The 144,179-nt window shown below is 37.0% G+C and overlaps 4 protein-coding genes across 7 annotated transcripts; 2 read left to right on the top strand and 2 right to left on the bottom strand.

Annotated features, from left to right (window-relative positions):
* Positions 1–50,081: 50,081 nt before the first annotated feature.
* LOC149775041 (RPA-interacting protein A-like) lies at positions 50,082–82,401 on the top strand. 3 transcript variants are annotated; one of them, XM_089944096.1, is made up of 8 exons: positions 50,082–50,211; positions 52,805–52,930; positions 55,416–55,580; positions 70,698–70,776; positions 72,672–72,792; positions 74,757–74,820; positions 79,211–79,345; positions 82,035–82,401. In XM_089944096.1, the coding sequence occupies exons 2-8, from the start codon at positions 52,844–52,846 to the stop codon at positions 82,062–82,064; spliced, it is 681 nt and encodes a 226-aa protein (XP_089800222.1). In that variant the 5' UTR covers positions 50,082–50,211; positions 52,805–52,843; the 3' UTR covers positions 82,065–82,401. The 3 variants fall into 3 exon arrangements, with proteins under 3 accessions (XP_089800222.1, XP_089800220.1, XP_089800221.1); XM_089944094.1 differs by having other exon boundaries at positions 79,208–79,345; XM_089944095.1 differs by having other exon boundaries at positions 50,089–50,211; positions 52,834–52,930; positions 79,208–79,345.
* Positions 50,218–52,762, top strand: LOC149775043 (ciliated left-right organizer metallopeptidase-like). The gene has a single exon (XM_089944093.1). It carries the CDS (start codon positions 50,404–50,406, stop codon positions 52,528–52,530), a length of 2,127 nt encoding a protein of 708 aa, XP_089800219.1. The 5' UTR covers positions 50,218–50,403; the 3' UTR covers positions 52,531–52,762.
* LOC149775042 (uncharacterized) lies at positions 67,127–70,691 on the bottom strand. The gene is made up of 3 exons (XM_089944097.1): positions 69,374–70,691; positions 68,583–68,665; positions 67,127–68,119 (listed from the first exon to the last, which is right to left on the bottom strand). Exons 1-3 carry the CDS (start codon positions 69,534–69,536, stop codon positions 67,730–67,732), a joined length of 636 nt encoding a protein of 211 aa, XP_089800223.1. The 5' UTR covers positions 69,537–70,691; the 3' UTR covers positions 67,127–67,729.
* Positions 82,402–86,968: 4,567 nt separating the features above from the next.
* Positions 86,969–121,854, bottom strand: LOC149775040 (ribosomal protein S6 kinase beta-1-like). Of its 2 annotated transcripts, none has more exons than XM_089944001.1 (16): positions 121,468–121,854; positions 117,387–117,418; positions 116,365–116,482; positions 114,696–114,764; positions 112,476–112,547; positions 111,457–111,590; positions 108,667–108,767; positions 107,658–107,748; positions 106,012–106,102; positions 104,836–104,877; positions 103,102–103,167; positions 102,074–102,136; positions 100,070–100,147; positions 98,572–98,679; positions 97,161–97,279; positions 86,969–95,989 (listed from the first exon to the last, which is right to left on the bottom strand). In XM_089944001.1, the coding sequence occupies exons 1-16, from the start codon at positions 121,561–121,563 to the stop codon at positions 95,848–95,850; spliced, it is 1,422 nt and encodes a 473-aa protein (XP_089800127.1). In that variant the 5' UTR covers positions 121,564–121,854; the 3' UTR covers positions 86,969–95,847. The 2 variants fall into 2 exon arrangements, with proteins under 2 accessions (XP_089800127.1, XP_089800128.1); XM_089944002.1 differs by having other exon boundaries at positions 97,167–97,279.
* Between the last annotated feature and the right edge of the window lie 22,325 nt (positions 121,855–144,179).

Below are 144,179 nucleotides of genomic sequence, written 5' to 3'. Positions count from 1 at the left end.
TGTATCTGTATATAGTTATATAAACATTAATATATATTATATATGATGTATCTTTGATATTACAATACTGTACAAATATTTCATTAAAACCAACTTCCGAAAGCCTTGTTTTGTTTTAATAAAAAGATTTGTATGTTAAAGATACAGAATAGATACTATTACGTAGATATAAAAGTGACAAGACGTATTTTTATCATTATAGCATTTTTCATACGATTTCACTCCTCTGCTGCCACTACGCGTGAGCAGCAGGAAAGTTCTACAGACCAGACCCCCAGACCAAAATAAACCTTTCTACGAGAACTTTCTCCGTAGAAGCCTCAGATTTCAAAAATAAGCCTTCCTGCGAGAATTAATTTGCGTAAATTCGTCACCGATTGCAATTTTTGTGTGCAAAAATCATTGATTTTGGACAGCAATTTTGGGGGGGGGGGGAGAAATTTATTCCATCGATGAAGTTTACGAAGTTTGGCTGCTAATTTATGAATAAATTTGATCAAGACCGATTCGATATCTACTACGCGGATCATGAAGATTAATCGTGATAAAACCATGCGGTATTTCCTGGGCGCGACTGAAGAAATTTTTGAATTTGTTTATGTCCATATCGCCGTTGCACCAAGTCTGATGAATATTTCTTAGCGTGTGAGTATCGACGCCATTGAACACCGATAAGATATTGCAATTGTCCCTAATTACCTTTGGAATTTGCGTATATCGCTGCGTCACGTAAATCACATCGGTGTTCTTGTGTCGGCCACGCGAGAATATCCTAGCCGGATTAGTTTGCTTATCCAGCATAACATCATCGAATACGACAAGATTATTAACATCGCCATCTAAATTTTCCACGGATGGAGCTTCATTGATGTCTGTGATGAATTCGATTGTGCCTTCGTCGGTATTGTCGCTAAATTCTTTTAGTACTTGATAGCAACGCTGATCATCAACGGACGGTGCAACCAAATACAATTTATCCCATTTTAGCCATCGCATTATCAAATTTAGCAACAATTGCGTCTTTCCAGAACCAGACGGGCCAATAATTATCATCCTTATCGAATTTGGTAACGCCGCATTGTGTTTCACCTGCTCACGTTTCTTCGTGGCCGAAAAATCAATTACATTCATGTTACTAGAATATTATGGATCTATATTGTGTTAAGTGTCGCACGCGCACAGCTACGATAAATCCAACCGAAATCGTCACACGCAATAACAGGAACGCAATTGCAGGAGAATGCGAAGTTTGTAGCACGCGAAAGTTTAAATTTGTATAAAAAAAAAATAGAAGAACCGGAGGAGACATTACCGCCTCCATGAAAAATCTACCCGGGTTGCCCTGGGCGAAATATCCGGGAGAGAAGCATCTGCCAGGATACAATTACTGCGGACCCGGAACAAGACTCGATATAAGACTCAGCGATAATAATCAACCAAATCCCGGCGAAGATCCAGTAAACGCCATCGATAACGCGTGTTACTATCATGATCTTGCGTATCGTAGCGGGGATTTACAACAAAGACATCTCGCTGATATTAGGTTAATTCATGCAATAGACGCGATTCCTGACAAAAGTTTCAAAGAGAAATTGGCAACTTGGTTGATAAAAGGCGCGATGAAAGGTAAATTAGTATTCGGTGCTGGTAAATAATAATGGAGCAGATATATTATTCTCCGCGAGGATTCTGGCGAGGAAAATCAGCAATTGCCAAACTCGCCAAGGCAGCAAAAGTAAAACAATCCGTTGCTGAATCGTGGCTATCGAAACAGGCAGTCTGGCAAATATATCTTCCCCCGCCTAAGAAAATATCATATGCGAGTTTCTCTGTCAGCGTCCCTAATGAAGTCCATCAGGCTGATTTAATGTTTCTTCCTTACGATACCGTCGACGGAGTCACATACAAGTATGTGTTGACGGTTGTTGATATCGCTAGCAGATACAAGGAAGCGGAACCGTTATCGAATAAAACAGCAACGGAGATCGCTAAGGCGTTTAGCGAAATTTATTCACGATCTCCATTAACATGGCCGAAGCTTCTCCAGGTTGATCCAGGTCGAGAATTTCTTGGCGCGGTTACTTCACTGATGAAAAAGAATAATGTTAAAATCCGTCGCGGTATTGTAGGTGTTCATCACAATCAGGCTATCGTTGAGAGATTCAATAAAACTCTCGCGGAACGATTATTCGGATACCAATACGCGCGTGAATTTATTCAAGATAATCGATCTCATGATTGGGTAACAAGATTACCTCACGTGATTAACGCACTAAATAACGAGACAACGAGAACAATAGCAATGAAACCTGCAATTGCAATTACAAAATCGAATATACCACTAAAGCGAGATTCCACAATTCCGCCTGTGCTAGGTAGCGTCACGGTCAGGTATTTATATAAAGAAGGCGAGGCCGAAGGAGGAAGAAAAAGAGCAACTGATCCAAATTGGAGCGTTACGACACATAAAATATCAGCCGTAACAAGATCGTCAGGGAGACCAGCAATTTATTTTCTAGATTCACTAGCGCCACAACGCGGATTTACCAAGGAGGAATTACAAATAATACCGAAAGATACTCAACTACCGCCAGCGTCATTAATGTGAAACCGAATTCTACCTAACTGAGATAATTTTCTTACTCTCGACACGGCTAAATATACCAAATTTGACCAGGAAATTCTATCATCGACGATCCAAACTTGACCATCTACGGTTAATCCCTGCGATGAATGTATCGTTGTTGCATATCCTAGTTTCCATGGCGATCTTTCTGCGTTTATCGCGTCATTAACAAGATTAATATCAACAAGAATAATATCGTTCAAGACCAAGATCTTTTCCTCTCCGCATGGTAAAGTAACACTGATATTTTGTTTCCTGGTATCAGCGGTTCTGTAACACAACGGCACCTGTAATGTTGGAAATTTCTCGCAATGAAGCTTGAATAACATATCCTGAATAATATCGCGAACAATTTTTCTGCTAGCAACAATCAAATGATCTGGACGCCACAAATTTAGAAAAATATCCATCGGAGTCTCGTCGATTATTCTTCTCATCACATCGCATTGAAACTTATTCGGTTGTAATCGAATTATTTTCTTAAATTCGGTCAGTAAAATATCATCGGATCTATAATCGGCGTCGATTTCCTCATAATAGTCAACGAAGTTCCTGAGCCATTCGTGAGGAGATTCACCATCAATCGGATCAGGCTGGCCATGATCTCCGCACATTATCACGGCGGTATTTTTCTCCTCCAGCCAGGTTAGGAACGATTTTAATACAACTAAATTTACTGTGCAAATTTCATCAAATATTATAATTCTGTTGATATATTTATTTCCCATACGAGCCGAATCCCATAATCCACCGCTGTATTTGAAATAACTGTGATATGTGCAAGAATCAACGTTGCGTTGCCTTATTTCTCGCGCTAATCTGTGAGTTGGAGTCAACACTATCATATCAGATTTCGCAAATAAATTTATCGCTCGCGTTGTTTTACCGCTACCACCAGGACCATTTAGGTAAACGAATTTGTTACGTGAAATCGGGTCAAATGCGGATGCAGCCGTCGATATTTCCTCAAATTTATCTCGATGAAATTTATCGCAATCTTCGACATCAGCGTCCTCACAGTAATCTAGGATATCCTCGTTTTTTATCCTCCAAGTTCCCCAAGAACCATTGGCGATTAAATTCTCCAGCCTATACTGATATTTCTTATCGATATAAAACGAGTCCGTTGCGACCCTTACCGCGATATCAGAAAATTTATTTATCATCGACAGTAAATTTATACTAACATAAGCGAGCATCGATGATCTCAAATGCGTATACTGCGCTGATTCTCCATCGAGATAAGTGATTACGGTACCTAATTTTTCTCCGTCAATGATAATATTCTCTCTGTTACAGAATATTCCTCGCGATACCGTATCGGCAATAATAAAGTCCATTTCGGCGTCGTTGATAAATAACCTAGCGTGTCGGTGTTTATGATCAACGGATCCTCCTTGAGTAAATTTGCCAATTATTTTTCTTCCGATATCCTTCGCGTTTTCACAGTCCGTCGGTAGCCACACCTTAGTTTGTTTTCTATACGATATAATTGCCTCGCTCACTGTCAACGATACTAACATTGACGAATCTAGCATATATCTCAATAACACTATAGGGACCCATCTGCGTTGAGAGAAATGCCGACCGAACCAAATATAACAAATTTTATGTAAATTTTCAGCAAACTCGAATGAAGTAACACAAGCGAATCCGGTCATGACAAAATCAGGCAACGGTCCGTTAATTGCTACCCTTGTCATTTCGTTGGTGGGATGGCCAAATTTAGCAAAATAATCTGCACAATCGCCATATCCGAGGAAACTTCCAGGATAGCACGCGCTCATATCAATGGATATCATATCTTCGAAATAATACTTGGTATTCCACAATCCGCCATGGCCGTATTCGATACAGCTAAGTTGAATATCAGCGAGGTATTCGTTTCTCGTAGGTTTCCACGAATTTCTTTCTCTGGCAGCGTGAGCAGCAACAGACGGAACAGTAAAGCAGTTCGTTAATAACTGATCAGGATTTGACGAATATTTCACCGCGATATTTTTCATAGATTCATGTAATTTTTCATCACGGTAAATATCTCCTCGCGGCAAGATAAACTGATCATATTTTTCTTCGCTCGAGAATAACCAAACCGATATCGGATCAGATGCGGCTAATATTTTGATATATCGAAACATGGCATCGGAATTGTCTTTTGCGTCTTCCACGGGATAAAATTTAACAGCGCGATCTCGCGGGAATATCATTACCGACTGCGACCACGCATGTGAATTATGATCAACAATCTCGATTGGAACTCCTCGAGATCTATACGGCGACGAATATAATATTTCTCCCGATAAAGTTTTCACGGTAATAGGAAATTTAAGTTTCTTGCTCAACACAGCAACATCGTCAATCGATGCGCCATCAACAACTGTCTTCGCCCACGCGTTAATTTTTTCCAACCTCAACTGAGTCAATCCAGATCCACGACGAGCGTTTTTCATGTGCTCGATAACGCGCTCGGCAACGCAATTTATCATCGGTGATTCTTTCATCGCAGGTAGATTTTTCATGTCAGGATTATTATTTAGCCGATAAATTCCATAAACAACAGCGCTAGATGGATATGCCCTGGTATAATAAGGACCGTCAATTCCCAATAATAATCCTGGCTTCGAATTTTTATCAAGAACGACGTTTTTCTTACCGCCACGTATTGGATCTCGTTTATCGCGAATAATCCAAGTGTCGTCAGGCATTTGTGCGATGAATTTTATTCCAAAGATAAATCGCTCCTCGGAATGCGAGTTTTTTATATGCTCGATTATCTTCTTGGCCCGTTCCAGATTCATCGTAGCATCAACAGCGTTAGTTTTCCATGTCGACCAAACATGAATCCCCCCATCATCGAAAAATTCTTTTTTGGCGCGATCGACCTCAGGAATGATATATTCTGCCTCATCAAGATCAAATGTATCCATTATTATATTTTAGACAAATATTTAAATTATAATATGCAGTGCAAATGGATACCAATCGGATCAACAAAATCATGCGACAAATCCTGCAGAGGCGATTATTGTGGCGCTCATATATATGCAATTCGACGAGGCAGTAAAGGACCACAACGGTGTTTAGTTTGTCAAGTTGGCACGCGAGGAAAGACTCGATTGTGTCTGGCTTGTGGAGGGAAAAATTATCGGGAATTGCTCAGATATTACAAAAAGAAATCTTCCTCGGTGATAACATGCGAAGAAGATTATATTAATCGATTCAAGGCAAATTATGATTTAAACAAATGGAATATTGTATATGGAAATGAAATCGACGATTCCTGCAATGAAAATCACACACGAGTATAGATCTCATCCTACGATCGAGCGATACGAGGTTTCATCTGATGGCGTTGTCAGGCATATCAGAACGAGGAAAAATGTTGGTAGAGTTTGCAATTCGGGTTATCTATCGCATAATTTTAGTGGGATAAATTATTTTCTTCATAAATTTGTGTTCGAGTGTTTCCATGGACTCATCAAAATTGGCCTTGTTATCGACCATATCGATGGAAATAAACTTAACAACAAACTATCCAATCTTCGCTCGGTAACTCCGAGTGAAAATTCAAAATTTGGTAATACCGGTGGCGCACGATCAGCTAAGGCGGTCAAATCGATAAATAAAGAGACAAATGAAGAAATTATATTCACGTCGATGACCGCCGCCGCAAAATATTTCAGTATTAATCCAGCATCGGTGAAATTCGCGGCAGAAAAAATAACTAACGCAGCATTTTCCTATCGATTTGGCGAGTGGATCGAATTTTACTATATTCCGATAATATCCGAAGAAAATTAATTGAATATTACAAAATTAATATAACATGAATGAAAAAAACATAAATAACATCATCGAAGCCATCGATGATCTAAGGAAAAAAATAAATCTTCCCTCGGAGTTGGACACGAATAAAATTCGATCCGAATTCGAGACGATTGTTCAGGGGAAACTTGAATATAAATACACGCTACCATCCGAATACAAATTAATAAAGAAAATCCAAATTGCGATGTATCAATCGTTAGCTACAGTCAGCGATGATCAAATTGAGGATTTTGTTAAATTATCGACGCTGGTTGAAAAAGCTAGATTGATTTTATCCGACGAATATGAATCAAGAAAAATTACAAGCTCGCGCGTCAGGCAGTTAAAAAAGCTAGTCGATGAGAGCAAGGCCAAGGAAATATCTTCCTGAAGAAATTCCACAAAAAAAAATAAAAATTAAAAAAATCTTCCAATTTTGAAAATTTCCCTGGATTTTATTTATTTTTTTGGCCCGTTTTTCCCTGGCAGACAGATTCTCACGATTTGAAAATTTCCCTGGATTTATTTTATTTTTCCCTGGTGTACAGATTCTCACGATTTCACCAGCAGATTGATACTAACAGTTTCCCCGCGGATATCAAGCAAATTTCCTTTCTGGTCCGTCAGTTTGAAATTTATCCTTGACAACAATCGATTATGACATCGCAGATAAAACGGATTCACCGGCTCCTTTATTATCAAATAACCCGGAGAGGCGCTAGGTGAAAATGAATACAAGATAAATCCCTGCTGCGCCTGATTTGACTCTGACGAATCAACATTGTAGCTACCCTCGACAACATCCGCGTGAAGATAAATCGCGATAACTTCCGTTATGTTAACGATACCTGGCGAGATATGCCGCCCGCCTTTGGTCGGATCATTATCGTGTCTGAGTAACAGCGCTAATTGTTTTTTCTCTGCCCATGCGGCGTGTAATTTCGGAAATAACTCATCGATTGTATCAGTGACGGATTTTCTCATTTTATCAACATCATAATCGGGAAATTTGAAATTTGGTAGCGTTTCCTCGGTTAAACCAAATACTCTCATGAATTTTTGTTTTTCTCCTGAATTTCTGATCAACTCGAATTTGCTAATAGGAAGAATATAATCGCCGATTGATATATCGTCGATGATTGCCTGAATAAACATCCCATGATAATATTCAACATCATTCGCGAGTTGATTTAAAATTTTCACGCGTTTGATAATTTCGCTACATGAGCCTGATTTATTTAAGATGCATTCATGAAAGGATTCCCGCAATAAATTTAATTGTAATTTATATTCTTGATTAAATTCGTCGAGTGTTCTTCTTACCAAGATACCGTCTATGGGGGCTATTTTCATGTTCATGTGGGTAGCGTCGAAGATTTCCACACCGGGGGGAATTTTGGGAAGAACCAACCACGAGAGAATTTTTTCGTTCCTAAAAGTAAAAGCGAACATTACCCAGTTAAATTTGTGGTTGTTTATGAGGTTGATGGCGCTATTGATCAGAGGCTTGTGTTTGTTATCTTCCCTCAATATTCCGTCGGTGGTAAAATCTTCCTTTTTTGGCTCCGGTAGTTCTGGAGGAGCTTCCTCGTGCCAACCTGGAATAAAAATTTCTGGTTTTGCTAGAGGTGCGACTTCAGGCCAACCTAATATGGTCCTAATCGATGATTGGTAAATATCTACTATGTACGGCGATTTCACCTCTATCATCGATGACAGTGTTGGTTCATGCGCAGATATTTTTATTCCCGGAGTAGCATCGCCGGTTATATTTGATATTCTGGTGGTAAATTCCTTATCCAGCTGATCAATTTCGTAACTGCCTGTTGGTATGCCAACGACGATCCAATCTGGCGTTCCATCGGGTTTGTTTTTGTTGGCAAAAACAAGCAAATTATTTGATAATAATTTACCGAATGACGTCGATCTAACATTAGGCCAGCTGTTGTAGACACGCAATTGTGTTAACGCAATTTCTTTGACGCTAATTGGTGTTGGAAAATTGATGCTAAATTCTGGCTTAGTTGAGCTTAACGATATTAACGTTGTTGTCGGCGGTGTCGTGTTTGTCACGATCTGGGCTAGCTCGGACATTATTAATATTCATTTGTTCAATCTCCGAGTAAATACTTATCATTGCCGAAAATTCTAGATCGGAGTTAACGCCGTCGTTGAGACTCTCCGAAAGCAACGATGATAATTTCGAATACGCGTCATTGATTTTAGTTAGTTTGTTTTTGTACAACGATAACTTTTCACTCGTGCACGAGGAGATTTTTTTCGCTACGATATTGAGAACACCAGCGATTGACGTTGTTGACGAGATTATTATCGTTGCAACGATTGGCGCGATTGTTGTTACCGCGGATAAAATTATTCCCGCACCAGCGACTACCGCAGATACCGCGTACACAGCAACGTCTATGATAATTAATCTACGCTGGTATTTCTTTATTTTTGTTTGATACTCGTCGAGGAGCTTTTTTAGCGAATCCTGCCATGATCGCGCCTGATTATAACGGTAATCCGATGCGGTCATTTATTAGTTAATTTACCTGACTAATTGTAGTCTATCAGGATAAATATTCGAATATTACAAAATATTGCACTGGTCCCATGGTGGTTCTATCTGGTGGTTTTAGTGTGAAATTTGCGATGGTACCTTCATTTAACGGAATAATGAAAAATCCAGGATAATATTCATGAATTTCATAATTCGAATTTACATTGAATTTTATCCTGGATATAACATAAACTCGATATACACCCCGAAATGGCGAGGTAAAGTTAAAAGAATCATCCTCGGGTGTCCAAGTGAGAGATAATCTTTTAACAATAAATGTCACACTACAGGATATATTCGCTGTTATAAACTGATCAGGTACCGAAATACGCGCTAATATTGGAATATCCAACGGTAATATTTCTGCTTTAATATCGTTAATTTTTGTAGTTGCGTCGAGAAGTTTCGCGTTGATTTCTTGAATTTTTCCGTCGCTCACTGATGCATCTAACTTTTGACGCGCTAATTCACGTACCGCGTTAATTTCATCGTTAATTTTAGAAATATCCTCGTCGATTTTTCTTGTTTTCTCATCTGTCAATTCACGTATCGCGTTAAACCCCTTGGTAAATTCGGGAACAACAAGATCGTTGAGTTTATTAATTTCCTCGCTGATTTTTTTGTTGATATCGTCGATTGTTGCTCTCTGACCTAACGAGATATTTATTTTGGTAATTTCCTCGTTAATGGATTTTACTCTCTCGATGAGATCGCTGTGTGATGTTCTATCGGCTTTTTGAAATATTAGTGCACGTGCCGATTCAATATCTTTGTTGATTTGGGCGATATCTTCGTTTATTTTCTTTGTTTTCTCGGTAAGATCATTATGTGATGTTCTATCGGCTTTTTGAAATATTAATGCACGTGCCGCTTCAATATCTTTGTTGATTTGGGCGATATCTTCGTTTATTTTCTTTGTTTTCTCGGTAAGATCGTTATGTGATGTTCTATCGATTTTCTGACCTAACGAGATATTTATTTTGGTAATTTCCTCGTTGATGGATTTTACTTTCTCGATGAGATCGTTATGTGATGTTCTATCGGTTTTTTGAAATATTAATGCACGTGCCGATTCAATCTCTCTGTTGATTTGGGCGATATCTTCGTTTATTTTCTTTGTTTTCTCGGTAAGATCGCTGTGTGTAGTTGAGGAGGTTTCGATGAATTTTTTTATATCCTCGTCGAGTTTTTTACTGAGATTTTTTGATGTATCGTCTAGTTTTTTAAGATCGTTAGTTAGCTTGGTAAATCTTTTTGTCACTCTGTCCTGAAGATCGTCGTGTAATGCTTTATCAGCCTTCAGAAGCAACGTTGCTGATAACTCTTTGTCGGATTTTTCCACATCCGCGATATTGGCCTTTAGAAGCATCGCCGCTGATAGCTCTTTGTCGGATTTTTCCACATCCGCGATATTGGCCTTTAGTGGTAATACCGCGATAATATCGGTAATATCAGCAATAGATTTTAATACCATCTCCGATTGGCGAGTAAACTGACTAATATGATCATTATATTCTTCTCGCTTCATTATATCAGTTATTTTCACGTTGCTGGTGTGTAATCGCCCTTCGGTATTTTGAAAAACAGCAACTTCGCCAGGGTCCACCTCTGACAGCGATAGAAGATTGTTAATATCGCTCTTGGTTGCGAACTTTGATAGATCGACGTCAGTCACTTCTGCCTTTTCCTTCCTGTAGATAAATCTACCGTAAATATCAACCATGATATTTATCTACGGCGTATTCAAATACAATTTTGTGATACGGACCGGATGATTTTGAAATTGCGTCAAGAATATTAATTGACTCTGGACCGCATATTGGTGGATCAGCTAATGTTTGTGTTGGAAGTGTCGAATACCAAATCGGAAGATTTAGTTTTGACACGTATTTGATAAATTCATTTGGCGGTGCTAATCCGTACGAATCAAAGTAAATAACTTCGCTAGGATTAATCGCGTATGCAACCCAGTGCGTACCAGGGCCGGTATTTTTATCGAGATTTATTATTCCTGTCTCGGTAGGGTTTGGTTTTTCTGGTAGTTGATCCCGCATAAATACGCCTCTGAAAAAAATTTTTTTTTTTTTCTTTACTTCGCTGATTAGATCTAAATTTGAGGCTGGTAGACTCGACGTAGGCCGGATCCGTATGGGGGGCGTCTTAGATAAAGGCCGGATCCTTTTTGTTGTTTTTGCAACATTTTCGCGATTAGGGGAGAGAAGGCGGGAAATAATCCTCCCTTTTTTTTACGGTATCTTCCTCCGGTAATTTTTCTTGTTATTGTGGAACCTATTTGGGAACCTACACCTGAGAGCGCGCCTAATCCTACTGTTTTTGCTACTGTCGGAAGAATCGCAGCTAGTAGTCCCGGAAGAGCAGCTAACGGGAAAATGCCGCCCGTTTTGACCATGTCTCTGATGGCGCCTATGGAGAGACTCACATGAACGCCGGAATTCGCTGATTTGGCCTTGGAAAATCGTTCACGTTGACCTCTAGTTAGCGATAGTTTGTTAGGTCCACCGTGAAGTTGATCGTTTTTCAGGGTTAATTTCAAACCGCATCGCTTTGATATCGCTGATTGGAGCTTTTTTATCTGACCCGGAGTCAGAGTTACACTGACGTGCTCGTATGGCATATTAATAATCGCTTAATCTAAATTTGGAATTTGTCACATGTTCTCGACAGGAGCATCGATGACTCTCATTCTGCCGCTAATGCCTTCCAAGATCATTGTTCTATCGCTGAGGATTACCGCGATGGCTCTTGCTGCTCCGGCTGTGTTAATTCTGGCTTTGAAATGGATATCGACAACGGATTGTTTTACCAAATCGAGATGCTCCAGGGAGAAGTAATAGATAGGATAGCGAGTATTAAAATCTAACTGTGATATTTGCAATCCTGTATCGATATTTTGATCGCGGCCCATGAAACTTAGCAAGCGATGATACGCGCGGGCCGTCGAAAAATTTTCAAAATCGATGGCTATTTCCTCGGATGGTTCTTGCTGGCCGTTTATTCTCAGTGAAACGTTTGTTGCTGCAAATTTGTCGAATATCATATGACTGTGTTCTTGATCGTATCTATCCGCAGATTGAAGGGCAACAAAGATGTGTCTAGGTGCCGAAGCGCCCTGTTGTGACGCAATTCGCCAGGTAAATATTCCGTTGATATTAACATCGCAGGAGTCGGTCATCGTTGTCAACCAGGACATGACGGATTTTCCACCTTGGTTCATGAATGATAATAATTTTTCTTCCTCGAGCATCGATGGAACTATCGCTGGCATCCACAAGGTAAATTTTTCAAGGACAACTTTACCGACATTAGCGGCATCCGCACTAGCTTCTCGCCAGATGGCTTTGTTACTGCCAGCAGCGTCTCGAACGAAAGTTATCGTGTGTTTTGCTCCGTAAATAACTTTTCGGAAATGCCTACAAAATCCAAAAATGTGAGAGAGCGGAATTGCACAGGAAAATCTTAGTTCATTCTTAGTCAACATAGCTCTTCTCGTGGCAAATCCAAGGTTGTAATGATCATTGGTGTTAATTATCATGCTTTCGACGTCAGCGTCAGCATTATTAGCGTTATTTCTCGGTCTCCTGACGATATACTGGACATGTTCAGCGTGATCAGAATTATCTTTGGCGAACATCATACTAGGACCGGCCGACCTGGTAAAATCATCCGAGTATCTCGCTAGGCCTATAATCGTCGTTGCTATATCAACGTTATCTGTAATTGATTCGATCTCTCTTCCATCGATCATGTAAGTGGCGCTCTTGAATAAAGCCATGATGCCGTTATTGACAAATCCGATTTTAAAATGTTCGCCAAAGTTGGTATCGTTTGTCCTAATAATTCTCCCAACAACCTCGATATATGCCTCAGATGGAAGAAAATATCTCGTTGTATCGTGAACTTGAATTTCCAAGCGATTATTTGTATTTGGGTCAACTGCGTCGTACGAGAAATACTGGAAATCTCGCACGGATGTATCTCTGCCTACAGGCTCGTCCATGTCAAACACTTCATTTGACACTTGTGCGAACATTTATTATTAAGAATATCATCTAAAACGAAGACCGCTACCTGAAATGAAGCTTGTATTTGCTAGATTTGTCTTAGCAATTTCCTTTGCTAGATTTGTGTTAGCGACTTCCTGCGCTAAATTTGTCTTAGCGACTTCCTGCGCTAAATTTGTCTTAGCAACTTCCTGCGCTAGATCGTTTATTTTTTTATTTGCCGCGTCGTTTATGACTTTGCTGATTTCGGGTGGCATTTCTCTGGTGATAGGCAATTTGACGGGTTGTTTTTTACGCATTAAATTTAATATTTTACTTTTGACAACATTGAAGCCTTTACTGGCCAAATTACTGATACCAGAAATGGCAGTCTCGCCAATTTTTCCTATTGCTTTTAACCCGAGCTGTTTGATCACGGGTCCAATTTTAGGTATTACTCGCGTAAAGAGACTTCCAATGATATCGCCGAATCCATTACCGTGGATATATCTGTATACGGGCAATCGAGAGTTTACTACGCGGACCTGTTTGGGTCTGCGCTGATGTTTGTGAACAATCATGTTATTTCAATTGTGTTGTTTTAATCGATGAGTTCATCGACAAGTTCCTTGTAAATGTGAGAGTCGATGACACCACCGCGGAATAATCGCTGACAAATATCTGAAGCCTCGTTAATTACTTCACGGGAGTTATTTCCGGCTCGTTTTCCTCCGATTAATACCTCGAGGCGAGTTACGTCGTTGACAACACTATCAGGGCAAACGGTATATCCGCTTCCTGTCTTTGGTTTTGGTGTTGATGGTTCGTTAAACCACTCCGTTAACACGTTCTTCTCTTCCTTTTCTTTTTCTTTTTGTTTTACTTTTTCCATAAATTTAAAATATTCGTCATCACGTTTGTAAGGAGGTTTTTTACTAGCAAAATATATCCATTCGATATATTTGCTTTTTTCAAGAGGTTTTCCACGAACACTGGGGTTAAAATATTTATCCCTATCATCATAATCCGCGGCAATATCTACTAAATTTTCTCCCCTTGCGATTTGTTCATGCACATCACGGGTAAAAACATTTCCGATAGCTTTATGAAGATTTTCATAGTCGGACTTCGCAGTTTCTTTCTCTTGTTGAGTTGATTTTTGCGATATCCCCGAAGATTTTTTTTCCTCCTTCCTTACATTTGCGTAATCCAGAAAATCACTGTAAAGAAAGCTTGTTTTCTTCGCCTCAGGTAAATTATATTTGGCTCGAAATAAATTATTATACCAAACATCCCGCGATTTAATTTTTTTCAATCCGTCTTCCGTTAAAAACATCTTTCTATTGTCAAAGGAATCTTCGGCAAATATAGCAAATATTTTAGTATCTTTACCAAAAAAGTCAAATTGTTCTTGAAGTGTTTTCCAACCATCCTCGGTAAATTTTTTTTTTATTATATCTCGAGGTTGAATATCTTTATCTTCCTCTTTTTTTTCTTCTTCTTCTTCCTCTTGCTTTTGTTCTTCTTCTTGCGCTTGTTCTTGCCGTAATTTTTGATCTTCATCTAATTCTTCAGGAATTTGCCCCGTCCTCAATTCTGCTTGTGCTCGTGCTTGTGCTTGTTCTTGTTGTGCTTGTGCTTGTGCTTGTGCTTGTGCTCGTGCTCGTGCTTGTGCTTGTGCTTGTGCTCGTGTTTGTGTTTGTACTATTCGCTCCGGCAATAATCGAGTGTGTTGCTCAATGTCTCTCGTCATAGGAATAAGCCCCTTCTTCCTGAGTTCCTTATCTTCCTTTTTATCGCCGTATGCGACTTGCTCGATTGCTCCAGTGACTGGACTCAACAACTTTGACGATACCTCGGTAATTCCATATTGCGTGTCTTCGTAATCACGAACTTTTTTCTTAAATAATTGTTTTGCCGGGATAAGCTTCTTTACTGCCGCTAATTCTTCTCGCGCTAATTTGGCAGAATGAGGCTCTCCAACTCTACTAGCTTTCCGACTCATATTATTTTCAACTATATTGTTTAATGCGAGGTAAAATTAGGATTAGCAGCCAAACTTCGTAAACTTCATCGATGGAATAAATTTCTCCTCCCCCCCCCCCCTAAAATTGCTGTCCAAAATCAATGATTTTTGCACACAAAAATTGCAATCGGTGACGAATTTACGCAAATTAATTCTCGCAGGAAGGCTTATTTTTTAAATCTGAGGCTTCTACGGAGAAAGTTCTCGTAGAAAGGTTTATTTTGGTCTGGGGGTCTGGTCTGTAGAACTTTCCTGCTGCTACGCGTGTAACTAATTTATATGAATATTTTCGCAGGGCAATCTATTGTTACTTTCTTGTATCAAGTGAAATAACTGTAGTAATCAATTGAGAACGTATATTTCCCATGCTTACAATATGTTTTATGTTTTGCTATACATGATGGAATTATCCGTGCAATAGAGCATTCAAACTTTACAATATACAATAATTGAATCCAGTCATATGGCGTAACTGTAACAGCTTAATTCGTTGCACTATCGCAAGTGCATTATATTTTCCGCTGGTAAGCTATATGGATACACACCTACGTATAATATATCGCGGGGAATGTGAACGGCAAACTGGAACTCTTTCAACTTCATTTCATTTAGTTAAGTAGCGTGTGCAAAAACATTGCCTACATTGTAATCGCCATATCACGGTACTCGTGTTTATCAGTTCATTGTTTTGGTGTTTTGTTTATATGGTTACTTTCTTTATCCCGTCATAACTCATGACCAATACGTATTCGCATGATGTGGCTGTTTCAACTTGTACATGTTCAAAATGTGGTTTTCCCGCATCTGTTATATTCATAAAATTCCGTTATCTTTCAAAAACCTAATGTCACATGATCTTTAATTACCGCTATTTGCGTATTGCGTTCCCTTGCCGCCATAGTAGACATGTAAGTGCTTCACCTTTTCGTATTAAAATATTGCCATCTCGTTGCCGACTGGCAAATCATATATCTCTTTTTCCAATTCACTTTTACATGTTTTAATAATCATCTTTTGGTTTCCGTGATATTGTCACATTTATACAAAATATATTTTTGACTTGTGTAAATTACTTCTCTGCAAGACATGTCCTTTATATTCTCTTTTTTAGGTCTTCCAATTTAAAGAAAACAACTGGAGCCCGTAAGGTACTGTCGTATTTTAAAATATTTCCTCGGTGAACTTAGGCAAGCAGACTTCTTCATAGAATATGTATATCTCTATATTAGAACCGTTCCACTAGCTGTAAATTTCGACGCACTAAACGTATATTGTCTATAAAAAAACGAGTACATGATACATTTTAATCTGGATTTTAGTTCCTTATCGTCATTTAAGTCATGTACTATATATTCATTTGGTTTGTCTGATTAATAAAAACCTACGCGATAGTTTCATTTTCCAGCAAATAATTAACGTTTGTGTTGCAAAGCTCTTTTTTTCTTCATCACACTATAACTGTTCTGGCTTTTATTTGTAAGACGTCTCAAGAAGCGTTGAGCATTTTGTTTTTACTTCTGCAGCTTGAGATAATGCGCCTTGCAGATAACAAATATTTGTATCCATTGATGTGTTTCATGCACTTGCGTGGAAAAAATGTCCTCCTGCCACTGGTCATCAGTGTCTCAAAATATTGTTCTTGCTGCTTTAGTGCTGTAGAAGTAGATTGTACAGTTAAAAGCTCTTTCAATTCAACATACTGCATTTTCATTTTGTCTGTTTAAATCTGTCCTCACAGTTGATTGACATTTGTAAAGGAAACTAAACTTTCAGGATGGTAGTAAATGTGTCTTAAATACTGTTTCTATCAGTCGTATCCAGTAGAGAGTTTTACTGCTGGTACAATATTTAACACGGTATAAAACATCCAAATAATACCTTCCGTTTCAACGCTTGTATTTTGGTGTCGTTAACAAGCCAGAAGAACACCCATCTGCGAATGGCACGTTTACTTCAACGATTTGCAATATATATTTAATCCCGTCGAAAGCGTGAATGATTTTAGATTTCATGCTAAAATTTATAATATCTATGGTTAAATCTAGAACCACAATATCGCATACTCAGGCGTCATTGGCTGCTTTTAATAGACTTTCGGCTCTTATAAATGCTATCTGTTTTTAACCTGTGCTGATCGACCTTGTAAAACATTTTGCAACTGTGTTACAAATTTAACCTAATGTAATCTAGTTTTGTCCCCATTAAATACGGAATGTATTTGTTCCTCGTGTAGTACTGGTGTGCCCATCTGACTTACAGAGCTATTATTGCACTTTTTTATTTTTATCATCATTGAATGCTAACTATACATTTGCATATTTTCTACAACATTACAGAATGGATTTGTTGATGTTTTAAAACGACGAATAACTTTTCTTCTCTCGTTCATCTTTTTTTGTGCAACCAACATAGCTATACTTATTCCATTATCCCATCCAAAATTCAAAACAAAGACTATATAGATTGATACCGATATCGTGTTTTTGATATGAATCACATCACATATTTCTTTCTCTACTCTAAAACGATTTGAGTTTATCGCAATTGTCCCGTTATGGTGAAAATTGTGATGACCACACGTTTTGAACTATAATTGCTAAACCCTCGACATTGAATCTCTCCTAAGATAGATGGATATATGTTATCGGCAAGTGGTCTTTTGCTGTTTCGTTTCTCTGTGTGTGTGTGTGTGTGTGTGTGTGTGTGTGTGTACCGAACGCGCAATATACACACATTAGTAGTAAGGTGGGCCACCCTAGCCTCAATGGGAATTATCATTATAGAGACCCCTGGGCCACTCTAAAATTAACATGGAGAAAAATCGTGGGCCACTCTAGCCTCAAGGGGAATTCAGCATGGGAAATAGTCTTGGGCCACTCTAGCCTCAAGGGGAATTGAACATTACGGAAACCCCTGGGCCACTCTAGCCTCAAGGGGAATTGAACATGGGAAAATTGCTGGGTCACTCTAGGGACAAGGGGAATTGAACATATGGAAATTGAACATGGTGGGTCTGTATAGCGTCAAGGGGAATTGAACATGGTGGGATTGTCTAGGGACAATGATGGTAGAGGGTCAAACACAACAGAGACAGAGACATACATACAGTAGTACAAGCGTGAGATTTATATATAAAGCATTACCAAGACCTGAAATCTTGATGGGGTGTTCAAAAATTTGCATAATTGTAATGATGCTATAAAGAGCTATAATCAAGGAAATGCTCAACGACAAAATGGATGTGACTAAAAGTAACGCTAAAATGACGAAATTGTCCCAGAATTTAAAGGAAAATAAACATATCCCCGAAAATTAAGTTACAACGGTTTAGAATAAAATGAATAAAATTAGTAACTACTTACAAAATCAACTTGTGTGACGATCGTCGATAAACACCCATGTATCTATTTATAGCTATAATCAACTAAAATTCCTATGAAATTCCACTATCTATTTATAGCTCCAACTTGTGGGTTATTCCTTTGGAAAATCCCATTATCTTTTTATAGCCTCAGCTTGAGTGACGTTCCTGTTTATAAACTCTAGCACATATGTATAGCTACAACCTGTGGAAATCCCCAAGTCCATATTTATAGTCTTAAAATTTCCAGCGTCAGTGACGTCACTGTACTGAACACTAGGGGATAAGTGTCAACAGTGTTGCAAGTGGCTGACCTGAATACGCGATACTGTAGGTAGGTAGGTAGAATGTATTTGATAGGGATAAAGGGAGTTTTATACGGACAAACACAGACCAATAGACACACACACACACACACACACACAAACACACAAACACACACACACACACACAACGTACGCGCGCAGACATACTCACACACACACAAACACACACACACACACTATAAAATGGATAAAATTAGCAACTACTTACAAAATCAACTTGTGTGACGATCGTGGATAAATACCTATGTATCTATAATCAGCTGAAATTCCTATGAAATCCCACTATCTATTTATAGCTCCAACTTGTGGGTTTTTCCATTGGAAAATCCCACTATCTTTTTATAGCCTCAGCTTGAGTGACGTTCCTGTTTTTGAATTCTAGTATATATGTATAGCTACAAAATGTGGAAATCCCCAAGTCGATATTTATAGTCTCAAAATTTCCAGCGTCAGTGACGTCACCGTACCGAACACTAGGGGATAAATGGCAACAGTGTTGCAAGTGGCTGACCTGAATACGCGCTACTGTGGGTAGGTAGGTAGAGTGTATCTGATAGGGATAAAGTGAGTTTTATAGGGACAAACAGAGACCAATAGACACACACACACACACACACAACGTACGCGCGCAGACACACGCACACACACACACACACACACACAGAGAGGGAAGAGGAAAAAACAAACCCCAAATATACTATCAACACAGAGGGGAGATAATACAAACCCCAAATAAACTATCCACACAAACGTACGCGAACGCATACTAACCCCAAATATACTATCCACACAAGGTCGCTAACGCATACAAACCCCAAATATACTATCCACACTCGGGAGGAAGAAAAAAACAACCAAATATACGATCTACACAACGTACGCTAACACACACACACACACAACACACACACACACACACACACACACACACACACACCACAGAGGGAAGAAGAAGAAAACCATTATACACTATCCACACGGAGTGAAGAAATAACCCTTTATATATACTATCAACAGAGAGTGAAGAAAATAACCCATTATATTCCATCAACACAGAGTGAAGAAGAAAAAGTTTTTTGAAAGCACCTAAGCCCTCACCTGCAATGACCAACTCTGCCAAACACCTACACCCCACCCCACCCCCACTCCCAACACTACAAAACCCATTTAACCCGTTATTTTATGGCATCAGCGTGTGATTTAGGAAACATCAAGACACAAAATGATGGATGAATAGACTGACTATTGTTTACGGACTTGCATGCCTAAAGAGCGTGCGTGAAGGAAAACATCCTTCCATTTCAATTCTAACTAAAACGTGATCCAGAGGGATAGAGAGAGGTGAAAGAGCACAATTTCATAAAGTGTGAGTAAAAACAAAACACGCCATCCTTATTATACAATGTCAAGACCAAGAGACACTTACGTTTTCTTTCTGGTCTATTCTCTTTTAGAAGGTAGTATGAAATTTCACATCAGGGCCAACGCATCGGCTCACATTGTCAATTTTTCCATTTCCATGTCTTTACTGGCACAAGTTCTTCATCATCTTCAATTTCTTCTTCTTCTTCTGAATCCCTCTTCTCTGTTTCGTCTTGTTTCTGTTTCTTCTCTTTTCTCGTAGGGCACTCTGAATTCCAGTGTCCTTTCTCCTGACAACGATATTAGGTATCTTGACTTTTTTCTCTCTTTCTTAGACGAAGCAGGTATTCTGGAGACAAATACCCATTTACCTTTGCAGATATAGCAAACTTCATTAGCACACACTTTCGTATGACTCTCATCAAATCAACGACCAAAAGAGTAAGTTTTGTTGCCACTTTCGCCTGTGAATTATGCTTTCGTATGACTTTTAGCAAATATTTGACCAGCAGGTCGATCTGTGATCTCTTCCATCTTCTTGATCGTTTGAGAGTGGAATGAATACTCTGACGCTAAGACACTCTCCTTATATACAGGGACCTGCTGCATATGAAACCTAGTCAAATGTAATTTTGCAACAAGATGAAACGATTTCATTGAGGAAGTAAAAGGCAATGATGTACCGTATCGCCTCACACAAAACCTGAAGTGTTAGCTCAGATCCGTGTCAGCGATTTCGAAGACGACATAACTGAGCTTTCATCAATGCTCTCCATTTATATCACAAAACCACGAGTCCTGATTCACGCCAAAAGAAATTTCGTTCCGTCCATAAAAATAAGTATCACATCTGAGAAACGCAAAAACGAACTTCCAGAAAACTGAGAACGACGGCTTACACCTACAACGTGAAATGTATGAGTTCAAGTAGTGCGTAAAACTTAGTCAAATTAAATTTTTATAGTCAAGATGAAACGATCTCTTTTCGAAGAAGAAAGCAGACACCAAGCGACAATGGCGATCCGTGTCACACAACACTTTTCAAAATGTATATGATCAGAGGTTTGTTCTAGCGATCTGCACGGTTAAATTAAATGTTGATGTATTTTGCAATAAGACGGACACAATTTCCATGGGATCGCCCATGGAACCATTGTTCGTGCATTAGTTTAATTTTTTAAAATATTTTTTATATAAATCGCCTATAGGATAGACCCAGTAAAGCATGGCCATTCTCGTCACTGTGTGAATAGCTACTCAAGTCAATTCGAAGTGAACGCGGTAAGAAAATAAGTATAGCCAATGAAATGGCTTACAACGGGTGATGCATTGTTTTGTTCTAGGACTGTGTGGCATAATAATCCCTATATTCTTGCGTTGCTACCATTACAGTGCAGACAGACTGAAATGTGAACTTACAAGCCCTCTTTGTGTGTGTTGTACCATTTCTTCTTACCACATCAAAATACTGAGCGTCACAGTATTGGTTCGCATTTTCAAGCTGACCATTTTTTTTTATATCTCACTTAAACATTTTAACATAAACACTCACACTCACATCGGTAGAGTCAGAACAGACGTGTTACAGTACTGAGGGGCATGTTATCTTTTTTTTTTTCAAACACGCCCGTGTAATTTAGAGTTTCAATCCTCTTTGAAAACAAACTTGGTCTCCTTTTGTAGGGCTTGAAATAATAAAAAACCTGAAAAAATCTTAAGCACTTTGCTATAGATAATTTCATCAACAGACTAAACAACATAAATGCCGTTACAACACTAGAAAGCCTTAAATCTTCTATCAAAAAGAAATGCATCAAAAATTTAAAGATTAACGATAACTAACCAATGAAACCGAATTTAACAAAGGCAGTGACATGTGAAGAAATGTCTCTCACTTTGGAAAGGTAGGCGAATGTACTCTGTCATGCACCATCAACTTGAAAAAAAATTATAAACAGAGAGAAACCTGAATTCAAAATTCAGTTGTTTTTTTCTTCAAAATTGTTTCGTTTCTTTTTTCTTTTTTTGGAACAAATCTAAGCACTAATATAGAGTGGAAAAGGGAAAATGCACATACAAGCTTTGATATTTCTGAAAAAATGAGGGGATATTCCTAACGTTCATAACCACCTATGGACTTGGACTTGTCTGTGACTTATCCACAAAACAAGATGTACATATTTCTGGTCAAGCTGCAAGTGTGTGCGTGTTTTTGAAAATGGTAAAAATGGGATATACAATTTTCTCGTGATACTTATAAAGTGAAGAGTCTGTGCAAGTGTTAAAAGCCAAAGTCATATAAGTTTTGTATTTTGTACGGCTTGTAAAGATTTCCACTTTAGAAAATGTGAAGTATCACAAGTTATTATCACAAACAGAAGTGGAACATAGGGGCTTGCAAGAAAGAAAATAACCCAGACAGTTGGTGTCATCAAGAGTGCTAGAGACGGTGCCCGAACTTGCTTGCTTACTTGAATTAAAGTGATTTTCGCTCTTATGGAGCATATATCACTGGTTTAATAACGCACCGCGTGATTTTTAATTACTCCTGGGGAAGGAAAGAGAGCCTCATCTCCCAGGCTTTTATGTACTCACAAACTACTTTTAAATTTAGCCACTCAGGTGTAGGACTAACTAGTCCTTAACAACCTGACTGAAAGGCTTTAAACATGAGTGGGAATAGTCTCACCACACACTCATTTTTCTGTCCGAGCGTGGTAAAGGAGGAAAAAGGTGCTCAAAAAGACAGCCATGGGTGTTAAGTACTCAACAAAACGCTAGCCCGTACTTATTTCAAATCAAGTCGTGTCACCAAAAAAGACGACGTGCACGACATCAAAGGCATTGTCAAACGCAGAAACCGTAAAGTGGGCAAACGACGTGTCAAAGAAGTCAAAGTACGTTGGAAAGGATATCCACCCAGTTTTCATTCTTGCATCGATGCTTCGCACTATAAAAAGAAGTGACCATCATGCCCTTTCACACAGATTCAGCTACTGCGATCACTCCTTCACCCAATTCTTCTCTGCAAGATTTACAAACCCAACCCTTGTGGGTGTGGTATGGAAAACGTGAGCTTAAAACGCAAATCGTCTTTTTCTGCCAAACCTTCGTGGTGTATTGTGTCATCGGTGCAGCCATTGCCAATCTGAGTTTGCAACAAGGAGACAAACACTTGTGGACCATTGTATTGAGCAGTTTCATCGGTTACCTGCTTCCTAATCCCTCCCTGAAATTCTCCTCGAACGGGAACAACGGGAACCTTGTGTCCAGTGTCAGTGCCAGTCACCACTCCAACAACAACCCCATTTTGGGCGGAGACACTCCTCTAACTTCCAGTATCGCCTCGGAGAGCCACAAAACTCTGGAATTATGAGCAATAACAACCAATTTTACTTAACCTTACCCAGTGACAGTTCCATGGAGGTGTTTCCCAAGAATACGTTATGCTGTTACACGGTCAAATTACCTCAGACCATCCAGTTAGATCACGAAGCCCATTGGGAAGTGGCTTTAGTGGTAATCATTCACCCAACACAAATCAAAAACATCACCGAAAAGCAAAACACTTTCGAGGTGGAAATCCTGAATGCCCAATTGGAGGAAGAAATCAACAAAATCGGGTTTTTAGGGGACACAAGACCAGCCAGCAATCCAGCCTTCATTATCTACACCTTGAAAATTCCTTCAGGTTACTATTTTAGTGGTGAACATTTGGTGGACACTATTGCGGACAGGTTCAACTTAGCCTTTATCAAAGCACTGAACAGAGCCAAAAAAAAGTGTGAAGATTGAGTACAATAAAGTGGCTCATCGTCTCGTGATCAAATTTCAAGATACGGACACATTGTCCCTCAGGTTCAATGGTAGTTTGTTTGAAATTTTGGGTGGACATGCAGAAATGGTCGCAAACAATATGATCCCCAATATCAAAAGTAATATGGATTTTTACAGAGCTTTTGGAAACCTGGTAGAACTGAACCAAGGACTTAATTTGATCTTTGTGTATTCCAATGTGGTGGAGCACAACGTGGTGGGACACACCTCTGTTCCGTTACTGCGTGTCATTCCTTTCAAAGTGGATAGTACCACAAACAATGACCAGGAGGGTGCAAACACCTATCACGTACACCGTGAATTTGTACATCCTCACTATTTGCCCGTCAGTAAGTCGTATTTAGACACTGTCAACATTGCTATAAAAGGAGATCTGGGACAAAATATTCCATTCTCCAAAGGGAAAGTTACAGTGAAACTCCATTTTTGAAAACGGTTCTCTAACGAATTGTAAGTCAAGACAGCGAGGAGGGACATTTTCACCCTATAAAATCCGGCCAGATGCGTGTGGAATTTCAGTTTGCAGAAAATCTACGCGCAGATAATACGGTGAACGTCATCCTGTATGCTGAATTGGACAATACGATATAAACCAACAGTTTGAGAGAAGTCATTCTAGACTATTAGAAGTCATGGAAGATTTTTATCAATGTTTGTATAGTACGGATTCTTTGGACTTGGAATGTGAAGATCCCTGAGGAAGGAGAATCCCAAGACAAAGACGAAGAAGTCATCATGATGAAGTCTAGATGGCCAGAACAAGAATCACATTTAGTTTCCTGTTATGCTATAGTCTTGACAGAAAAAAATTAAGGAATTGATCAAGAAAGATTGCTATGGATGTCATAACGATCATCCCAGTGAAATTCAACACGATAAATGCCTGATGCTGAGTCAAGAAGAAAAATTAGACGAATATCTGGACCAAGCTTGGAGTCTCATCTCGGAAGAAGACGTGTTACAACAGTGGTATAAAGGTTTGCTTGAACATTATTGTCCTCCATTAACAACTCAAGAGATCCATCGCATCGAAGCTCTGTTGGATCAGAGTTGGGAGACAAGGCGAAGAAACGGTTACTTGTCAGACATTTTCAAGCAAAAAGTCAGGATCGAATTGACCACTTATCATTACCTGTGCAGAAGAAAAAAAAAACAAAAAATGGATACCTGAGAACTGTATTACCTTTTGAACCACAGTTTGTACACTGATTCTTGGAACCCTGTCGTCTGTGCTAAAGATGAACTCCCTCATTGCACACCTCAAAACCATCAAGCTTATGTGATCAACACGGACGACAGTCATCTCCCAGGAACCCACTGGGTAGCCGTCTACTTTCCTCAAGAAGGATGTGTGGAATATTTTGATTCCTATGGACTGCCCCCTTTGGAAGACGATATCATTGACTTTATGAGAAGAAATGCTCAGACCACACGATTCAATAATGTGAAATAACAAGGCACATATTCCTTGGTGTGTGGACAGTACTGTTTGTATTTTCTGCATCATTGCAGCCTGGGCTATTCCTTAGAACATTTAGTGACTCATTTTGATGCTCGTCATTCTTCTAGAAACGATGTGAAAGTACATCGATGGTTTTGTGACCAGTATGCTTATCTTTTGTCTCTAACTAGGAAACGTAGTGTCCATCAATGGCCTAATGACTTCCGACAGTGGAAATCACAATTTCATTCACAACGTTGTCAGCCCTGTTTAAAGTAGAGTGTGAATTGAAAAAAAATGTTTGGTATTTGAAAAAAAATGTTTGATGTTATCGTGTTGGATTATTATTAAAAAAAAATGTTAGAGTTGTTTGTTAGTATGAATAAAAAAATGTTTTGTTTTGAAGAAAAAAATGCCTTTGTGGTTTATTTGGCCATAGGAATCTTGATTCATGCTCTTTCACTTCTCTCTATCCCTCCCATAACACTATTTGAACGTTCCGGCTAGAAAACCGTGTAGTAATGTTTTCCTTCACGTCCGCGCTTTGACTTCAAGAACCGGGGAAGTTTCCAGTCTGCCCATCCATTGTTAACTCATCCTCCTACGAAGATGTGCTCCAAACTAGCTAAGCTAAACGAAGCCTACGTGAATTTGCATAGGGTCAGACACAGTCTGATACCGAAGCCAGAAGAGATAGAAAATGTGAGAATGCTAAAAGTCACTGAAGACCGGAAAGAAGAGCTCTTCAAGGAGGAATTCAAGAAGGAGAAAGAAGAATGGATGGAGAGGTACAGACTTCATAAACAGCAGAGAGAGCAGCAACAGCAGCAGCATGAACCTGACAGAGGCTTTGTCAACAGTTGTATCGACAACAAAGAGTTCTTCTTCTCTTTTCCGAAGAAGCAGCCCTTATCCTGTGAGAAAGCCTGTCGTCAGAGGAGGCCGCCATCTTATAACCTAAGCGATCGCCATAGCTTCAAGATCCAAAAAAAAAAATTTCACGGCTACCCCATACTCTCGAAAAGAAATAACATTCCATTGCCTATGATATGTTAGTCAGTTAGAAGAAAAAATACAGAAGTGAGTCTATCAGCACATGATTTCTTTATCTTGGTTATAAAGTGCGACTCTAAGTCCTTCATTTCCGTCGCTTATCAAAATTTTAAAAATAGTAATGTTCTGTAAAAAAGTGAGTGAGTGTTTCTTTTAGGTTTGTGCGTTTTTTTTTTTTTGTGTGGCAACAAAACTTACTCTTTTGGTCGTTGGTTTGATGAGAGTCATACGAAAGTGTGTGCTAATGAAGTTTGCTATATCTGCAAAGGTAAATGGGTATTTGTCTCCAGAATACCTGCTTCGTCTAAGAAAGAGAGAAAAAAGTCAAGATACCTAATATCGTTGTCAGGAGAAAGGACACTGGAATTCAGAGTGCCCTACGAGAAAAGAGAAGAAACAGAAACAAGACGAAACAGAGAAGAGGGATTCAGAAGAAGAAGAAGAAACTGAAGATGATGAAGAACTTGTGCCAGTAAAGACATGGAAATGGAAAAATTGACAATGTGAGCCGATGCGTTGGCCCTGATGTGAAATTTCATACTACCTTCTAAAAGAGAATAGACCAGAAAGAAAACGTAAGTGTCTCTTGGTCTTGACATTGTATAATAAGGATGGCGTGTTTTGTTTTTACTCACACTTTATGAAATTGTGCTCTTTCACCTCTCTCTATCCCTCTGGATCACGTTTTAGTTAGAATTGAAATGGAAGGATGTTTTCCTTCACGCACGCTCTTTAGGCATGCAAGTCCGTAAACAATAGTCAGTCTATTCATCCATCATTTTGTGTCTTGATGTTTCCTAAATCACACACTGATGCCATAAAATAACGGGTTAAATGGGTTTTGTAGTGTTGGGAGTGGGGGTGGGGTGGGGTGTAGGTGTTTGGCAGAGTTGGTCATTGCAGGTGAGGGCTTAGGTGCTTTCAAAAAACTTTTTCTTCTTCACTCTGTGTTGATGGAATATAATGGGTTATTTTCTTCACTCTCTGTTGATAGTATATATAAAGGGTTATTTCTTCACTCCGTGTGGATAGTGTATAATGGTTTTCTTCTTCTTCCCTCTGTGGTGTGCGTGTGTGTGTGTGTGTGTGTGTGTGTGTGTGTGTGTGTGTGTGTTGTGTGTGTGTGTGTGTGTTAGCGTACGTTGTGTAGATCGTATATTTGGTTGTTTTTTTCTTCCTCCCGAGTGTGGATAGTATATTTGGGGTTTGTATGCGTTAGCGACCTTGTGTGGATAGTATATTTGGGGTTAGTATGCGTTCGCGTACGTTTGTGTGGATAGTTTATTTGGGGTTTGTATTATCTCTCCTCTGTGTTGATAGTATATTTGGGGTTTGTTTTTTCCTCTTCCCTCTCTGTGTGTGTGTGTGTGTGTGTGCGTGTGTCTGCGCGCGTACGTTGTGTGTGTGTGTGTGTGTCTATTGGTCTCTGTTTGTCCCTATAAAACTCACTTTATCCCTATCAGATACACTCTACCTACCTACCCACAGTAGCGCGTATTCAGGTCAGCCACTTGCAACACTGTTGCCATTTATCCCCTAGTGTTCAGTACAGTGACGTCACTGACGCTGGAAATTTTGAGACTATAAATATCGACTTGGGGATTTCCACATTTTGTAGCTATACATATATACTAGAATTCATAAACAGGAACGTCACTCAAGCTGAGGCTATAAAAAGATAGTGGGATTTTCCAAAGGAAAAACCCACAAGTTGGAGCTATAAATAGATAGTGGGATTTCATAGGAATTTCAGCTGATTATAGATACATAGGTATTTATCCACGATCGTCACACAAGTTGATTTTGTAAGTAGTTGCTAATTTTATCCATTTTATAGTGTGTGTGTGTGTGTGTGTGTTTGTGTGTGTGTGAGTATGTCTGCGCGCGTACGTTGTGTGTTTGTGTGTGTGTGAGTAGTAAAGTGGGGCACATTAGGGACAATGGGACTTAGCATTAAAAAGACCCCTGGGGCACTTTAGGGACAATGGAAATTTAACATGGAGAAAAATCGTGTGTCACTTTAGGGACAATGGCAAATTTAACATAGAGTTTGGGTCTGTCTGGGGACAAGGGAAATTAACATGGGAATAGAGTTTGGGCTTGTCTAGGGAAAAGGGGAATTGAATATGGGATTTTTTTTAAAAAAAAAGGTTTTTTACATTTAAATTTAAATTTAAAAAAGGGTAGGCAATTGAAAGGCTATCTCTTTTCGAGAAATATGGCTGGCCCTGAAAAGGGCCTTTGGGTTTATGTTAATGTATTCATTAACATAAATGGCACCGCATTGGTCTTCTTCTTGTCCTTAGGCTACGTCTCACTGTTGGTCCGTAAATCAGCACTCTTTTCAGGCATCCTTGTCTTTCAACGTAGATCCTACGTATCCACAGGCTGGTGTTTGTCCTGTGGACAACGGTCCACTTGGATCGGACATACATGAGCATGTCCGTCCTGAACATCATGGAAGACACAAGGGTGGATGACTCAACTGTGGTCCACATCTTGAAGCGACGAGAACAGGTGAATCAATGCAGTGAACTGCGCTTATTTATAGGTACAGGTAGGATTGAAACGGATTGAGTTCATTCACCAATCCAATCACACTTTACCTAATTCAGTCAGCTCGCATCCAATCCGAAGAGAACAGTCTGTGACGTCACGTGGTCTATATAGATTCGTTAGCGCTTGTGTGCAGTCAATCTATGCGACAGTGATTCAACATGACGGAAACTCAGAAAACGATCCATTGGGGTGCACCAACAGGGGAGACTGTCCAAGGGAACCCGGACTTACTTTCAGAAGAGGTGAATTGGGATTTTGTGGATTTTCTCTCCTCGCAAGAATTTGGTCCGGAACCTGCGTTACCTTCTTCATTACCGCAAGTGGAGAATTTTAGACAGAGACAGAAAGAGGAATTGGAGAAATTTATACAACGACAAAAGGAAGCGGAACAAGCTTTTCTCCTACAGCAACAGCAGCAAGAAGAAGAGGTAAGAAAAAAACAACAGCAATAACAGCAAGAAGAAGTAGCAGCAAAGAAACAAGAGGGTGAAAATCAAACGGTCACGGTACTGTTGGACATTTTAGCGGAGTTAAGAAGTCTGAAACAAATGTATCAGACTTCTTTATCACGACCGAAGAGAATACGACCTTCCCGAACTAAACACGTTAACCCTGTGACTAAGCCTACCGTACCACCCTTAGTGATTTCAACCCAATCATCATCATCATCAACAGTACGCAGTCCAGAAGTAGGCCTTGGCCGTGGCAAAGGCTTAAGGCAGTTAAAGTTGATTGCTTAAACTCACCCCTACACCATAAAGAAAAAAAGGCCCTTTTCAGGGCCACCCACATTTCTCGAAAAGAAATACAATTTCAATTTGCCAATAACTCAAAAAAAAAAACCCACCCATTTTACCCTTATAGTACGTTTCTGTTTATGAGTGCGTGAGTGTACGTTCTTATTTTAAAATCAAAACTCAAAGACACTTACCTTATATCATTAATTTATTCTTTTATCCATTTTTTACAATCCAATTCACAATTCACAACACAACACTTTAATAAAAAGTTCATTGACTTCTTCTTTCTCCTTTTTTAGTCTCTCTGTGTTTTGAATTTCTTCACCGTCTTTTCCTCTTCTTTCTCCTCATTTTCTTCCCTTCTTCTTTTCTTCTACTGTTTCTTTGCCTCTTGTAAATAGAATTGTCTTCTTTCTTCCTCTTCTTCCTCTGAAGAATCCCTCTCTTCCTCTGAAGAATTCCTCTCTTCCTCTGAAGAATCCCTCTCTTCTTCTGAAGAATTCCTCTTTTTTTCTGATTCCTCTTGTTTCTTTTCTGGGCAATCTGGAGACCAATGTCCTTTTTCTTTACAATAATAACAGATATCTTTACTTTTGTCTTTTTTAGCCCCTGTTTTTTTTCTTTTTTGACGGTCTGGACACTCTGAAGACCAATGCCCTTTCTTCTGACAGATATAGCAAGTATCTTGACTTTTATCTCGAAAGGAAGGAGAGTAGTCCGTCGGCTGGTCTGAAGAGAATTTTCTAATGACCCCTCGCAAAGCTCTGACGAAACGTTCGGTTTGGTTAGTCTCTTCCATCGTTGTGCTCGGCTTGAGAGTGAAATGAATAGTGAAAGGACAAGACACGCACCCTTTTATATACGCTGGTCTGCCATGACTATAAATTAGTTTATGGTGTTTACACTTGAGTCATTTGACGTTTTGCACTCAAGATGAAACGATCCCATTCATTCGAGAAGAAAGAAGAAGAAAGTAAGAGGCAGAAACGTGATCTATCGCCTCGTACCAGAGCTGACGTATTGGCACAAATTCATGCCAGTGATTTTGAAGAGGACATGAGTGAACCAGAATTTGAAACCTCTAAACCAAGTTCGTCACCCTTAGTCAACCCTGAAAAATACTATTCCATTCGAGAGACAGAAAAGCGCTCCTCTAGAAAATTTAGAACCACGGCTTACACCTACACGGTGAAGTTTAAAGATTTCAAGGCCGACGTACCCTTGGAGAAAGCAGAAGGGTTTATCACCGAGATGTGGGATTCTTTGCTCACCGCACTCAAGCGACAATGTCAACCCAAAGAAGACGATCGCTTGACACTATCCATAGACCACGACGGTTTGAAATCCCCTGTTTGGATCGAGTTTAGCAGACCCGCAGAACTAACCCCTTCCAAAATCATGGACAAGATTCAACACGTACAACAATCTAATGACCAGTTTGACATCACCGATGGTAAAGCCACACTGAAAATGGCTCACGTCTCTCTTCCTCAAGGGACAGGACGCAAAAAGGTCCTACTGGTGAACGACCTTCGCAACACCAAAAAGAGTCTCGTCCGAATTAACAACCCTCAAGACCAGATGTGCTTAGCCCGTGCCATCGTGGTGGGACGAACCTATGCCAACAAGAACGACACGGTAGAATGGAAAAGAACCTGGGAGAACATTCGAAAATCGAACCGAACCAAACAACGAAACGAAGCAGAACTCCTGTTGCAACAAGATGGCTTGTCCAAAGACACACCCAGTGGCATTCCTGATATGCAAAAATTGCAAGATGCCCTAGCTCCACGCTACACCTTGAAAGTGCACCCTCAAGAAATGCGCGGGCTCTGTTGTTTCGAGGCCAACATTTTAAGGACGGAAAATACATTCATGTTTATTATCACGATGACCATTTCGATACCATTACCACTATCACCGGATTCCTGGGATATGCTTATTATTGTGAGAAATGTGATTATGGTTATAACAATCGAGAGCAACACAAGCATTGTGGATGGAAATGCCCAGGATGTTTTGCCTCTCCACCCTGTCTGAGCGAAGAATCAGTGTCTGCGCACGTTTATCAGCCGTACCTGTTACCAACAACATTTGAAAACACAAGAAAGAAATGTGCTTGTCAGCTCCTGAGATTGTGCCCTACCTGTGGACAAGGCATACTTACCAATAATGCCAAAGCACACGTATGTCGAGGAAAGAAAAAACGTCACATTTGTCACCACATCGTGGACTTGGAACACCAATGCTACGTGAAAAAATACCAACCCCCACCAGAGAAAGAGGACGGTCACAAGAAGAAAGGCATTTTCATCTTTTTCGATTTCGAATGCATGCAAGAGACCGGCATTCACATTCCTAATTTTTGCGTGGCTCATCGAGCGTGCGAGAAGTGCATTCAAGAACCTATCTTCAGTCATTGCCCTCACTGCAGCAAATTCCCGGAGGGCGTGAAAAAATCTTTCGAGGACCGAACACGTTAGCCGATTTTGCCCAATGGGTCTTAGATCCCATCGACAAGACGTGGAGCCAAGAGGACATCGAACGTTACGGAGATTGTCATCGTCATGCCACGGTGATGGCCCACAATTTCTCCGGATACGATGGACAGTTTCTTTTGAGGTACTATACGGAACAAGGCACCGAACGTCCTAAAGTGACTTTGAACGGAGCCAAAATCATTTTCATGCAAGTGGGACAAGTACAGTTTAAAGATTCGATGAGCTACTTGGCCATGCCTTTGAGTCGAATGCCTAAAACGTTTGAAATGACAGAAATGGCTAAAGGGTACTTTCCACATTTTTTCAATACGGAAGCCAATCAACATGCCGTTCTACCCCATTTACCTGAGGCTCACTATTACGACCCCGACAACATGCGTACCGAACAACGAGAAGCTTTCTACGCTTGGTACCAGGCTCACGCCTCGGACCCTTTCGACTTTCAGGAAGAAATGCTAAAGTATTGTCGTTCCGACGTGGACATTTTACGACGTTGCTGTGGAAAATTTCGAGAACTGTTCATGGAACACGGAGGGGTCGATCCTTTGAAAGAAGCTTGCACCATTGCCAAAGCGTGTTCCTTAGTGTATCGACAACGATTCATGCCTGAAAACACCGTGGCTGTCATCAGCCCTCAAACGACCCACTTTGTCAAGCGTCAATACTCGGTCAAAGCCCTACGCTGGTTACATTACTTGTGCGACAAGGAAGACAAGTGGATTCAGCATGCTCGCAACGGAGGAGGCGAAAAGACCATCGGAACGTATTCGGTCGATGGCTGGGACTTAGAAAACCCCAAGATCGTGTACGAGTTTAACGGTTGCTTATTTCACGGATGTCCCGTCTGTTACCCTGACCGTGGCACTAAAAATCAGTTTTTACAACGAACCATGGAAGACTTGTACCAGGACACTTGTCAGCGACGCCTAAAGTTGGAACAGCAAGGATACCAAGTGGTGGAAATGTGGGAACACGAGTACGATCACCGTATGAAAACCGATCCCGAGTTTAAACGCCTCGTGGAAAGTTACCAGTTCATGGACCCGCTGAACCCGAGGGATAGTTTGTACGGAGGAAGGACCAATGCCACCTGTTTGCTGTACCAAGCCGACGAAGAGAAAGGAGAAGAAATCAAATACTTGGACGTGTGTTCGCTGTATCCCTACGTGTGCAAATATTGTCGCTTTCCTGTAGGGCACCCGCAATTGCTGACGGAACACATCGACCTGGTCAACATTCGACAATACGAAGGCTTGATCAAGTGCAAAGTTTTGCCTCCCACGAACCTATACCATCCCGTTTTACCTCACCATTGTCAAGGCAAACTGATGTTTCCCTTGTGCCGTACTTGTGCCGAAACGTGCAACCAAGACCAACCTTGCCATCACACCCAGGAAGAACGAGCCTTGACGGGAACCTGGGTCAGCGTAGAATTGTTCAAAGCTCTGGACATGGGATACCAACTGTTAGAAGTGTACGAAATTTGCCACTTTCCCAAGACACAACAATACCACAAGGGTGATCCCAGTCAGAAAGGCATTTTCGCCGACTACGTGGATGCCTTTTTGAAACTGAAACAAGAAGCCAGCGGCTATCCTTCCTGGTGTCACACTCCCGAAGACCAAATACAATTCAAAGAGAAATACTACGAACAAGAAGGCATCTCTTTAGACCACATCGAAAAAAACGAAGGCAGGCGATCGTTTGCCAAAGTGATGTTAAATTGCTTGTGGGGTAAAATGGCACAACGACCGTGTTTACCCAAGACGGAATATTTGACAGAACCTTTCCGCTACTTTCAGATGATTCACGACAAAACCAAATACATGAAACACGTGGACGTCGTTCGCGAGGATTTGATCTTGGTCAATTACGAAGAAGATCTGGACTTTGTACAAGACGACCCTTTTGGAAATGTCATCATTGCGGTTTACGTGACAGCCCATGCTCGCTTAAAATTGTACGGTGCTTTAGAACTGTTAGGGGAACGCGTCCTGTACTTTGACACGGACGGTTGCATTTACATCCATCACCCGATTCAACATCACCCTGACATCGAAGGAGACCGTTTAGGAGCCTGGACAGACGAGCATCCCGACGACAAGATTCTAAGTTTTGTCAGTGGCGGTCCCAAAAATTACGGCTACGAATACCGTGACAAACAAGGAGAAGTGCACACGACGTGCAAAGTGAAAGGACTGACTCTGAATCATCGTACCAGTCGAGTGGTCAACTTTGGGGTATTGAAAGAAGCCTTGCAATCGGGAGAGGATGGAAACTTTAAAGTGACCACCTATCAACCGAACAAGATTGTACGTTTACCCACTCACCACATCGTCAGTCGACCCTTGGAAAAAGTCTATCAAATCGTGTACCAGAAGCGAGTGCGACTTCCCAATCACTTTACGTTGCCGTACGGTCACGTCGGTATTGGTCTGTATATAAAAAGGAACCCTAGGCAAGATCGATAGTTCATTGTGACTACCAAGACCGAGCGAACAAGATGAATACTTTCAGAGAAACACAGAACAAGTTTTTTAGAAAGGCACAATTAAAGTGTGAGACTTCGGAAGTGGAATGCGATTGTGAGCCTTGTGATGGATACGATGCTGTACCTTGTGACCTGAGCGATGGCGTAAAGCATCATGGGAACTTTAGTGTCCCTACCCCTATCATGGAAAGTGATGCTGTGCGTGTCAAACCTGTGGGATGCGAAAGTGATGCCGCTCGTCCTCTTGGACATTTTACTGAGTTTCGTTTTAAAGGGGAATGTCGACCTTCACGTTTACCTCCCTACGGATGTCATCCAGCCCTGAGCAAACTCCTGTTCATGTCACCCAACCCTCATCGAAACGAACCTGTGAAAGACGAATATTCGTTTCCTGTGCGTTTGTCGGAATACTGCGACTTTGAAAATCGTCTTCAATCGTTCAAAGGAAAATGGCCTAAGTATATGGGAGGACTGACCCCCGAAGAATTAGCCAGAGCCGGATTTTTCTACTTGGGCGAAGGAGATAAAGTCAAGTGCTTCAGTTGCGGTGTGTCACTTCACCACTGGGAACCGCAAGATTCGGCCTACGTAGAACATGCTCGATGGTCACCGAATTGTCATTACTTACCCTTAGTGGGACCGAGACATTGAAATAACTTCTCACCATAATCTGTTGATGGATACTTTACAAGAGAACATTCGTGCTTTGCCTGTGGAGTTGAGAGAACGCATTTACCGAGAGCTGGTTAAAATACAAGTGAAATGTAAAGAACAATTGCATCCGTTACGTCACCGGTGTTTGAACCACTGGTACCTGAAGGCTATACAAGGATTGATTCAATTGAAAGTGTTCCATCGGACAGACATTGATGAACGATCCTCTAGCTTTAAAAAGGATTGGTTTGGTATGGGCGATTCTACCTACATCATTGTAAACGTACTGCATCGAATTCCAGAGGAAGAGTTAACGAATTACCAACATCTTGAACACAATGTCAACTTGGTGAAAGAGGAAACTTCTGAACGAATTGTAATGTGCAAATTAGTGACTGAACGATTTAAATTCGACACTGAAGTAAAACCATGTTTGTGCAAACAGTACATTTCTTGTGTCAGACCAAAGAGGATTTAGTATGACCTATTCATGGATACTTTGCTAGAGAACATTCGTGCTTTGCCTGTGGAGTTGAGAGAACGCATTTACCGAGAACTGATCAAAATACAAGTGAAACGCAAACTCAAAGTGATTCATCCGTTTTTAAATTATGCTTTGTTCCAAAGTACAAGAAGACTGATTATGAGTGGATATTACATTAGGCACAAAGTTAAACGAGGCTATTGGCCACCACCCAACGATTCCAAAAACAGTGTAGATACTTATGGATACTTTACAAGAGAACATTTTGGGCTTGCCTGAGGAGTTGAGAGAAAGGATCTACCGAGAGCTGGTGAAAATACAAGTGAAACGTAAAGAACAATTGCATCCGTTACGTCACCAGATCTTTAACCACTGGTGCCTGAATGGTATAAGAGGACTGATTCGTCAGAAATTTTTTCAGTGGTCAGACCTTGTTGAACACTTTCAGTTTGTGAATGATGATGATGGACCAGACGTTCGTAATTTTGGTTACTTCGAGATTCACTTACTGCAACGTATTGAGGAAGACGAGTTAAAGGATTACCAACATTTGTTACACGGAATCTGCTTAGAAAAAGACGAAACATCTAGACAAACTCTGACGTTTAAGTTACAGTATGTAACATTTAAATTCCCTACTGGAGAACGAACATGTTTGGTTAGAAATTACCTTTATTGCTTCCGAAACAAAGACACTGTAAAATCAGGTTGCCATGCCACGGATTATGTCACATATCATTCAACAGATTCCGTGGAAGGAACTCAATGACCATATTCAAACCGTGGATCATTACCATCAATTATTACAAGAACTGTATCCATTCAATTTGGGACGACAAGTGGTGTGTGTCTTAGTGACTTGTTTTCTGGGATTTCGTTTACCAGCCGATTCTTTGTGGACACTTTACGATCAGTACTTACCACCTCAATGGCCTTAAATGGTCACGAAAAACTCCTTTTGCTCAAAGCCTTGCGTTTTCATCTGGATACTTCTCGACCTCAACAGGAAAAAAAGATTCGTCAACTTTTAGCTACCCAAGACGTGTATGACGATGTGTGTGTAGCTTGTGACTTACATCCCCATTGGACAGATGTTCGTGATTGGAAAAAGGGGGTTTTGAGGCTTGGACCCAAGAAGTGATATGGTATGCACAAGAGTTGTTCAAGGAAAAAAGTTACTTTTCAACCTGTGTTAGTGACGGTGCCAGAAGAACCCGTCACCGAGAACAACCACTCGCTTCAGGACAGGACTGTCATGGACATGCCTGAAAGGTCATTCCGGGAGGACACTTGTGTGACAATACCTCATGTAGAGACTGTAAGAACATTACACACTGTCCCTAGGACATCTTGGTTACCCAAAACATGTTGTACAGACACTTGTTTATATTCCACTTTGATCGTTTTGATGTGTTTTTTATTCCTGTACATCACTATTTGGGTTTTATGTATTTTTGTCTTTCGTATTCATGTTTGAAAAAAAATCATTCAATAAACGTGTTCTGAAAAAGTATATAAACTCTTGTCTTGTTTGTTTTTCGTGTCACAAGTGACATTCCTCACACTATGGCTACCTCTACTGTCTCTGCTCCCTCTTCCTCTACTGTCAAAGTCATCGACGAACACTTAGATCGTGCCAGTTGGGAGGCTTTGTATCTTCGTCATCCCTTTAACATGCTCATTGCTGGACCTAGCGGTTCTGGCAAAACCGAATTCGTCAAACGTTTGATCGAACATAAACATCATTTGATCGATCGACCACCTCAACGGATCGTGTGGTGTTACAAAGAGTGGCAATCGGCGTACAGCCTCTTGCGAGAAAGTCAAGGCGATTCCATCGTGTTTGTGGAAGGCATTCCTAAAGAAGACGACGGCATCGTCTCTGACTCCCGTCAAACCCATTTGGTCATTTTCGACGACATGTTAGGAGAAGACGAAGAAGAAATTAAATTGTGGTTCACGCGCAAAGGGCATCACCGTAATGCCAGTGTCATTTACATCACCCAAAATTTGTTTCAACAAAGTAAAGCCCATCGCACCATCAGTCTCAATGCGCATTACGTGGTCTTGTTTAAAAGCCCTCGAGATAAATCGCAAGTGCAAGTCTTAGCCAAACAGTTAGGAACGCCTTGGCTGACTCAGGCGTACGACGATGCCACTCAAACGCCACACGCCTATTTACTCGTCGATTTGAAACCTACGACCCCCGAGGATTTGCGATTTCGTACCCACTTATTTCACCACTGGTGCCAAGACGGAGGGCCTGTCCTGTACACGTCTCCGTCCTCGACTTCATTTCACTCCACCTAAAAAAATCTATAAAAACCTCAGACCCTTTTTCGTCTGTCTCACACAGTGTGAACATGACGTCCCTTCAGTCGCATCTTCCCGTCAAATTGATTCGTGCCTTGTATGGCAATAGTCGAGAAAAAAATCCACAAACACGAGCTCGTGTCTTAGAAGCTAGTCTCAAAGAGGTCTTACGATGGTTCACGGTGACGGCACGTCAATTACTCCAAGGAATCATTCAGATTCCTCATCAAACCAAACGCTTTTTCGATCGAAACAAAGTCGCTTTGGTCCAACTGGCCGATCCCCGCACCGACACACAAACCAAAAAACAAATCATTTTGAAACCTGGAGGGAGCGGTACTCTAGGAGGGGTCATCATCCGCTCTCTCTTAAGATGGGATCCTAATGCCCCCAAAGTTATCCCCAAGACAAAAGTCCAACGAAGCTCCAAGAAGAAAAAGAAAAAGACCAGGTCCCCAAGGAGAACTTCTCCAGTGGCAGGACCCTCCTCTTACCAGACACCACCACGGAAAAAGAAAAGAAGCCCCCAGAAAAAGAAACAGAAAAAAGTCCCCAGAAAAAGAAAAGTCCACAGAAGAAAACTAGTCGCAAGAAAGGTACTTCGGCCAGGACGCAACCTTACACTCGCAAACCACGACCTGCCACGGCAGTGACTGCGTCTCCGGCAGCCTCACGTTTGTCCACTTCTCCGTTAATGACACCCAGAACTGAAGAGTACTTGGAGACGTTGATCACACCAAGAACTTCTCCGATGATGACCCCCAAAAGAACTTCCCCAGTGGCAGGACCCTCCAATTTAGCGGCAGTGGCTGCTGCTCACAAAGTACCTTCTCCCAAAATCAAAGTCCATGAAAGATCGGGCATGTTACAAAGTTTACTGGATTTGTCCAAGCAAGAACTGGCTCGATTTAGTCCGTTGCGTACCCCTGCACGACGTGTCATGCCTGTCCTCAAACTGATACGACGTAAAGACAATCAGTGGCGACGCGTTCCAGTATAAAAAAGGCCTGTGACCAAGTCGGGGTATCAGTGAACTTGTAAAAGATGTCACCTCCAGGAAGTCACAAAAGAAAGAGACAAAGGCAGACGCGTCATCCGACAAAGCGCTTAACCAAGCATCGACATTACCCTAAGAAAAGACACAGTCGTTCCAAGAAAAAGAGACGTCAACAAAGGGGAGGATTCCTTGGCGATTTTGGGAAAAACATTGTCACCTTTATGACAAAGCGATAGTCCCAAAAAAGATAAAAGGTTGTGTGTTAAGTCATCGACGTTAGTGTCTGTTTGGTGAATGTCCCGGAACCCACAAGGAAAGATGTCACCCTCCAGAAAACCCCAAGGAAAGAAAAGGAAAGGATTGCCTCCACGTTTAGTCAAACATGGGGACATGTTATCTGTCCTGTCCAAAGCTTCTCCACCCCTACGAAAAAACTCATTCAATCGGCCTCCAAAGAGGTCATCGATACCGTGTGCGAATGTTGTTTGAACGTTTTGAAAGGCACGATCCCTTTGTCCAAACACCAGAAACAATGCTTAGGCAAACATCGTCACGTTCTTCGCCAAATGGTTCAAAAGAAAATTCCCATTCGTCAAAAAAAGAAGATGTTAGTGCAACGTGGAGGTATTTTACCTCTCTTGTTAGGCCCCATACTGAAAGGAGTCTTGGGAACCATGTTGGGAGGACTAGTGGGAGCAAGATAAAAAGGCCCTCGGAAGTCCCAAGATCTCAGAATCGACCCCTGACAACCCCATGGAAGGACGAAAACGAGCTTTAGTGCCTTAAAAACAATGGATGGAATACCATCGGTGGCAAGAACAACGCACCCCGCATTTACCTCCCAATCCCAATTTGAGCGAGATGTCCCAGTTACAACACGAATTGCAGTCCTTGATGGATCGCCAAGATTTGTCCGAAACAGAAAAATCGCAAAAGTACGGTCAACTCTTGCAACGACTGAAACTCTTTCACCAGAAAGCTTTAGACGAAACAGCTCTACCCACTTTGAAAGATTTTAAGACCTTGATGAAAAGTCCAACACCATCACCAGTACCAGTACCAGTACCATCACTACCCGTGATCAAGACAGAAAAAGGAGAAGAAGAAGGGTTTCAAACTCCACCAGAAAAAGTACGCAAGTTAACAACACCACCTACCTCCAGAATTGGATGGATTAAAAAGATGATGGCCACCCCTTCTTCATCACAAGAGAAAAAGAAAGTGAAGACAGAAGTGAAGACAGAAGTGAAACAAGAACCGATATCCCCCGCTCAGACATCCTCCTCTTCGACACCTATTGCCGGTCGCACACGCAAAGCATTGCAATCCAAGAAAATATCCCAAGAGAAAAAGAGTAGCATCCTCCAAGAGTGGGTGCCTTAGTAACACACCAACCAACACAAGAAAATGGAAAAAGTCTTAGCCAGCATTTACTACGATCCCTCACATCCTGCAGGTTACGCAGGAGTTCAAAAATTGTATCGTGCTGCCAAAACTCGATTGAAAAGTCTCCGTTTACCTCAAGTGCAACGATGGTTACAAGAACAAGCTACCTACACTTTACACAAACCCATTCGACGCAAGTTTGCCAGAAGTCGCACCCGAATGGAAGGCATCGATCATCAATGGCAAGCCGATTTAGCCGATGTCTCTCATTTGGCCAGCTACAATCGTGGCTACAAATATTTGTTTTGTGTCATCGACGTCTTTTCCAAATTTGCCTGGGTCGTGCCCTTGACTTCCAAATCGAGCAGCGAGTTAGTGCGAGCCCTGCAACGGGTGTTGAAACAAAGCGGTCGTCACCCTCTTCGATGGCAAACGGACAAAGGCACCGAATTTTTGAACCAAGCTTTCCAAAAAGAATTAAAGAAACGTGACATTCATTTTTTTACCACCGAGAATCCCGAAACCAAAGCCAGCATCGTGGAACGTTTTCAACGCACTTTGAAAGAACGCATGTGGAAATATTTTACGCATCACCACACTCTGAAGTACATCGACATCTTACCGCACCTGGTGCAAGCGTACAACCAATCTTACCATCGAAGCATCGGACGTGCCCCGCAAGACGTGACTCCCGACAACGAAGTGTTGGTGTTTGAGCGCCTGTTCGGTACGTCCCGACGAGGGCTGTCCCCAAGAAAAGTGGAATGTTGGCCGTAGGAGATTGGGTGCGCACTGGCAAAACCAAACGCACTTTTGACAAAGGATACTTACCTAACTGGACGACCGAATTGTTTCGCGTCACTGGACGAGTGCATGGCCGTCATCCTGCCGTCTATAAATTGGAAGACATGAATGGAGAAGTGCTCAAAGGAACGTTTTATTTGCCCGAGTTACAACGTGTCACCAAAAAAGAAGACGACGTGTACGACATCGAAAGCATTCTCGAACGCAGAACCCGTAAAGTGGGCAAACGACGTGTCAAAGAAGTCAAAGTACGTTGGAAAGGATATCCACCCAGTTTTGATTCTTGGATCGACGCTTCGCAAGTCATCGACTATAAAAAGAAGTGACCATCATGCCCTTTCACACAGCAGACGCAGCTACGTCGACCACTCCTCCTTCACCTAGTTCTTCTGTGCAAGATTTACAAAAACAACCCTTGTGGGTGTGGTGTGGAGAACGTGTGCCTAAAACGCAAATCGTCTTTTTCTGCCAAATCTTCGTGGTGTATTGTGTCATCGGGGCAGCCATCGCCAATTTGAGTTTGCAACAAGGAGACAAACAATTGTGGACCATTTTATTGAGCAGTTGCATCGGTTACCTGCTTCCCAATCCCTCCCTGAAATTCTCTTCCAACGGGAACCACGGGAACCTTGTGTCCAGTGTCAGTGCCAGTCACCATTCCAATAACAACCACAACAACAACCCCATTTTGGGCGGAGACACGCCTCTGACGTCCAGTAATAACCCCTCGGACAGCCACAGAACTCTGGAATTATGAGTCACGAAAACCAATTTTACTTACCCTTACCCAGTGACAGTTCCATGGAAGTGTTTCCCAACAACACGTTGTGCTGTTACACGGCCAAATTACCTCAGGCCATCCCCTTAGATCACGAAGCCCATTGGGAAGTGGCTTTAGTAGAAATGATTCACCCGACCCAAGTCCTCAATGTCCTTCCCAATCAAAATAAATTTGATGTAGAAGTTTATGACGAGCTAGTGCAAAAGTGGATGGATGACAATAGCAAATATGACAAGAAAACCCGTTTACAAAATCAAAAGTACACCACCTATCACTTGTTCATTTCCCCATGCTATTATTTTAGTGGTCAACATTTGGTCAGCACCATAGCTACCAGGTTTAATGGCGTGTTTCTGAAAGCTTTGGAAAGTGTCAATAGAGGTATCGTCACCCTGGAGTACCACAAAACAGCTCTTCGCTTTCTGATAAAATTTCCTGAGGGGCGTAAAATGATGTCTTTCTTATTTTGTCCTGAATTGTTTGACATGTTGGGATGAGACATGGAGCTGAGGAAGAAAGTAGAACAAAAACCCGAATTACCAATCATTGCCGACAACGAGAGTTTTGCCAAGTATTTTCGTACCCCGGTAGAACTGAACCAAGGACTGAATTTGATGTTCGTGTATTCTGATGTGGTGGAATACAACGTGGTGGGACACACCTCCGTGCCGTTACTGCGTGTCATTCCTTTCAAAGTGGATTCTGCCGCAAACGCTGACGAGGAAGGTGGAAACACTTACCACGTCCACCGCGAATTTGTCCATCCTCACTATTTGCCGGTCAGCAAGTCGTATTTGGACACGGTCAACATTACTATAAAAGGAGATTTGGGACAAAATATTCCATTCACCAAAGGAAAAGTCACGGTGAAACTCCATTTTCGAAAACGGTTCTCTCACGATTCGTAAGTAAGTCATGTATCCAGTGTACCGAGGGGTTGCACGACAGCGAGGACACGGTTTAGGAGACATGTTAAAATCGGCCTTTCGTTCGGTGGCCCCGGTGTTGAAACCGATGGTGACACGCGGATTGCACGCCTTGAAAGATGCGGCACTGACGCAAGGCAAAGAATTTCTCCAAAATGTCATCATCGACAAACAAAACCCTAAAGAAGCCTTCATGAGGGCAGGCAAAAATGTCTTGTTGCAAATGGGCAAAGACATTTTGGGCCGACGAGACACACCTATAAATGCCCTGCACGCTACCGAGTCAGGCATTCAGCAAGGACAAGGCAGAAAGAGACGACGAAGAAAACACCCTTTCACCAGACTTCAAGCTTGAAAGGCCAAGAAAAGAAGAACCGTTCGAGACTTAGACGTTTTCGATTATTGAGAAAAGAGACAAAAAAATGATGCACCGAGAGTCTTGCGCTTGTTCCAAGACGGAACTGGATCTGTTTGCCATGCCCCCCACCATGATGACGATGCAAGAATCCCAATGGGTGGAATTTCACCCCGTCTCCTCATTGACAGCCTCAGCTCCCATCGAGTTTGAAATCAAAGGACAGCCGGAAGATTACATCGATCTGAATAGCAGTTACTTGTACTTGAAAGTCAAAGTTGTCGATGAGGACAATTCACCCCTAGATGGCGATGAGGTAATAGCTCCCGTCAACAATTTCATGCATTCCATTTTTAGCGTAGTAGAATTATACTTGAACAACAAACTGGTCAGCAGCAGCATGGATACTTACCCTTATCGAGCGTACCTGGAAAATCTCTTGACGTACGGAATAGACGCCAAGAACACTCATCTCAATGCCTGTGTGCTATGGGAAGCTGACGAAGCAGGCCAGTTTGAAAAATTCGAAACTGATGCAAAAAAAACACCAAACAATGACGGATTTGTAGAACGAAGAGACAGAATCAAAGATGGACAAAGTTTAGAACTGATGGATCGTTTGCATTTGGACATGTGGTTACAAGAGAAATATTTGCTGAACGGGGTGAATGTCCGCCTGAGACTGAATCGTAGCAGTGCCGCTTTCCATTTGATAGGTAGTACCGCTTGCAAAACTGTCATCGAGGAAGCCAGGCTCTACGTACGACGCGTGGAAGTGTTACCTGAAGTGGGAAACGACATCAGTCAGACGTTGAGCAGAACGACCGCCAAGTATCCGATCCGACGCGTGGAAGTGAAAACCTTCACCATTCCCAAGGGACAGCGATCCATGATCGAAGATCATCTGTTCCAAGGACAGCTACCCAAACGTTTGATCGTTGGTATCGTCGAGAATACAGCTTTCAACGGAGATTTGGGTAAAAATCCTTTCTACTTTCATCACTTTGGCGTGTCCAAGATCGAAGTCAGTCGCGATGGCAAAACCTTGTGTACCCGACCTTTCGAACCCGACTTTGACAAGAAGAATTACTTGAGATCGTACTTGTCCCTGTACGAAGCCACCGGACAGTTAGGAACCAACACCAGTCACGGTATTACGTACGAGGATTATGCAGGAGGCTATGCTTTGTGGGCTTTTGATTTCGCTCCTGACCAAGGCAGCGACGAGGGACATTTCCACCCTATAAAATCTGGCCAGATTCGTGTGGAAATTCAGTTTGCAAACCGTATCGCTGATGAAACGGTGAAAGTCATCCTGTATGCAGAATTCGATAATACCATAGAAATCAACAGTTTGAGAGAAGTCATTCTAGATTACTAGAAACCATGGAAGACTGTTATCCCTCTTTACCTAGTGGAGAAACTTTGGACATGAAATGTGAGGAGACTGTGGAAGAAGAAGTGATCGTGATGAAGTCGAGATGGCCAGAACAAGAAGCCCATTTAGTCTCCTGTTTTGCCAAACACTTGGTCGAAAAAATGACGGAATTGATCAAGAAAAATTGTTATGGATGTCAAAACGATCATCCCAGTCAAATTCAACACGATAAATGCCTGATGTTGAGCCAAGAAGAAAAATTGGACTAGTATCTGGACGAAGCTTGGAGTCTCATCTCGGACAAAGACGTGTTACACCAGTGGTATAAAGACTTGCGTGAACATTCTTGTCCACCATTAACCACTCAAGAGATCCATCGTATCGAAGCTCTCCTGAATCAGAGTGAGGAAACAGAACGAATAACCGTTTATTCGTCAGACATTTTCAAGCAAAAAGTCAGGATCGAATTGACCACTTATTATTACCTGTGAAGAAGTAAAAAAAAAGCACACACAAAACATGGATACCTGGGAACTTTATTACCTTTTGAACCACAGTTCGTATACGGCTTCTTGGAATCCTGTCGTCTGTGCTAAAGATGAACTCCCTCATCGCAAACCTAAAGACCATCAAGCTTACGTGATCAACACGGACGACAGTCATCTCCCAGGAACCCACTGGGTAGCCGTCTACTTTCCTCAAGAAGGATGTGTGGAATATTTCGATTCGTACGGATTGCCCCCTTTGGAAGACGATATCATCGACTTTATGAGAAGAAATGCTCAGACTACCCGATTCAATAACGTGAAATTACAAGGCACAGATTCCTTGGTGTGTGGACACTATTGTGTGTATTTTCTGCATCATCGCAGCCTGGGCTATTCATTAGAACATTTAGTGACTCATTTTGATCCTCGTTCTTCTTCTAGAAACGATGTGAAAGTAGATCGATGGTTTTGTGACCATTATGCTTATCTTTTGTCTCAAGCTAGGAAACGTAGTGTCCATCAGTGGCCTAATGATTTTCAACAGTGGAAATCACAATTTCATTCACAACGTTGTCAGCCCTGTCTAAAGTAGAGTTTGAATTGAAAAAAATGTTTGGTATTTGAAAAGATTGTTTGATGTTATATTGTTAGATTATTGTTAAAAATGTTAGAGTTGTTGTTTAGTGTTAAGTGATTTTTGAATAAAAAATGTTGTGTTTTGAAAAAATGCCTTTGTCTTTTGTTTAGCTATAAGAATGTTGGATTGATGCTCTTTCATTTCTTACTATCCCTCTCATGACACTCACTGAACGTTGCGGCTCGAAAACCGTGTGGGGATGTTTTCCTTCACGTCCGTGCTTTGACTTTAAGAACCGGGGTTGTTTCCAGTCTAACCATCCATTGTCGACTCATCCTCCTACGAAGATGTGCTCCAAACTAGCTAAGCTCAACGAAGCCTACGTGAATTTGCATAGGGTCAGACACAGTCTGATACCGAAGCCAGAAGAAATAGAGAATGTGAGAATGTTAAAAATCACTGAAGACCTGATAGAAGAGCTCTTCAGAGAAGAAATGAACAGGGAAAAAGAAGAATGGACAGAGAAGTACAGACTTCAGAGACAGCAGCAACAACAGCAGCAGCAGCAACCTGAAGCTGACAGAGGCTTTGTCGATTGTCGTATCGACACCAAAGAGTTCTTCTTCTCTTTCCGAAGAAGCAGACCTATCGCCAGAAAGTCTATCCTCAGAGGACATCGCATTCTTAGAAACTAAAAAAGAATGCCATAGCAAACAAAAAACAGCCCTTTTCAGGGCTACCCAATACTCTAGAAAAGAAATAACGATCAATTTGCCAATGTGTGTAGGTAGAGTAGTGTGAATATAAACACTAACTCTTTATTGATAGTGAGAGTGTATGTGTTTGTGTGTTTGTAAGTGCTCACGTACGTTGGTGTGATAGTAGATCAAAATCATGTTTTTTTGGTGTTTGAGGTGTATATTTGGAGTTAGATTGGATTGCTTTGCGTATGTAAATAGTCTATTGAAGTGATTTATAAAAAATTTTAAAATAGTGATGGGTAGCATAAAAAGTGAGTGAGTGTTTCTTTTAGGTCCGCGCGTTATTGTTTTGGGTCATGATCTAGGTAAGATCAATTTTATGTTTTTAGGGGGATGTTTTCCATCACGTCCGCGCTTTCACTATAAATTGAAACTCGTTCGGCAGTCTAGCTACCCTTGTTGATTGATCAACACCAAAAATGAACACGAGACTGGAGAAACTGTTGGAACTTCATGTGCATCTGGAATATGCCAGGCGCATATTAAATGAACTGGCCGCGGAAGCCATTGTGGAAGAGGGAAGGATAAAAGAGGAGGAAAGAAGAAACAAAGAAGAGGAGGAGAGAAGATATAAAGAAGAAGAAGAGGAAAGAAGATACAAAGAGGAGGAGAGAAGATACAAAGAAGAGGAGGAGGAAAAGGAGAGAAGAAGAAAAAATTTCAGAATCCCAGAAACCGAAAATTGGGATTCTGAAGCCACATATCCTGCCTCTGCTCTCTCCCCCAAAAAGGTAAAAAGTAACTGGGGGACAAGATGTGTATGTGGCGCCAGGCCTGGAAGGTACCACCATTAACCAGGTGTCCATGAAGTTCAAAAAAAAAACAGCCCTTTTCAGGGCTACCCAATACTCTAGAAAAGAAATAACTATTAATTTGCCAATGTGTGTAAGTAGAGTAGTGTGAATATAAACACTAATTCTTTATTATTAGTGAGAGTGTATGTGTTTGTGTGTTTTTGTTTGTAAATGTTCAAGGAAGTTTGTGTGAATAGTAGATTATGGGTTTCTTTATTGTTTCTTAGCGTATGTGGAGAGTATAGTTTGGGTTTGATTATATGAAATGAGAAAAGTGGGGGATGTTTTCCTTCACGTCCGCGCGTTGTTGGGTCATGATCTAGGTAAGATCAATTTTATGTTTTTAGGGGATGTTTTCCTTCACGTACGCGCTTTCACTATAAGAACCCACAGTATTCGTCGTTCAAACCATTCTACAAAGAAGATGGCTTCTAACCAAATTGACAAAATGCAAACATTGCAAGACGTTTTAGACAACTTAGGAATGATGGAGCAGATGTTAATAAGACTCGTTGTAGACCACTATTCCTATAGTCCCCATCGTGTAAAGATGGAAATTAATAACTTAAGAAAGGTAAAGGATATGATAAGTGGTGTCATGAAAGAGATAAAGGAGGAGAAGGAGGATGAAGAGGAAAGGATAAGAATACGCAAATGGAACGAAAAAATTGAAAAAGAAGAAGAAAATGAGAAGAGGAAGAAAGAAGAGGAGGAAGAGAAGAAGAAAGAAGAGGAGGAAGAGAAGAAAGAAGAGAAGAAAAAAAGAAGAGATAGAGTGTAGGAGAGAAAATAAGAAGCTGGTTGAGAAAAAGAAGAAATTAGAAGCAGAAGAAGAAGAAAAACCAAAGGCCCTTTTCAGGGCCAGCCATATTTCTCGAAAAGAGATAGCCTTTCAATTGCCTACCCTTTTTTAAATTTAAATTTAAATTTAAATTTAAAAAAAACTTTTTTTTTTTAAAAAAAATCCCATATTCAATTCCCCTTTTCCCTAGACAAGCCCAAACTCTATTCCCATGTTAATTTCCCTTGTCCCTAGACAGACCCAAACTCTATGTTAAATTCCCATTGTCCCTAAAGTGACCCACGATTTTTCTCCATGTTAAATTTCCATTGTCCCTAAAGTGCCCCAGGGGTCTTTTTAATGCTAAGTCCCATTGTCCCTAATGTGCCCCACTTTACTACTTGTGTGTGTGTGTGAGTATGTCTGCGCGCGTACGTTGTGTGTGTGTGTGTGTGTGTGTGTGTGTGTGTTTGTGTGTTTGTGTGTGTGTGTGTGTGTGTCTATTGGTCTCTGTTTGTCCGTATAAAACTCCCTTTATCCCTATCAAATACATTCTACCTACCTACCTACAGTATCGCGTATTCAGGTCAGCCACTTGCAACACTGTTGACACTTATCCCCTAGTGTTCAGTACAGTGACGTCACTGACGCTGGAAATTTTAAGACTATAAAAATGGACTTGGGGATTTCCACAGGTTGTAGCTATACATATGTACTAGAGTTCATAAACAGGAACGTCACTCAAGCTGAGGCTATAAAAAGATAATGGGATTTTCCAAAGGAATAACCCACAAGTTGGAGCTATAAATAGATAGTGGAATTTCATAGGAATTTTAGCTGAGTATAGCTATAAATAGATACATGGGTGTTTATCGACGATCGTCACACAAGTTGATTTTGTAAGTAGTTACTAATTTTATCCATTTTATTCTAAACCGTTGTAACTTAATTTTCGGGGATATGTTTATTTTCCTTTAAATTCTGGGACAATTTCGTCATTTTAGCGTTACTTTTAGTCACATCCATTTTGTCGTTGAGCATTTCCTTGATTATAGCTCTTTATAGCATCATTACAATTATGCAAATTTTTGAACACCCCATCAAGATTTCAGGTCTTGGTAATGCTTTATATATAAATCTCACGCTTGTACTACTGTATGTATGTCTCTGTCTCTGTTGTGTTTGACCCTCTACCATCATTGTCCCTAGACAATCCCACCATGTTCAATTCCCCTTGACGCTATACAGACCCACCATGTTCAATTTCCATATGTTCAATTCCCCTTGTCCCTAGAGTGACCCAGCAATTTTCCCATGTTCAATTCCCCTTGAGGCTAGAGTGGCCCAGGGGTTTCCGTAATGTTCAATTCCCCTTGAGGCTAGAGTGGCCCAAGACTATTTCCCCATGTTAAATTCCCCTTGAGGCTAGAGTGGCCCACGATTTTTCTCCATGTTAATTTTCCATTGAGGCTAGAGTGGCCCAGGGGTCTCTGTAATGATAATTCCCATTGAGGCTAGGGTGGCCCACCTTACTCACATTGTTTTATTAATAGAATTTCAGTCCTTTAACAGTCCTGAGTTCGGAACACTCATTACTAAAATTAGCACCTGACTCTTTGGTGCGGAATTGAAAGCACACATTTCAAACAGATGCAGGTCCAGAAAATGCCGCGGCTCATAACCTTTCCTCTACACAGAAGTTGACATCCAGGTTTCATCTATACTGATAAATATACGTTTGATCATGAGCACTCAACAATTCTAAGTTATTGAATTTTTAATATCATGGTGTTTGCATAGGTTTGCTATGTGAACTGAATTAGTACCGTGAGTCCTTGATTGATGACCATAAGTATTAGGTATTTTCTTTTCAACAAATGTTCAGGAACCAGTCTTGACGTTTTTACGGTTTTTTGAAGCAAGGGGGATTGCACTCTTGATGACAAAAGTTGTGTGACTGAACGCGGGAGCCCGATGGTGGATTTACATTTTTTTTAAGAAAAAAAGGCTTAAAATAACCAACAGCAAGTCGATACTAGTACGTAATGGAATAATGTTTTTGTTTTTATTTGCACGACTATTGTTTTAAGACGTAGATACTTTTGTTGTGGGGGGGGGGGATTCTAGGTTTTAGATTGTCTCCTCTTAGATGCTGGTGAAACTTGATAACGTTTGAGGAGGCAGATTCCATAAACCTAAGGCAACTCAGGCTATACTTCAATACCTAAGAATGTCACGCTGCGTTAAAGTCATGGCATTGATTTGCGCAAATCTTGTAATTTGCATAAATGTGTCCACAAACAGCAAAGGAACTGGTGAACATCACTCGGAAAAAGTTAAGAACTTTCTCGATGCTGAGAGATACCATCACCATATTCACAAACCTGTGTATAAGCCCATAAGAATACATCCCCATTTCACCGACATGCCAGAATTAGATAGGTCTGACTTTGGCGTTTTAAAATCAGTAATACATGATGCAATTGATTATTTTCAGAATACATTATCAATTTTGCGTCTGACAGGCCCACTTCTCCTGAAAAGAACTGGCTGTAGAAGTTCATGGCAAAATGGTACAAATGCTGGTAAATGCTCTTATTTCATTCAGGGTTATCGATTTGAAAAATGTTTGGACGAGTTTTTAATTCCAAATGAACATCTTGAGGGACTCATTCAATGGCCATACGAAGGAGATAAGCCAACCCACATTAAGTTTGAAGCTGGAAAAGGAATTCCTGATACTGATTTTGTATTGTATGTCTCTGCTTCCACCACTCCAAGATGCCTGAAACCCAGAGGCTATCCAAAGTTTAAGCACCCAGTCATTGGATATGCATCCTTTTGTCAGCTTGGTTTGTATGATAGACCAGTTGCAGGCCAGATCAATTTTTGTCCGCTAGAACTGCATTATTTCAAGTTTGACCAGACAAGACTTTATATGACAGCTGTTCATGAGATAATTCATACTCTAGGATTTACAAGAGATTTATTTGAAAAGTTTCAAGATTGCTCAAAATCTAGTCTTGGTGAAAATTGCATAAAACGGGATCCTCCTTTGTACCGCAATATTGAAGGGATTATAAGGTTGTTAACTCCAAAGGTTATTGAAAAAATGCAGGAACATTTTTTCTGTAATGATCCAAACTTTGGAGCACCATTACAGGTTTTAGAAAGCCAAGTTCAGTCTCACTGGGATAATTCTCTTCTGCATGGGACAATAATGACTCCCACTTTGGGCTTAACAAACCTTACTGCAATTGATCCAATCACTCTAGCTGTTTTTGAAGATAGTGGTTGGTATAAAGTTAATTATCAGAAAGCACAGAAGTACAATTGGGGAAGAGGAGAAGGCTGCCAGTTTGGTAGAAAAAAGATTATTGACTCAGAATTTGATACATATTTTTGTAATGAAGGAGTCAGAGGTTGCCATTATCTACACACCAGCAAAGCAGACTGTGAAACAACTGAATTTGATCATGGAATTTTCACAGCAAAGCCAGGTTATGAATGTGATAAGGAAATTAATCATTTAGCAGTGATAGACACAAATACGAAAGAGGTATTTGGTATTGACAGCAGGTGCTTTGTGTCAAATTTGACGAGACCATTTGAGAATATATCATTGATGAATTCTTTGGGCATGAACAATTCTGAATTGGAAGGAAGATGTTACAGGCATAAATGTATAGGTCCAAAAATACTTCAGATTAAAGTAGCAAATTCTGAGTGGATATATTGTCCTGAAAAAACCCATATTACAATTCCAGGATATCTTGGAATAGTCATTTGTCCAACAAATCTTGAATTTATTTGTCAGACTGACTTGGCTACCCAGGAGTCTACTTCTATAATATCAGTTAATACTAATGATATTAAACATATCACACCTGAATTGGGGGCAGAGAAAGAATCATTCATAAAAATTACAATGATTTTGGAAATAGAAGCGAAACACAAAGCAGACTTTAACATAAATAATATCGTGATGAATGTTGTAGCTGAAAGAATTAGGAAACTTCTTATTGAAAATAGAATGAATTTCACTATTCTTGGGTCAGAAACAGACATGCAGAATGGAGAAGTACAACTTGTGTTGAAACATTCTGAAAATAAGGATAAAAATTTAGGGATGAACTTGACCCTATTGTTGGACAATTTTGGACAGAATTTGACTATTACTTTGTCTGGAAAAATGTACAGTTTTTATGTATCTAATATTACAGTGATGGACGGTGAAAACCAGGAGGGATTTGATCATGATATATCAACATGCCACACAGAGATATTGTCTTCATCTGGAAGACACTTAGATTCATTTTGTGTTGTTATTTTTATTATTATTTCTCTTTTAAATTGAGCTGATAAAACAGATTATGTTATTCCAAATGGGAAAGCATTTCCAACTCACTATTGACTTGATATATTTACGCAGGGTATATACATACCAGAGCCAGTTTCCAATTATTGAATTGATCTAGACAAAGTTTCTTTGTCTTTGAAAGGAAGAAAGAGTGAATTTGGAATGATAATTGTAAAAATCTGTTTTTTTTTGTGTTTTTTAAAAGAAAAAAGAATATGGTTCAGTTCCTTTTGCAGTGATAATTTTGGACCAGATAATCTTTACATTCCAGTAACTTTCATATTGTCACATCTGTCCTAGTCCTTGAAAAATGAGCAGTGCATGTTCAAAGGTGAAGCAAGTTCACAGAGACCTTTACAAGACAAGGACTCCTCCATGGAAAGAATCTTACAGACAGGTAAGTCCACCTTCTTCAGGGAGAATAATCTTTTGCATATATCAAAATATCAAATAATATTAGAAGTTTACAAGCTAACCAGATTTACCATATTTGTCCCATATATCCTATGCCTGAATAGTATAGTGTTGACAACCTACCTTGCACCTTGAAAATGCACATAGTCACCCATCAGAGGTTTTTTTATTTCCTACTATTTTGGAAGTTTCCTCCAACTTAGAGATCACTTCATGCAGTCATCTGTCCAATAATAGAGCAAGACTAGCTATCTATTTACCATATACTCTTTGATATATCAAACTTTTTAATTATTGAAAACTCTGTAATAAGAAAAAACGGGGTGTGATTTATTTATTCTAAACATGACATTCCTAACATTTTCACTTAGAGACAACCACATTTCTAACAATTATTCAGAAGTGGGCAGTCGTGATGCTCACATATATATGATTTAATAAACACATTTTCATCATAAACTGTGTTCATGCCCAAGTTTATTGTGTATTTATCAATAAAATAAAGATTATTATAAATCTTGTTGTCAAAAGATTAGACCAATGTAAAATCTTTATTTTTAATCCTGTTGACTGCATATTATTCTGAATCTCTAACCTGCTGTCCTTTTTGTTAGGATTAGGAAATCTAATCCAATATTCATTTTAAAACATTAAAAAAGTTAAGATAAATTGAAACATTGTATCATTTCCTTGGTGTTATTTATTTATTTGTATAAAAACTCTGTGCACATGCCATGTTTGATATTGAGATCAAAATTCAGTCCCTCTTTGCTTACCTGTGGTCTTGATCTCCACTCAGATCAGACAAGTCATTACTTTAGTTTTATTTTAACCCTGTGATTTGTTGTAATGGCAGTCACTTGGGTAATTAGTGTCAGACATGTTGTTCAGATATATAACAAGTTCATTGTTCCAGTTAGCAATTAAATAGTTTCTTATATTGAATAAAATATATTATATATTTATTTTTGAAACATTGAAGACATGGACACCAGAAATTAACATGCTTATTGCCATGCCATTTTTATGTTACATGTTGTCAAATATGCAGTAGTTCATGGAAGTGTGATGCAAAAAAGGGGATCTACTGTCAGAAAATGAATTTGATTTCTACATGAGTCAGTGACATATCACTCATTTAAGGTCAGATATAGGCATGTGGCTTACCTATATGAGGACCGCTCCAGTGGCCAAGTAGTTAGAGTATGCACCTCAGATGTGGTAGGTTGTGGGTTTGATCCCTGGCCGAGTCATACCAAAGACTTACAAAAATGGTACTAACAACTGCCCCACTTGGCACTCAGCATTAAGAGGTTAGTGTTAGGACTGGTCAGCCAGGTGTCAGGATAATGTGACTGGGTGGGACATCATGCTACATGTCTGATGCATTATGCCCCAGTGCTAGACATCACTATAAACTGCCACACTGCAGACATCGTAGCAATATGACTGAAAAATTGTTAAAGCTACGTTAAAAATCCAGATCACACACACACACACACACATATACCTATATGAGTACATACAGTATATAGTAGCTAGTGGTATATGTCAGTATTTTACTCCTAATTGCATATTGGTTGGACTGGTAGTGGAACTAGTTTTATTTATTTAGATCCTAATATGGATGAAACACTATTGTGTAACCAGTCAAACGCTTGTCTTAGCATAGCTGACAGTCAGATATCAGTGGATCTATATCTCATGACCAATAAACGGGCAAAGTGTGATCTATGGAATTCCTTTGGTTTTAAATGTAACTACAACAGAGAAGATGATAATTGCTGGCAGTTTGTCATAGGTGCTTTGAAAGTGTAAAATATTTCAAGGGACTACTAATCTAGTAACACATGTATCATCTCCATCCGTCTGTGACTTTCTGCCCCTGGTTGTCTGTTATGCCCAGTTCATTTTCTGAATTGGAATCACTCTTGAAAAATAAGTTTGCAAATCCAGTCTTTTAACTTGCAATGAACAGTATACAAAGCCTTTGAATCACAAGCCAGTTAAAAGGCACCTCGCCAAGAGTGGCCACTATTACAAGCGTAGTTGCTAACTTCAGTGTACAACATCTCGGGTCTTTCAGTGTTGTTGTAAACAATGGATTCACTAAAATGTTAGCTGGAGAGTATATGATACAAAGCAGGCAGTTTTTTCTAGTTTTCAGAATGGTACACTGTAGTATGTGCAGCAGTATGTATTGATAATTATTGTTATACAGTATTCTATATCGCATTATATTCCAGTATGATTTCAACTGGCAATACTCACCCCACATTTGTGCTTGGGTCATTTCAGAAATGTACCCACATTTCTTCATTTTAAGGTTAATTTAATGAAAGACTGTTCCAGTTGCAGAGAGGCTTAGAAGGAACTGCATTAATATATATTGTGCAGTTCCTAAAAGCTTTTAGGTAAAGAAAATTTTTTCACCATTTTTTAATATGTCAAAACAATTCCTGTTATAGAGATGCCTGGATAGGCTAAGAGAGAATCGCAGCAAGCTTCAGATGAGATTCAGAAAGATGGGAGATTCCAAAGGTTCTTTCATCAAGGAGTTAATGAGAGAGGAACTCCTTGACATGAAACACCATCGGAATGAAATCAAGTCCAGCAAAGAAACCAAATCTGAGGTAGAGACAAAAGTTATTTTCAGCACCGATCAGTTAAAATCAAATAGATTCAGAGAATGAAGAATGGTAATTAATTATTAATACATATTAAGAAACCATGTATCATTTGAGTTTTAAATATACAGAAGCTGGAAATATGAGTTATTGTTTTCTTTATCAATATAGAAAGCACTATCTTACTGTATTTATAGTTGTAGACCAAGTACACTATATATCGGAGATAACTTTGACAATGTATTGTATATTTGTGAGTCAGGAGCTAAACTCTTAGGTATATTCTAAAGTACAGGTTTGCAACCTTTTTTGGCTTGTTGGGTTTGGCAAAATGGATAAAATGGTAAAGATTGTGGGCTGCATGAGCAAGAATATTCCTTGTCACTAATTATGCAAATTAATTAAAATACATATTTTCCAAAAAAAAGCTGTCTACATGGCTGTGGGCCACACAATGTGAAGGTCTGGAAGAGGTTTCTTTATCAGCCAGGAGCCTGGTGATTTACCCAGCTACTTTAAAAAACCCAGTATCCTCCTTGGGGGAGGTCCCTCAAACACCCCACCAACTTTTGCAACTTGCCCTCGAAGTTTAGAATCTAATGGAAGGCCCAGAATGGACCGCATGCAAGCCATGGGTTGGCCACACCTGTTCTATATGATCCAGCTTGATTTTTCAAACAAAATCAAAATAGGCAAGATGTATTTTTTTTCTGACAGCATGGTTGTGGTTGCATATGGCATATGTGCTAAAATTAACATTTAGCTCCTAGATTCCATTCTGACAGCATGGTTGTGGTTGCATATGGCATATATGCTAAAATTAACATTTAGCTCCTAGATTCCATTCTTCAGATATTTTAATTTTACCCATTCATTATACATTACGAGTATATTCATTACCTACAAGTCGTTTCAGCTTATTTTACCAATACAAGTGCTAGAAAGTTACCTGTTTGCTGAGGCTGAAGTCAGAAGAGTGGTCTCAACTTGGGATATAGGCATTGACTCCAAATCCAGTAGTTGTGAGTTGTTGGATGATTTAAATTGTCATGAAGGAACCTCTGATTTCATTCGTCCAGCCCCATACATTTCTGTTGTCTCCATCTGTAAAGGAGATCCCAAGTGCTCAGATGACAGATAAAGTATTAGCTCATAAAAAGGGCAATTAGGGTTGTACAATAACTGTAGACTGGTTTTTATTCTAGACCTTCTCTCATCATAAAAGCCAATGGGAGATTGAGACTAGTCATTTACTTTTGCAGGCTTAGTAATTTTATTGCTGCGCCAGAGTTTAGGATGGAGACAGCAAGGTTTGTTTGGCTGTCTGTGTAGCATGATGGATAGGTGATCAGTCTTGACCAATCTGACACATATTTCCACATTCAGTATTTGCAAGTGCCTTTACTGCAGCAACCGAAGGGTAGTCTACCAATTCCATGTCCTTCCATTGGGCCTTAACCTCGTCCCAAAACATTGGACTGCACCATACCATACAGCAACAGTGGCATATCTGGATGATAGTCTGCAAAAACACTCAACCTCATTTGCATTTTAAGGTGGAATGTCATTGTGAAGAAGCTGGACCTTGTCTCTTCTAAATATTACATTCATCTAGATATGGAGTTCCTAACACATATCAATCTGGTTCATCTTCCTTCTAAACATATCAGCAACATCATTCATATTTAGGAAATGCCATCTTCCTGGACATTAAATTCTGTGAGAAATTTTCTTCAACTCCTCAGCCTGCTCAGTGCCTCAGCCACTTTTATGTATGTCCTCTGCAGATGTTCCTTCTGGCACAATGGTACCCGATTTCAGGTCATTTAGATGACCAGTCTATGGTTCTAACTGAAATCCAACACATTCTGCTTTAGAGGCAAAGCTGGGTGTGTTTAGAAGTGGCAATTTGTTTATAAACCCTACAACTACAAGTTACACTTTGCACCTACAGAATTTTGCCAGGTTGGGGAGTACACTTGCTACCAGACTTTTCAATGGTCATTAGCAAGTGGTTATTGGAAGACAATGCTCTTCACATCATTTTCTTGCAAATGAAGGCCATTTTGTTGACATTTGCACTTCAGGGGCCAGCTGATGTTAGACTTGTTTGAAATTGGAACAACATACTGCCCACCATCATTTTCATTCCCAGACCCAGATCTTGCAGTGGACATACCTAGGAAAATCACAGTGACCATCACTTTGCTTAGACAGCTGAGGTCTTCATTATTCTATCCTTGTCTGGAGAAACTCCTCTTTTATACCAGGCTTTTGTCAGGGATGCCTGTGAGTACAGGAATTCTGCTTCTTAGTTGTGGACAGAATCTCAACAGCTAGGCAGCCATTTACTTTGAAGGCTCATGAGGGGAAGTTGTGTGTTTTCACCAATTGGTATCACATTAACATTGTCACACCACTCAGAGCCTCCACCCCTACAGTTGGCTAACTTCCTTCTTTTTCTCTTAGGGGGCGCTCACCAATTAATATGTACTTTAGAGAGGGTGACGTATGTAAGGTGAAGTAGTTTGCATTTAAAACATGCACAATGGAGAGAATGTTGGCATACCTATATGCTACAGTAATGTAACATGGATGATATTTCTTTGGATATTGTACTTTTGGAAATTTTACATGATTTAAGTACACTGCTAACTAAAATGACTGCTCCCTTGTGTTAAAAAATCAGCCTGAATTAGTCTAAAGTACACTATACATAGCAGCTATTAAAATAGGGAAAATGAATTTTGCCAGACTAGACAATACCAGCTTCTGAAAGTGCAATGAATGAATTACCAAACATATAAAATGTAAAAAAAGTTATTGGCTCTTTTTTATACAATTTACCTCTTAAGTTCAGGAAGTGAAATTGACCAAGTAGAGCTAGCACTTTTTTGAAAGGTGCACATTTGAAGTAAGGCCAAGCTGTATACTCTATAACCCATAGTACACCATCAATCATACACCAAAATAAAGGGAATTAAAGGTTCTTTTAATTATACCTAAGATATACAAGGTCTTTTTTAAATAGCCAGTATAACCAGTGAGGAAAGCTGGGGAAATTCTTTTTCTTTAAAATCCTAACCCTATGCAAAATACGCAACTGTAGAGCGCCACCTTAGGACAAAAATCTAGCCCTAATCACAATCAATGGATACTGTTTCCCAACTTAAAGGAGACTAGAAATCAAAATTTTCCTTTTACGTATGTAATTCTCTACAGATTTTAATTCGACTGCAATGTTTATAAATTAAATATCGTAAGCGGGTAGTGATTATATTGCGTGGAAGATACCACGATTCCGTAAATTGCCGAGTTTTTCCGAGTTTTGATGAGACGACAGATCACGTGGTACCGTGACGCTATACTAGCCAGTCCTCGAATACAAACATAAACATTGGCGAGCGAGGCAGACAGGAGACCACATTTGGGTTGCACATTCAAAGTTGAATCTGCAATCTGATATAATAGTTTATGTACTGTACTGGTAAGTGCTAAAAGAAATTTGTTAGGCACAGGCCCCGGGCTGGTGACTTAAATAAATTAAAGTCCTGAATGAAATTCCACAAGCCCGGACAGTTCATACCTGTCAACTCTCAAGCCGGGAGAAAAACCTCCCGATTTTGGGGGTATTTCCTCTTCTACCTCCCGATCTCGAAATATCTCTCAATTTTGCGCAGCGAAGTCCCGATTATTACATTATGTCTGTCAATTTTCATTTGTCAGAAGAAAAAAACCCAACCCCAAACCATTTTTAAATATAACGTATGCAATCCACAGTCTAAACTGCCACACTGCAGACATCGTAGCAATATGACTGAAATATTGTTAAAGCTACGTTAAAAATTCAAATCACATGCACACACGTCTAAACCGGCACTGGACGATATAATTAATATCATACAACAGTTTTTTTTTCTTTCTTTTTTTCTTCTTCAGTAAATAGAACGTGAAGATTAAACATTATTCAAGTAAATTTCAGATTTTTTAAACAACTACAACAGTACTATAGTATTAAAAAAAATTAAAAGAATAAAATTGTCACCAATTAGCTTAAATGAATGATCACTTTGAAATTTTCTCTGCAAACAAAATCGCAACTTCATTTTTGCCAAAGAAACTCGGCCAGTTAACACCTGACATTCCTCTAACGTATATGAAAAGTTTAATTATCATGATTAAATTACAAGGAATAATATATATACATGCAGTATATGTGGCCCTAAAGAACTAATTCTGAATAAATATTTTATTCAGCAAACAGTGTTACATGCATTAAGACTTAAACCTAAGGAAATAAGGTGGGGCATAAAACGTATGAAAAACAGTTGCCACAAGTACGGTAACTTGTGACTGCAGATTTGAACTGTTAAAATTAAGTCCATGGCATCGTAAGTAACAACAAAATAGGCATCGTTTATTTGGTAATCAGTTGCTGGTGCTTACGCATACTCACACTGTCGAACATGGTTTCTTTGAAGTAAGTATGAAGGGCAGTCTATTTCACAAGATCAATCCAAGGATAAGGATTATGTTCATTAGTCACACCGGCTTTATCGTTTGCGTACTTAAATCAAAACTTTAGCTATTTTGCAATTTAGCCAGAACTGACCAGAATATGCAAAAGGGGCTTGTCATGGGGGAATAATAAGGCGTATCACAGGGAGAAAAGGCACGTCAAATGGGCGGTCGCACATTGGGGCAAGGGGGGGGGGTCAATACCCCCCCCTCCCCGTTCTATTAGACAGTTAATGTGAAACTTTGACCTCTTTTTTTTTTAATCGCTGCTTTTTAAACTGCCGAAGGAATAGTTTTATATCAGTTCCAATTATTACAGATTACCGTTTATGCATACTACATGTATACAATGCATTTTTTTTAATTTTTTAATTTTTATAAGATTACTGAAAATCGTGTTTTCTCGAAACACGACAGGTTTAGAATCTTATTTTTAGAAAAGTTTCCATTTGATTAAAATCAAATCTAAATTTCACCTAGAACAGTGGTGATTTGATTTAGATTGTGCCGTGTTAAGGCATGTATGTCAACATCTTGAAAATACATTTACTCATTTCACCAGCGCAATCAAAGTTTCCTCAGGCAAACAATTTTTGTTTAGACAAGCCTGACGGGCACCTCACTTTGAATACAGGACGGGCCGGAACTAAAACCAGAAGGGGCCCAGGGTGTCAGGCTATGAGATTTGTTTTTAGCACTGCTGTTATTAGATAAAAGATGTGTGGATTGATTGTTGCATTTTGTGGTCACTTACTCGTCTTTCGGCCTGTTTTCGTAACTCACACATTTAACACTTTTCCCAGGATTTAAAATGTCCAAAGGTATGTCTGGAACAGCGCCAACTTTTAGTCTAGGCCTAGCATTTGCGTATCTTTGAGCTGCTATTTTTTCATGATCCCTCTCGTAACATTCCTTTAGAAATGTAACGAGCACATAGTGCTGTATGGTGTTGCTTTGAATTCGGCTCGTTTGTAATAATGTACCCATTCTTTCATTATGTCTTTATCTTTCGGAAAAGATTTTTTTTTTATGTCAACAGGCTTTTCTTAATGTTCTATTACACCCGTAAGCAAAGCAAAACGGTATTGTCTTTTACTCTGGCAACTCCCACTTGGGCTGCTGGAGTCGCTACTATGACGTCACGTCCCGAAAGTAACCGAATAGGCGCGGAAATTTTGCATACGAGGTCACGGAAATTCAGCTCCTAGAAGATAGGCCAATATTTAAATATTGGCATTACGGTCGCAGATGATACTTCAGAATAAGGTTTTCTGCTATAGTACTTTTATTATTATTCTATATTTCCATTGGTTTCTGGTCTCCTTTAAGACACATTCAGACACCATGACAGTCATGATATTGGCAGAACAAGGATCTTCCTGACTTGTCCAATTTCAACATATCTTGGCCCTGTTCACTCGCCTTGTTTCCAAAATGGAAGTTCTCCTTGGTCATGACATAGCTCTTTTCAGATTGTCCAGATCTGTGTCTGACTTCAACTTAGCTGAACTCTTTATCATACAAGACTTGCTTCCTGGTACATCTAGCTTCAGCTTGCAGGGTGAGTGAGCTGCATATTCAGTCCAAGGATCAGAATTATGTGCAGTTCTTATCTGATGGTTCAGTCATCCTAATGATACAACCTTGTTCTGTATTTATCAACTGGTTACTGTTGATAGGCACAAGGCTATCCTGCAAACATAATGTCTCTGTTCAAGACAGTGTAGTCAGCTGGCTGGCATGTCTAATTTATCCAGCATGTATTTATGTGACATGGCCTTACAAAGGAGATCGCTAAATCTTGTCAGGCCACTGGTAGCTGCCTAGATACCATCGTTACCATGCCACCCTCAAGACAGCATGACCTCAATCCTGGGCATGACCTTAGAATTTTCACTAGATTCGCCTGGGAATCATTTACATATAAGGTAATAGCCATGTGTGGGATCCCATAGGAATTTCCCAGACGAGTATAAACTCATAATCTTCATATATGCTGCCTTCACATTAAAACAAATTCATCCTTTCAGTAGAGCAACCATCATGCTTCTAGTGGGCGATATGGATGGATAAAGCTTGGATTCTCAAGCATTTCCTTCTCTTAACCTGTTCTCCTTGTATTAATGTGATCATGTATTTGATGGAAAAAGGAAGTTTTTTTGGTAAATTATGTTTCTTCAAAAATACTTACCTAATAATATTACATTCAGGGAGGGTTGAATTCAGAGGTAGCAGAGGTTATTTCCTAATGTTTATGTGCTCTGTTAAATGATTTAAGAGAAATTTAATTTACTGAAAACATTCCGTTCAACATAGATCTTGCAACTTTTCAAGAGTTGTTGTTCAATCTAGAGATTTATACTGGCTGTAGTTAGGTCAGATTTTCCAAGCATATCAACTTCCTGAACTTGATTCACATATGAAATACCTTTCTTTTGCATGCAATTGTTATCTTGGAATGGGCTGTCTGCGTCTTTCTGACAGTTTGATTATCATCAGCTATTTCAGAAGGCAAGGGAAAACTAAACCCAAAGATGTCTGCTTTCCCATTTGATATTTTCTCAAGTGGTGTCCTCATCAACAAGTTAACTTTCAGGTCTGCCATGTACCAAGGAGGTGGAACACCAGGTTCCCAACCCTCATCACACCAACCCCAGATCTGAAAGCCAGCACAACCAGCTTAATTTCCCTGTATTGGAATGGTTGTGATCAAAACACTTGCCATGTGCCACTCTGTTTCACAAAATCCTGCAGAAAGTGAAAGAAAATCCGAGTGCTAATTAATCATGATTGCTTCTCTTAAGCAGGAAAAGTAATAAATTAACAAACTCCTCAGTCTCACTGCTGAGATCCCCAGGTCAATCCTGCCTCCTGCTCATCTGCTGAAACAGCTGTGCATGCAGATTCTGCATGAGAACTCAGAGATGTTGAAAAAGCACACCTGGCTTATATGGAACAAGCCCTAAGATGGAAATGTTTACTTGAAAAACTGATAGACAGAATTGCTCAGTATATTTCTGCTCAGGCTTTGTCCTAGAACAAATGGGTTATTGACTCAGCTCGCAAACCAAGATGAAATGAATTTCTTATAAATATCAACTCAATAGATTAGGGCAGTCACGTTCAGGCAGAACTGTTGGGAGGCTGACATTGTTTGGGTTGGGGAATGCACATCAGAGAACCTTCTTCAGCTTTAACCTCAGAGACCTTTCATCCTAAAAAGATCAGTCTGACCTGGTGGGACCTGTATCAGCAGCACAACAGACTACCTTCCCAAGTTTCTCAGCAGCTTCATAACAATGCTTTTTACTCTACTTCTGGATTTGTAGGCATAACAATTTTTCACTAAACCATGTCTTGAATATTATTCTCTTGACATTATGCTTGTGTAGTCTATTGGAAGATGAAGTTAATTTTTGGAGCAAAATGTTTCTTTCATGCCACAGTCATAATATAAACACTCTCTTCATTGTCCTCAGTTTGGTTAAATTCTTGAAAGAGCATGCAAATCCATTCCAGTAGTAACTGATGACTGACATGTTTTGGCAAAATTCCTTCTATTCCAGGGGAGACCACTCTTGCCTGACTTCCATTTCAGCAATCGAATCATTTTTTTTAGCACATTTGTTTTTGATGTTTGTCCTTCAAGTTCAAAGATAACTATGACATCACTAACTGGTTTGGTTTCTGTGAGTATCCAAGTTGCTGATCAAGCTAGTTTTTTTTTGTGTGCTCTGAAGTAGGCACACTGGACAGGAGATGCTGCTTGGGGTTGCTTGATCAGTAGAGGATATATTCATAGTCAGTAGCACAAGCATGGATGAGGCTGCACCAGGTGGAAGGATCCCCAAGACTCTGGGTTAGTGTTGAAGTGCTTCAAGGATGACTTGAGGGAATCTATGAATTGTTTCTTATGACCTCCCTGAGATCACTTTCCCTCCATTAGCTCACTGCATATGATCTTCTTTGGTTGTCACTTATCCTATTGATGTGGCCTGCCCATCTCATCTGTGGTTTCATCAGCAGAAGGGGAATGTTTGGAATGCCAGGCCTGTGTGAGAACCTCAGTGTCCCTGCACTTCCACACATTTGCACAGTCTGCCAGGGGTCACACTGCTTAGCAATTCTGGCACTGGTTTTATCATCAGACAGTGTGGACTGCAAGTGATGGTGTACTGCTGAGATAGGTGTATGTGTCCATTTCCAGGATGGTTTGGTAATTCTCTGCGACATTTTGACTCAATGAAAGGCTTTCCTGGTGCAGGTTGATATATCACTTGTCATCTTGATACTGGTTGTGAAACCAAAATTATCTCAAGCTGAAGAGAAATAGTCCAAACTGTGTTGCATGTCATACTCAGACTTGGCATTCAGGCAACGGCCATCAGCAAATAAGAGATCATATAGCTTCATCTTTGCCAGTAATCTCCTCAGATTGAAAAACTTGCAATCAGTCCAATATCTGATGTTGATCCCAGTGTGGTTGTAATGGAAAGCTTAATTAAAAATAGCAGAAAACATCATACTGAAGCGGATTGTGACCAACATGCAGCCTTGCTTTTCTCCATTGGTGATTGGTGACTGATAATGGTTTATGTGACTCACCATCATCCATGACACAAGCAAATATGCCATCATGGAATTGCCAAACGATTGCGATTAATTTCTCTGGGCAACCAAATTTTGCCCTGATCTTCCATGACTGAGACATTTGTCAAGTATATGAATTCATGTAAAGGTTAGATTTCTCTTCCTGTCATTCCTCCTGGTGATTCAGCAGAAATCCTGTCTAGAATTTTGCTGGCTACTGGCAGCAAGGAGATGCCCCAGTGGTTGTTACAGGATTGCCTTGTACAAGTCCACAATAGATGCATCTTTGTACTCCTGGGGTATATATAGACCATTCTTAGAATGTATTCATATATTCATGTGACCCTGGGTCAGTGAATCCAAAACGAGGCTAATATAGGCACCAGTTTCATTTTACCTCGCAACCATGGTTGCTACAGTTGATACCGGCAACAGAAAAAATCGTGACAATTATTGTTGTGTTCCGTTGTGCGATGGGAATGCTAGAATTCACATAGATTTAAGCTTCCACCATATCCCATCAGTGAAGAAGATGGAGCTTCGTAGAAAATGGATTGTTGCAATACGTCGTGATGAGGGGCTGAATTTTAAGGTAAGAAACTGGATGATTGTTGGTGTGTTTATATTTTCTTTGCAGCTGAATGATGTAAGAATAAGAATTCCAAATGCAAAATAGATTCTGTCGATGAAGTAAATGATTGTATGTATGTGTGTTTTATAATGACAGGTTTCTAAAAATGTTACCCCTAGTCCCATTCTACATAACGGGGTCATCGAAAACTGGGCGTACCTCCAAGCAGCGCATTTTTATAAGAAATTATGAATTTTGCGTAGGAGTAGTAAGTACAGAAAAGGTAAAGTTATTACGTCGTTAAAAAAAACCAAGTAGAATGTAAATGACCACGATAGAGAAGAGAGATAGCACCAGTACAATGAAAATGATGAGAGTACAAGTTGAATGAAATTACGAGAGAGAGAGAGAGAGTGGATAAGAATTAATGAAGCTGTTGATAAAACATCACTGCATAATTTCTCTTATTTACTCTGAAAAGACCTGATTTATGTGGGGCTTATTTTGCTTGCTGTTCTCCTCCAGATGGCACTGATATTTAATCAAACCATAGCTTTGTAACTTTTGTTTTACACATTTATTTCATAGTGTGTGCATGGTGTGTGTGTGCATGACACAGTGTGTTTATGTGTATGAGAGAGAGAGAGAGAGAGAGAGAGAGCAGACAATCAGTGGAAAGCAGCCTCTGTTAAAACTCTTGTATAATTTTAAATTATAGTGAAGCTGGTAACTTTGCTAGTTATATTTTTTTGTCTCCATTATAGTTAACAAATGTTGATGAAAAGCTACATTATTATTTTATCTTCTTCAGATCCTGTGAGTTGCATATAGCATGCAGAAGTAAAATTACAGAGCTGGAGAAGAGACTGAGGAAAGCAGTAACAGAATTGGAAGAGAAGGAAAGGCAACTGCAAGATTTGAATAAAAAAATAAACATGGAGAAGCTTGGATTGAACAGATTTACAGATGATGATGAAATGATAGAATTTTACACTGGTTTTCCCACATATGAGGTTTTTATAACCTTCTTCAATAGCATCAAACCGACTGCAATTAGAATGAAGAGCTTATATTACAGCACAGGGAATGACATCAACATCAGGGGACGGCAAAAGGCAATGGACCCAGTGGATGAACTTTTCATGTTTTTGTGTAGATTGAGATGTGGATTTCCGATTGAAGATATGTCTGTTCGATTTAATATTCACAGGTATTCTGTAAGTCGGATAATAATCATGTGGACAAATTATTTGTATTTTTTACCAAGTCGTGAGCAGGTTCAAGCAAATATGCCTCTCGATTTTCAACTGTCCTACCCAGGAACTAGAATTATTATTGACTGCACAGAAATATTTACAGAAAGACCCTCATCTCTAGTGCTTGCATCAAAGACTTATTCAAACTACAAAACTCACAACACCTGAAAAGGTTTGGTAGGGATAGCCCCACACGGTGCAATCACGTGTGTCTTCCTTGTACTCGGGATGCATGAGTGATGTGGAGATCACAAAGCTGTCAGGGCTTATAGATTTGTTAGAACCAGGGGACCAAATCATGGCAGATAAAGGTTTTGTTTTACATTAAGTTTTAGAAGGTACTGGTGTTTCCATTGCAACACCACACTTTCGGTGTAGTGATGGGCAGTTCACAGCTTCCCAGGTGGAAACCAATCAAAAAATTGCAAGCCTGAGGATACATGTGTAAAGATACATTAAGAGGGTGAAAGAATACAAAGTTATTACAGTCTGTGGTGCCTTTGACAATTTCTGGGTCAATAAATCAGTTGTGGACAGTAGCAAATGTACTGACTTTGTTCAAATGACCACTAATTAAACAAAAGAAATAGCATTTTGTGACATGGAAGTATCATGTAGAACTTGTGAATGAAAACAAAGATACTGAGACATTATGAAAGTACCACATAAGGTTCATTTTATTGACATTTCAGTAGTTTATTTTTAGACCTTAAAATCATGCCACATTTCATTGGCATCTTGTCATGCAAATACCTTTTAGATGTGTGAATCTTGTTCATTTTATTAACATTTCAGTAATATACAAGTTTTTTTTAAAACACCTTTAGTAACATCGTGTAATATTTCAATGACATCTTGAATTTCATGCAAATACCTTTGGTAAGATGTGTGTATGTCTATATATATATATATATATATACACACACACAATTACTCAAAGGGTTCATGTGAAAATGATACACAATTCTATAATGCATCTATGGGTGACTGTTCCAGCCTATATACATATATAGTAAGCAAAACCAGCTACGCTGAATTTAAAATTGACAATTTATGTAAGTAGATTTTAAAAGCAGTGCAACAAAGTCCACATTGGCAACTGACTTGCAGCCATTTTGCTTGGAGTTGTCAGAATGATTTAATAATGTAAAGGCATAGAAAATTCATTTTAATATATCTTACAAAACATTCATATGCATATATACAAACAGGAGAACATACTAATTGAGGTAGAATCTATAACAGAAGAGATCAAGCTTGTCCTTGACAGCTTGCCAAAATTCCCTGTCAAACAGAATAGTCTCAACATGAAAGTCATTTTCCAACCACACACAAAAATCACACCATTCCAGTCCTGTAACTGCCAACTGCATTTGAACTTGGTAGTAGTAGTTGTGGTTTGTCTTCAATTTCAAGGCATCATTAGAGACCGCAAGGTACTTCAGAGATAGTAAAGTGTCTGCAACTGGACATTTAATCTCCAACAAACCATGGGGGGGTGGGGTCCTGTTGGGGTTGTAGACTTTACGATCAGGAGTTGCAGCAAGCCAATGACAAAATGGGCTCACAATTATGCCACTTGGGTACAGATTGACATTGTCATTCATTCTCTAGAAGAAAAAAGTTATTTTTTTATATAAAAACAAACCAAAATCATAAATCGCAATAATTTAAAAGGTGGTTTTGTTTCTTATTCCAATAAAATGTTCCTACACACTGGGGTGTCATTTATGCAATACAAATTATTTTCCTTGATTTCTTAAGCAGGTTTTACAAATTTTTGTTGTTGAAATTTCTTTTAAAAAGGATACAAATCGGATAATTTTCTTTTCTTCTTTTCTTTACAGCATACTCATTTTGTATTCCAAAAGCAATCCTAATTTAGGAAAATAGACAGCCCTGGAAAGTTTATTTGAAGAAATATGATATGGCCAAACTGTATCATAGACAGCATTTATGCAAGATCTGAATTTCAATAATATTTTAAGTGTTGAAATATTAAAAATATCTGTGCATGTTGAATATAATTTTAATAATTTATAATATAAATATGAATGAAAATGACAGGTTTACCTCAACAACATGTGGTGACTCGTTCTTCTTTTGTGATCTAAAACACCGTCCCTTGACAAGGCATTCATTTCCATCTCTATAAACTGAAAATAAAAGAGAAACTCAGTTTAATAAACAGATTAACATAATATCCCATACATAAAATGACAAAATGTTATATTGTTTAGACACGATTATTCCCTATTATGTTTACTTGATCTAATGTGTGCAGTTACATACTGGGTGTTAAAATTCATCCATCTACCAACACCACAAAACTAATAATAATTATAATCAATGAACAATGAAGAAGTTCACATAAATAAGGGACCAATTTGTGTGTTTGGGGGCAGGGTGCTCTTTGATTATATATATATATATATATATATATATATATATATATATATATATATATATATATATATATATATGAATGGATATAAAACAGCTTTGAACAAATAATCCTGCTGTTTTGTGGGTAAATATAAAAATGTCAGGTTGTGTACTTTTGATACATATTAAAATGCAAGGTATGTACCCAAAACTATTTAAAGCGCACCACAAAGTCTGTACTGGTGAGGAAGGGGGCGTGGTTGGTTAAAAGGGCAGTTTGTGTCACTATGCACGTTTTGTAAATGTTTTATTTTGACCGCGTGTTTTGACCACAATACTGACTGACAGCTGTACATTTAAATCAGACCTACTCAGAAAAAAAAATTATGCTTTAAATAGTTTCATTTCTATATCGTTAACTTGTGTTTTGTGTGCAGTAGAGAAAAAGTACACTCAAGATAGGACGTAAATCAACTTACCTTTAAGAGAATGGACATATCCCTCACTGTAATACTTGAATCCTTTTGTCATCTGTTCATTCCCTGAACTGCTGGAGACACCCGTGATGAAATTCTCAACGAATGTAAAAGAAATATCTGGCAAACAGCTCAGATCGTTACACGATGTACAGTAAGACGCCATATTTTTTTCTCAGTCTGCCTACCATAGCCTCGTTTTCGCGATACATTAATATTCATGAGGATCTCATTAAGAATGGTCTATAGCTCCTTGAGTCCACATTAATTGGAAGAGGTCAGTCAGTTTCTGCACTATGTTCAAGCCAATGTCTTTGTAGACTTCTGCTGGTATAGTTATCTTTTCCAGATGATTTGCCATTTGACAGCAAGTCAATTGCTTTCACAGTTTCAGTCAGCACTGGAGGATCAGCTTTGGTATGAGACTCGTAACTCTGGGTTTGTATTGGACTGTTGTTGAGTGCTGCCTTGTAGTCTAAATTGGCCTTTTACAGCCAATGTCTCCTGTTCAATAGTCTCCATATGGCAGACTTGCTTTCTTCAAACCAGTTTTGGTGTTTACATGTGGTGGGCCTGAGGGTTTTGGATACACCTGAGTACACAGGGTTTCAGAAGGATGCCCAATTTTATTTTACATTCTCTGAGTTTACATAAGTTATTTCTAGTTGGCTGCACAATTGTTCAACAAAGGTGGGATTCACATTCTCCTGTTTCAAATTGGAGACATTGTGCTTTTTTGGGCACTGTTTTGCCATATGTTCTTTATGATACCGAGTTTGGACACTATGACCCTGAGGTCAATCCAGCATTTCTTGGTAAAACAGGATGAAAAACATGGTGAATGTCTTAGTTTTGGCAGGCAGGATTTGCAAGACATTGGATATACTCATAATTTATTTTGATTGGGTAATTATTATCATAGAAACAATATTTTATTATAAAATACTGATTTTTTCCACCCCACTGCATGTACCTCATGCTAGTACAAGAAAGTTGCTGTGGTACCTGATGTTGGTTTTATTTTTAAAGACACTGGAGTGTGGCCAAGATATCAGTATGTGATTTCACATAAGTTTTCATTAGGTATGAAATATATGAGAAGAATTGAATAACATGATACAGAGATGCTATCAGCAAGTGAAATATTCTAATATTTGATGAGTAATTTTGTGCCTAGATACAGCAAACTTGTAATATTTTTAAAAATCATAAAATTGTACAGACTTGGCACGTCTTGGTGACTTTGATATTAAGCTTAGTATACAGTTATGATATACAATATTGATGACATGCTTATGCAGCGAAAACTTTGTGGTGTCTCTTGTAGGAAGACCTGCTGGAAGATTTTGACATTGACCAAATGCTAAATATGTTTGAGGATATCCAAGATGAACTTAGGCAGGAGGGTAAGAATTTTAACATGGTGAAACACTTTCTTATCTTGTTAGAAATTTGCCAATTTGTAAAAGTTAAACTGAATGAAGTCTTGTAAACTTGTTTGACCAGTAAGATCCATACTCATCATGTTTAATGGAGACTTTGCCTGGAAAATTAAATTAATTTTGTCTCACCTGCATATCTGTATGTACCTATGTGTGTGTGTTTAAAGGATTTTTAAAAAAAACAATTTGCATGCACAGGTGAATTTTAATAAAATGTATGTCTCATTTTATGTTTTTATTACTTTTCTTGAATATAATTTGAAATAAACACTCATGATTAGGAATTTGGGAATGTGGTGTGCAGAAAAGAGTTACATCCAATAATTAATATATGGACTTCAGAATGGATTTTAAATCTTTTAACTGATTTATTAGTGTTCCAACCACACTACAGTACACCAGTTTACATTTCTGCATGCCCTTTGTCTATAGAGGCTGTAACAATTTGACCTGTTGAGATGGACAAGCCTTTACATACCATATATGACTTGTATTGAAAAGACTGGAATCACCACACAGTGTCCTGCTGGAAATGTAGTACTCTATCTCGGATTAGGTTTGATATCCATAATTTAGACTGTTCCAGCTTGGAATGAAGCATTCTATCTCGGAATAGTTACTATATCTGTAATTTTTACTGTTCCATCTGGGAATGATGTTCTGTCCCAGAGCAGTTTCTAAATCTGTAACCTTTACTGTTCCAGCTGGACAATATCTTCTCTATTTCAGAGTAATTTCTACATCAGCATTTTTTCTGTTTCTAGCTGGGTATAATGTGCTTATCTTTGATTAGTTTCCACATTATTGATTTGTAATGCTCCAATTGGGAAAGATATGCTCTATCTCACAGACATTTTTGTATCTAATTTTTACCATTCTGTGTGGAAATGGGTATGATGTATCCCATAGTAGTTTGTCGTTTTTACTGTTTCACCATGCTGCCTTCCGAATTCATGGTCATGTTCATATGGGGTTGTCATCAAAAGACTACTTATGATATCTTATTTGTTCTAAATGAAAACAGGGCTGATCTGACATCCAGTGTGGCCATTGTGGCTGATATCTTGAAAATCTTGTTATTGCTACTCCAAAACCTAAAAGTCATATTGATCTGGGGTTTCACGAGATAACTTCTTATGATGTCTGTATGTCTATATATGAAAATGGTGCAAATCTAATATTCATTATGGCCGCTCACTTGAAAACTGTGTTGTTACTACTTGTACTAAATTGAAAGTCTTATTGACATGGTGTTTTACTCAAAGACATCTTAGGGTATTTGTCAGGCATAAATGAAACTGAAGCTGATCTGAAATCTGGCATGTTCACAATGATTGTCATCTTAAAAATCGTGTTATTATCGCTCCTCCTGAATTTATGGTCATATTCACATGGGGTTTTCACAAAAAGACTTTTAATGAAGTCTGCTTGGTTCTAAATGAAAATGGTGCTGATCTTCCATTCAGGATGATCACTACAGTGGCTAATTTGAAAATCTTTTTATTGCTGAGAAGTATCAGAGATAATTTCAACACTTTGCAGTTAAAAAGAAGAAATGGTCTGTCTTTAACTCTTTGAAATTCTTTTTAGGCAGCAGATTTTCATTCCCTTTGAGGAACACACACTTTTACTTTTCTTGCAGGTAGTGATGTGATCTAAGTAGTTTAATATCAACTTTCAGTTCCATTTTGGTTTCACACAAGTTGACAATCCAACTTCTTTCTAGTGAAGTAGATCATAATTCATGGCATGCATAGTGCAAACCAGTTAACAGGTCATTTCTTGACAATTGAAGGTTCAGAAATAATATTTGCATGTGAATCAATGTTTCCCTTAAATGTGTACATTTTTCATTACAGAACTAAAACTACTGGAAGAATTTGAAAAGTATGAAGACAGCCTTCATTATGAAGAATCTGTGCTGTGTTCAGCCATTGAAAAACTATGTACAGAGGAAGTTGTTTGTCCTTTATGTCAAAAGTATGTGCTCTAGTAATCATATAAGATGATAAGAAATATTACTTCACCCCAAATTCACAATACTCCTCAACTCAGTGTTACATCCAAATTCCAATTTTAAGTAATGTTTAAACTTTTTCAAATATAAAATGGTTTAGAAATTTCAGCTTCATTTGAAGATTACAAATATGGCTGATTTTTGACAAAATGTGAACAGATGTATTGGAATAAATAACGTATTTGACAAGTTTCACTGATATAGGGCCCACAATTATGGGAAAATGTTAAATCCTATGAAACCCTCAGTGCTTTTTTTTATATAAAGAATGCTCTCTGTTAAAGTTTATATAACTTATATACTTGCTTATAAGTCCAACTGTAAACTGTACAGACCCAAATCTGCTGTTGCATGATGCACATTATGTCATGGCAGTTCATGAACTATGTTGTTTGCAGTTGGACTTGACTTGTAAGCAATTATATACAGTACATTATGTAGGCATGTGGCACTGATTATTTCAACTACAGGTGTAATTATTTGAAAATCTGATAACATGTATCTATAAATGGTTACGATATATACTTGCTTATTAGTTGAGTCAAACTGCAAACAAGCTGCACGGCCCCAAATCTGCTGGTACATTATTCAAGGACAGATCTGGATCAGTGCAGTTTACAGTTGGACTCATCTTTTAAGTGAGTATATATGGTAGGTAGACTTTGACTGTTTGAAAAGGCCTTCATATAAACATGATAAGAGCACAGGTGCACTCACAAAAAGGATGAATCATTATGACAGATCTTATTAGCTGTTGATCACTGATCAAAATTATCAAAATTGGAACCAACAAGAATATTTCTCCTCCAATGGATTAAAAGATGGCCCTTTATTGAAAAAATAAGATGTTCTGCAGATATTTTTTAGAAAGTTTTTTCAACAGCCAGATTACCCTGATACTTAAATGAGAGACACTTCAAACATTAAAATTCACCCAAACAGACAGCATCATAATCAAAGTTTTCTCTTGCCTTCCCCTACCCAGTCTTAGATATTTGGATAGTTACGTCTGTGGAAATGGTCATTTGAAACTACTGACTACATCAGTGGCACTAAGAATACAAAACCTATGATGTACTAAAAACTGATTAGAACAGAAGGAATCTTTACAAATTTTCAGAATGAATAAAGCATGAATGTGGTTGTGAATGCCTGGTTCAGACTCATGTGGTGGTTGTCATAAGTTGTGTGTTGAAATGACATTGTTTTTTTCTTCCATATGATATAAATTGAAAATGCAACAATTGAGAGATATCTGCATTTTTCATTGGGTAAAGAATATAAATAGAAAATAAAACTGATATTATTTTCTGGTCTTAAAGTAAATGATTTTTGCTCACACAATTGCACTAAAGTACATAATTAAAAATATGCATTAAAAAACAGTTCATGCTAAAAAAAATTTACTTTAGTTCTAAATTTGTCAGGACCCAACCGCTTTGAGGCCATACCCAACTAAAATTTATCCAAAAAGTCAGGAACTCGAGTATCAGAAATAACATGTGATCCCAGCACTAAGTAATCCAAACAGAAATTATATCTCATGCATTCTCTCTCTGTATTTATCGTCAAACAAAAACAAGATGGATGCCTGTGACCATATATATACTGTAGTGCCATTTCATGCTGCAAATATAGTCTTTCACTTGTATGAAAAGATCGATTTAAAATATTAGAATTCTGTAACATATTATTTACAATTTACACGATTTAATTTATTTGTTATTAATTGTTATCATTAATTGTTTATAAGATCACTATAACTTTCATCTCATCTCTGTTTCATCGTTTAATACAAGCATTATTATCTATCATATTTTATGTTTATAATATGCTTACGCTACTACTAAGTAAAGTATTTTAAATACTGCTATATACTGATGACACTTTTTGACTGGGTACACACACCTCTTAATTTACTTCATAGATACCCCATCCTTCTGAACAAAGCTGTGATATTTTGTAAATGTGGAATGAGGATCAATACCGAGGTAAGATATTCTTGAGTTTGATGTCATTGCATTCTTGTTTTTAGAATCGACCAAACTAGTTAACTTGGAAATATTTATCCATACTTCTGTATAAGCATATTCGAGTATAAAATGACTAACATTATATTTTTCCTTTTATTTTCTGATATTAAGGCAGTAATTTGTTAAATGCTGGTCACATTACCAAGAGACTGGTCTATGTCCAAGTTGCTTCTGAAAAAATCTTGCATTAGTTGTTTGTTCTGCATGCAGTCAAACATAAAGAAACTATTTGTTAAAAATGATGTTTATGCCTTCATTTCAAGCATTCACTTTACACCTCAGTGTTCTGGGTTTAGTCTTTGGAGTCCTCATGTCTTGTTGCAAATGTCTGACAGTCAGGGACTTGTGGGTGTTCTTCTGTTCCCTTGCTCTTCTCCACCACATTGTGCCAGTGTATTCTCTCTTGTATACATCCCCAAGGCACATTTATGTTAGCAAAATAAACTCTTCTACCTCCTAAATCCAACCTCCTGTAAAAAGGAACATTTTGTATATTCCATCTATATAGTGTGCAGACTAAGGGAAAAAACTCTTACTTATTACCTCCCCTAGATCACTGCTTGGGTGTGCCAGTTTTTTTGTAGTTGGTGTTCTGTGATTTAACACCATTTCTCAGCACAAGATAGGATGTACATGTTGGCCAGTATAACTGGTGCAGGAAGAACACAGAAAATGCCTGGTAAGAATCACTGACCCACAGGAAGTTACTAGCAGTTTTCTTACATACCCACATTGGCTGACCATGAGATGAGAACCACATGGACAGAGGTGAGTTAGCAGTGCTTGGTAAAGTTGAATGCTGTAAACCACATGGCTACCCAGGGTCCCTGTGCCATTTTTAAGCTTTCAGTCAGTACTTTCAATGCAGTCCAGCAAAAGCTTCCAAAATCCCATGATAATCTTCAACATTTCAACCATCTATCCAGAAAGTCAGTATATTAGAGTGTAGTAAGGTCTTTCCATTTTTTTTATCAATGTTTGTGTGAACTATCTCATGTGTGGACTTAGTTTGTTCTGACCTTGTGATCCAGCACATAATTATTGGTGCGTATTTATTATTTGCACTCACTACATACATTTCCATTCATTTATATAACAAGTATTGTTATTGTGAGGCATGAACACTTTCAGGCTCTTAATTTACAAAACATTTTCATCATTCTTGCTATTTCATTAAACAAGTGCAAAAAAAGACAGTAAGCATTAAAGCTAACAGGACACACATGAGACATTTCTCACTTGCATTAAGTGTTTATTAAAATGCAATGATGTGTAAAAGTGTCAAACGTAAAGAGAGACATATGAAGTCTTATATGGAGCATTGCAACATTCTGAGTCATCCAAAATTAGACATAATGCCAACTGATAACATCTAATGATTACATTTGCATACATGCCAACCATTACGTTTTGGCATAATCGTTACACTTTTTTAATTAAATTATGCCTTACGCTAAACTGTGTTTGGATTATGCATTTTCGGTATATCTCCCTCCAGAAAAAAAATAATCATTTGTTATCTCATTTCTATTAACATTCCATTAATCCCACATACAGTGGAACCTGTCTTGAAAGACCACCCCTTCTGCCAAAACATAATGGTTTCTCATGACAGGTGGTCTCTCATAACAAGTTATAACACTATATAATCTCTAAATCTGTACATGGAGAACCTGGTCTCTCAAGACGGGTGGTCTCTCATAGCAGTGGTCTCTCAAGACAGGTTTTACTGTACCATATTCTAGAACAGATGGCTACTATGTAACTAATTTCCTAACAGTATTATGTTCTATTTATAGCAGTTGCCCTATTTCCAAGAAACATGCTGGTTTCTACTTTCAACTTTTTTACCTCGGTTTCTATTTATAGCAGCTGTATCGCTTAGTTATGAGAGAACAGACTGGTTTTCTAACTTGTAATCTGTGTTCACAGATTCTTTGTTCTAATTCATATATGATACAGAACCAGTCTGTAGGTATTTGGCAAAAAAAATCTTGTCAGATTTTTTCTAGTCAATGCATGTGAAAAATAATTTCAAATATGGATTAGGAAAAGATGAAAAACCGATTCAGAGATGAATACATGAATTACACAATACAGCATTCCATTATAGGGCAGCTTCATGCCCTTTGCATGCAGCATGGAACTGTATGGGGGTTTTCAGCTGATACTGCATCAATGATGACTGGAATTCATAAAGGAGTTGCATTCTATATTTTAAGAAATGGCTCCATCATTGTACATAGGTTCTTTCTGTCATATGATGCACCATGCTGCAGGAAAGGCTGCTGATAAATTAGAAGGAGAACTCCTGAAGTATCATATTGGCACTCTACCTGACAATGTACTTCATGCGGACAGAGATTATTCTTTTCATCTTATTTCCCAGCTAAAAGAACCAATAACTGTAAGATACAAATTTCCTCTTCTTTGTCAGGTTATGAAAAGAATATTGGTTCTTTACCATTCTAATGCTGACTGTGAGATTGTTCAGTATTGTTAACAAAAATAAAACTGAATTCAGATCCAGGCTCTGTAACCCAGCACTTAGTGCTTTACTGGTGTGCAAAACATTCATAATCTCAGCTGGTACAAAGTGTTTTGAAATGCAGTATGAGAGTCTGTTGCTTTTTAAAGCTCAAGGTGTTATATATGAAAACTTGAATCAGTAAAGTCCAGAGGAATAAATAAATCATTTTGTACATATGCTCATTGAATTTTTATCATGTTATGTGTGGATTACTCTTTTTCTGCTCGGATTACTCTTTCTGTCCACTTGGGTTACACTTTTTCATCACCAGGGGTTGGCATGTATGCATTTGGTGATTTGGAGGAATGAGGAGTTGTAGAATTGATATCGTCAAATCTTTCTGAGATGCTGATAGAATCACACATGCAATGACTTTTATGTGAAGCAATGCAGTTGCTAAATTCAGGATATTTTTTTCCTGCACATTCATCACAAATTGCTATGGGTAATTTTAGAGCTTAAGAGGGCATGTACCCCACCCTCATATGTATGCCGGTCAGTAGTCACAAGACTCCTGCATGTGGGAGATGACATTCAGTTCTGTCAGTGTTGGCACATGCATTTAATTAGATCTCTGTAAGTGTGGGCACATGGGTTTTATTGGATTTTGATGATCCATTTTTCATGTCACAAGATGCAGTTTTAGGTGCCAACCAAGCGGTCCACCCATCTGGCCAGACTTGTATACTGTCCAGTGACCAAAGATCCTTAACTTTGGCAAGCCACCACCCAGCTGACAGCCATGCATCCCATCCAGTGGATAATTGTACAAGGTGGACAAGAATGTCTTCCACACCACCTCGATGGCAGTATCTTAAATGTTGGAGCTAGAATCACTAGCAATTTAGCAAAATATTGAGGTTCTTACTCCAGCATTTATACTGGCCACCATATATAATCACATTATAGAAAACCCTTTCAGCCTATCTGTGAATGTGAGCATCATAGTGTATCACTCAGCTTTAAAATGGTGCAGTGTAGTGGTACTCAAGGAGAGGTAATGGGTAAAAGTTACTTCGCTTAGTCAATATTTTTTGTCTTTTCTGGTGTGATGGATTTAGGAGGTAGTGGAGCTTACTTTCATGACATATTGTGATCCTTAAGTATTCTCTAAAATAATTTGCTACAGAGCCTTGGTTGAATGAAATAATTGCAATAATGTTAGAAATTTGTTGCAGTTGTTGTGTTTGGTAGGGGTTATTTAACAGCTGAAGTAAAAACATATGAAGTGAAATTGTTAGAATCTGATTCGAGTCATACAATAGTACTGAGTGAATGTGTGGATCTGTAAAGTATGTGTTGAAGGTTTGGCCCTGTGACATTTGGATTGACCAGTCCAGCTGTTGTTATTAAATTTCATAAATGGATTCTTCTGGACTTCTGAAGAAATCTGAAGCATATTAAAGAAACAAACTAGAACAGTGGATGAAATATATTTTCATGGGTTGAAAAATCTTTGTTCATTAGCACTAGAGATATTTGGATATTATTGTCGATGCTTATGTTGTTGACTGCTCCAGTGGCCTAGTGGTTAGAGCGTCCGCCTCAGAAATGGGAGGTCTGGTCAGCCTGGTGTCAGGATAATGTGACTGGGTGGGACATCATGCTACATGTCTGTGGCATGATGCCCCAGTGCTAGACATCACTATAAACCGCCACACTGCAGACATCGTAGCAATATGACTGAATTTTTTTTAAAGCTAAGTTAAAAGTCCTAATCACACACACATGTATATGTTGCTGGTGTTTAATCGAACATTAATATCCAATTTTATTCACATTGAACTTTTAAAAATTGTTTTGTATTTTTTGCAGCAGGACTGCTTGACTCTAAGCAATGTTAAAAATCTGTTGGAATCAGGAGTGAAAGAACACAACAGTATCTGTGAGGCCAGACCTACATTTACAGTAGTGTCAGAATTTGGAATACAGAACCTGCTCATGTCTTGTCAGGTATAACTGTATTGTGAAAATTATTCTTGCATATTCACACTCAGACAAATTCTGTTTCAGTGAAATTGTGTCCTTTATTGATAACTGCAAGATTTAGTACTTTACACAGTGCTTTGTTTGCTGAAAACCTGATCATTTTGAATGAAGCAATAAACTGTAAAAACTGTATCTTAATTGCACAGTTTAGAAACTGTCAAAATTACTCACATAAGTATTCTTCATTGAGGAATATTTATCTCTACTGTTCATAGACCAGAAGAGTTTATGGGATGGCCTGTTTTCTACTGTCTGTTAAGGAATTTACACACACATTCATCCTAAGGTCTAGTTGGTCCTAAATGAAAATGGTGCTCCTCAGGCCTCCAGTATGGCCACCACAGCAGCTATCTTGAAAATCATATCTCTTCTCATCCCTAATGGTAAGTAGTACTGTCTTGGGGGGTTTTACAAGAAGACTTCTTATGCTGTTAGATTCATCTTAAATGAAAAAATGGTTCCACTTTGATATCCAGTATGTCCCCACAGGGGCCATCTTGAAAATGTGATGGGATTGTTGTATCAGCATGGGGTTTATACTGAAAGACTTCTTATAAGGTATACTTGGTCCTAAATGAAACTGTTACTGATCTGATATTCATTATGGCCACTACAGCATCAGTCTGAAATTTTGTTAATTGGTTGATTACCAAAACAAAACGAGTAGAAATACAGGCTTTTTGAAACAAAACTTCCATCTTTTGAATATATAACATGCCCTGAAATAACAATAATTTGGATATAACACGGTTGTGGTGTGGCTCCCAAAATTTCATATATTCATTCGCACATGAATTTTTTTTCAAAGTACATGAAAACTGTATTATCATTTTGGGGAAGAGATCATGTATGAATTCGAATATAATACGGTTGTGGCATGGTTCCTGAAATTTTGAATGCCAACATGATTGCTAGGCTTGGCGGTGTTATTAGACGCAGTCAGTTGACCAGTAAATAATGTCCACTTCATTAGCTGGAAATTTAAAGGGCATGAAATTGTACATGCATTCAGCTTAAAAATCTTTATAAAAGTATTTTTTACATTTCTTTCAAAATCTGAAGTAAAAGTTATATGCATGCTGAAAGCATGTGTTGTTTGTTAATTATTCTTGCTGTAGTCGTTCAAATGAATAGGCGTGCAAGTGTTAATTATTGAGAATTTACACTGGATAAAGGTACTTGGAAATGCATATGAGAAAATTTTATCAGCATGAAATTTGTACAGACACTGTTCATAGACCCTGGAACATAATGAACCGTACATGTGCTTCGTCTTTCTTAGCCAAATATTGCTGTTAACTTTTCCCATTGAATTCAGACACATTATGTTCTGTGACAAAATTACTAAATAGTTTAAATATGTATGCAGTTTTTGCAATGGAATTACATGTATTATGGATTAGCTGCATGCCACAACGGTACGATATCAGATACTTATATTAGACATTGAATTTAGACACAATGATCTGTGACAAAATTATTGAATATTTTAAATCTGTGTGCAATTTTTCAATCAAATTTCATGCAATATTGATGAATTGCATGCCACGATGGCGCAATAGTAAATGGTGTTGATACCCTATTATGATATACATTAGACACGAGTAAACATATATGTGCCAGTGTGTTATTCTCTGAAAAAAGTAAAATACTGTAAAAACCCACATTAACATGACCCCGGTATTAATGCGATCCAATTGTTTGACCCCAATTATCATGTAATAGTGGGGTTCCACTGTATCAACAAGTATTAACAATCCTGTCAAAGCCATGTTAGGGAGTCTCTCTCTCTTAACTATCACTATATTGCTAACAATGGTTAGAGAGCTTGAAAATAAAATCCTTCTACCACTGTGAGCCTGTCTGACCCTAATGAGTCCTCGATTACTTTAGTAGATACTAAGTAAATTCGGCACTTGAATTGCTAACCCATATACAGCATGTACAGAAGGCAGCATTCATTGATTTTCTTAAAAAGGGTGAGCTCAGTGATTGACGTTTTATTTTCTTGCACTAGAAAGCTTTCAGATGTCTCAGTTTGCAAATTTCATTGGATTACATAAAGATTTATTGAGTATCGATGATTATAATGGAGTACTTTATAAAACGTCTAGCAGGTAAAACATCAAGTTTTGTGTTGAGGAGATTAATCTTTGGCAGCACTATGTCCGGAATATTGTTTTTAACTTTTAACAGTATAAATGCTGTAAATTTAATGGGAACTCAAAAGGTCAACAGAATATGATCTCATGTTGGTGTCTTGCACGTCTCCTGATTGACAAGTGCATCTTGATTTTATTCACATTATTTACTAATCCTAATGAATCAAATCCTTCAGTATTTTTATAAAAATCATTTTTTACATGAATTAATCTGTTGAAAAGATAAACATACAAAATAATGCACTTGTACATTATAATTACAGTCCTGTTAAAATCTGCAGTAGAAATAACAACCTGCTGTATAGTAAATATAAAATTTCAGACATTTCATAAGACATAGGATTCATTGATAGTAAATATTTAAATGTGATTCATTTCTTGCTTTCTTTGGAAATTATTTAGATTCTTTGACTGTGGTCAGACTAGATGGCCTTAACCAAAAGAAAATTAAACATTTTCACTTTTCAAATGATTTTTCTCATTCTTTTCAGGACTGTGACTGGATGTCAGTTATAATCTAGATATCAGTTATTGGTGTGACATGCTGCCTGGAGCTATAGAGCTTTCATTTTTCACTATCAGCAATGCTTGCAGTGTGCAATACTGACAATCACAAGACTTTCATTTCTTTATATTTATTGCTGTGTACAATATGCTCTTATTTTGCTACAAACTCTTACCAAGAAGTCACAGGTAGACACGGTTTACAGACATGTTGCCATCAAATACGCTAAACCTGAATTTAATCTATAGATTGTAAATATTATTCACTCAAAATATTTATATGTTCTATAAATTAATATATGTCTTGATTTGTTTGTCATACATTTATTTTTGCAATAAAATTAATTTAACATATGTTGATCAGACTTTTGTGGACAGCATAGTATAAGGAAGAAACTTGTTATTTTTGGGATTCTGAGGTCAAGGTCTAGACCTGTTAGCTATTAAAAAAATTGTGGATGACTTGCAGTTTAGATTAAGAAGAAACACTTGACCTAAAGAAGAAGAAAGTTATCTGACAATGACAAGTAGAAGAAAAAAGGTTTCTGCAAAATAGTATCGGTTCTACACCATTACCTTTACTAAACTTCGTGAATTGTATGCATTTGGACTTAGAAAGGTACCTGCTAATTCTAAAGTCCAAATGGTCGAAGGTCAAGGTTACATTTAATCAGAAAATAAAGCATGCTTTCCACACAACTTTACTACTAGATCAGGTGTCATTTTTTTACTGATGATAGAATGCATTTAAGTCAAGAAAGAAATGCATAAGGTTTGAGTTGGGTAATGTAAAACTGATTTTAGTTATACAATATTTACTTGTCACAATTGCCTTGCTTACCTCTACTGTGACAAAAATCTCATCCAAGCTCTCACTTCTATTAGATGGAAAGTTCTAGAATGGAAAGAACCGGCCCAGTTTGACTCCTAGTGTCCTAGGTCAATGCAGATTACTCTGCCTCTTTGACTTGGACTACAACTGAACTTGAGACATTAGAGCAGAATGGGAGGAGAGAATCTTTCAGTAGTGACAGGTATTACTTTATTAAAATTAGTTGCAAACTGCCCTCTCTCCACCAAAAAAACCCCCACATGTTAATAGCAGTAATACATTACCAGTCACTGTTACTGTGATGAATTTGCCAGTTTGGAAGGAGACAGATGGCCTCAGGAAGCTGGTATAAACCGTTATGGTAAGAAGTGCTAACTGCTGTACTTTAGCAGAAAGTTGGGACACATTTTGAACCATAACCCAGCAAGAAAATGCCTCTTCTCTGTGCATCAAAGATCAGTGCTAAAACAGGAGAAAGTAATGTGTGACCACCAATATGCAGCTCTTGTAACCTCCTCCAGTGAAGGCTAAATAAGACTGGCCCAGGAAGTGGCAACAACCCCATTTTTAAAGGCTTTAATTCTCATGAAAGAAAGGTCCCTCTCGCTGAGAGACTGATAAACTTCCCTGATAGTGAGGGCAATCTGTCTGGAAATGGTGGATGCCAAAATAACAGTGGAATCCCTAATAGGTAAGAAGAGATGATCTTGCCTTTTCCAGTTTCAGGTGGGTAGATAGAGCCTTAACTCATATTTTGTATTGAAAAAAGGTTGAAAACTCAACTTTACGTGGTTCTTTCTAACGTAAAGCAAAACCAAATGTCATTTTAATCAATGAAGTACTTTTATGCTTGTTTATAAGTCGATTCCAACTGCAAACAACATGGACCCTGATCTGCCATCCCACTTTGTGCCAGCTGATCAGGGCCTGTTTGTTCTACTGATTAATGCTAACTGCATAGACCAAGATGTGCATGCCTGCACATTATGTGACAGCGGATCTGGGTCTGCAGTTTACAGTTAGAATTGACTTGTAAGCAATGAAATAGTTTAAAAAGTTGTACTGATCAGAAATATAATGAATGAACAGATGCAGTGTGACTAGAGAGAATGGGATGAAACAGGACTGATATGGCTAAATTTTATCCCCACCTCCCCTTAGCAGAATAAGGCAGGAACATAAAAAGAAAAAAAAGCTGATGGGATAAATGAGTATACAGTACTTAAAGAAGTTATGCTGATCAGGAAAAAAACATTTTGAAAACTGAACAGATGCAGTGTGACCAATGTGGAACAAGATAGAAATTTTTATTATTATTTCAACATTTCAGACATCAGAGTTTTACAGATTCTCATTAATACAACCTGACATTTTTTGTTTGTGTTATACATAATTGTTGAAAAGTCATTATGCCTAGTTTATTTAGTCTTTATTACTAGATATAATTAAAAACTCTCTCTCTCTCACACATATGCACACACACACACACACACACACTGTTAGACACAAAATGATCCATACATGCTAAAGCTGATCAGAAAAAAATCTGGTATTACTCAAGGATGAAAATATTGCATAGAAATACAGAATTCAGTAATAGATACTATGCTTGAGTGTAGTATTGGATCCCCGATTGGCCGAACGCCACCATGTATAGCCTATCTTGTGCTGAAAAATGGCTTTAAACCCTAAAACAACAACTGTAGTATTCTGCAAACTGTTAAGTTCATAACATAGGTCCACTTTTCTTCAAACATTTTATTATGCAGCTTTTTTAAATATTTTTTCCAGTTTTTAGTAGTACTGTATGACCAAAGAGATTTTTAGTGTGGGAAAAAGTTTAAATATGCAAGTTTAAATGGACAGAAAATAACATAATAACAGTGCCAATATCAGGTTTCCACTCAGCAATAAGTTGGGTGAGAGTTGGAAAACTTAGCAATATCAGGTCAAGTTTCTGGGATTCAGAAAGGCTTTGACAAATCTAGGTAAATGGGTCAGCAGCATGGCAAATCTGGGTAACTGGGTCATATTCCTGCTGTTTCAGCACCATTTAGTTACGGTATGATCTCAGTGAAGGGGACTGTCTTTCATTTAGTACTGGTTAGCCAATCATATTCTGTATGTGGGAAAGTTGGTGCGGGATTATGATATACATATATATATATATATACAAGAGAGAACGAGAAGAAGATGCAAATTTGATATACAAAGTGGGAACTTACAAGATATGGTTAGAAAAAGAGACAGAGATATACAAGATGGGGTGTTAAAAGAAGAGATAGGATTGATAGATTTTACAATTAAAACTATATCAAGAAACCATGTAGCTAAACTGCAGTGTTGAACTTGGAGACGTGGACAGAACTTTAGAGTGTGTATATTAGATATAAACAGTAGTTTGCAAAATGACTTAGTGTTTGACTGCTATGCTATGACTGGTCTCCCTTCACCCTGAAGTCAACAGACAAGATCTAACAGGTCAGAGTAGTTTAAAACCATACTTCTGTAACTTGTAAACTCTGGTGTTTTCAAGCACAGCAGTAATTATGAATTAGATATTTTGCATTAAAATGTAAACCAATTACATCACCAATCTAATAATTTCCGAACAAAATCTTTTGAAATCATGATATTTTGTATATATATCTTGATCCATGCAGTTAAAGGAATTCCAAAATTCATCATTAAGTGAACAATCATAAAATAGGTGTTTGATATTTTCAGCTTTTTTACAAGAAGTACACGTGTACGTATCAACAAAATTAACTTTTTCAAACAATGATTCTCTGCATGAATTTAAACTGAAGCATTTAAGTTTGTATCTTTGGTGCTCTTTGCTAAAATTAGATCTTTTATTTACATGTTTGATCAATCATCTGGCATATTAATTGTCTTGACAGTGCTACGTTTTCCATTAGGTTTATTTGTTATGCTCTTTACCAGATTAGTTTTGGGCCCCGAGTGGCCATATGTGAGAAAGTTTGCCAGTATCTTCCCATGGGTGGTTCTTCCTCCGCCAAATATACTGGCCACCATGCATAGCCTATATGTACTGAAACATGTTAAACCCACAAACTAAATCTTTATATACAGATTTTAAAATTCTGACTTTATTGTTCAGAATATTTTTACAGTCAAAAGTGTTCCCATTTTTAATATAATTATTAATAACATAATGTTAAAAAAACTTACAAATTTATTAATAATCTTTCATTATCAAAAGAATTTTTGACATTTTGTTCGACTGCCATTTTTAAAAAATAAGAATGAAAATTAATATCAACAATATGAAGAATATCTTGATACTAGTATTTTTTCACTAGACAAGAGCTCATTTTTCCTTCTTGCTAAGGGAAGGATAATTGATAGCATGTTGCCAAAATTGATTACTAATACATTTACTTATTTCTGATAATTATATCTTCCATAATTTTAATATCTAAATTTTCCAAGAACTTTTGTAACCATATTCAACCATATTCTCATGTCCTTCAGTCACAAAAAGGCATTTAATCCAAGTGATTTTCATCTATTAAAAAAAAAAGTAACATGATCCATGCAATGTCCATGAGCAGTAGATGAAGCTCTAAGTATACCACTTGTAAATCCTTCAATTTTGCTGCTCTGAATACGTTTCTAAAATATTTGATTTGATTCATTTTCTGTACATAATGGAGTATTGAGCAAAACAGATAATAAATTAATAAAATATTGGCAAAATCATGATTTAATCAGTAATATTTCTGATAAGGGACATCATCCTCATCCAACAACCCTGCTTTTTAACTTCTTTGCATAATTTAACTCCTAACATATCTAGGTTTAAAAATAGTCACAAGGTAGACCAAACCATTTCAATGTCTGGACATATTTTTCATCTAAGAATTTTTTCTTCCGATCCAAATGACTTTTGGTTTAATACATTACATTGTAAACAAGAGACTGATGCAAAATCCTTAAAAGTTTGACGGTAGATCTAAAAGACTGTTGAGGGTCATCCAGTATTGGAATAGAATAGACATGGGTATATTATATCACACACACAATAAGGCAGGAATATAATATAACAAGACAGAAAGAAAAAAGTTGATGGGAATATATCATTTATTTGTCAATAATTTTTGAAAACATCTGAGCTAAGAATCGGCCTGAACATAGTCCTATTCTGTATCCATATGAACACAAGTCAGCAAATACCTATCAACTGGAATTCATAATAGTGAAACTCCATATTTTCTCATTTACAATTTTCACCCAACTGCCAACAGTATAGACTCAACTGGGTATTTGTTTTAGGGGTCCTCTGGGTTAAAAATAGACCCAATCTCAATGTAAATGGACCCCAATCCCATTATAAAATATAATATCACCACCAATTTCCAATTCAGCAAATATCTTGACAATTTTATTTCCATCTGATCAGAAATGCTGTTACATTTGAAAGCTTCTTTCTAATTGGGTGATGGTGGAAATTCATACAACCTTTTCATCTCCATATTTTATTTGCCAGGACATTATGATACTGTCAGGATCTAAACTGTTTGCAGTTAGGCATGCATTCTATAATACAGGTGACTATCCTAATGAGGTGACTGGCTTAGCTAGGCATATACAACAAAGATGAATATGCATGATGTAGAAAAATCAGAACTCCATGTTTTAAAGTCCAAGGATATGTCTCACTTGCCCAGCCTTGTGTCTGCATATACATCAGAAAATTGCCTAGCTATACCCATGGCTGTATTATATACAGGATATTATGAAAGTGTTTACATACATGGAAGCATAAATTATATCTATCTAAAATGTGGTATCACACTATTTGATGATAAATTATTCTTACATTTGTTTAACTTTACACTGAATTGGCACAAAAACGCCTTTAATGTGAGGATATCCTGCTGAACACATTTACATACATTCTAGAAACAAACATGCCAAGATTTAGATACTATGTTTCAGTAACCAAAAGGAATCAAGTTTAAGATGCAATAAGTTCAAAACAAAATCCTCATGTAGCTACTGGAACAAAGTTTCAAATTTTTGGTCAATGAAGCTTCCACCCTTGTGTGGTACAGTGTTTCTAGACCATATTCCACCATCACATCTTGCACTGTGTATGTGAATATACATACACACATGCACATATACAATTACTAGAGTCGGTAAGAAAATTATATACATATATTGAGATCGTGAAGAAAGCAGCCACTAGTGGGTTCACAATAAATAAAAGGTGAATCAGGAAGAAAAGAAAAAAAAGCAATTAAATATAGAAGGAAAACATGCAGTCCAAGCCATAAAGTTTTAAAGCTTTTGTGTGCAAGTCTAAACTAATGAAATCTAAATGATCTTTGTAAGTTCTCTTCATTCAACTGCTCCCCAGATGAGAATCATAAAGAAAACTGCTGTCTGCACTTTGATTAACCCCAGGTCAGTTTCAATACGAGTAGCTGTGTTCTTGTTTCCTTCAGTTCAGAATAAATTACAAATGAAATGGCTACATACATTGATGCAAATAGCAAAAACGTTGTTCATGACGTAAGTTTGAAGCTCCATCAAATAAATCGTTAAAAATGAGAATTTCTGCAATATTCATGCAGAAGAAAGATGTGGTGGCAGTAATGTTACCAGAAAAGCAAGAGTACCATCTAGGAATCGGTTTGCTCTTTTCATGTACTTCACATTTTTTTGAGACAATTGCTGGAAAATCTTGAAAGCCTGGAGCTGGGCTTCATTCTCTATCCATGTTATATAATATTGGGACTAAGCAATAACTGCCTCGTTAAAGAAAAATGCTGTTGTGATGCAGTGTCATTGGATTCAACATGATGATAATATCAGCAAAAATATATACATCAAGATAATATCAACCTGAGATACCACACCTGTTTACAATTCAATGCAATACAAATTAAAAACACAGAGTAGTGTGCTTATCATAATTGGCTGTTCTCAGCATTAACACACTTCAATCATTACATGTCATATAAAAATAGCAACAGTCTACAGGTCCAGTGGTCTTAAGCATTATCCTTTACCAATCACTGCCATCTCATCTCTGTCCATATGGGTTCAAGTCTCTGGCTTAGCCAGTTTGGAATGTTGGACAAGACAAGTGCAGTATGACAGGAAAAATCTGAAATAGTACTGATGTTTCAGCAATGGAAAATGAATAATGATGGCCTTGACTAATTTACAGATAATTTTAATTCCATACTTTAAATGACCTTTTATATTATGTCATAAAAGATCCAATAAATAACATATCCCCAAGCTCCACCCACCTACCACCAGCTGTCAATCAAGCAGTTTATTAGCATGCTGATGGCCTAATGAACTCCTTCAAACTGGGATCTGATGTATTATACAAGAACATCTGGGATGCAACGACTCTCTAACCATCAATCAGCCTGGTCAACTTGTGATCAGTCACTTTGCTAAATTTGTATGGCACACTTAAAGGTATAGGTTCAAATTGTTATAACTACTTTCTCTAATACCAATATTCCAATAATCAATAAATTTTCACTATGAACCAGAAAGTATATCGAATAAAGTGGATATTAAATAAAAGGCTATACCTTTCAGGAGGTATGGCTAATTCTGATTTGGCAATTTGTCAGTAAGGTAATAAGTTGTGTACAACTTTCATTTAATTCTTATTGTTCCCTTATGTCATAATATGAAATTATATGTACTCACTCATAAGCTGCATAGAACCAGATCTGCTATCACATAATGTGCCAGTAGTCATATGATATGCCAGTAGATCTGGGTCTATGCAGTTTGTAGGGAGTAATCAGTAAAACAAGGATCTTGATCTGCTAGCATATTATGTGATGGTACATCAGGGTCTATGTTGTCTGTAGTTGACTTGAATTAAAAGCAAGTACAAATGGTACCTAATTTTTGTCCCTCAAAGGAATTTATACTCTACTGGGATAAAAAAAATTTCCATGAAATCAAGACCATTTTTTCCTTTTTAACTGTTGAGTGTTGAAAATATCTCAATATTCTCAGCAATAACAAGATTTTCAAATGATCCGATGTGGTACATATATTGTATGTCAGCTTGTCACCATTTTCATGTAGGACAAAGTAGAAAGCATTATTAGTCTTTTGATTTTTTTAAATATGTCATAATTATAATTCATTATGGGGGAATAGTGATAAGATTTTTAAGAATCATCCTTGCAGCCATATCTGATGTACAACTGGCACCATTTTCATGTAGGACTTGGTGAAAAATATGTCATCCATTCAGGTGGAGTAGTGATAACAATATTTTAAGACGGTTATCATGGCAGCCATATTGAATATACAAATGGTACTATTTTTTATTCAGGACCAGCCAGGTATCATAAGAAGTCTATTGGTGAAAACCCCAGGTTGATGTAGCCATCCATTTGAGGAGAAGAGATAACATTTCCAAGATATGAGACAATAACATTTTTAAGACATAGCTTTCCATTCACAAATAGCAATAACAAAATTTTCAAACTGGCTGCTGTGATGGCCGTACTGGACATCAGATTGGCACCATTTTCATTAAGACCAACATGGAAATCATAAGAAGTCTTCTGTTAATAAGCCCATGTTAATATTAGTTCTGTTTAAGTAGAGCTGTGAAAAAAAGAATATTAAGAAAATTTCCATACTTATGACAGATCGGCAGCATTTTTATTTAGGACAAGCTAGTGACAACTACATACTGATATAACCACCCGTTCAGGAGGAGCAGCAATAACAAGATTTTCAAAATGGCTGCCACGGTGCCCACACTGTACCATTTGCATTTAGGACCATCTAGACATAAGAAGTGAAAACCCATGTTGATATGACCATTCAAAGTAGCAGTAACAAGATGTTCAAGATGCTGGAATTCTGAGCTACAACCAGTTTCAAGGAGGACCAACTAGACTAAGGAATGAATGCATGCCAATTTTTCAAAGCAATCCTCCAAGTAATTCTGATGAAGTAACAATAACAAACTTGTGCTATTGGATGAACAGACAATGGACAATAGACCAGACCATCTGTGACCAATAGAGCTAAAAATTTAAATTTTTGACAAAAATGAGACATACAATTTGATACAAGTTGAAAGAGATGAAATGCATCAGATACTTATCAATTACTGTAAAATGTATACAATTTTTGTAATGAATTATGAGCACATAATGGTTAAAACTGCAACAAAAGTATCAGGTTTGGGACTAAAAGCTACACTTTAGCTTACAAAGTACAGTTAAGTGTCTTGGTAGTCATCTCTATATAAGGTTAATTACCACCATGGTCAAATTAGTCTGATATATTTTTACCAAGTAAATGTTCCACACGGATGTTGCAGTCACTTGCTCAATGCAGTCAGTGTTTACAATGAGTGATCTCAGTTTCTGTGTATAATATATTTTCAAAAAAAAATGCTACTTTTAATGTCTTGAATATTTTTATTGGCTTTGGTAAAGCAATAAAGAAAAACATGTGGTCTATTTTTGCATGTATTCGAAAAAAGAAAAAAAAAAGAACTCTAAGGCATGTTTTTAGGGAGACACAGCAAGATGTCAGCAAGAACTCTTCTCAAAGAGCATTCACTGGGATTTGAACATTCTTAAAACAGCCATTAAGGAAAATTTTAAGAAGTTTGAAATACAAAATTTGTTGCAACAAATTCATGAACATAAAACAACATTAAACCAAACCAAAGCTATAAAAAAAATGAGTCCTGTACATTAAGGGTCTACAACAAAACATGGGTTCAAAACATTATCTGCATGCAAATATATTTCAAAGTTTATATTTCAATCAACATAGCAATATTATAACACATTCTCAAAATTTGAATCATGTCACATTACAATGCTATCAATGCTCATTAAAATACATTTTACCCACTTACAATTCAAACTAAACTAACATCAGACCTGTATCTGCCATGAAATACTAAGCATGCAAATGCAAACCATGATCTGCTAAAGCTTAAAGTGATGGCAGAAAAGAGTCCATTCTATCCACAGTCATATGCATTGATGACTTTTGTAACTTTATCAACTCAACCACTTCTTATAGACAACTTTTGAAAACAAGGAACAGGTTCACAAGTGACATTCTTGCTCAGTAATACTTTGCTTCAAACAATTACAAAATCTAAAACGGTTTCTTGCTTAAATATTAAGCACAAGTACATTTTTCTGCCTTTAAATTTGCCTATAATATCACACGAACTGCACTTCAAAACAGACCCCAATGCAAAATTAATCAACAGTAACTGTTGTAGGTGAATTTCCAACTGGAAGTCATAAATCTCAGACCAAGTTTCATAATCAGTTAATCAGAAACCAGCATGTCATCTTTGATTGGTTAAAATGAAACAGTTTTATAGCATCTTGTCAATCTTAACATTAAATTCATGAGATTTCATGTCCATGTCATAAAAACCTGTGAGCTGTCCTCAAAACTAAATCAAAATGTTGTGATTTGCAATTAGTAATCAGTACAATTCAATTGGTTCATACCTACAACACAGAACATGCTGTAAATTTACAAATTAATAAATCGAACAAATAATGTGTTCCTACACCAAGGCAAATATGTGAACTAAAATAATATGATTTTCAACAGTTGAAAATAATAAATTATATCTACTATATTTACAAAAGGTTAAGTTTCGAAATGCAATTTGTAACTACATATGGTAGCTATTTCTACATTAAATTTTTATATTAATTTCTAAATTTACAGCATTCATTCAATATGAGCATGAAAATCAACCTTGTGTTCATACAAATTTCTGACACATCATGAACCTTAAATCATCTCATTTAAGAATGCTTCAAATTCTTATTATTCACATAAATTATAAAACTTCTTACTCCATTAAGGTGTTATGAAATCTCCATTTTGCTCTGTACAGCTCTGCTGATAATGGCAAGAGGAATTTAATAAACACTGATCATGTACAATTCAAGACACACACATAAACTCTACTCAATGTTTTTTTATACAAGTAATCTATATTTTCTCATCAAAACTATACCTGGAAAGATTAGAATTTATCAAGAGAAATAAAAATCCCTCAATAAAAGAAACCATCTGAGATATAAAGATTAGAAAAATGCTTACAAAACACTTTTTTGCAGAACATTTTTCATTACAATGACTGAAACAAGGACAGCTCTAATGTATCTAGTATTGAAGCAGAACAAAATTACTCAAGAAATTTATTTTCAACCACCTTAAAACACTTTAAAAAAAACCAACTATTTATGCTGTTTTTGATTCTTGGATAACATGTCCAACACTCCTCTACCAACCAAGCTACCTCAGATCCCGAAAATGGGAGATGTCAGCACACTAAGTCAGAGCCAATTCTATTCATTTTAGTTGTGCAAGTACCCTTTGACAGTGATGAAATTTGTTTCACCTAGATCTCACCATACACACTTTTGAAATTGAGTCCAATTACAGGTAAGTTTAAGGAATTATGCATATGAACTTTCTGATAGTTGTTTTAAGGTTTTTGTTTTCTTTAATTTAACATAAGATAAAACATTCATATCAATTATGTTATTTATTAATCAGAGTATTTTTGTCTTTTTTACAAGTTGCAAATGCCCATCTGTTATGACATGTATGACACTGTAGCTCTTTTTTTTCTATTGTCAAAAAAAGACAGTTGCTATTGCTGCTAGACACATTTATCTTTTCAGAAAAGGGAAACATCTTCCAGTAATTATCCAACCAAATATGAAACCCTTATTTAAGTATTTTAAAGATAATCTAAAAGAATGAAGCAAGCAGTGAAATTTCCTACTAGCATAAAAGAAAGAAAATCCTGCTAATGTAACCACCTGCACATAGCAAGTCCTCAGGAATACTAAGTACCATTTAATCAGAACACAATAAGCTTCAAGCAATCATCACCCCAGCATATATCAACCAACTGAAAAGACTCTAGATAAGATTTGAACATGCCATGGACAAAAGACCATTCTGCTTTTGGAAATCTTGACATACACACAGTACACCCTCACTGTAATGCTACTCCAGTTAGCCACCATATAGAAGATTGCCTTACTGTATATACTCGCTTATAAGTAGAGTCAAACTGCAAACAACAATTATCCTGATCTGCTGTAGCATCACAAATCTGCAGATCATGGTCTATATTGTTTGTTCTACTGAATACTACTTACAAACTTCACAGATTCAGATCTGCCAGTGCATTGTGCGCAGGCATATATGGGTATGTGCAGTTTGCAGTTGGACACATCTTATACGCATATATAGATGACATTTTGAGGTATGTGATACATAAAATTACTAATGAATAATAAGCAGAGATCCATAACCACCCTCGCCTTATAAAATGGCATTATACTGGGGTGCCTTACAGTGAGGTAGTATCGTATCTACTTATGTATGAAGACCATCAGACTCTGAGGACTGCTTTTCACAGGTTCCCTGGATGGTCGTGTTAATCATGTCTGACTACATTATAACAATACTGTGACAAAAGAGAGATGGAAACATTCAATTTCAATATGAATTTCTTCAACTGAATCCTTTTCTAAAAAAGTGCACTTGAAAACCTGAACATCCAGTAAAGGATTTAAAATTACAAATACATGTACAGGTCTACCTAAAACAAAATAATGTGTCTTGCATCATCATTACAAAAGTATTCTAAACATTAACACAAAAAATGTATGGACAGAGAAAGTTGTGACCTATAATGTAGCTATGTCTACGTACAAAAAAGATCTTAAAAATGTATTGTCAAATGCAAAAAAAAGGGATATATCTACTGAAATGAAACCTGACAAGTGAAAATGAGCACCCATATGATTTCATTTTTTCTTGCACAGCAAAAAACATACAATTTCACAGGTTAAGCAACCCTCATGCATTTCTAATAATCCTCTATAATTATTATAGAGTCCAATAAATTACATGTATGTACTCAACATTTTTGTACATTATTTCAATTTATTTTAAATAGCCAGCAAGATTGTTTTATCAAAACAAGTATAATAAACAAGAAAGGATTTTTACAATAATAAATGAAGTTCAAAAACATGCAGATTGGCAGGCCCAAATTTGGGGGCATTCATATTTGTTAAGATCAATGACAAAAGAACTGAGCAAGTCAGAGGTAGACAAATTTTCAAAAAGCATGGTTACCCAAAGGACAACCAAAGCAAAAAATGTGGTTGCCAAACAAAAACATCTGGCCAACTAGAAACCTTTAATCTGATTCCAATTTAATTACCAAGATTTTAAAACTTTAGCATCTGAGTTTTTGCAAATGATAGGAAAGCATGAGCCAAAATGAACACTTTTCTTCTGTCATTTCATGAAGAAACCCCCATTTTGTTCATTCTGCATCATGCAAACATACCTATTTTAAACCAAAGCTGTCAGTCTGAAATGAGTTGTTTGACTGCCAAGTTGTCCCAGGCAATTGTGCAGTGGATTTTTCTACCCATGCAAGAATCCAAGTGACTGATGTTTTAATTATGAAAGCTTTACTGTGCTGACATAAGTTCTGACACAAGTAACTCAAGACAAATTCTAAACTGATACTAAATTTGCAGAGCAGACTTTAAAAATGGTTAGAGTTTTTACTGGTTTCAAATTTTCCAAGGTAGCAGATTTGAGAATGTGCTACATTTAGACTGAGAGAATCATCTGAGTGATGCCAAATATTTAAATGATTGATTTATCAAGGTTTTGTTTTTCCCCTCTTGTTCCATAAATGTTTTAATGAAACAGACCTCATAACTATATTTGGTATCAAGATTGTAAAATTGCCCTCTAAAACAGTCATTAAAACTCACAGTATCACATCTCTGTGTGAAGTAGATTGATAAAAAATTCTGTTAATGCAATCAAATACTGCACCAATTATATGTACATGATATACACGTACAAATTATGCTAAAATCATTTCTAAAATCTAACTAAGTCATTCGTAGATGTGGTGGTCTATAGGTTGTTGCTATGGCAGGTGACCTCGGTCTCTTTGGAAAACTGGATGTTGATGTATCCATGGCTTCAAAGACTTCAGCTCCATTAGCAACAGCAAACCCTTCAACTGCTGGACTGAAAACAAACACAGCTTTATTTTAATACAGATGAAATCGATGATGAATTCTACAATATATGTCTACATGTCATGTTATAAACCAGAAAATGAATGTCTCCTAGTCACTATTGTCACATTGCCATAGCTGCCAACCTTCCAGGCTCACAATTAGTGAAAATAGGGGTAAAAGGTCGTGAATTTGGACATGAATTAGTGAAAAATACCATGACAGTAACTCCATCAACTATGACTGTCAATACTACACTATATCAAGTTCGCAATATAAAACTAAAACACTACATATATGCAGAATATTTATTTATCAAGACATGATACTGTGGCAGACTTGAACTTCCTCAACTGCTTGATCGTAAATTTGTTTTCTAAACAGTTCAGACTTCTTGCCTGCTGGTTGATCTTGGGGACTAAAATTGCTGACAAATTTTCTGCAGCTAAGAAGGCCCTAAAGTCTGTCTTATTTTTCCTCACTAGAGAAAATACTCTTTTGTTGTCACTGTTGCTGTGAGGAATGCACAGGTGCCGCAGCACTTTTGGTTCTTCCACAGGAAAATTTGGAAGCGATTTTAAAGTCCGGGAACATTTGTCAGAACGAATATTTAGCATGGTCTCCAGGTGATAAATGTAGATTGTGTTCAACAAGAAAACTCACAAATAATGCTTCAGCGTTGGTAGCCTGCAGGTCTTCCGCCAATGGCTTAAAATATTCCTGAGCTGAAATCTGCGAATTCTTAATTTTCCCAACTTCTACTTGTTTTTTGCAACCGACGTGCTTCTACACATCGTCTCTGCGATGTCACACTGAGTGCAAAAAACAATTACAGTTGAGTAAATTTTAGGGCTAAAACAACCCAAATGATATGGTAATGTCATTTTTGTTTGAGGAACGGATCTACAAGGTAATGGATGTTCTCCTAAAGTGTCATGATAATAGTAATGTATTTGAAGAAGAAACCTACATTTTCCCAACCAAAGATCTGCATGTAGACCAATTATAGTTGTAACTCACATGCTTTTCAGGGAACCATTAAAAGTCTACAATGTTAATTTATCGTGGGGCACAATATATAGAAAATAAAATTCAACCAGTATAATGAAATCCATGACCTTTCATTGTTATTTCAGGGACTGTTTTATAGTGAGACCAAATTATAATATCACCGAACTTACATGTACCTGTCACGAGCTCTAAAGCTACTGCCCACTTTCCTTGGCGACCTTGGTTCCCTCTCAGATATCCAGGGTTTATTTAACTCATCTAAAACTGAGGGTGCAACATAGGTAAACCCCTGTATAAAGAAAAAGATATAAAATGGTGCATCATTAACATGGGAATTCAATTACTTTTAATTGCTACTACTATGTGCATTTAAATTTAAAACATTTTTGTGGAGATGAAATACTGTCAACACATGGAATTATTCTTTATGTTTGGCCTGAAGAAGAGTTAAAACTGGACTTTGAAAAAAGACATTTTTCATTAGTATGCACACTTAGTAATTCATTTTCTTAGGTTGTGGTATTCTCATTACATACGTTAATGGATATGCCTTAGACTGGAAAGAACATACATCATAAGTTGGCTTTTTTTTAGTTTGAGGCTTGCAGCAACCATAATGCTACTGGAAGCAAACAAGTTGTCTGTATCATGTGCAACAAAACTTCGCTTAGCAGATCTGCACATAATGGAAACTTTTGGGATCCATATTGAAAATCTTTTTATATTTGTACCTTACCAAGCTGACAATTATTTAACATGGATAATGAACACTTATTTTGTCCAAATCACTTCATATAATGGACATTATTCCAAAGAATGCATCTCTCTTTAGCTCATTTCCATCTTGTTTAATACTTGGTAGATATCAACTAATTCCATAAACATGAATTTCTAGTGTTACCTGCATAATTAATTGGGCTTGAGTGTGCGGAAGCAGATTGTAGGGCTTAAACAGTAACTTTGTGCCTACATGTCTACCCAGAGGTATACCATGTTCATTAAGGTTTGAGATGTAATAATGCTTTGTATTAGCAGAAAACTGCAGTTCATGCTATGGGGTCTACATCGCCAAAAATAATGAATCAAATGGCAGCTAATAAAATAATCTTGCAAATCATGTATATGTGCCATTTGTTAAGACTGATTCTGTGTAATGTTACACCTTGCTCACTGAACAATGTTTTAAAATTCTTCTTTAATAAGATTTCAATACATGATATAACACTAAAAGTATAAACCCCAGTGGCCTAAGGAATATAGTACTTCAAATGCCTTGACACTAAATAACTTTAATTACTGTGCCATAAATACCCAACCAAGCAAAAAAATTACCTCTCTATACTAATGCATCCACATATACTAATGCAAACATGAATATATCAAAGAAAAAGAAAATATGTATGCATGCATGCATGCATGCATGTATGTATGTATGTATGTATGCATGTATGTTTGCAAATATGTACAATATACACATATCTGTATAGTTTAATAATACATCAACACATGTTGAGCTATATAGAAAGTAAACATGATAAAGCTAAACAATATATTTGTTTACAATAAATTTGTGTAACTTACCACAAAGACTTTGTTTGCACTCTCGCTGAGCACAGTGTCATCTGGGGAGTCAACAGGGGTCTGCTTGGTAAACTTGCTATCAAACTGACTTACATCTTCATAATTTGCCTGAAAATACAATGGATTATGTGACTAATACAGTCAACATGGGCAAGTATACATTTACATAGGCAAAGTAATACTTAAAATATCAAATTAAACAAAGAAAAACCCACCTTATCTTGAAAATTACATACTAGGACTAGCAAACATAATTTTAGCAGGCAGCATTTTGGGAAATTAGAGTATTTCAAAACTCAGGACTAAAAAGAATTCCATTATTCAAAAAAAAAAAAGAATTCTCATTATTCAAAATTCAGCCTTCCAATTTATTGTTTTCTCTCCATGCTGGAGGCTGTCTGGTTAGATTCTGTTGACCTTCTGGAACAGGTAAAAGCCAAAATTAGGAGCTGAATTAAGATATAACCTGTTGCATGAATAAAAAGTGCTGTCACACAAATAAAAATCCAAGTAACATACCATTTGTAGGGGATAGAAACTGAAAGTCAGAATCCACACAATAGATAGCTATTGAAGAGGTGACCATTATGAAAGTTTTGGGCGTTTTTTGGACAAAATGTTTCAAGCAGTACTTTTTCTTATGGAAATTTAATTTTCTAAATATATTACTTTGTTTATCACAACATAAAACTAGTACAATTCTAGAAGAAAAAGAATGCCACTACAGCAAATGGATCCTACCTCAGCAGGTAACAACCCATATAATGTATCAGTTAGTCCACCTAATTTTATATTGTTCTTTAAATGCGGATAACATGTACAATGAAATTTCTAAAGTTAAAAAGTGATAAATGTTTAATTCAGTTTTAAATGTTTTAATTTCTCCATATAAATATAAGGAATTGAAATTTAATACTTTTCTTTGCTCAAGCTAATCTTCTAAAGTACACAGCAACCTACTGAATTCAAGGATTTTCAAGGTTGTATGAACCATGTTACATTTTGGCAACATAATTGTCTTTCACCTTAATGATTCCAAAACTGATCTCAATCCAGAACACTATCTGTTCTAGGTCAGTGCCACTGTCACAAAAACTAAACTTACAATGCCTGAATAATAATCCTAATTAGAATTCAAAATCACTGAAATATCTTGTATTTGTACCATTACAAACATTCATAACAAACCAAAGTTTGTGTAGCTCTAATTCCAGTCTAAGTGATATAAGATTTTTAAAAAATTCTAAGTTGAGCACATGTTCAATTTCTGTACTCAAACTGTTTCCTGGTTACAGAGCAAAGTTCTCTGGTTTTCTCAATGTCAAAGACCACTGAATGTAAACATATGAGCAATCAAGAGTTAACATTTTTTTAATTTTCCACAGAAAATACAGCAACTAACTTACAAGAAACGATTTTGTATTTTTCCTAAAAGGACATAACATATGTGGCCTAATAAACCTCCATCGAATGTTCTTTTATTTCTGCAATTACTCACCACTGATGGCTTAAATGGAGGCTCCACTCCTCTCTGAATCAGATCTTTCCAGTCAACATGTCGGAAAAAGGAGTGGTTCTGGGAAAGAAAAGATAATGCACATTGTAAACTCTCTTCTACAAAAGATAGTTTAGACTGTAATCTCTCTTCTACACAAGACTGTAATCTCTCTTCTACAAAAGATAGTTCAGACTGTAATCTCTCTTCTACAAAAGATAGTTCAGACTGTAATCTCTCTTCTACAAAAGATAGTTTAGACTGTAATCTCTCTTCTACAAAAGATAGTTTAGACTGTAATCTCTCTTCTACAAAAGATAGTTCAGACTGTAATCTCTCTTCTACAAAAGATAGTTCAGACTGTAATCTGTCTTCTACAAAAGATAGTTCAGACTGTAATCTCTCTTCTACAAAAGATAGTTCAGACTGTAATCTCTCTTCTACAAAAGATAGTTCAGACTGTAATCTCTCTTCTACAAAAGATAGTTCAGACTGTAATCTCTCTTCTACAAAAGATAGTTTAGACTGTAATCTCTCTTCTACAAAAGATAGTTTAGACTGTAATCTCTCTTCTACAAAAGATAGTTTAGACTGTAATCTCTCTTCTACAAAAGATAGTTCAGACAGTAATCTCTCTTCTACAAAAGATAGTTTAGACTGTAATCTCTCTTCTACAAAAGATAGTTCAGACTAATCTCTCTTCTACAAAAGATAGTTTAGACTGTAATCTCTCTTCTACAAAAGATAGTTCAGACTGTAATCTCTCTTCTACAAAAGATAGTTCAGACTGTAATCTCTTTAGACTGTAAACTCTCTTCTACAAAAGATAGTTTAGACTGTAAACTCTCTTCTACAAAAGATAGTTCAGACTGTAATCTCTCTTCTACAAAAGATAGTTTAGACTGTAATCTCTCTTCTACAAAAGATAGTTCAGACTGTAAGCTCTCTTCTACAAAAGATAGTTTAGACTGTAATCTCTCTTCTACAAAAGATAGTTTAGACTGTAATCTCTCTTCTACAAAAGATAGTTCAGACTGTAATCTCTCTTCTACAAAAGATAGTTCTGACTGTAATCTCTCTTCTACAAAAGATAGTTTAGACTGTAATCTCTCTTCTACTATTTCAGTAGAGTGATTAGTCTAAACTAATATTTCAGAATGCAAGTTGCAAGCAATTATATTAACCTATTTAAATTAAAGAATACTTTAAATTGATTCACACAATTTTGAGAAGTTCTATTCTCGGGATTAGTGATATTCACCATCAATTTTCTATCCAGACAAGTTTCCCTCGCAGAAGCTGTTCAATAGTTTCCTAAAGTCTAGTCAGCAATTGTATCCACCTAACATTAACACTGGAGAAATTTTAAAAGTATAATGTGGAAATTTCTAGCATCACACTTAACCTGGCCTACTTACTCCAAACCATTTTAAACTGTTTGAATGGACTTGCTGCAAGATCAAAATTCTTTCTGCATACTTTCAGATCACCTAGTTTGTTAACTAATATAAATCTCGTATTTTTAATTTTATTTGTCAATAGTTTATCAAAACTTGTGTCATTCATATGAAATGGCCTCACTCATGATCACATAGATGCTTGGATTTAGTGCAGTACTTCAGTGATAGATAAATGATAAATAAAGTTACAAAAACATGGCATGTAGCATACCTACAGAAAAAAATGGCCCAATATGTTTTTTGGCACATATTTTTTGTAAAATATTCCATAGAAGCTATAGTGAGATCAAAGCAGCAAACAGCTTTGTCTAGCTGCTCAAGAAAACATTGGTATGAACCACCTTGTCATGCAAGGTAATAAGTAGTCGTCTGGTCATAAACATGTTACTGTTTCATTAATGACCATCCTGCTGACCATCTGCCTCCTCTTTTTAATATACCAACCAACAGACATAAAAGACAACATTACAGCAATATGGTTGAATTATTGAAGAAAAATTTGTTGATAACCAGGAAAAAATACCTAATGGATAAAAAAGTTACTTACTTTAATAGCCTTGGCATCTTCAGGTCCACCTCCCAATCGATCCTTTGGATTTTTCTTCAATAACTGTAAAAGATATGAAACCAATAGATAGCACCATCTGAAAATATTAAGGATGGGTCCTACATCTTTCTTCCCAGTAGCCTCCCATGGGTCAGTGGATCGTCCTGGGGTCTTTCCAGGTTCTTCATATATACTCAAAGATTCTGATAGAAAACATTAATTAAAACCAAATTTAAATATGCGCCACAACTCCATAAAATGCTGATAGAAAACATGACCCAGATCTTTACAATATCATATTTCAAACCAAATTTGGTTTCAATAAATGTAAGTAAAAAGTTACTGAGCAGAAAGGCCAATTTCCAAGCCCAACAGTAGTCCATAAACAATTTTTGCAAGATAATGATGAAAGTGGAACTTGACCTAGGACTTTCTACTGTAAAGCCTTGTACCAAACTTTATTTTGGTCACTCAAGTCCTTCAAAAGTACTTGAGCATAAATGACAAAGTTCTCAAGTCAAACTTGGACAACAGTTGGTCAAAATGGTCAAACTTCCGCATGATCTAGATCTTATATGTAACTCCAGACACCAAATTCAATTTTAATCCAAAAAGTCCTTCAAAAGTGGAAATGAAGTCTGAGACACATGTGATGTGAGATGGACAGGCATCAGTAACACTAGGATACCTCCACTGATATGACAGGGGTATAAACATTGGTACTCCTAGAAAGATATAGCAGGTATAACACCAAGATAAATGTGACAAAATTGTCAGTTTGGTGTGCCAATAATGATGTCCTAATTTACATCTTACAATACGAACAAACAGCGTTTCTGTTGAGCAATCTTAGAATTAAAGTTGCTGCAGCAAAACTGTAGGGTGCTTGTTAAAGGACTGTCAAAAGCACTGGCATCTGTGGTCAAGTGTTAAAATATGAACAGAAAATAATGCAGCAGTTAGTTCAGCAGACAAAAACTTACATTGCTATTACAGCTATTATTATATAAAAAAATGAAAACACTCACCTTTTTAATCAGGCCTCTGGCATCATTTGTGAGATATGGGGGTAGGCTGAGTTTGGCCTTTAATATCTGTAGGAGCAAAAGATAATGATAAGACATTTACACCTCACAGTTGTTTTCTAAAAGTTGATGGGAAATGACCTCGAATTGGCAAACCTTCCAGAATTAAAGATATGGAAATTTCAAAAGGTACTTATACGAGTCAAAATTTCTAACAGATCATCAGCTCTTGTGCAAATTGTTATTCTGACTCATGCTATCTGTGCCATTTAATTTCTTTTGTATCTTTTGTAGTCATGAGATCACCTGCAAATGGAATGATCTCTTACTGTCCTTCATGTAGAAAGATGGAAGAAACTTGATCTGATGATATCACGTAATAAAAAAATGAAATATTCTCTGCACTTCAGGTACATGTTTACATTTACTTCAAAAATCAAAATAAATTACATCTTCCTCACTGCCGGTGTGAAATTAACCTAAAAAATGTTATAATAACATCCATTGAATACATAACACTGCAACTAAATGAATTACCATAAACTTTAATTGTTTTAACAATTGCCAGATAAATTGTTTAAGAATAGATATTCATTGCAATTTGACAGGTTTTTTCACCTGTTGGCAACTTTGGCCATTGTTTGTGCCAACAGACAAGTGGATGGACATTCACTAATTAAACAATATACAGATATGTTGGATCAAAACTTGGAGTAGACAAAAAAACTATTGGAGACCTGCAGTGAGGTGAAAGTAATTGGTAAAGTTGAGTATGTTAGACCACTCGACCACAAAGGGCCTCCTTGAATCCATGGAAATCAAAATCATAATTAAGTGCAAGCACATGCTGAAGAAACAATATATTTTATCTGAACACTTCCTAACACGTGTTAGAAGATTATCAGAAAGGTGGATAAAGGCTAGGCACAATTTATAACTACTTACTGGACAATTATATATGTTCAAGAAAATATTCCACTTTATAAAGTTACCAGTTTCAAATGAGTGCATTTGATGAAATATGTATGAGAAGTATAATCCATACTTTTCAAAGTGTTTAATGTTGACAATTAAGATTTGATAGCTTGATGAGTGTTGGGAAAAGTGGCTTCTGATCATTCACCCTCCCCTCCCTACCAACTTTCACCACACCCATCACCACCAATTTAGTTCTGGAGTAGTCCTTCTCTACTTAAAATGAAGGATATAAATCTTGCTTACAGAAGGTAAATAGAAGAAATTTAAAGAATCCAACTGATTCATTTCATACTAATCTATACAGATACGTTTCTCATTTTTTAAAGGATGATCAGTGGCAAAAAACATTTACAATTTTCATCAAACATCTTTATATCATAATTAAAATAAGAAAGTGATGTTTTGAACTTACTGTAATAACCTTAGAGCAGACTTAAAAATGTTATATGGATGCAGACAATACTGCATATACTATGTTATAAGTTTGACTGCAATCTGCACAATGCATGATCTGCTACCACACAATGCACTGATGGTTTAAGGTCTATGCAGTTTCTTAGCTATAATCAGTAGAACAAACAACACAGACCATGATCTGCCAGTGCATTATGCAATGACAAATCAGGATCTATGTTGCTGGTGTTGAACTTTATATACGTACCTGAAATCTGACCTAACCACAAAACCAAACCTATGTGGTACAGACACTGCATGATCCAACTACTACTGTGATGGGGTGTACTATCTTCACCAACTTACCTTGTCTATTGTCTTCTTTCTGTTTTCACCTGTGAATGGAGGCTGTAAGTGAGAAATTGAAACAAATTAAAATATTTGCAATCCTTCATAAGCATCAATGCTTTGATGTAAACACACAATGAAATAAGAATGGACTGTGGGAATTCATGAAATGAGATTTTGTAACAAGCATACGAATTTGTTTGAATAACATCATATCATGCAGAAAACTAGACTGAACAGTCTCCTGCCTTCCACAGCTTCAGCCACGCGTTTTCTAACCAAACAATGTTCATGTGCCCTTATCCTGTGTTTTTGATTTGGTCTATTTGTAGACAGTGGTTAAAATAGTGTTGTCATTTATTAACTCAGATTCATTATTTTTAAAACTAATTCTTGTTATAAGAAAACTTCATATTTTAAAAGACTCGTGAAATCCTGAAATTTAAAAATTAATTGCACACTATGAATGAATGGCGATTCATGCAGTGAGTAATATGCAGTTCAATTAATAGTCTAACTTAACAGCAATATACACTTTGAGGCTGACTGGTTCATTATCAGTTAAATAACATTTTTCAGTACATGACAGGCTATATATCGCAGTCTTATATTTTCGTTGAAGAACCAAAAGGAAAACCCTGGGAATCTACTGGCAAGCTTTCTCACATACCCTCAACGGTCAAGCCCAAGACTCTGACCCATGCTTCTGAAAAGACAAGTGCCATTGACCACTCAGCCACCCACTCAGTGGAAAATTTATAATTTGTAGCAAGATATTGGGAGGTGTAGATGGTAACACCAGTTTTAAATTTAGGGTGCAGTCACAGGACATGACATCAGGAGCAAAAATTAAAAAAGGTTACCTAGAGATGACAAGTCCCCTGGTACACGCTTAAATATAGACTCAACCTGAAAATGCCATCCAGTCCAGCACTCACTTATGACAGTACCCTAGATTCCACTACTCTCATTTGAAATATTACTTATGTTACACCTTCAATGTTAATAAAAATACAGAATGCTGAAACCTCAAGAATAGGAAAACTTGAACAGTTTGAATTATCCTCCAGAAACAAAATGTTTACAGATAGACACAGTAAGTGCTATATTCCAAAGTTAGTCCAAAGAATAATGCTAGAGGACACAAAGTAACTTTTAAAAAATTGTACATTAAAATGCTGAAATGTTACTTACAGCTCCTGTCAACATATCATACATCAGAGCTCCAAGACTCCACCAGTCGACAGCCTTACCATGACCAGTCCGCATCAAAATTTCGGGAGCCCTGCAAAATTACATTAAGGAATAAGTCCTTCATTTGAAACATTATGGATGTTAATTATGGTTTTATTGTTCCAAATCTAAGGTTAGCAACAACTAAACCAAAAAATAACATAAAATAAGCTATTCATGACAGTAAAACCATCAAGAAATAAAGTATTCATGACATTAAAACCACTATGAAAATAGGAATTCATGACAATAAAAAACCACAAACAATATGCTTTTCATGATATCAAAGAGACTGTAAGAATAAGAAAAAAGCTATTCATTAAAGTAACATGACAACAAAGAGTTATTGATGACAACAACAGAAATATGAAAAAGCTGTTCATAAGAGTAAATTATGCTATTCATGACGGTAAAGGAGCCTCAAAGAATATGAAATTAAGCCGTTTATTTGCCTCTGCTGGAAAGACAGAAAGATCATTGTCACTTGGGGTCTTAAAATCTGCATTACAGCAACTATAATATCTACAAAACCTGGTAAAATACTAAAATCAAAAAAATAAACAGAGCACCACATGATATACTTCTCATGACAAACGGTGGAATATTTACTGATAAAGTGTAGGGTTTTAAGACATTACAAACATATTCTTGAAACAGCATCTAGCAAACACATGTCAATTTGGATATATTGTGGCGATGATGTATCAAAATGGTTGACAATGAAATTCTTCATTACTACAATGACTCTGACCACAAAGATTGCACCTTGTGTGTAACCCCGAATATGACCTTGACATATGTCATGGCTGTAGTATCCAACCAGTTTTGATACATAACCAACTAAAAAATATTTTCAGCAGTTCAAAGATTATACAAAAAAAAACGAAGTAAGAATTCCAATTAACCCTGACCATGACCTTGCAATAGGAGCATGCGTTATGCATCAAATCATATAGTCAAGACATTTAAGTGGCTAAAATTTCAGTGAAATATCTTGACTGGTTAAAAAACAAGGGTGGAAGTCAATGATTTCCCATGGCCTTGACCTTGAGTATGAGGTACATGAAACACCATTAAGATATAATATATAAGTAGCTTAGTCAAAATATCACATGCCTATGGAATGTTATGCCTGACCTGGGCCTTAGGCCCCTGACTGAAGATATACTAGTATTATACAAAATTAAGATGAATGCACGAACTTAATGTGATGGAAGTTTTTTTAATTATGTGATCATGACCCATTTTTTTAATGAGGTTAATAGTTCTTGTGAATATAGCAATGTCTACGAAACAAAAATAACTGCAGAAAGAAACCTACTGCATATAACCAACTGCACAGACCCAGATCTGCCATTACATAATAAACCAGCAGAATGTCTGTGTAGTTTGTTAGGAATAAACAGTAGAACAAACAACACAAACCCTGATCTGCAGGTTCATTATGATATGGCAGATCAGGACTTTTTTTTTGTTTGCAGTTTGACTTGATTTATAAGCAAGAATATGGTACAGTGACATGTTTATAAAATTTACGTGAAAGCTATTTGCCTCCCTCTCCTTTTCCAAAAAAGTTACAATTCGAATTTGCTTAATTTGATACTCACATGTACTCTATAGTTCCACAGAAAGTGTGAGTCAAAGCACCCTCATTTATAGCTTCCTTACACAATCCAAAGTCTGTCAACTTCACATGGCCTGTACAATGGTAAAAAAATTAATGAACTTCATACTGTTACTGCTAGAAAACAATAAAGCCAAATATATCAAGTGTGATAAAAATTCAAATGCAGACAAAGGTATTATTATCTTATTGAAAGTGCATCAACTCAGAGAAATACTGTAACAAATTATCAGATACACCTCCATTTTCGTACCAGTACGAAGATTTTATGAAATCAGGATAACAAAGTCTGCTTGAAAATCATTAGTGAAGTGAAAACATACATTAAAGAATGTTGTTGTTGAAGGGTTTAACGGCATTTTTCAGCACATGATAGGCTATACATGGCGGCCAGTATTAATGGTGGAGGAAGAACCCCGGAAAACCCCGGAAAGAATCACCGACCCAGGAGAAGCTACTGGCAAGCTTTCTCACATACCCACATTGGCCGAATTCAAGACTCGAACCCACACAGACAGAGGTGAGATGGCAGTGATCCGTAACGGAGAGTGCTTTAGACCACTCTGCCACTTGGGGCCCTGACATTAAAGAATGCTGTTTACACTTTCCTCTTCTTCTGGCAATGACTTTGCTTTTTAAAAAAAAATGTGATTTCATAAAAAGAAATTTGGATGCAGAAATACACCAAATGAACTTAGTATCAATCACATTTACAAATTATTATTTGTTCATCCAAAAAAATGTCCAAAACAGAATTTGCCTGCACTTGTCAGTTGCTAGTTTATCTACAGTGTTTCAGAGATTTTTGCCACCATCTCTTCCATAGCTTCAGGCCAGGTGAACTTAAAGATTCCCCTGAATATCAGTGTGGTATTATCTAATGAAAAGTTACCAAAATGAATGTAGCTGATTTTAAAATGCAAATTATATATGACAATTCCTATAATTTCCCCCTTCCTGTTTGATCTTCTTATCAAAGAGGTGAACTTTACCCTGCAAATCCAGGAGAATGTTTTCTGGCTTTAAATCCCTGTAGACAATGCCTTGGGAATGGAGATGCTCTATGGCAAGTGTAATCTCGGCAAGATAGAAACTGAAAGTAAACAATAAATACCATCAGTAAACAATACGTATCAGTAAACAATATGTATCATCCAATATATTTCTACTACCATATACACTCACTTATAGGTTGGGTACAGTTGCAAATAACAAAGATCCTAACTGGCTGTATCATAATGTGCCAGCAGATGAGGGTCTGGGGTTTTTTTTAAGTTTTTAAAATAGCTTTAACGATAGGAGTCATATCACTATGATGTCTGCAGTGTGGCAGTTTATAGTGATGTCTAGTACTGGGGCATCATGATGCAGACATGTAGCTTCATGTCCTGCCAGTCACATTATCATGACACCATGCTGACCAGTCCTAACACTAAACTCTTAAAGCTGATCAATAAGTGAGGCAGCTGTTAGTACCATTTTTATAAGTCAATGGTATGATGCAACCAGGATTCAAACCCGCAATATCCCACATCCAATGTGGATGCTTTAACCACTTAGGCCACCAGAACAGTTGATTAGGGTCTATTTTATATGTTCTACTGATTACTCCAAAACAAACTGCATAGAACCAGATCTGCCAGAGCATCATGCAATTGGCAGATCTCGGTCTCCGCAGTTTCCAGTTGGACTCATAAGCCAGCACATATGGTATTTTCATAAATTTTATTGGATCTGGTATTTTTTGGGACAATCCTGTGTATTAAATTTATTCTTATAGGTATAATGGCTCAAAAATGACCCATTACAAACCAAAGACCTAAATTTGGCAAATACAGTCAACCGTGTTTGAAATCGGTTACCAGCAGTCACCTGTTCACAAAGGTCATTATAAAACATCATGCCAAATTTCCTTTATAAATGCCCTGTATTTACAGTCACCTGCCTTCTATGGTCAAGAGCCAGGTGTTTTATAAACAGTGGTCTTACCCTGCCTTGAGCAGTCACTGGAACATATCAGCAGTGACTGCTCCACATATGCAAAGTAAACCCTACTTTTGTCTGATGAACAAGACCTTGTTTGGATAAAGGCATATTGTATGAATCGATGTTTAAGGGTTTCATGTCTCCAATGTTCTGTGTTCATGTCACAATGAAAGTCAAACACAAATAATAGCATCAAATGAATCAATGTTTAAGCATTTCCTATTTCAATTGTACTCCAGGCATATTGTCAAAGGTGTCAACAGGTTGGCTTGAAAAACAAGGCAGTTTTTATTCTTATTCATTCGCTGGATGGTGAGAAAAGTAACCGTGTTTTTGCAGCAGAAATGGAATTACCTTGTTGCGATTACGACAAGTATAGTTGTCTGTGAATTACAACTATCTCTTAAGAAAAAAGATCATCTATTAAAAGAGTTACGTTCCTTTTCATAAGGGTCGAGGATCACTGAATATTCAAACTGTGAAAGGCAGGTGAGTGGAGTTTTGGGTCACGGGTCACAATGAAGCCATTTATTCTGTTCATCATGGCCTTCTCAAAGAGCAGATCAATTGACTAATCCAGATAATGTTTTACAGCACAAACAAACTATGAACAGTGTATATTTTTAGGTTGGTGATGACTTCATATCCAAGATGGATTAAAGTGAGTAGAATACAGTAATCTTGTGTGGAACAGAAATCTGCAAGAGAACAACCTGTGCCCATAATTATGATTTTGTTATAGTAAATAATAATAATAATAGCAATAACAACATTTTGGTGCATTGTATTTGTTCCGTTTTACGAGGCAAACCTGTGTATAGCTATCACCTGTGTGCAACAGCCAGTTTTGTCTTTTGCCATGAGTGACCACTATTGACTAGTTTGACTGTACTATGAAAATTTGCAATAAAAGTTTCAATAACATGATTATCAGATAGATTTACTTTATTTGAGATAAAATGTATGACAAAGTAATGGAAAGAAAAAACCTACCTAGTATGTCTAATATACAATGTTTGGAATGGGATATTATTGATATCATCTAATGCGGCCTGATATTTGGCCACATAAAAAAGTACCGTTCTGTTTTGGGGTTTTTCTTTATATTTTTCACTCATCTAAATCAGACATGTGCAACCTATTACCCTGGGCCAGATCTGGTTTAATCCACTTATTTATATCAGTGTGTGGCTTTAAAAGCATATTATCTAGTCCATACATTTTGTGGAAGTTACACATGCTTGATCTTAATGGATCTTTCCCTGAGGGCAACAGTTAATTGATTCTGTAAAAAATACAACACTTAAACATCAATTTGTTTACCCTCAAATAAATACTGTACATCAGTTCTGCATAAGTATACCAATATTCAATTCTCTTGAGGGTGCTGTCATATCAACGGAAAAGATCCCATCTACAGCAGAGTATTTTCAAATCAATACCAACTTGTCTCTGCCCAAGTAAAATCAAACCATCCAGGAGCATGAAAATCAGATGCAGAAAACTTGATTATCATGCAGAAATAGAATTCCCAACCAGGTTTCCAATGACCTTAATCTTAAACCTTTTCATTCCAAAATTGAAGAGTCCTATCTCTATTCATGTGACTCTTTAAATATGTATGTGCAAAGCACAAAAAAAGGGATTAACACAAAATAAAGTTATTGCATGAGAACCATCTGAGTCATGGACGGACTTGCAGAAAGATCCATCATTGTATCACCGTGATCCAGTATGTGGGCAGAAATATGTAAAGTCCTAACCAATACTGAAAACTGAATTGAAAGTTTCCTTACCAGGCTGTGTCCTCCATAAATATTCCTTCCCTTTCTAGCTGCATGAAGAGCTCTCCCCCTGGCAGGTACTCCAGGATTAGATAGAGTTTGCCTCCAGTTTGAAAGGCATATATCAAATCTACAATAAATGGATGCTGAAACAAAGCAAATAATAGCATATTTTACTTATATATTAACTCGTAATCTAAAATCATGTTAATTTTTAAAGAGAATGATAAGAAAGACTAAAATAAAAAATATATTTACAATTTAAAATTGAAAGTTTTTAAGAGAGAAATGGGATAAAAATAAAACAGTTCTCATTAATGTGCAAATTTGATTGCAAAGAATACATTAGTTCTATAATCTTCAGAGCAAATTTTGGAAATTAAGCATGTTCAAGACACAAGAATGCATTACATGTCAGTAAAACCCTTTCTGCCAAAACAAAGTTGTCTCTATAAAACAGGTAATCTCTAATAACAGGTTTATGCATGATTTTGAAATTAAAAATGCAACAGTTTTAAGAGAAAATATTCACAATTCCTGTACATACATTTTACTTGCAAAATATTTTGTTTGTTGATCATTCCATCTCAGAGGAATTTTTTTTATCACACTAACGATATACTTCATAAAAAAATTCATAATTATATTTGAAAATCATGCATGTATGTAGGCTAGTATATGAATTGCAAAATTAATATGGCAATATTTATTAATCCTTAATTTCAACCAATACAATTCACCTTTTATTCATTTCTCCGTTTCTTCCAAACTGACATTCTTGGTGGATTTATGACATTATGACCTTAAGATCTGGCTTTAAAATGAAAAACTGGGCATCCAGGTGAGAAGAGAAAATTTACATCAACATGAGCTGACCATTATTGCCTTCAATGAAAAATTACCTGAATAAAGTACATTGAATATTATTTTCCTTAAAAATGTAACTACACAAGCATTGTAAAATTGTCATAAGCTCTCAAATTAACTGAAAAAGAGCTTTAGTGTTAATAACAGCGTCAATGTCAACCTACCTTAACACATTCCAAAATATTCCTTTCAGCTCTGGTATGTGCTGTATCTTTGGCATTTCGTGCAATTGTGGCCTGAGGACACAAGAAAGCAAATTAGTACAATAATGATGCAAATATTTCCATTTATTCATGCAAGAAAACCACCCACCTAGTTTCCAGTGAACAATAAGGTGTGTGTCTGTGTTCACGTGTATGTATGTATGTGTACATATGCAAGATAACAGCACTATCCGTATATATGTAATAACCAAATGAGTAAAACTTGGAAAAAAAATGTAATCCAATCATACATGATGCCTTGCTATGGGTTGCAATTCACATGAGACAGGCTTGTTCTGGTTGGCAACTTGCTAATGAACCACTGGTCTTTATGCCAGTAGCTATTCATGTCTGTAGACAAATTATATAAGAAATTATGTGCCAAATTTAAAAACACAGAACAGCAGGACAGAGAAAATTCATTATACACTTCTCCCTCGATAACTTGCGCACATCGGGGTCCACAAACATAGACCGCACTATAAGCGAGGCGCGAGTTACAGAGAGACCTCCAAAATTTGAAAAAATTGCTTTGACATCGATAAAACCGTAGAGGGGGAAGCATTGTTAGGGATATGGGCTGTTTAATGACTGAATCCTCATTTTACAATCATGTCGATAATAATTTTTTATAATGCGTTTTTTTTTAATGAAGTTGTTCATTATTCTGTTTAAAAAACATTTTTTTCCAAAATATCCAACATATGAAAGATCGTTCCAACTGGTTTGAACAACCATCATGTGTATGCGAAAAATCTGTGTGTTATGTCACTGCTTTTTGTTTTCTTGATGAGTCTGGTTCCCGTAGTGGTGTTTAATAGTATCTTGCCAAACTGGTAGTCCATAATTTGGGAACTAGACTAACTGCTGATACACCACCAAACAAGATTCCCTTATTTCAAAAACAAGCGACATTGTTTTGGTGACATGTCAATGTCGAAACTCAATTTTTTATTGTTCAATTAGTACAATGTTATTGTTGTGATTTCAGTGGAAGTAATAATGAAATTTCTTATCATTGCTGAGGATATCTCTAAATGCCAGTTCAAGAATTCTCTGAAACTCGCATGCCCACAATGGTCCGTATCTGTGAAATCAAGCTCTATATTTTACTATATATTCATTTCGCTTGGCTGCCTTGTTATCTTTGATCAGTTATGAAAGAGTCAGTTAATTTAAGGCAGTCTCTGTTACATACACAATAACGTTTATTACAGTGTTCGATTGATGAAATGAAGTGAGTTCACCCGACATATGACCGAGGCCGCTAGATTTTAAGTTTGTCTGATTTTTTTGCCTTTTAACTTTACTTTTATTCCACCTCCTTTTTGTTTTATTCAAAAGTCATAAATAACATGATATAACAAAGGAGGCCAGCTTTTAAATTCAGTGCAACAATACAACAAACACTTCAGCAAGTCAGTTATCAAAACACGGTTGGCACTTGATTAGGTTCTCAGAGAAATGCTAGCAGACAGCTGTTACGGTAGATTGATGCATTTTACGTTTAATTACAAGAGGACACATTGCATTTATGACGATTACACTTAAAAGGAACTAAAAGATGGAACTAGCACACAAATTTCAATTGATAATTTTTTTGTTTAATTTGTATTTATTTATTAAAGTACTGCCTCCATTCGATGTAAGTGACATTTTCATTGATCAAAATTTCCTTACATATCGTTAATTGCGGTGTACTAGGAATGTCGTTTGGAAAGAAAATGTAAAAAATTGTATGAGCTATTTTTAAATTTGATATTTCATAGTGTTAATTAAAATTGTCAGGACCTATCTACCGTTTTCAACGATAAAACGAGCGATACATCCAAGTTTCCGTTACCAATTTTGATTGTGATTTTCTTCAAGTTCAACCAATAGGGATACATTTTGGGGGCATTTTCGGGTTTAAAAAATGGGATCCATGCCCTACACCACGTTATAAGCGGGTTTGTGAGTTATCAGGGCGCGAGTCATCGAGGGAGTGGTATACTTGTTTACCTATCTGTTCTAAAGAGTACAGAAATTTACATATTTCACATTTTTAATGAACATAAAACCAATTCACAGATCCATTTTCTTCACATTTAACATCTCCACATTACTGATATCTGGCTTGTACTGTCATTTATTGACAGGACAATCTTTCTTACTTTTTCCAGTGAATACAAATATAATTACCTTTTTTAATACTTTCATTGCAAAAATTTCCCGCTCATCTTGGCCAGTAATTTTTCGCACTTGAAAAACCTGAAGAACATAACATTACGAATGGTTAGATTCCCCACTTCAACATCTATCACTTTCGCCAGCTCCACTAACATCTTATTGACATAACTTAAATTTCAATATTACTGTCTATACTTGCTTACAGGACCAGTCCAACTGCAAACTGCACTGACTTAATGTGATGGGTTTTTAAAAGTATGCTACTGTTACCCATTTTTTGATGAGTGAATAGTTCTTGTGAATATAAAGGAAGCTACTGGTGAATGTAACAATGTCTAGGAAGCAAAAGTACAGCAAAAAACCTACCATATATACTTGCTTATATAAGACAGTCCATATACAAACTGCACAGACACAGAACTGCTGTAACATAATGCACCAGCAGATCTGGATCGGTGTAATTTGTAAAGAGTAATCAGTGGAACAAACAAAAGTGATCCTAACTTACATGTGCATTATGCTACAACAGATCAGGATCTATGTTTGCTAACTTAATTTATAAGTGAGTATGCACTGTAACAAAACACAGAATATAGTTTCATTTGGTGTAAATTTCCTTGCACATCTGACCATTTATAACACATGCCCAAATGTGATGTGCTAAACAATAATATGGCAAGGTTTACATTGTCTGCAGCGGAGCAAATTTTATATAAAAGTGAAGACAGTACTTACTTTATTTTATTGGGAGAGATTTTGCACCATTTTTGGGCACATTACAGGCAATACATGGTGGCTAGCATACTGGTGTAGGAAGAACCAGGAAAGACACTGGGAAGAACTATCAACCCACTGAAAGCTACTGGCAAGCTTTCTGACAATACCCATTCTAGGTAAGCCCAGGCTCAAGCCCCAAGCAGACAGGTGAAATGCGAGTGATCTGTAAAGGGGAGCACCCTACACCAAATGACCTCCTGGTTCTCATACTGGAAATTATGAGAAGACCAAAGAAGACTATTTCACCTGAAATGCTTCCAAACATGTTCTGACAAAATTCAATTGAATGTTATTGATTGAATGGGGTGTCACATTCATTTGTCAGGTCAAACAAAAAAATATGTTTCCATTGGCTAACCATTGTCATAAAAAAATCACTAAAAATCATATTAAGTATATAGAATGCTAAAAATAAAATAAGTGCCTACCATAATTTGAAAACCGGTGTGATTGGAAACAAACATTTTTTCGTGGCCTTATCAACCCAACTGCTGGTAACTCCAATCAATTTGCCCACCAAGGGAATGCATAATCAACACTAATATTAGTGTTTATTGTCTCAATAAAAGCATCTACCTATCAAGATGTTATTACATGATGAGTCAAATTAGAGGCACATTACAGTGGATTGCAACATCAAGTTTTATGTGTATATTACCTGTTATTGAGTCTGCTGAAAGACTGTACAGCTGGCATTTACTGTAATTCCTTCTTGATGTGAGAAATTATTATAAAGGAATAAAAATAAACCTGCTAAAATTTAACCATTTGACCATGATCAATAATGTCTCATTCTTCAAAATTTTATTATCTTTCTTAAAAATTAGATGATAATTTGCATATCACTTTTGCTAAAATTTCAACAGAAACAACCATGCACTAGTCATTTTTGATTATAATGTACCTTGCCATAACCGCCTTTTCCTAAAACTTTGAGCAATTCAAAATCCTCAGGCCCAACTCGTCGGCTTCCTGGATTGACTGTGTTTTCTGACAATTCCAAGGTTTCCATACCTTCCTCCCTGAAAGATGTTTACAAATATTTTTTGTAAATATTCGATTTGAATAAATAAATTTTTCTACCACTGACATATCTACGGAGACTGATTACACTCAGTTGGTCATATTATGTCCTTTAGATCAATGTCATATGTTAGTGAAAATGATTGCAACATATGCAAGTTATATTCAGGAGAACGATTTGAAGAAATGTTACGCAGGAAACACAAGGAAGATTACAATTTGACATAAGTTTATACCTTGAATTTACAATACCACTTCCAGCTCTACATACCAATCAACAAACATATTTTTTTTCCTTCTGATTTTATTTTAGTTCAGTGCTTTAAATTTCTCAATACTTTATGACTGCTTTGTGAATTGCAATGCCCATTAATTTTATAATGATAACCATTCAAACTGAAGTATCTAAGCATAGTTGAAATCAACGCCACTAGCAACATATCTAAAAACAAAATGTCTGCATACCGGCTGACAACTAAGAGTTGTTCAAACAACTGGGTAATCATATGATAAACTGCTTGTAACAATATGTCCAATTTATGTTTCTGAAATTGATTAATTCTGAAAGATGAACATACCTTTATCTTACAAATGTTAATTACTGCCCAGCTTGCTAGAGTAACAATTTGACAGTTAAGACAGCAGAAAACACTATGAATGAATGTGTATTGTCTATAATGTATCATTTTATGCAGTCCTCCATCTCAGACGATCTGTGTTTACGCCATTAAATTTTTATATGCTTTATCAATTACAGAAATCCATTATCCAGAAGCCTACAGCTCTTTACTTTACAAAACTGTCTACATTTTGAAGAAAATGACACAAATCCAAGACAAGTTGCCTTTGATTTTTGTTTTAAGAATTATAAAGAACTTGACCATATTCATAAAGCATACTCACAATTCCTCATTCCCACAAGCTCCATCCCTCCTCTGCAAGAGAAAGTGAGAACAAGTAACTTTACCATTTAACACACACATGCAAGTCAATGTCCACCTAAATGCTGTAACCAGTCCAAAAGCTACCATCCCTCTTAAAGTCCAATACTCTGCCAACTACAATGCCAGAGCTGCTAATGCTGTAACACTGACGAAGATACAGGGTATGTGGAGAACTCGTCCTGGGAGAACTCATCCCAACATATCTGGAGAAGTCGTCCCAGAGTGGTTGAAGTCGCCCCAAATGGTTGGAAAAGTCACCCCAAAATTTGTAATCCAGAAAACCTAATTAATATTTATCTTTGAAATAAATAAATTATTTAAAAGATAGAAATGTGTACCTTAAAACAATACTGTTAGCAACAAAGATTTCACCACATGAATACACAAATAATGTATCTTATTATCTGGTATTGACTCTCCTGTACAAGGAAGCAAACTCCAAATGGTTTCAGATGGGAAACTGAAACGTAGTCATATATGAAAACAAAAGAAAAACTAGGAAGAATATTTCACTTGTGGGATGTGTTCATAAACGAAGAACTAAGTGTCAGTGTTGAATAAATGTTTTAGATTATATGCTGCACATGTGTCATAATTCTATTTCATTACGTTTGTCATTCCAACATAATGGTGCATCATGGCAAAGTGTACATTCCTGTTTGATCATTTGGTAAATTTCGGTAAGTTTATAGATATATGCAGTGATATTAAAATCATTGTCAAATTTGCTGAGATCCTACTTTTCATCGGACATCTACTAAAACAACAGGAACACATGTTTAAAAATATAAAAAGCACAAGTCATCATTGTTTTTAACTCGGATATAAACACTTTTGTTCTTAACCAATTTTGACAAAATCTATGTAAGTGCCATGCGCAACTTATTTAAATTCATTGATATTCAAATAAATGTAATTACTTTATCAAACGTACTATTAAGTAGTCATAGTCATTTTTGTAGAGGGTTCAGATTGTCAAATAGATCTTTGACTACCTTTTCCTTGACTGAATATGTTCAGCATGTATCTGAATACATTTTTGTGCTTCGTTCTTTTAGATGACCCTATGCTTGGTACTGAATAATATGGGAAATAGTGCCATTGTTTTCCATCAGTGCTCACCTCATATGGCAAAACTGTTTCAATATTGGTAGCAAAAAGTATTCATTTTGAAATCCATACTTTATATCTTTGCTGATCTTTATATTGTAAAATTATGTTAACATAGGTACTGGAACAATCCTCAATTTTTTTACTCTTTTTTTTTTCTCCATGAAAAGTAAGAAATTATCTACCAAATGAAATAACATTAAAGACATGTTTATGCTTTTTTTATTCAATGTTTCCAACATCAACTTATTATGCACCTTTGCTTTTGTATGAAACTGCATCAGATGAATGTGCATTTTTCTTCCACACTTAAGTTCAAGACTGTTGTTCACTTGTTGTACAATAAACCCTTCCTTCCCATTCTGCATTCATCTTGTTGAGAACAAAAAAATAAATCACTTATAATTGATAGTCTGTGTGTTCATATAAACTTTCTTATAACAACACACAGTGGAACACCACAGCAAAAATTTAAAACAAATATTACTGTTCATTTTTGGGGGCCCCAAGTGGCTAATGGTCCAAAGCGCTCTCCGTTATGGATCACTGCCATCTCACCTCTGTCTGCATGGGTTCAAGTCTCAGATTCGGCCAATCTTGGTATGTGAGAAAGCTTGCCAGTAGCTTCTCATGGGTCAATGGTTCTTTCCAGGGTTTTCCCAGGTTCTTCCTCCACCATTAATACTGGCCTCCATGTATAGCACTGCGTGTGCTGAAAAATGGCATTAAACCCCACAACAACAACAACAGCTACTGTTCACTTTTTTGATTGATACATCTATTATACTAACATTATTCATTAATGTGGTAATTACTCTCAAACTCGGACCAGGCTGATTCGGTACAAATTACTAACTGATACGGCCCATATTTCTGGCCGATTCTCCAAACTTCAAAGCTGATTAGGACAATGTGAAATATTATTCAGTTTAGTCCAGGATTTAAACGCGACATTTAAATTTGTTTTTAAAGATGATCTTCACATTAAATTCCAAGTATGTCGAGCAGTTCAAATATGCACTGAAGGAAACAAAATCCCGTTAGCACGCGTGATCATGGTGTTGTTATGTACAATAAAATAACGTAATCCTGTTTATTTGCCCACTGAACTTAGACACAAAGACACAGTGATCACATTCAAGCGTGCTCTCAAAACTCATTTTTATTTTGACTGCAAGACCTAATAATGTTTCCTACCTTAAATATTCTCAGCATGTTTTTTTCTATGTTTTCTAATTTCATGGTGTTTGTGTTTGTAATCATATCATTATATGTTTTTTTATCTTATAGGTGTTGTCTAATGTTGTAAAGCGCTTAGAGCTTCTAAAGATTAGGCGCTATACAAAGTCCTCATTATTATTATTATTATTATTATTTTGCATCAGCAATTTAGTAGTAAATATTTTTTAAACTTCTTGTTCAACTTTAAATAGTTTGTTTTACTGAGAAATAATAAAATTACGAACACTGATAACAAAGAAGAAATAAACTAAATGATGGACTTTGTACATGTGAGCTTTCAGAAACAGTCCAAATTCTGCGCATTAGCCATGATGTTGAACTCGGTAGTGGCCGCATTTCCTGAGTAGGTGTCAATGATGCTTTTTATTGAGTATCATTTGTCAATGGTTATCAGATCTCAATGAAAAATCAGATTTAAATTGTTCAGTTAGAGAAATGATACTATAACCCTTGGGCTTACTGACGATCAGTACCAATTCAGTTGATTTGGGTTATAGAGGATGACTTTGGTTATTAGGTTGGAACACTTTCATATATGAAACTGCAGACATCACATCATGCTTACACCTGCTCTATTTTTCCAAATAAAATGCATCTAATGATTTGAAGAGCAGAGCAAATGGGACAGATAACACTTCCTTTTTGTTAAGAACAGAAGCAGAGTTGATCAAATGGAAATGTTGAAACACTGCAAATTTTACAGATGTAAGAAGTTGGAGAAAAACAACAATACATAAAGCCTTAACAACCATATGGTAACATCTCAGAATTAGTCTATATGCTCCTTGGGGTGACTTCTCCAGGCGCAGTGGGGTGACATCTCCCAGAGCAAGTTCTCCATAATTCAGGATGCAGCACACACACACACACACACACACACAAAGTTTTCATTCAATAATAAGTTGTGGCTTTTTCATGTATTTAATGGCTTACTTTTGTGTTATCTTAAGGCATTTGTCATATTCCTTGTATATTTCATGTATATGTCAATCTATCATTAAATTTTGTCATTTATCAAATCTATATAACTGTCAAATTTCCTTCCTTTCTATGTAATGCATAAGCCAAATCTTACCACGGGTATCTTCTGCATGCAATTCTAAAACAAAAAATTTCCTATTGAACATTTATTTTCTATGCAAGAATGAGAATACGAATTTTACTTTTATCATAATTTCAGCTTTAAAATAACATACATTTCTTATAATGTTACAGTTAAATGTTACAGTCGGTCCGGCAAGCTAACTTTTCTTGCTTTTGTAATATGGAAATACCAACGAAACTATGCATTGTCTATTGTCCCCGCTTTCAATGACTCACATTAGATACGGAATATAAATGTAAACACGGTAACAGACGAAAAATTAATAAGTATAATATAAGTGTGCTAGATATCTGTAACAGATCGCTTTATGGCCAGAAAGGGTGTGGATGATGTAGTTTCCATCGCCACTTGAGCTGATTCGGGGCTTTTTTTTTAACCTAATGGCCGTTCATACCGGCTGATGTTAAACGAAATGAAAAGTCTAAACAGTCTGTATAAAGTAGTAAGGTAACATTCTAATTATTAAGCTGATGTTTCATGGGATACGCTTGTGACTATATGGATTATGCCAAACTTCTGAACCATACAAGGACAATATCCGTTTCAGACCTGTTATAGACCGATTAAAGCTGATACAACGTACCTGTATCGTGTCTTCAGGAGTGTAAAATTCCTCATCGGAGATGTCTTCTTCCTCGTTCGGGGTGTCACGTAATTCTAGATCAAACACTTCTGCCATTACTCTATGTTCGAAGGATCAACAATCTGCTATTTCGATTTATGAACAATAAAACCAAACCAAACATATTTCGACTTTTCTAACCGAGGAATCGAGGGAATCCTTGTGACGTCACAGCTATCACGTGATCTCTGACCTTCCCCAGAATATACCACCAATCAAACGTGTTATTCTTTCCTGAGCTCTTGTAAGATACTATTTAATTGGATAAATTCACGTGCTCTGAAACGTTGCTGGGATCCGCCTACATCGTTACATGCGACCTAGCAATGTGCCCGCTGGCAGACGACCTGATGACGAAATGCGGATTACAGATACTATTGTAGATGCAAAGCTGTCACACAACATATTTTATTGATTATTCATTTAAATCTCTTTCCTAAAAATTCATTTAAATCTCTTTCCTAAAACTAGTTAAAATATGAGACATTTTCTGATACAATTAAACTCTTTTCAATGACTCAATATTGACATAAATCAGCAACATACTTGTACCAGCACCATGATTTTATTGTTCAACTTACTGGTCTTAGCGGAAGCAGTATTTAATAATAATAATAATAATAATAATAATAACAACAATAACAATAATAACAGTGTTTAATTGCAATACAGGCCACTGACCCATGATACATATCTACACATCATTCGTTACAAAAAGATGTTATAGTGCGTAATAAAAGAACATCGTATCTGTTGGAAGTAATATACATGAATGTAATTATTATTTTTAATGTATTTTTCAAATTGGGTGAGATACAAGTATATATTACTTTAATCACACAATCATATTTAAGGGGAACCCTAAAACTTGCATGGAGCAAGTTTTGTGATATTGATCTAGAGTCCTATGTACCAGGAGTAATTGATAGAACGGGTTCTTAAATCTTTATGGCTATTATGGTAAACATTGCTAAATTAGGCATCATAATTTTACTGGTATCATTTTGTATAAAAGACCTACATTTTTCTAAAGTTGGATTTTTATATACAACGGTGGGTAAATATTTTCTTCGTATTTATCCATGTAGCGGACAAGCAGTAATTAAAATGGAATTCATTTTCCATGTTAAAATTACAAATTTTACACAATCTTTCCTCATAGCAAATACTTGTATATCTTCCCGTATGACCTCTGATTGGCAATTTCCCCACTCTATGCATAGTGATTATATAACAAAGCTAGACCGCTGTCTCCCAAAAATTCTATATAACTTTGACAAGTAAAGAAACGTAGTCTTTCCATCGACTTAATCTCATCCTGCATCTTGTGCCTCTAATATCTTCCCATCTCTGGCTGAACAATATAAGACATGTATTTTCATCCTTTACACCCTGAGTACACCAAACATTGCCAAATTCAAATAACCTTTTAACATTGTTAGCCACAATCACAACCCCCCTTCCCATCTTAACTGTAAATTGTAGCATTGTTTATGATATTTGTCTTTTGGTATTTTTAGAATTCTTAGCGAATATTTAAAAATACGTTTATATCTTATACATTGCATACCAATTCTCCCTAATTCGTTATATACGAATGCATTTGAAGTACACTTAGATGTACCAGGGATGTATTTACAAAATAACAAATGAGTTTTTCTCAATATCATTGGCATCGTAAAAAAACCCAAACCTCAGCTCCATAATTAAGAATGGGAGCTATCTTCACGCCAAACAGACGAAGCAATCCAGTTACGGGTAATCTGCCAAATTTTAACGACTTTGCTTCAATACATGCATAGCCTTCAGCGCCTGCAATAATAGCGTTTTCTGACACATATGCTTAGAGTTTTTTGAAGAAAATATGCATCCTAAATACCAATAATATGATCCAGTCTTTACCTCTGTACGGCCATAGTACTACTTTTCGTAACTTCTGAGATAGCCAACTATGCGGAATACAATCAATAATAATAATAATAATAATAATAATAATAATAATAATAATATTTAATAGTTAAATTCCGCTTTTTGCGTGTATGAAAGTTTCTGTATATAACATATTTGCTGAAAACTGTTTTGATTTATCAGCACCAATTTCTGTCTGTATTTAAATTTTAGACACGTATAAAGTTTAAGTGTTCAAACGTATATTAAAAGAAAACAATTCAGTTCATAACATAGCCGCCTTATTATTATTATTATTATTATTATTATTATTATTATTATTATTATTATTATTATTATTAAATCAAAACAGTTTTCAGCAAATATGCACGCAAAAAGCGGAATTTAACTTGTATCAAGTATCTTATGTGAAGTTGTTTCAGATGTTTAGAATAATGCTCACCATTTGGAATCTGTAATTATGAAAGTTAGCCGAAAATTTTAAGTTGAGTTCGAGATGAATAGTAGCATTTGACAGGCTAGCGACCGGACAGTGTTACCTTATCAACCTATCCAAACAAAGAATTACTTATCTCATGCGCAGTTATTACAACTAATTCCCGGAATCGAACAAAGAGTCAAAGCTGACCAAAAGGTTGATATATATATTGCTTTGTTCAACCCTGCGTTATGCCATAATGAAGACAGCAATTAATGTTAGACAGGTCGTACGACAATGGCAGTACAAGAGTACAAGCGCAAGTCGTGAGTTGATCCTGAGACTTGAACATCTGGTTGTCAGCGATCAAATCAATTGTAGTTTAATAGACTTTTGTCATATATGTCTTTAGCTTTACCTTATTAGTTGTTTTGTCGCTATTTAGAACAAAAACACACTCCTTTCGAGTGTATTTTATTTAAATATTTGCTAACTTGCAGTATGATTTAAACAATTAAAACTCTATAAGTAATACTTTGAATGCTCGCCCCTTTGATTCTGGCATCCACCGACACACATCCATCTCCTCCACTCACCCCACCCCGCTTGAAAAAATTCCCGCCGACACCCATGTCAATAAGAATTTATTCATATAAGTGCATATTGAACTAAACGTAGGTTGTGAAACACAAAGGTTTTATGTCTGGTTTCATTAATTGATATTTACTCCGACATGGAGTCAGATAAATTATAGGATTACAATAGTTATCAGTGTGTCTGTTACTCCTCATGGGAGGAAGTGATTCAACGGAAGTCGGATTATGTGCAATGATCAATATTAAGTTGGACCGATAAGACTATAAAACAGATGCAAGGCATTATATTGAGAGTGAAGCCTGGGGTGGATAAAAAGGAACGCAGCAAGTTTCACGTACTGAAAGAATAGAAGTCTGATATACGGGTGAGGGAGATGCACGGTCCCCTAATGGCCCTCTCCTAGCTATATCTCTATATGTGTGCATTGTCAAATAAACAGTAAATGTCCCGCAATCCTCCCTGTTTGAGAATTTGTGTTACATATTTTTGTGCAAGCTGATATTTGCTAAGTGATTTTTTGTATATTTATTTGTGTGTTTTGCTTCTTGTTTTTTGTTTAAATGTTCATATTGTTTCCTGTCAAGAAGTATTTTTGTCACTTAAATATTACAAATGAACTAGCGAAGTAATGAAGGGTTAAATTTTCAGACTCAATCAAATCCATTTTTTAAAACATCAAATAATAGTATCATCAAAATGATTTTTACAACCGGAGAGTGAATAACAAATATCAATGATTGAAAGCGTTGAATTATTTTAAATAATAATAACTCCAATCATTGATTTCACTATGCAATACAATTTTGTTCCTGAGTAGTAAGTGTTATTTCGTAATTGCTTATGCCTAAAACGTATAGAAAATGGCTACAATTTCCCAAAAACTTTGTGTGTTTTTTTTTACCAGGACAGTGATATTTTTTAAATTTACCTATTTCCAATGAGAAAACACGTGAATTTGTGTCTTTTTGTTTACATAAAGTCAGAAGAAGAAAAAAACATATGAATCAAAATTAAAATTTATTTATACTTAAGAAATACTCTGTGTGTTTGTGTGATTTGGATTTTTAACGTAGCTTTAACAATATTTCAGTCATATCGTTAAGATGTCTGCAGTGTGGCAGTTTAAAGTGATGTCTAGCACTGGGGCATCATGCAGCAGACTTGTAGCATGATGTCCCACCCAGTTACATTATCCTGACACTAAGCCGACCAGTCCTAACACTATCCTCTTAATGCTGAGCGCCAAGCGAGGCAGCTGTTAGTACCATTTTTGTATGTCTTTGGTATGGCTCGGCCGGGGATCGAACCCACGACCTCCCGCATCGAGGCGGACGCTCTAACCACTAGGCCACCGGAGCGGTCTAAAGTAATACAAAAATTACCAAAAAAGATTTAGAAGTGAGCAATTTTTGTAGATTTACAATTATACTGTAAATCACTTTCACGAATTAGCCCCCAGATGTAGTCTACCATCATGTTCTTGTTATACTGTCCTTGGTAGCGGTGTTAAAAGTTCAATATATCCTGGTGGAAGCTCTCGCCTTGTTCCTCCGAGTACGCTCCCATTTTCTCCTTGAATTTATCAAGATGATTATAAAGGATATGGACTTTGATGGACATATTTCAGACAATTGTGCCGTAATTCTTCGACAGAGTCACAACTAGCTCCACAGAGTTTTCGGAATTGTGATTGCCAAGGAAGCACCGAACCACTGCGACATAGCTGTACCAAGCCGCTTTCTCCTTACTAGTGAGCTTCTTGGGGAATTCATTGCACTCCGGGATCTTCTTTATATGGGATCCGACGAAGACACCGGCTTTGACCTTTGCCTCAAACAGCTTAAGGAAGAAGTCTTGAAGGTACTTGAAGGTTACCGATTTCTTATCTAGAGCTCTGACAAATTGTTTCCAAAGGCCCAGTTTGATGTGGGTCCACCAGTGAGTCCCACTTGACGTTGTTCCTCTCAACAGAGAACTCGGTCCGCTGTGGCCAGTCCCGCCTGTGGTAGCGGGACTTGGTGCCCCTGCTGTCCCAAAGGCAAAGACAGCAGGGAAACTTGGTAAAACGGCCAGGGAGACCCATCAGGAATGCTACCATTTTGAAGTCTCCGCTGACCTCTCAGCCGTACTCATCATACTTCAAGGCGTCCAGCAAGGTCTTGATGCTGTTGCAATCCTCTTTGAGGTGCACCGAGTGAGCCAGGGGAAGAGACGGGCACTTGTTCTAATTATGGAGCAGCACGGCTTTGAGGCTCCTGGTTACAGACGATTCCGATTTCCTCGAACAGACTGGTCACATTGTGGCAGAAGCAGAGCCCTTCTTGACGGGCGAAGAAGCTGGTAAAAGCTTGGTGACGCTTTGTCTGATCTGCGATTTTCACACTTTCATCCAACAAGTTCTACTGCTTGATCCTAGACGTCAAAAGCTCGGCTTTGGACTTGATGAGACCAAGATCTCTGATCAAGTCGTTAAGGTCTTTGTGGTTGCGGTAGTATGGGTTTCTCTCCTAGCTCCACCTCTGAAATTATCATCTGTATCTACAACTTCTTCCTCGCTCTCTGACTTGCTGCTCTCCTCTCAATACGGCTACTCTCTCTCCTGAGGAGTGGGTACGGGGAGCTCAGGGCAGAGTGCACCGGGGCGATGGATGAAGGTAAGTCCGGATACGTAATAGCAAGTGCATTCTTGCCAGTCCGACGTTTGGATGGATCCGCATGCATAAGTAGCTTTTGCTTGAGTGGTCAGTAGGTTTCCGCCAAATTCTTGGAATAGCAGCCTTCTTTTCCCCTCGGTACCATCCTACAAAAATACATTTATTTCACCCTTTGATTAATGTGTAAGAGATTCTTGCAACATTTTTATATATGACATATGTTTTCAATAACAATGAAAATCGTAAAAAATTTAAAAATTAAAAACTATTACAATTTAAAATTTAAAAAAAAAATTATAATATAAATTCCGAGCAACAATTGTCCAGCTTACCTTCCAAACTTTTTTTTTTTTTTGCCGTGCTCGAAGGTGAAGTGAGGTGCCCAGGGTTTGTCTTGATCCCCGACAGTCATGCCGAAATATGCCTTGAAGGCCTCACACATCTTAGCAGATTCTTCCACGGAGTACTTTTTCGCTCTTGTCTCGATAAATTGGGCGCTGACATAGCAAAATCAGTCTGCTGGATACACTGGTCAACAGTGAAATCATTACTGACTTGAAAAGGCCCTAATCTGTAGTATTTTGGTGTGCCGAACACGAATATAACCGTGAAAAATTTGTATTGGCTCTCGTTTTGAAGATATTCATATACCTCATTTTCTATGTTTCACTGTGTAAATTTCTCCAGTAGGACTGCAGCAACATCCGGAATAATGATGTAACATTGCATAATACCATCATGCTCACATCATCCACAGTTGATTGCATCATTTTCTGATGCAATGCAATACTAATGCCATGCGGCTGCTGAAGTAAGTTGACGTCAGCAGTGTACTATACATGTGTAGGCCTATTATACTAATGCCAGGCGGCTGCTGAAGCTGACGTAAGCAGTGTACTATATAAAGCCCAATCAGATAGGTTCAGCATTTAAAATATTTTAGACGTTGTGCGAGACAGTTCAAGCTACTGTTACATAAAACTTATTATTTTATCCATTTACGTACAATAAAGAACAGTAATGCCTCGAAAGTGTGTTAATACCGCGGACAATTTTTGCTATATTTGTGGGGAAGTGACATTTGCCAACCAGAAGAAAAGTATCAATTCTCAAGTGAAGAAGGCATATCATCTTTACTTCGGATGCAAGGTTGGTGACCAAGACAAGCCTTGGGCTCCGCATATATGCTGTGCTACATGTACAACACAGCTTTCACAGTGGTTGAATTGCAAAAGGTCATCAATGCCGTTTGCAGTCCCAATGGTGTGGAGAGAGCCAAGCAACCACCTAAATGACTGTTACTTCTGCTTGGTTCCTCATCTTTCCGGCGGAATAACGAAGCGAAAGAAGTCGAGAATAGTCTACCCAAACATTCCGTCTGCATTGAGACCAGTTCCACATGGTGAGGGACTTCCTATTCCAGAACCTCCAGCAGAATATTCTCTTGATTCATCTGACGAAGACAAAGGTGAGTCGACCTGTTCTTCTCCTGGTCCATCAGCATGCAGTGATCCAGATTTTCACTGTGGTGCATCATCAACCCCACACAGAATAACACAGGAAGAACTAAATGACCTGATTCGTGATTTGGACTTATCAAAGAACAAGGCAGAATTGCTAGGATCAAGACTCCAACAATGGAATCTTCTAGAAGAAGATGTCACAATTACTGCATATCGAAAGCGCCACCAGCAATTGGAGCCTTTCTTCAGAAAGGAAAGTAATCTGATATTCTGTTCCGATATTGAGGGCCTCATGAATGCTTTAAAAATCACTCATGACCCACAAGAATGGAGACTATTTGTGGACTCTTCGAAACTGAGTCTCAAGGCTGTGCTTTTGCACAATGGAAACATTCTTCCATCTATTCCAGTAGCGTATGCTGTCCACATGAAAGAGACATACGATAACTTAAGGCAGCTACTGAATTCCATTGAGTATAACAAGTACAGCTGGCACCTCTGTGGTGATTTGAAGGTAGTTGCCCTTTTAATGGGACTGCAGCAAGGATATACAAAATACATGTGTTTCTTATGCGAGTGGGATAGCCGAGCAAGGGAAATGCACTACATGAGGAAGGAATGGACTCACAGCAGAATGTAGCCATTGGAGAGAAGAATATCCAACACCCAGCTCTGGTTGAGGCTCAGAAAATCTTGCTACCACCCCTTCACATCAAACTAGGTTTGATGAAGAACTTCGTGAAAGCCATTGACCGGACTTTGCCAGCATTCCGATACCTGCATGAAAAATTCCCTCGACTCAGCGAAGCAAAGATTAAAGAGGGAGTTTTTGTGGGTCCTCAGATTCGAGAGCTTTTCAAAGATGACCGGTTCAACAACTTGCTGGAAGGTGACGCGAAACAAGCATGGAATGCTTTTCGCCTAGTTTCTACAAACTTCCTCGGAAATGTTAGGGCAGAAAACTATAAGGAACTAGTAGAAGACATGTTGATGAAGTATAAGAAACTTGGCTGCAATATGTCTCTAAAGATTCACTTCCTTCATTCCCATTTGGATTTCTTTCCTAGCAACTGTGGTATTGTTAGTGATGAACACGGCGAACGTTTTCATCAAGATATCGCAACAATGGAACAAAGATACCAGGGAAAATGGTCCACTACAATGCTGGCTGACTACTGCTGGACACTCCTCAGAGATGCTCCCGAACAGCTGTACAAGAGACAGGCGAAGAAATCTAAGATGTAGTCAATGACTTGATTTTTTATAGGTAGGCTATTACAGTTGACCTTTTACTATTGGAATGCATTTCGTTATGTAAACATTAATTTCTTGCAGATTACAAAAAAACTAGAGCCAATTTTGCAATTTGACTGTCATATTCGTGTTCAGCACATAAAAATTGATAAGAATTGACTAATTTTATTTCAGTAACATGACTTTTATAAAAATTTGTTGTCCAGTGATACTTGCAGCCTCTTGATGCCATCTCAGAAAAATGCAGATATGTATCCACTTAGGCACTTAGAGCTAAACTAAACGGGTGGGCTTAAGGCCCCTGTATTTATACCACTATTTATATTATTAGAAAGTTATGAAAGTTACTCTACGTTTACTCAGCACTGAATCTATATGGAATGTCCTGGAAAATAGGTAAATTTCGAAATATCACTGTCCTGGTCACAAAAGCAAAGTTTGTGGGGAATCATAGCCATTTTCTATACTTCTGAGGCATAAGCAATCAGGAAATAACACTTACTACCCAGGAAAAAAAATGTTTTCTTTTGTGAATTGTTGTACGAATAGGCTTACATTGGTTCAGATTACAATGAAGTTTATAGAAAATTCCCCACTCTGTGCATAGTGATTATATAAATTCCGAACCCATCGCCGATTAAATACACGTAGCACGTTCAGAATAAGTTTGGGTTTGTATTAAAGTTGCACAAATGTTTATACAGTATAAATAAACATGGCCGTTCCATATTAAATGTTTTCTCGGCATAAGAGGCACATTTTTAATGACTAGTGCCAAGCTTGAAAAGGGCCGAAAGATCGGCGCCCTTGCCCGCAGCACTTTACCCCTTTATAAGCTCAATTAGTGTACAATTCAGTTTATCCAGTTTACTGGGTTTACAATCCATGTTATCACCTTAACAATTGTATTACCCGTTGACAGGATTGTCACTTAAATGCCATATGTTTTGTTTGTTTATTTTGTTTCATTTGTTTGTTTGTTTGTTTGTTTGTTTGTTTTGTTTTGTTTTGTTTTGTTTTGTTTTATTTTTGTTTTGTTTGGTTTGGGAGGGGTGGGGTGGTTTTTTTTAGATGTAGATATAATCAGTACCATTGATAGCAGTGAAATTAGGAATGACAGTAGGAGGTATGGTTGTTACTGTACGATGATTTACAAGCTGTCAAGCACTGAATTTGATACAGAAATATTCTATACGAATTGCCGAAAGGACCTATTGCAGATCGTTACTCACGAGCATCAACTAATTAATAGACGACATCAGACCACAAATCTATTCATTAGTATCAGGGCAGGTTTGTGGACTATTGGATTACTGTAAACGAAGAACTACAATTTATTTAAATATTATGAATGCAAGCCCAAATATGAACTCTAATTCCATGACATGGAACTCTACAAAAAATTAGTACATATATTCATCGAATATGTGTTGTTGTTGTTATTGTTTGCAGTTTTTTTTCCGATTTTCTTTCGAACTAATTATGACTCGTCTGATAAATGAACCACTTTATCCGGTTAATAAAAGCTGAACCAGTATAGTTTCTCTCATTTTATTTGAGCCTTCAAACTATCGAGCCCTAGGACCAGTGAACTTTTCCTTTAGACTCATGAACCTTTGGATAAACAAAACACCCTTTAAGAGTATGAGTTTTGAATAGATGAACTCTTCTGGTTTAAAGAATCTTAGGACTAAAGCATATTCGGACTATAGAACCTTTGGAACACTGAAGCCATCTTTCTGATCTGTGAACCTTCAAACTAACGCACTTTCGGGGCACTGAACCATGGGGCTGTTGAACTTCTTGTTGAGACGAGATGATACAGAATCTGGAGGTTAAGTTCTGTCTGTCGGAAAGAGTGTGCTGGTAGTTTGGGGCCTTTGATTTGATGTGGTAAACAGCGTGCGTAAAGATGGTGAACAAACCTTCGAAACAGTGGATCTTTCATAGAACCTTCTGGCCAGTAAATTTTTGACTGTCGAAATGAAGCAGAATCTGGAGCTTGTTAACGTCAGTCATGCCAAAGGCAAGTTTTACTGATCACTATCATTGATATAACTTAAGTCAATGTGTGGTCTAGTGCTCAATATATTAAACTGTTCGAATCGGCGAGTATTTTCTTTTCTTTCTCTCTAATGGATAAACATTGATATAAACGAAGGTAACTTCAAATGCAGAAATTTTAGGTAAGTGAAACTGTTAAAATTGTAAACTATAAATGTATACTTTCAATGGGGTACCTGTTTACATGTATAGAACGACCATTTGAAGACTTCTGCTATATACATTTTTTTCTCTTATCAGTATTAAAAAGAATTTATCGACTTTAAAAAGACAAACATAAATAATTTCTATTGTGATTTTATATGACAACCACAATGTTAGATGTGATTGTAATAAATACTACCGTATATGTCATAAATACAAATCAGGGATTTACAAAGTTGATAAAAGTCAGCTTGGTCGGAGACAGTGCAGTCTGACTGGAAAGTTTGTGCTTGTCCCAAACATAGTATTCCAACATGAATAAAACAATAAGATAATACGGTATATTTTAAGAAAGTTGCGTTGTATTTCATTAAACCTTATTTTCTTTTCTTTTTGTCTTTGTTGGCACCTTAAAGCCGTATGTGGATAATTAAAATTATCCAAAAATATGTAATGAAAGTAGAGCAGGCAGGTTAGAAAGACGTAGAATGTTTCTATAGTTAGAAAAGCTACATCTGAGATGTACAAGTATAGATAGATAAATTTATAGGTAGATTTGTTTCTAAAAAATCGCTATATTTTGAGACACAGACGACAGAGAGAGGGATTCTTTGCAAATGATAGATTTATACTCAGAACTGAAGGATTTGTGAACACAATTATTTTTCCATTTACTTAATAGACATCATCTGATCCCATTGAAATCGACTATATTTATCAGAATATTTGACATTCCTCCTTTTTTGAATGATTTAAGAGCACTTATTTTTGTCCATTTAATTATTTGCCCCAAATTCAGTATGTGTAGCTCTTTTATTACAAATTACTAACACGCAAACAAAAGATTATATTATAAACATCGCTTGTGGGTGCTACAGTTTAATAACATCAATCACGCTTAAACGAAATAATCGTGGCGGTTAATAGTTAGAGACGATTATACTGTATTTCCAAACATACCTGTCAAAGAAATCTCACGAGTTGTATTAACAATTAACACCTACTACCATATCATCGGCGACATGCAGGAAAACAATTTTTGAAAAGACGATTGTATCGAATCATCAGCGTGACAAACTGACCGAGGCTACAAGACCCTTATTTTTATGCTAGTCATCTTTTTATGTTAGTGATACTTTTATTTTCAACCGATACGGTATACGAAAATATGCAATTTCTGACACTCATTACTGAGAAGGAAAGTCGTACGATTTTTACTCAAACCCTTGCCATGGGTAACGGGTCAGAATTTTAGGACCTGTACTGAAAAGGCCCGGGTTAAAAAGGCCCGGTCCAGAAAGGTCAGTAACGGATCAGAAAGGACCTGGACGTAAAAGGCTCGGGTTAAAAATGACCGTTTAAAAGATTGATTAATAATAATAATAATAATAATACAGCTTTTCTATAATACACATATCTATTTATTTCTAAGTCAATTACATTTTTACATATATTGCTAAAACACTAAGCTGCAAAAACTGAAGCACTGGTCAGCGAGAATGAACACCAAAACTAAAATAAAGCACTGATAGCAAACAGCAGACCTTTACGGATTACACAGATTGCAGTACCGATATTAGGAAAGAATCGCAAACGCATTGTACTTTTCACACTTTCTTTACTTGTTTTCTATCTCAGATTTATTTAATATGTTAGAAAACTCTGATAATCACAGTTAAGAGGTGAAATCAAGTCTCAGCAATCACAACTCTTTCCCATGCCTAGAGTCTCAACAGAACTTGATGTGTCATACGATTTTAAAAGTTTTTTTGTTTTTTTTTATAGCGGTAACTAAGATACTCCCGACTGAACTACCCCCAGGCGATTATCTGTAAACTTCAGGTGTATTGTACTTGTGCTTCTTTCTTCTCTTCACTCGTAACATTGTATTCATCATCATCTATACTTTTTTCCATTACATATATCTTTTAGTGAACTTTCCTTATTTTACATTGTATGATATTTTCAGTATCTTCAACATGAATAATTTATGTATCTTTCAGAATTACTGTGACTTTATCGGCATGCACAAACCACACGTGGGTGACACTAACTCGTATTCGGTCATTATATGTTATAACAAAGATGTTATTGAGTTGCTTTACTTCAAATGTTTTCTTACACAAATATTATTTGCCTTCTTTTAACTTTCTCATATTCAGTAAACTGCGTTATTTTCTTCTTTGTTGATTTTGCATCAGACAAGTAGTAGCGTGTCGCAACTAATTTCATGATCACTCAGGTACGATTGTCATGGTAATGCCTTAATTAAGTAATGGCGATTCATTAATGATGGATGAATATTTTCATTTGCGAAGACTATTGACTCTTCCTACAGTACGTCACATACTGTCACATACTGCACAATGATTCTCTACTGCACATTGTTTATAGACATTTCACAGTAAAACAAGGATTTGATATTACGTATTAGTTACTTTTAGTAGACATGATACTAGTAATTGGTAATTGATAAATAAATGGACCTTTTTGGGTCGGGCTTTTTTCGGGACGGGCTTTTTAGGCATTAGTCCGTTTTGGTCGTGTGCCTTTTTGGTACCGGTCCGTTCTGACACTTATCCTCTTGCCATGGCACGAAAAAAAAAACAAAACAAAAAAAAAAAAACAGAAGCCAGAAAGTCCACCGGTTTCTGAACAAGTGACCATACAAACAAGTTTCGAAGAAACTTCATACTTCATAAGATGAGATAGGAATCAGTATTTCATAAAATCTACAGTATTACGAAGAAAATTACAAGACGACATGGAAAACCACTCACAAGCTACACGGGATTCGCATGAAAAAATGGCGACCGTCAGGGCAAAGAGAGAAGTTAGAGAACTGGAAAAATATTTTCAAACAAGACGAATTGAAACAAGTGAGGGATCCTTTTTGGAATGCACTTATAAAAAAGCAATGCAAGAGCTTGACATGGCTGAGGTACACAGGGACAAAATAACGGGAATAACAGAAGTAATGATAACCATTAAAGTCCAAAACCCGGAATACCTGCAAAATATCTATGTAATAAACCCAAAGGGATACCAGTGTTATAGTGTAGGCCCAAGAGGAAACAAACCTGTACTACCATTTGGAGAAATGAATATCTAAGGGGAAAAAGTAAGAGTCAAAGAACCGACACCAATCTTAAGGAAAATAAAAAAGCAAACTAGAGAACTACACCTGTCTCACATACCGCTGGAGATACTTTTGGAAGCTACAGTAGAAAACATTGAGGCAAAATTGAAAATAAAAGTAATTTCATCAAGATTAGCAACAATCACTCTGACATCGATATACACTGGGACAAGAATATTGGAGATTGAAAACAGTAAACTACCAGAAGTTAAAAGAGCATTCTTTCTACACGGATTTTTGGCCAAGTCGTGGTACAAACGGTGTATTTACCACCAGTCTTTAGATCAAATGGATCATTACGCATCATAATTACGCATAAATGGACCAAAATCCTGTTTGATAACATGACTGCAAGGGTACAGGTAAATGGTGCTGTCACATATAAATTTGATATACAAATATCAGTACGGCAAGGCTGCCCACTATCCATGCTATTATACGTAATAGCAATTGAAATACTAAGTATAAAAATAAGAAATAATAAACAGATTGAGGGAATAAAAATACCTAATCTAAAGGAAGCATTTAAAATGCCCCAGCATGCCTATGATTGCAAGATCTTTATTAAAGACCCAAATTCTTTTAAAAATCTAGAAAAAGAATTCAAATCATTTAGGAAAGCTTCGGGGTTTTAAATTAATCATGATAAAACAGAAATTTTAAAGATTGGGAAATGGTGGGGAAATCACCCTGGATTCCCTCCACATCTAGTGAAAGATTGAGTGAAAGCATTAGGAGTGTTCTTCGGTAAGGGAGAAGAGCAAGAAAACTATTTTAAAAAACCCATAGAGAAGATAAAAGAAAATATAAAAATCTGGGCACTTACGCCACTATGCATCATGGAGCGGGCTCAAATAGCCAAATCGTATCTATATTCAAATATTAATTACACATTAAAATCAATAGATATATGAATTAAACTTTTAGATAAAAATGAAAAGGAAATCATAGATTACATCTGGAATTTTAAAGCCCATTATGTACAAAAGGAGACATTATATACGGCAAATATTTAAAACAGGTTCAAAGTAATAAGCGCAGAACCCCAGACCCCGTGGGAGGCGCTGTATATTTATTGGTTTAGTTTTACACTGCGAAATAGAAATGATATATATAAAAATAATAAACTAAACAAACAATTAGAAATACCTTGGAAATTTAGACATAATAAAGGTTTATTAGTGAAATACAGGGACAAAAAAAAAAACTTATGGGAAATTGGAGCAGACAAAAACTATGTATGGATTGGAGAAGATATTACCAAAACCTTAAGAAACAAAGTCGAAGTAGAACACATAGATATAAATTGGGGAATAGCATGGAGGAACTGGGCCAGCATTGGGTCCGTTAAGATTCAAAGTCTATGTTATAATACCTCCACAATGCGTGGCTAATGGGGGAAGTTGCCCGTAGGAGGAGATTGATAGTATACAACATTAAATGCCCTATGTGTAGACGGGCAAATTTTTACAAAGTACCATGCTATCGCACAATGCGATAAAAGAAAGGAAGACAGGTTAAAACTGATAATTAATATTTGCAAAAAAAAGAGATACCGTAGGAACAATATTCTGTATTTGGATGGGAATTTCGACAAAAAATTACTATATAAAATAACAGAGTACATAGTTAAAACAATGATGACCTGTGGGCAAGTTATTACAATAAAAAAATAGAATGAATACGATGAAAACCTTCTTTGTATAAAAGGCTTTCTGACACTCTTTAAAATTTTAAATATTATTATTATTTTAAATTATCAAATTAATATATACCAAACCACAATTATACAAGTTTTGTCAAGGGAGGGGGAGATGGGGGAAGAAACTTAGGTTGCAGCCCGCGTAGGGGCGTGCTCCGCGAAATGCGGTCATGAGCCTCGCTTTTATCGCCCACCTCAGGAGACAATCTTCTAATTACAACTTTTAATTCATATGCAAGTTCCTCCGGTGCCTCAAAGTAAGACTTTAATTCTATTGAAAAATATTGACAGAACAATAACAAAGATAAGTAGTTGTGCTAGGAGAGATTGAACGAGGGAATGGGAGGGAGGATGTGAGGAGGAGCTTCGCTTTGCTACCCATTAGGGATGTGACACCGGCAGTGCGCGGACAAAAAGACACAGGATAAAAAGTCACAATTCGTATTTTTATTGTTATGATAAACATGCTAGGACAAAAAGTCGCTGGACAAAACGTCACAATTGACATTTTTATTTTTATAATAAACAGTCACAGGACAAAATGTCACTCTTTCACGTTCTTCATGCTATAAAAAGGTAACATTATTAATGAAGAAAAATATTACAGATTATTTGGAGCAGTTGTTTTAGACAGGTAGAGCTAGTTTTGCCAAGAAGGTAGCAACTGATTTTTTTTTTAAAGCAGGTGACTTATACAGAAATGGTTGATGTAGATGAGAATGTAAAAATTTGCGGCATTGTTTGTTTCTTTAGTTATTGTGTAAACAATATAACGGTATATGAATGCTACAATCAAATGTCTGGTCTCTCTTTATCAAATTATATTTTATGCAGGAAAGGGTTGTTTTCAAAACACTATTTGCAAGAAAAAATTTAAGAGTGTAAAAAAAAGGTTAATTAGGATAAATAAATAAATTCAAAATATGCTATTATGCTGCAGATAACACGAAAGAATACGATAAAAATGTTTTATCTACAGCATCAATAAATTTAAATTTATCATTTTAGCTTAAAACCACAAATAAACTGAAAATTAAAAATTGATGAATAAGGAAAATATGAAGGGGAGTGTGAAATCATGGCCATAATTCATTTAGTAAGAAGACTTCAAAATTACATAAGTCATATTTTGACTTGCTGACCTAAATTTTTTCATAGCTCCAATAACAATAATTGTGACTTGTTGTTCTGACTTTTTATCCTAAACCTCTTTCATAACCGTGAAAATGAGAATTGTGACTTTTTACCTGCGACTTTTTGTCCCACATCTCTATCATGACTATGAAAATCAAAATTAATGAACTGAAAGAAGCTAAAATAAACTAAAACATACTGCATGGTTAAAAAAAGCAACAACAAAAAAAAAATCCCCAAAAGACACCCAAAATAAACACAAGAGAGAAACATTGCAAAACATTTTAGAGGAAATAGAAATTGAGAGTGTAAAAATAAGGGCTTGAAAATTTAGTGAACTCTGTAGTTAACGTAAGCAACTTAAGCAAAGAAAGAAAGGACTTATGGAATCATTTCAATCTGACAACATAATGTACAAAGACCGTTTGAATATTTTAAAGCAAATACAAAAGCATTAAAAATAATTATGCGCATCACAAAATATTGAGCAAGAATATATAGAGAAAAATTGCAAGATATAATTTAAAACAAAATGAATGAACAATATCGAAATAATTGCGGAGAATGAATAACAAGGGATGAAACTGAAAACAAAACTATAGGGCAATGAATGAAAGGAAAGTCACCAGGTTCCGATACTTTATCGTCTGACTTTTATATAAGATTTAAGAAATAAATAACACCATTCTTAGAAACACTATCCAAGAATAGATCTTTAAAAGTGTAAACGGCGAAAACTATGAAATGGGGGAAAATCATATTAATATATGAGAGAATGTGTGACTATGACGAATTAGTAATAGTTTAAAATCTTACGAAAACGTGTAGTGACTAGGGTCAAAAATGTATGTCACAGATTATTAATAACAACCAAAACTGAGGGGTGGGGGAGGAGGGAAGAAATATACAACATAACATACTTACATCAAAGCGTCATAGAATATATAAATACCAAAGGAGATAACGAACCATGATATTTTCCGACCAAGAGAAAACGTTCGACAGATTTGAATTTGAATATGATGACAAATATCTGAATAATTATAGTATTGGGATTAATTTCTGTAGATGGACAAAAATCGTGTATCCAAATATAAACGTATATTCAAGAGTATAAGTAAAAGAAGCTAAGACTAAAACTTTCACTAGGAAGATCAGCCCGACAGGGCTGCCCCGCCCTCTCCCCTGGTCCATGCTTCTATATGTGATCACAATAGACGTATTATGCACAAATATGAGCAAGATTAATATTATAGGATATAAAATACCAAATTTAAAGAAAGAATTTAAAAGGATACAGCATGCAGTCGATCTTACAACTTTAATCACATATCATTTCTCTTCAAAATATTTAAAACTTTATCATGACTTTAGGAAAACCTCCCGCTCATAAAAAAAATCATGAAAAAACAAATAGAGTGGAAATCACCCATGCGTCATTTCCATCCCCCCATAATAAATTAAACAATGAGTGAGTGCTATAGAAATATATTTTTTTGGGTGAAGATGCTATTGTTATATATATTTGATTTAATTATATCTGATTTAATATATATATATATATATATATATATATATATATATATATATATATATATATATATATATAAGTTTAATTGTTTGTCAGTTTAAAAAAAATATTTTTCATTACATGATATTCTAGTGTAAATTTATTCACTAGAGATGATACTTATTTTTAGAAAATAGTTTGACCTTGATTGTTAGTTTATAAACACCAGGTGTTGATCTAAATCATGACTTGTTTCAGAATTAGTAGCGACCTTCGTAACCAAGTTTTTTTTAATTTTAAAATGATTGGTTGTTTCCAAGGTCATGATGGGACCTAGTATATAAGATATAAACAATTTTTTTTAATTAGAGTAAAAATGATTGGTTTTCGTCAGGGTCACACTGGGTAAACGTAATCTCTAACAAACACTTGCTTCTATAAACTACCAGAAAATAATCACGTGACCCTTGTTTACGTTTTATAAAGCCCATATAACCCATGTTTTGGTGAATTAATCTCAGTAGAGGTTGTGCCGTTAAACTGTACGTTTTATTTTGTGCTGTTTTGAGTTGCCTCAGATTAATTGGTTATGAGATATTTCAAATTACTTCGATTCAAAAGAATTAATTCTGTTATTTTTCTGGAAAATACGTGTGCTCATGTAATAGTGTGGAACAAGGACAGTTTTTAAAAAATGTATTCAGCTATCAGAAACCGGAGTGATAATTCTTATTTCTACAAGGAACTGTAGACTTCAACACTACATATTGTAGCATACGTCATCGTCTTCCATCTTGAATTCTTCGTCGGGATTCAGTTGAACATTTTGTTATTAGGACTACTAAAACTTTACTCTCGGATTATTTTTTGGATTATTTTTGGATTTGATTCTATAAAACCGTAAGTTCATATTTTTTTCTCACTTTTACAGATCTTTCCAGTGTAATAAATTATTGTATTTTTATAAGCTTGTTGTTTTCACTCTTTCTTGTGTTACTGTTTATTCGAACCTAAACACGTGACATAAGACTATGTTGCTACATATTAGACAAAATTGAAAGATATGAGAGAGAGAGAGAGAGAGAGAGAAGGTTGCAAGTACACACACACACACACACACACACACACATTGAAGAAGTTTTTGAATTGTTTGGTAGAAGCACTGACACGTGGGAGCAGACTATTCGGGACACTGACACGTGGGAGCAGACTGGTCTGGACAGTAGCCTGGTACCCTGGCCTACCATGATGTCTCGCACGCGAAAGTTGACCGGAGGCCAGGGTACCAGGCTACTCAGGACATGGTCATGTGGCGCTCCTCCATCGGAAAAGGCAGTGCAGCTTGCGATGCCAACAGGACAGCCGTAGCAGAACAACGAAGACAGGCCAGGAAAGCCCGAGCCAGTGACCATACAATCCGCGTTGCTGCCATCCCATGTGCATACCGCCATAGAACATTCAGGGCGCACATCGGCCTTTTCAGTCACCTGCGTACCCACATAAATATAGATCCCCCTCAAACATTGGATGACTAAAGTTGCCCTCGCCGTCTCGACGGACGAACCAAGCAAGCATATACACTATTTATTTCAGTCAATAGATTTGAATGGCAATATGCATTATATATTTTTTTTCTCTCAAAAAAGTAGTTAATTTTATATGGCATGGAAAGCTACACTACCATCCACGAGAATATTTATACAAAGACAAACGTGAAGGTGTATTTAACATTCCATATATAAGATGCATAAATACAGCTAATATTATAAATAGAATAAGGCACCTAAAGGAAAACCTAAATTATACAATGGCAGCATCTTACATTTACTGGTTAGGATAAACACTAAATCATATTACAGAGTTGTCTTACAGAGGAATAGTAACGATACACTGAGAAAATTAATAGAACTACCACGTAAATTAAGATATATTAAAGAAATAATATAGAGAAAAGGAAAAAGTATTGAAGAAAAACACATAGTATAGTATTATAAAACAAGATTTCGTATAGAAATACGATTAAAAGTGCAATTAAAAAATACACAAAAGTTAACTGTAATTTAGTATGGAGGAACTGGGAGAAAATTAAATCAACAACAAAGCAAAATATGCTGAACATCATGTATGGCTCACTGGTGAGGTGGCTATAAGGAAACCTATAAGAGTTATATCCAAGTGTCATTTATGTGAAAGAGGACATTTTGCAACAACAAAAAAACATCATGTCATTTTATATTGCCGGGTAAATCAGCCAAAACTAACCACCTAGAATCAAATTTCAAGAATCGGGCATGTACAGAAATTACCAAATTTTATATACAGACAGTTTTTTATTTAAAAGAATGGACGTACTCTCTCTCTCTTATAGCCATAAATATTCTACGATGCAGTCAAGTGACTATAGTGCAGCATAGACTACGTTTAGCCAATATTAAGAACAACAATAACAATATTAAAAATAACATATGCTCAAACAAAACAACAAACGAGGACTTGTATGGAAAACCACCATATTTTAGAGCCATAAGAAATCAATCATTTTGGATTGCATAGTTCACTCAAAAGGGTTTTACGACTGTACAGCTAAAGCCAGTAAACTGTTTGATTAAATGTCTCAAAAACGATAATAAACTAAGGAAAACACAATAAGGGAGATATTTTAGAATACTAACACACTGCTAATAAACAGATACGTACAAAAATATACAAGCATGGACATCCACTGTCCGTTTTCTGAAAGCAGATAGGGTCATAGTTTATCTGGATACCCGCTGTGTGTGTTCTGAATGCAGACAGGCCATTTTTTTGTGCCGTGCAGGACACCCACTGTCTGTGTTCTAAAAGCGGATAGGCCTATTAGTGCCGTTTAGGACACATACTGTCCGTGTTCTAAAAGCGGATAGGCCTATTAGTGCCGTTTAAGACACATACTGTCCGTGCTCTAAAAGCGGATAGGCCTATTAGTGCCGTTTAGGACACATACTGTCTGTGTTCTCAAAGCGGATAGGCCTATTAGTGCCGTTTAGGGCACATAGTGTCCGTGTTCTAAAAGCGGATAGGCCTATTAGTACCGTTTAAGACACATACTGTCGGTGTGCTAAAAGCGGATAGGCCTATTAGTGCCGTTTAGGACACATACTGTCCGTGTTCTAAAAGCGGATAGGCCTATTAGTGCCGTTTAGGACACATAGTGTCCGTGTTCTAAAAGCGGATAGGCCTATTAGTGCCGTTTAGGACACATACTGTCCGTGCTCTGAAAGCAAACGCTGTAAATGTATATGTTAAAGCACAATAAATGATTTGCAAAAGCAAATATTTTATATTGTCTCATAAACCGAATTCCAGCAATATGATTTGGTCATTTATTAGGCCTGTATTTTGCTGCATGGGGCACCCCTGTATGTGTTTTGAAATTATACGTTTTAAATGTACACGTGTTACCACAAAAATTATTTAAAGAAGAAAATGTTTCTTATTACCTTGTAACCAAATTCCAGGAATATAATCTGGTCAGTTATTTTCGCTGCGTTTTACGGAAAAAGGAAGGAATTGTTAGTCTTTCCTGTTAGTACTTCTTTATGGTACATGCGCTTATCGAGTAGCAGCATAGTGTATCATCTCATACACAGTTGAAGATACATACTTGAAAATTTGCATATCGCTCTGGAGTGGGGGTGGGGTGGAGTGGAACAATTGTATATATATATCTCACAAGCTAATTATATTCTCAATGACCTATAGAAACGCATCGATTTATTATCATCATAAAGTTTATGCCAATAAATATCTTCACATCTGTCACTAAACATTTTAAGAAACATTTTTTCATCATTCAAGTCCTGACTACACCAAACATTGCCAAATCCATATATAAACAACAGTACAAATAGTTTTATTTTTTCTATCGAACTCTCTTTTTGTTCTGGAAAGAAAGGTTTCAGAATTTTTAAAAATAAAGAATACATGTGATAAAACGCAACCCTGATGTACGACCAAGTGGCAATTAAACACATCGATTATAAAAGTGTTGTACTTAACACTTGCTTTTACATGATTATAAATTTTCTTAATAATTTATAATATTTGTCCACTAATTTTGTTATTCAACTATCGTTAACAATTCCTTTCCCCTATTAAAGGTTTGTTCATAGTCTATCAATACTACAAAATGATTTACCTCTTTTCTTAAATATTTACAGATTATTGTATATAGTGTAAACTTAACTTCTAGTGTAGAATAACCAGCTCTATAGCATGATTCATTTTCGTCCACCTAATCATTTACCTTATTATTGAAAATCGACGCAAAACATTCTTTAATGTTGGTAGTAAGCTAAAGCCTTTCTATTTGGAGGGCTCGTTTGCGTCACTTAATTCAGAATTGATGTAACGATAGCTGTTGACCAATATTCTGGATAATATCCAAAATCGAATAGTTTATTAAATGGTATTGTTAATATTGGTGCAATTAGGAAAAGAAAAAGAAATCGCTGGATAAAGCAATGGCTCCCCAAGCTTTTTCATGCTTCAGTTAACTAAATGCTATGCGGACCTACTCTTTAGTTTCAAAACTATTTGAACATTTCCATGTTCCAACATAGCGAGAAAAATTAAATAATTCTTAACAAAATTCACACCAAGCTGCAGTTGTGATATTGACCTGTGCACTAGCAACTGCATTCTTTA

This window comes from Sinohyriopsis cumingii, chromosome 19, assembly GCF_028554795.1.
Source record: "Sinohyriopsis cumingii isolate HCF-2022 chromosome 19, ASM2855479v2, whole genome shotgun sequence".
Classification (NCBI taxonomy): domain Eukaryota; kingdom Metazoa; phylum Mollusca; class Bivalvia; order Unionida; family Unionidae; genus Sinohyriopsis; species Sinohyriopsis cumingii.
Note: the sequence above shows the minus strand (reverse complement) of the source record. Positions and strands in the feature narration are given on the sequence as shown.

Bases quoted from the DNA above. Each gene is read 5' to 3' on its own strand.
- LOC149775043 (XM_089944093.1), top strand. From the start codon at position 50,404: ATGTCACGCTGCGTTAAAGTCATGGCATTGATTTGCGCAAATCTTGTA.
- LOC149775041 (XM_089944094.1), top strand. From the start codon at position 52,844: ATGAGCAGTGCATGTTCAAAGGTGAAGCAAGTTCACAGAGACCTTTAC. The intron at 74,821-79,207 runs GTAAGATATTCT...TATTTTTTGCAG, and splicing joins GAATGAGGATCAATACCGAG to CAGGACTGCTTGACTCTAAG. The intron at 79,346-82,034 runs GTATAACTGTAT...CATTCTTTTCAG, and splicing joins ACCTGCTCATGTCTTGTCAG to GACTGTGACTGGATGTCAGT.
- LOC149775042 (XM_089944097.1), bottom strand. From the start codon at position 69,536: ATGGCGTCTTACTGTACATCGTGTAACGATCTGAGCTGTTTGCCAGAT. The intron at 68,666-69,373 runs GTAAGTTGATTT...TTTTATTTTCAG, and splicing joins ATATGTCCATTCTCTTAAAG to TTTATAGAGATGGAAATGAA. The intron at 68,120-68,582 runs GTAAACCTGTCA...TTTTTCTTCTAG, and splicing joins AGTCACCACATGTTGTTGAG to AGAATGAATGACAATGTCAA.
- LOC149775040 (XM_089944001.1), bottom strand. From the start codon at position 121,563: ATGGCAGAAGTGTTTGATCTAGAATTACGTGACACCCCGAACGAGGAA. The intron at 104,878-106,011 runs GTAAGTAACATT...TCTCACTTACAG, and splicing joins ATGATATGTTGACAGGAGCT to CCTCCATTCACAGGTGAAAA. The intron at 97,280-98,571 runs GTAAGTTACACA...TTCTTTATACAG, and splicing joins GTGCAAACAAAGTCTTTGTG to GGGTTTACCTATGTTGCACC.